The 121,896-nt window shown below is 45.9% G+C and overlaps 2 protein-coding genes across 4 annotated transcripts; both read left to right on the top strand.

Moving 5' to 3' along the window:
• Positions 1–9,816: 9,816 nt before the first annotated feature.
• Positions 9,817–67,251, top strand: LPXN (leupaxin). 3 transcript variants are annotated; one of them, XM_029575669.1, is made up of 9 exons: positions 9,817–10,071; positions 14,652–14,854; positions 15,634–15,686; positions 20,928–21,033; positions 27,111–27,275; positions 32,837–33,010; positions 39,525–39,606; positions 62,152–62,300; positions 66,677–67,251. In XM_029575669.1, exons 1-9 carry the CDS (start codon positions 10,059–10,061, stop codon positions 66,941–66,943), a joined length of 1,212 nt encoding a protein of 403 aa, XP_029431529.1. In that variant the 5' UTR covers positions 9,817–10,058; the 3' UTR covers positions 66,944–67,251. The 3 variants fall into 3 exon arrangements, with proteins under 3 accessions (XP_029431529.1, XP_029431531.1, XP_029431532.1); XM_029575671.1 differs by lacking the exon at positions 32,837–33,010; XM_029575672.1 differs by lacking the exons at positions 62,152–62,300; positions 66,677–67,251 and adding an exon at positions 48,155–48,794.
• A 5,997-nt stretch (positions 67,252–73,248) lies between these two features.
• On the top strand, positions 73,249–91,418 carry LOC115075191 (glycine N-acyltransferase-like protein 3). The gene is made up of 5 exons (XM_029575428.1): positions 73,249–73,337; positions 76,291–76,395; positions 78,363–78,483; positions 82,268–82,391; positions 90,394–91,418. Exons 1-5 carry the CDS (start codon positions 73,260–73,262, stop codon positions 90,800–90,802), a joined length of 837 nt encoding a protein of 278 aa, XP_029431288.1. The 5' UTR covers positions 73,249–73,259; the 3' UTR covers positions 90,803–91,418.
• The last annotated feature ends 30,478 nt before the right edge of the window (positions 91,419–121,896 follow it).

The raw sequence follows: 121,896 nt of genomic DNA, 5'->3' as shown, positions 1-121,896 counted from the left end.
ATGGTGGTGTAGGGCCTGATGCAGAGAGGTAGCGAGGAACTGATGAGAGACAGACTGGTATAAGTTGTACTCAATCTCTGTAGCTGTTAGATGGATTTCCAGCAGGTTGAAGAATGGAGCAGGCACCAGGATAGACACACAGGCCCTCTAGGAGTGAGTACCTGTAAGAGGATAGGCACCTGTAAATAAGCAGAGAGCCCCCAAGGAGCAGGTACCCAGGTTAGAGAACCCCAAAGGGTGGAGATAGCTTCCAGTGGATAGAAGCAGCAGAGTAGCTTCAGACCGGGGCATACTGATCCTTGCTAACTCGGCGAGAGTCAGCAAATGGGCAAACCTTAAATATGCAGAAGCAGTGACGTCACGTGAGGGGGACGCCCCCGAGGTTCGCGCCAACACTGCTATAAAGGTAGGGTCGCGCGTGCGCCCTAGGAGACCTCTGGTCAAGGTGGCCGAACGCCGCGTCAGAGCCGCTCCGGAGAACCCAGAGGGGTGCGGCAGGGAGACGCCACGGACGCCATACTCCCGAGGCTGGTGGAGAAAGGTGAGGCATGTCTGGCGAAGTCGTCTGAGCCTGCCAGACGCAACACTCTGCCAAGTCCTATTGCTAGACATCTGCAAGGCTGCCACCTGGTCCTCCCTAAACACTTTCGTCCGACTACTGTCTTGACCAGCAAGCCACATCGAATGGGCAAGGCCATACTTCAGTCAGTGAACAATGTATAAGACTGTCTGCATGCTGCGTGGATCAGGTTGCACGCAAACTAGTATGGCCAGTCTTGGGAACTGCACTACCTGCCTGCAAGGAATTCTCAGATTGTGCTCTCAACCTTCAGCTGGGGACTCCCTGACAGCATGGCTAATTCAGCTGCTTATCTGAGGGGGAAAAAAAGCAAGTTTGCTTACCGTAAACAGTGTTTTCCATAGATAGGATGAATTAGTCATGCTGACCTGCCACCTCCCTGGACAGTCTCAATTCATGCTTGGCAGAGATGCTTTGATACAGACTGAGGAGAAAGATGGAGCCGCACACAGAGCAAAGCTCTGTCATCTTTGAGAGACATGCAAAAAATGAGAGAGACAAAAGAGTGAGAAAGACGCAAACAGAGGATGAGACACAGGAACAGAAAAAGATATTAAACAAAAGGAATATACTAATGTCTCAGCCACCTCCGGAGGCACGTCCCAGACATCATGGCTAATTCATCTTGCTATCTACAAAAAGCACTGTTTATGATAAGCAAACTTGTTTTATCCTGTACTAAAATAGAACATTAGTTGGTTCTAAAATCTGAATCAATGAAATTGGGAAAAATATTTGTAAACATCAATTTCACTAAAGTCAAAGGGAGAGTTGCAGGGAAGTACACAGACTCCTGCAGAGGATTAGCTGGAGAGAAGAGTTTGGGGGGCGGGGGAATTGCCAACTTTTGATTCTAACATTCTGAGAAGAAGAAAGGAGCTTGCCAAGATAAAGTCAGGTGTCCCATAGCTGAGTTTTATGTATGTGCAGTCTGTTTGAGAGAGCATTAAGACACAAAACTAATTAATAAAAACTGACATTCATTCAGTACCACTTCTAAGGAAATGTTACTATAAAGAAAGTGGAAAAGAGTATCTGATCCCAAATACTAAACCTCATTATCTTTCAATTTAGAATAGGGATTTTTGATTATATATTTATATAAAACTAGTTAGAAACAAATATTTTAAGAAGCCATAGTAGACATAACACTACAGAGAGCACTGTAATTAATGGAAGATTTTTAAAGAGAGGTTGTTTCTCTCCTTTTTATTTAAAGCATAGAGTAATAGGAAGAAGAAAAGCAAAGAGAGTGAGATACATGATCAAAAGATAGCACAGTTCCCAAGCATTGCGTGCCAGCAATGCTGATAGTGCACTCAGAGTGGAGATAATAATGCACCCAAGCTCTATAACTGTATAAAAGAGATCTAAATGTGCAGAAAGGCCTAACTAGATACAAAAACCAGAAAGAGACATGCAAAAAAGGAGGGAGACAAAAGAGTGAGAAAGACGCAAACATGAGACACAGGAACAGAAAAAGACATTAAACAAAAGGAATATAATAATACTTACTTAACTTTGAAGAACAGATCCAGAGCATTAAAATAGCTGAAAAGAAAACAGCACAAAGAATCAGTCCCACAGATAGTTCTATAATGCTAGAGTACTAGGAGATAAAAAGAGAAGTAATTTGTTCAAATTGTCATTGCAAATATTCTTTGACACTTGTTTTGCTAAAAGGAAATTGGTTATTAGCTAATTGTCTTTAATAATGTAGTTTTCAATTAGTGAAACCTAAAAGAAGTATTATGTTCGACTTTAATCCTGCTTCCCTTAATCTGCTGGAGATTTTGCTAGGTGGGTTTTGGACCCCATTCTATATGGGAGACCCAGTTGGGAAGAGGACATCAAACAATACACTCGGGAGTTTCCAGCAAGATATCTTACATCACTGAAACACCATCAACCTCAGCCACAACAGCAGGAGAGGTTCTGCCACAGGGGGGACATTGTTCAGACTATAAACCCAACAGCCCTGAGGTTTTCTATTAGGTCTAGAGCTATTGTGATAACAAATAGAATATCTCACCTGAAGGCTGTGAAACAATGTGAGTAAGGTCAGCGGGATGCTGGGCCACATAGAGTAATAACCATCTGAAAAAGGAAGCATACAGGTCAGTGGTGAGACCTCGCCTGGAGTGTTGTTTTCACTTCTGGAAACCATATCTCAAAAAGGATAGAGTCGGGATGAATGTAGTACACTTTCAATACTCCATGCATACCCTACCAAAATGTACACAGACATCAAAATCAGCCCACTCCTCCATCCCACTGGCAGGAGTTTTTTAACTATGTATCTCATTCTGATGTAGTCCAAAGAGAGACAACCAAAATGGTGTGGGATCTGCATAGAAAGACTGAAGAGGTGAGTTTGTATGACCTAAATATGTATTCCCAGGAGGAGAGGACAGGGGAGTATGCCTGATATGTTGCGGTCCCGGTCGCTAAGTTAGCGACCGGGTCCTTACCTTGTCTCCGGGCTCCCCGTTCGCACCGCGAACCGCGCGCTGAAAGGCCGTCCTGGCCGCATGGCAGCGGCGTCTCCCTCGTGGAGACGCCGTCAGGGCCTGAACGCGGCTCCTCCCCCCGCCGGGGAACGCACGCGCGCGAAGGGCCGGCACTTGTAGGTCCAGCACCCGGAAGTGCTGAACCGCCCCTTCTCTGACGTCAGACGCCGGCAGACTATTTAAGTCGGCGTCTGTGTCCTCAGCCTTGCCTTGCAACGAGGTCACTCTCTGAGTGTTAGTTGCGTTCCTGGTGATCCTTGCTCCAGTTGTTCCTGCTCCAGTTCCTGCTGATCCTGCTCCAGTTCCTGCTGATCCTGCTCCAGTTCCTGCTGACCCTCGCTCCAGTTCCGGTCTTTCCTGTTCCTTCTCCTCACTTCCTGCCTGCTTCCGCCTCTGCTGACCCGACTTCGGACTTCACCTTGACTCCTCTTGTCTTCAGCCAGCCACGACCTTCGGACTTCACCTCGCCTCCTCTTGTCTTCAGCCAGCCACGACCTTCGGACTACACCTCGTCTCCTCTTGTCTTCAGCCAGCCACGACCTTCGGACTTCATCTCGACTCCTCTCGTTTACTGCCAGCACTGACCTCAGCGCTTCTCCTAAGACCCAGCGACCCGGACCTCTACAGGCCCCTCCTGGGGAGGTCTCGGGTTTCCAGGGCGAAGACTTCTCTTCAACACCCGCTGTGCTCCGCCTCCCGGCCTTCCTCCACTCTCGGAGCCCTCGCTCCACTCGGCCGGCCCAAGGGTCCACTGACAATTTCTATCCACAACAGTTTGCAAGGCCATGGACCCGGCGGACGCAGCCGGCTTGCAAGCCATTCCCGGAATGGCCCAGAGAATTCAGCAGCAGCAGCCCTGCCTAGAAATGCTAGCTGCTACAGTCGATCGCCTCGCAACTCGTTTGGACGCTAGTCCTCCTGAGGTGGTTCAACCTCCACCCCCGGTACCAGCACCGCAGCCGCCAGCACAGACTCAGCTGCCTGCGCCTACTCGTTATACCGGGGACGCCAAGACCTGTAGAGCCTTCTTGAACCAGTGCTTTATCCGATTCTCCTTGCTTCCGGGGCAGTTTCCTTCAGATGCTGTCAAAGTGGCCTATATCCTCTCCCTACTTGATGGGAAGGCCATGCTGTGGGCATCACCCATGTGGGAGCATCAGGATCCTATGTTGCAGGACTTGCCTCGGTTTGTGGCTCATTTCAAACAAACCTTTGATGAGCCTGCTCGCCTGACTACTGCCACCACCGAAATCCTACAGTTGAAACAAGGGACTCGAACCCTGGCAGATTACGCCATTGAATTCCGCACTCTAGCTATGGAACTCAGCTGGCAAGATGATTGTCTGCGAGGCATTTTCCTTGAGGGCCTCGCAGGCCGCATTAAGGATGAGCTGATGGCTCGGGACATTCCCAGCTCTCTGAATGAGGTTATAGACCTTGCTGGGAAAATCGACCGTCGCCTCCAGCAACGAGCCAAGGAGGGCCGAGTACTTCGTCGTCCTGTCTCTTTGGCGCCTAACTTCTCTAGACCCTTGACTGCCACTTCCAGGACGCAGTCTTCTCTCAGCAACCCCTCTACGGAGGAACCTATGCAGATCGGGCGCACGCATCTATCCGAGGAGGAAAGGAGACGACGCCGTACTCAAGGGTTGTGCCTATACTGCGGGGCCAAGGGTCATCTCTTGGCTCAGTGCCCAGAGAGGCCGGAAAACACCCGAGCCTAGATGGATGGGAGGAGCTTCCCCTAGGCTGTGTCAACCCTGCTCCTCAATGCACGGTTCCTGTTACGTTGGAGTACCCTGGTGGCTCCTTCCAAACCCTCGCTTTTGTAGATTCTGGAGCTGGGGGGAACTTCATTCTAAAAGATTTGGCTTACCAACTTGGACTCTCTACGGTTCCTAAAGAACCGCCTCTGCGAGTCACCTCCATCCAAGGAACTCCTCTTCCTGGTGACATTACTGAGCTCACGAGACCTCTGACTCTACGTACTGGACTTCTTCACACCGAGGAAATCTCTTTTCTGCTGCTCGAAAGGACTGTGCATCCAGTGGTCTTAGGACTACCATGGTTACAGCTGCATGCTCCTATGATACATTGGGACTCTCTCCAGATTGCTCAATGGAGCTCTTATTGCTTCCAAAACTGCCTTGAATTTCCCCTGAAATCCTCGATTCCTCTTTGCCAGGCAGCCATCAAACTCCCTTCACCGTATCAGGATTACTCCGATGTGTTCTCTAAGCAAAAAGCGGAGGTCCTTCCATGTCACCGGCCATTTGATTGTGCCATTGAACTTCTCCCGGGCACCACTCCCCCGCGCGGCCGTGTCTACCCGCTGTCACTACCGGAGACCCGAGCTATGTCCGACTATATTACGGAAAACCTCGCTAAAGGCTTCATTCGCCCTTCACACTCTCCTGCTGGGGCAGGGTTCTTCTTTGTAGCTAAGAAGGACGGCACCCTTAGACCCTGCATCGACTACAGAGGGTTGAACACCATCACCAAAAAGGACCGTTACCCGCTCCCCTTGATACCTGAGTTACTTGACAGACTACAAGGAGCGAAGGTTTTTTCTAAACTTGACCTTCGTGGAGCTTACAATCTTGTGCGTATACGCCCGGGAGATGAGTGGAAGACGGCGTTTAACACCCGTGACGGACATTATGAGTATTTGGTAATGCCGTTTGGGTTGTGCAACGCCCCAGCCGTCTTCCAAAATCTCATGAACGAGGTACTCCGGGAAATGCTCCACTCTTTCGTCATTGTTTACCTGGACGATGTTCTGATTTATTCCCAAGACCCAATCACCCATCGACAACATGTCAGACTCGTTCTACAGGCCTTAAGAGAAAATCATCTATACGCTAAACTAGAGAAGTGCCAGTTCGACTGTGAATCGCTTCCCTTCTTGGGATACATTGTCTCCTCCTCGGGGTTCCAAATGGATCCCGAGAAGGTCTCGGCTATCACTAATTGGCCCCGTCCCTCGGGCTTGAAGGCTCTCCAGTGATTCCTCGGATTCGCTAATTTCTACAGGCACTTCATTCCTCACTACTCTCTCAAAGTCGCCCCACTCACCGCTCTCACTCGTAAGGGGGCCAACGCTCAAGACTGGCCTGAAGACGCATGCGTAGCTTTTGAAGACTTGAAGCAAGCTTTTTTAAAGGCTTCCTGCTTGCACCATCCAAACCCACTGCATCCATTCATTGTGGAAGTTGATGCTTCCAGCTTAGCCGTCGGGGCTGTCCTTAGTCAACACGATGCTTCTGGCAAACTGATGCCATGCTCCTATTTCTCTAAAAAATTCTCCCCAGCCGAATACAACTACGGTATCGGAGATAAAGAACTTCTAGCAATTAAACTCGCATTCGAAGAATGGAGGCAGTGGCTTGAAGGAGCCAATCACACCATCACAGTGTATACAGACCACAAGAACTTGGAGTTCTTAGCCCATGCTCAACGCCTAAACCCGCGTCAAGCCAGGTGGTCCCTTTTCTTCAGTCGCTTCGACTTCATTCTCAAATATCGACCCGCAGAGAAAAACATCCGAGCCGACGCTCTGTCCCGTAATGCTCAACCTGAGGAGGAGGAGGAACTACAACATATTCTGGATCCCGCACGTGTCCATCTCGCCCTTACCACACTAGATTCAACCACGAGAACCGTCGTACCCAAGAAACTTCGAAGGAAGGTCCTGTCTTGGGGGCATGACTCCTTGTCCGGAGGGCATGCAGGTAGGGAGCGAACCCTGGATCTCATAAATCGCTTCTACTGGTGGCCCGGCCTTCGAAGGGATGTCTCTCTCTACGTTAGCTCCTGTCCTACGTGTGCCATGCAGAAACCTCTGGTTGGTTCCCCGAGAGGACTCTTACAACCATTGCCCGTACCTACGGAACCGTGGACTCACATCGCCACGGACTTTGTAGTAGATCTACCCTCGTCTCAAGGCAAGACGGTAATTTGGGTTACCGTGGACCGTTTTTCTAAGATGGTCCATTTCGTGCCACTACCCAAACTACCCTCCGCAACCGAGCTAGCCCTGTTATTTACTCATCACATATTCCGTATCCACGGCTTGCCTCAAGACATAGTCTCGGACAGAGGCCCACAATTTACAGCCAGGTATTGGAGGGCTCTTTGCAAAAAGTTTGAAATACAACTCAGTTTTTCTACCGCCTTCCACCCGCAAAGTAACGGGCAAACAGAACGGATGAACCGTTCTCTAAAACTGTTCCTACGAGCTTTCACCAACCACAAACAAGATAATTGGGTGGAACTGTTACCGTGGGCAGAGTTCGCCTACAACAATCAAGTACACGCAGCAACAGGAAGATCACCCTTCCAAATCGTATATGGAAAGCAACTCAAACCACCTTTGCCCGTGCCTGTGCCGGTCTCCTCACCTGCGGCGCAGCTTACTGCCCAGCAGTTGGGTACACTCTGGATATCTACCCAACGGAGGCTTCGTAGGTCTGCACTCATCTCTAAATGCTACAGTGATCGCCATCGGACACCCGCACCTATCTTCCTACCTGGAGACAGAGTGTGGCTCAGTACCAAGCACATCCATTTAAGACAACCATCGAAGAAGCTAGCACCTAAGTTCTGTGGTCCTTTTCGGGTAGCGGAGAGAGTGGGGCTGGTGTCCTATCGTCTGCGTCTGCCTACCACGTTACGCATTCATAACGTTTTCCACGTCTCTCTCCTGAAACCAGTAGTCCTTTCCAGGTTCCACCAGAGCCCGCCTGATCCTACCTCTGCTCCCACAGCCGAGGACCCTACCTTCCAAGTACGAGAAGTCTTGGATTCTCGTTTCGCCAACAGACGTTGGGAGTACTTGCTAGCTTGGGAGGGATGCGGGGATGAAGACAATACTTGGGAACCTGCTCGCAACATTTTGGACAAATCTCTGTTACAACTATTCCACGCCGATCATCCTGGCAAGCCTGGGCCTTTGAAGAGGGGGCGTAAAGGAGGGGGTACTGTTGCGGTCCCGGTCGCTAAGTTAGCGACCGGGTCCTTACCTTGTCTCCGGGCTCCCCGTTCGCACCGCGAACCGCGCGCTGAAAGGCCGTCCTGGCCGCATGGCAGCGGCGTCTCCCTCGTGGAGACGCCGTCAGGGCCTGAACGCGGCTCCTCCCCCCGCCGGGGAACGCGCGCGAAGGGCCGGCACTTGTAGGTCCAGCACCCGGAAGTGCTGAACCGCCCCTTCTCTGACGTCAGACGCCGGCAGACTATTTAAGTCGGCGTCTGTGTCCTCAGCCTTGCCTTGCAACGAGGTCACTCTCTGAGTGTTAGTTGCGTTCCTGGTGATCCTTGCTCCAGTTGTTCCTGCTCCAGTTCCTGCTGATCCTGCTCCAGTTCCTGCTGATCCTGCTCCAGTTCCTGCTGACCCTCGCTCCAGTTCCGGTCTTTCCTGTTCCTTCTCCTCGCTTCCTGCCTGCTTCCGCCTCTGCTGACCCGACTTCGGACTTCACCTTGACTCCTCTTGTCTTCAGCCAGCCACGACCTTCGGACTTCACCTCGCCTCCTCTTGTCTTCAGCCAGCCACGACCTTCGGACTACACCTCGTCTCCTCTTGTCTTCAGCCAGCCACGACCTTCGGACTTCATCTCGACTCCTCTCGTTTACTGCCAGCACTGACCTCAGCGCTTCTCCTAAGACCCAGCGACCCGGACCTCTACAGGCCCCTCCTGGGGAGGTCTCGGGTTTCCAGGGCGAAGACTTCTCTTCAACACCCGCTGTGCTCCGCCTCCCGGCCTTCCTCCACTCTCGGAGCCCTCGCTCCACTCGGCCGGCCCAAGGGTCCACTGACAATTTCTATCCACAACATGATAGGCATTAATAATGTATAGGAAGCAACCTCTTCCAATAGAAAAGAAGCTATAGAGCTAGGGGTTATGGTATGAAACTGCAACAGCAGGAAATAGGTCATCATAGAAAGGGTAATGGAGACATAGAATGCCCTCCCGGAAAAGGTGCTGAAGACAGGAATTGTAATGGAAATGAAGAAATGGGGTAACCTGTGGTAACTAGCTGGAACATATTCACATGGTGATAACTGGCATAGAGCAATCCTTCAAATCCTAAACAGTTTGTTGGCCAGACTGGATGGACCATGTGGATATTTATCTGCTGTCATTTACTATGGTAGTAGAAATGTTTTGAGAATAGATTGACAAATTTCCATGGTTATAATCCTCCAGATTGTCCTCTACCACTGAAATGAATTTCTTGTTCACTTCTAGCACTACAAGGTACAAATTTTCCAAATTCATTCACTAGAATTATGGTAACTTTGTCGTCTTTCCTTTGGCAGAAGGAAAGCAGCAGCACTTACCTGTGTGCACCTCCTGAGCCAGCGTCAATCTGATGTCTGCATGGGGCCTTGTAATTGTGCAGGATGCACCGTCCTCACATGTTCAGACATCTGAAGCCATCAGAATGAGATACACAGATAAAAAACTGATGCCCTCCTGCCAGTGAGATGGAGGGAGTGGCCTGGGTTTGATATCTGCACATTTTGGTTTGGTGTGCGTGGAGTATTGAAAGTGTACCACAAAATATAAAAGGCTGAGAAGCGCTATTCTAGCCTTCTGCAATATCTTTATGTCAAATATGGTAAGAGCAAAGTGAAGAGGAAGTGAGCAGCATGAGAGATGAATCACTTCTCAGTATAGGAACTGAAAGACCACCAACCTCAGCTACTTGTTCCCATTCTCACTCCTCCTGAAATATCTATCAGAACACTGCTCTTCATTTCAGCAGTTAGACAGAAAGAGGCAAAGAGACGGCAAGTGAAAAAATAACAGAAAGTGAGACTGCGAGTAACAAAGGAAGCGAACAAATGAGAGATAAAAACAGAGCTGTATTCAGTGAAGCTGAAAAAAATTTAGAGAAAGGGAAGAAGAGACAGAGAGAGACATAAAGACAAGCATAGAGTGAAAAAGGGTGCCGGTAGCTGAACAGCCATGGATGACCTTGGTAAGTTTTGTTTTCCTGTCTTACTGAAGAATAAATCAAAAAGGGAATCAAGCAAAGTGAGACATCTTTCTGAAATATCCATGAAGAATATTTATAAGCAGTATTCATGAGAGATATTCATATTTGGCCTTATTCAACATATACATTTTATCTTTCTATACCTATGGAATTAGTAAAAGTGTTTAACATGAGCAATAGTATCGATCGTCAAGGCTTCAGCTACTACTATTAAGCATTTTCATAGCAGTACAGGCTGCACTTCATGCTCTACAGGTCTAGTCAAGGCAGCTAGAAAAGACAAATAAGCAGTTGGGAAGAATCAGAGTAAAGATTTTAAATTCTCAGATGCATTGAATTGAAGACAGGGCCCGTGTTATTTAACTGAATGAAGCTGTCAGAAGTGAGTCTTTTCACAAAGCACTTTATGTAAGAAAAAACAGGAAATGGGGTGAGTGTCTTTGTTACTGTTCATGTCTGCATTTTTCATAAGCATTCATAGTTCAATACTACAGTGATTTATAGGGGTAGAGTTTGGATAAAATCAGAAATTAGCCAGATAAATGTAACCAGACAAAAATTCCCCTCCCCCCCTCTTCTGATCAGCTAAATTTATGTGCATAAAATTGCAAGGCACACAACTTGAGCTGGTTAGAAAAGGGGAGAGGCCAGAGGCATTTCTGGGTCGGGTTTACCATATAGCATGCTAAGTGACTACATTTAATTGCAAAACTTCAGTCACAGAAATTGCCCGAAATCTAGCCAAAGAAATTTGACAGCTGCCTTTTATATCTGACTCAGAATAAGCAATAAAGCAAAAGGGACATTCATTTTTCAACTCCTCCCCCAACCTCCTGACTCACATGCAAAGGAGCCTGTATGGCCTGATCCTCACCCCTTCCCTCCTTTCCCAGTACAAGACATTGTACTGGGAAACAGCTGTTATGATCTGGCCCAGACAGCAAGAAAAAGAGGTTTGGGACATTTCCCCAACAACCCCAGTTGTCCTTTGGAAGGAGCTAGATGCCACAAAACGCAGGGTGCACAAGAGTTTTGTGAGGCCCTGAATAGCATGGGAACTTTCCGGGACCAGATTCAGATCCCTTCAGAGATCCTCATACAAATGCATGATAGCTGGTAACCACATGTTCCTCTGCCATGCTCAGCAATGTGGTGCGTGGATGAAAGATGTGCTCCCTGTACCACCTGCATTCTCTCCTGCGTGGCAGGCTCAGCTGTGGGGCAAGGCACTTTACCAGCAGGGAAATAGGCTCTGGGGGCATTTGAACCTGTCTTGCCTGTTGTAGTTCTTCTTCTTCTTCTTGTAGTTGTTCAGGTTATTGTAGTTGAGCATCCCAAAGCAGCCAGTATCCCACTACTAGCAGACTTCCCCTAACATTGTAGTTTTTGGAAAATAGGGCAGGTAAGAAAAGCTGTTTTTATTGGCCCAGCAAGGCTGTCTAGGTGTATCAAAGAGAAGGCCTCATTTTATCTCCCGTGATAATAGCCGCAATCCATGATAATGGCCGGAAAAAAAAAGTGTTTAATTCTCACATTAAATCCCATGCTTTAGCAGTAGGAGTCCCTCATTTGCATATAAAGCTTTTGCATACACATTATCAAATGTGCATGCTAGCGTACAACGTGATAGACCACTTTTATCTCGTGATTTGACGAATGACCCTGTTAATTAAGGATTTACCCTTAGTGTTTTTTGTTTTTTTTGTTGGTCATTTGTTCAGCCAGAAGAATTTCAGAGCTTCAGTTGTTGTCTTGTAGAGATCCCTTTCTTCAGTTTACGGAGAATGGGGTGCTTTGCGAATGCTGCCCTCGTTTCTGCCAAGGTTGTTTCAGTCTTTCATCTTAGTCAAACAATAGAATTTCCTGCCTTTCCGAATAGATTTGTCTGTACTGCATGTGAAAGAACTTCATGTGTTGGATATGTGGTGGGTTTGTTTAGATGACTAATAGTTTCTGGAGATCAGATCATATTTTTTGCTTTGGAATGGACCAAGAAAAGGGTGCAGGGCATCCAAGGCTACTATTGTGAGATGGATGACGGATGTGATTAGCTCGGCATATATTTGTAAAGGCCGATCAGCATTGGAGGGTCTAAGGACTCAGTCTACTTGGGTGCAGGCAATCTTACGGGCTAAGTAGCAGTTGGCTACTTCACAATAAATATGTTGGGTGGCTACTTAGAAGTCATTACACACTTTCTCCAGATATTACCAGTTGGCTGTCCAGGATCCAGACTCTGAGGGATTTGAAGAGAGTGTATTATGAGCACGGCTATCACATTCCCGCCCAATATAGAAGAGCTTGGGTTCATCCCAGGAGTCTGGCATGATCTGGGGTATGAACAGGAAAGGAAAATTGGTTCTTGACTGATAAGTTTTGTACCTGGAATACCACAGATCAGTCCAGAAGCCCACTCATTCAATAAAACCCTCTCATCATTTTAGTTTGTTGGTTACATGATCATCTGTTTAATGTTGTTGGCATGAGCTTTCTATAGAGGCTTTGCTTCCCTTCTGCTCATTGAGGGGGGTTGAGGGTCTCAGTTATTGACATAGTTATTCTCATCTTAGCTTGGTTACAGGTCAAACTGAGGAACTGCAGGAGGCACTCTAGGTTAAGTAGCAGTGTCAGTTGTTGAGATCGGGTGTTTTAGTGTGCCCATGGGCCTCAGCCCGACCCCAGACGGATCCAGGACCGCACTGAGGGTTGACAGCGTGTTCCACTATGGCAGACGGTCTTACCCTCCGCCAGGCCTGCAAGCTCCCAAGGCCAACAACAGGATGATGTTGGAATGTGAATGGTCCGACGACCATTCCGAGCCCTTTCGGACCTGCCGCTTGGAACGGCATGGAGCAGCAGGCCTGGCCTGAGGATGAGGGCAGACGGGCCTTGACATGAAGATGTGACACTATGACGAAGGTGAAGACGTGACACCAGGACTATAAAAGACATAACACCAGGGCTGATGCGAAGACATCACGGATCAATGGTCGATGCGACAGCATCAGGGACAAGACGCTGAAGTGCAGACATGACGAGGAACTTGAAATCCAAACAAGACAAGACGTTGGGCAGGAGGACATTGGCACTGTCTCTCAGGGCGCCCTACTCAGCCCACCTTCACGGGCACACCCAATGAGCTGGTCGCGGACCACCCTGTCCCACTGCGCACCCTACACAGTCTATGTAGCAAACAGATCTCAAACCTTGTTGCATCTGGATAACTTAAGAGTGAAACTCCAAATTTCCTTCCAGTTATCCTCATCATGGTGGGACATTTTCCTGGGTCCATTAAAAATGTATATAAGCGGAAAATCACTTTTTTTAAATACGTAGGTTGTGTTAATAACGATTCTAAGCATGTTTGGGAATGCAGTACCCCATTATATCCTGGATGCCTCATAAAATCCTTATCAATTGTATAAAATATAATGTACATGATCTTCAATATTATATTCTGACTTGAGTTCCTGAAATCTCTTAACTTGACCCCCTATCCAAATCTGATGAAGGAATGTCAGGCATTTAATATTCCAGTCTTTCATATCAATGGACATCAAAGAAAGAAGGTCAGCCTGAGGTGGTATAGTGAAATTGAAAGGTGACCAAGAGCAATGGGTGGAGAAAGGCGAGGAAAAAGCAGAAATATTCCTTGTCAGACTTTAGTTCCAAACTGTTATTTTGTTCTTATTTTGTTCCTTTTCTAAGTCTCATGATACAATGTAATTTTCACAGTGTTATGTTACCACAATGTATGTTCGTGTCTCAGACTTAAGTTTTAACTGTTACAGTGTAATAATAAGACATCTTAGTCTTATTATTCTGCGAGTTATAATGTAAACCGATGTGATATACCCCAATGAATGTGGTATATAAAAACAAACAAATAAAAATAAATAAGTATTAAATAAATACTTCAGTTGTGTGTTCACTAAAGAAAACCCTGGAAATGGACCATTACTGGTTTACAAAAAACATGGATGGCAGTGGGGTAGATGTGACACAGTTTACAGAAGAGCTAGGAAAACTGAAACTGGAGAAGGCCAAGGAGATACTAAGGGAGCTCAGAGATGTCCTGGTGGATCTGCTAAAAGGACCTGTTCAATAGATCCCTGGAAATGGGAGCGGTGCCGTGGGATTGGAGAAGAGCGGTGGTGGTCCCATTTCACTAGAGTGGGAGCAGAGAGGAGGCTGGAAACTTAAAGGCCACTTAGCCTCACCTGGGTGGTGGGAAAATTAATGGAGACCCTGCTGAAGGAAAGGATTGTGAATCCATGCTGAACCCAAGGCAGCATGGATTCACCAGGGAAAGTTCCTGTCTGACAAATCTGAGTGATTGTTTTTGATTGGGTGACTAGAAAATTGGATCTAGGAGGATCAATAGATGTGATTTACTTGGATTTCAGCAAAGCATGTGATACAGTCCTATAGAGACTGCTTGGGAGTGGGCACCATAATTTTGAAAGGATATAGTAGAAGAATCGACCGAGAGCTCAGCCAGCCAGCTGCTGCTGTATTAGAGCATCACATCATCTCCCCCTCATTCTCATTTTTTGTTACAGATGTTTTGCTGGCAGAGCTGGAGCATCTTAGTGCAGTGGGGTCTAGCAGAGAAATGCCAAGTCATGCACAAAGCTTTGACCTTCCAGCGCAGCCAGTCACACAGGAGAACTGCCAAGTCATGAGCGGACAAGCTGAGAGGCAGCCATCACCAAAATCAACACTCCCATCCCCTGCTACAGAGGAGGAAGGGGTCAGGGGCAAGGTGAGGCAATGTCAAGCGAAGTACAGGGGCAAGTTTCTGCTGCTCTTGTAAAAGGGGCTCTGAGTGATTGACATCAATAGACATATTTTGAATATAGCCAGTTAAATACTAAGAGGTCCCTGTTCAGTGTATTTGCCCAGCTAAGTTTGGCACTTGCCGGGGCAAACACCTGGATTTAAAAATCCTCCCCATTTGACCATCCCTGACTTAATTGACTATGTTGGCGGTGTTTTGAGACAGAGCTAAGTTAAGCAGATAATGCCAATTTTCATCATCATTTGGCTAATGTAGCTGGATAACTTTAGAGTGGCCATAGATTAGCCTTAGGTTTAGCCAGCTAAGCTTTTCCAGTTTACTTTAAGATAACAAATGCAGCAGCATACCTTTGCCACTGAAAATCCTGGCTAAGTTAGCTGTGCCTGGTCTCCAACTTACAGCTAGTTGAAGCAGAATTAGGGGAAAAAAAAAAAGCTCATTTTTATCTTGTTCCCTCATTACTTGTGGTTCTCGGGTTTCTGGAGGTTTGAGGAACACTTGCTGAGTATAAGACACTTCCCAAAGCATCTTCCTGAGCTGAGCACTGGAGTAGCTGCTATGAATCGTAAATAAATAAGAATCAAACTGCTGTTTAACAAAAAGAATCGGTCAATTCTGTTTAGAGGCTCAGCTTCCCGGAATGATGCATGGGGAAAAAGAAAAGGTTATCAACAGATCACAAAAAAATAACAACATGAAAAAGTGGTAGGAAAAAGACATCACATATTTCTTCTGCATTTCAGGTACAGCCTGTCTACATCACACACCTACAGGAGGACAAGAGGAACGTCTACAGGTAAGAGAACGCCCACCAATTCTATAGAGACCAGATCCCCTCAGTGTAACTGATCCTATAGAAACCAATCACTGCTCTAGCCATCCTATATAACACATATTAAACTGCTGTAGCCCAGAAATGGCCATCTGTGGTCCTCAAGAGCCAAAAACGGGCCTTGTTTTCAGGATATTCACAGAATATGTATGAGAGAGGCTGGGAACTACAGGCCACTTATTCTGACTTCTGTGGTGAGCAAACTAATGGAATCGCTGCTAAAACAGAGGATAGTTCAATTTTTGGAATCCAATGGATTGCAAGATCCAAAGCAGCATGGCTTTAAAAAGAGGTAAATCTTTCAGATGAATCTAATTAATTTGTTTGATTGGGTGACCAGGGAGTTGGATCAAGGGAGAGTGCTAGATGTAGTGTACTTGGATTACAACAAGGCCTTTGATATAGTTCTTCCCAGATGACTTATAAATAAATTGAGCACCCTTGGTATGGAAACTAGAATGAATGAATGGGTTAGAAACTGGCTGAGTGGGAAGCGACCAAGATAAGTGGTAAATGGAGTTTTCTCTGAGGTGGGGGTTGTTACTAGCAGTGTGCCTCAGGGATTGCTCCTTGGACCGGTCCTTTTCAACATTTTTGTGAGCAACATAATGGAAGGATTGTCTGGACAGGTTTGTCTTTTTGCCGATGATACCAAAACCTGTATCAGGGTAGTAAGCCATGAAGGTGTGGAAAACATGAGGTGGGATCTAGCAAAGCTTGAGGAATGGTTTAAGGTCTGATAGCTAAGATTTAATGCTAAAAAAATGCAGAGTAATGCATTTAGGATGCAAAAACCCAGGGGAAAGGTGCAGTATGGGAGGTGAAATTCTTCTAAGCACAAAGGAGGAGCAGGATTTGGGAATAATTGTGTCTGATGAGCTTAAGGTGAACAAACAGGTGGATAAAGTGACGGTAAAAATCAGAAAGATGCTTGGCCATATAGGAAGAGGAATGGTCAACAAAACTGGAGGAGATATTGCCCCTGGATAGGTCCCTAGTGAGACCTAACTTGGAATGCTGTATGCAATTCTGAGGGCCACATCTTCAAAAGGATATAAACAGGATGGAGTCGATCCAGAGGGTGACTACTAAAATGGTCAGTGGTCTTCGTTCTAAAGCATATGGGGATAGACTTAAAGATTTAAACCTGTACACCCTGGGGGAAAGGCGAGATAGGGGAGATATGATGGAGACCTTCAAATATCTCAAAGGCTTCCATGCACAGGAGGGGAGCCTCTTTCAATGGAAAGGTGGGTCTAGATCGAGGGGTCATGTGATCAGACTGAAAGGGGGCAGACTCAGGAGTAATCTTAGGAAATATTTCTTTACAAAGAAGGTGGTGGCTATGTGGACAACCTCTCACTGGAGTTGGTGGAGACAAAAACAGTATCTGATTTCAAGAAAGCATGGGATAAATAGAGAAGATCTCTAAGGAAGTGATGGGAATTATAATTCTAAATTAATTGGGCAGACTGGGTGGGCCCATCATGTTTCTATGTTTTCTTTAAGGAGCCTTCAACAAAGTCACTCCAGCAAGCTTATTAATCCTGCTAAAACAAATGAATCCATCATCATCCACTGCTGACCCTCGTCTTTTACATTTATAAGGAATCCTGAGTTCCATCTGTTTTATCTCTTAGCTGACACTGTAAACTCGTTCTTGCCTCAGTCACTTAAGGCTGCAGTTTTAAGGCTTCTGGAACCATACCTACCTGAGAATTATCTTCCGATTTTGCAATCTACCTCCCCTCTCAAACAACATTGTAAACGTAGTACAGTGTTAGCGCTCCAGTGTTTTAGATATTACATTCCTTATGCACCTTAAACAATCTGATTTATCGAAGGGGTAATAATACAGAGACTACATTCACAATCCTAACTAATTGTCCATTGTACCTGAAGACTGGAGGATGCCCAATATAACCCCAATATTTAAAAAGGGCTCCAGAGGTGATCCAGGATACTGTAGACTTCTTAGGCACTCGCTTCTACACCAGAGGACTGGATTGTAAAGTTCAGAACCTGTTGGACACCTGAGTGCTCAGGGTCTGGGATTACTTGCAGGTCCTTGGTCCCTTGGGCATTTGCATGTATGAAATCTCTACAAAAAGCGTTACTATCCCACTGAGGTCTGATGTTGGACCAGTTTCATCTTCCACTACCACTTAAAGAAATTGCCAGGTCCAGTCTTTGGTGGTGGTTTGACCTGAGCCATCTGGAACAGTGGGTGGACCTCAAGTTCCCTTAATGGATAGTGGTGACTACTGAAGCCAGTCTCTCTGTCTGGGGGTGCTGTGTCCCCAGCCCAGGTGGTACAGGGCTTATGGTTGGCGAAGGAAACGACTTTGTCCATCAATCAATTAGAAACCAGAGCGGTGCAGTTAGCTCTGGAGAACTTTCTTCCCCTGCTGCACAATCGGGCAGTTGAAGAACTTTCAGACAATGTGATGACTGTGGCTTACATCAACTGTCAGGGAGGAACCAAAAGTCAACCGTGTCTAAAAAGTGGAGATGCTGATGTCCGGGTGGAGCAGCATTTAGCGTTGTTAGTGGCTTTGCACATAGCGGGGTCTGACAATGTGCAAGCAGACTTTCTCAGCCGACAACATCTGGATCCCGGGGAATGGGAGTTGTCGAGTGACAGGGCAGGCCTCACTTGGATCTGATGGCTGCTCGGTTGAAAGCCAAAGCCCTACGTTTTTACAGTCGCAGAAGAGAGCAGGTAGCAGAGGGGGTCGAGGCCTTGATGCTGGCTTGGCCGCACGATGTTCTGCTTTGTCTTCCCTCCCTGGCCTTTAGTGGGTAAGGTTGTCAGGAGGATAGAGATTCATCCAGGAAGGGTGATCCTGGTGGCTCCGGAGTGGCCACGGTGCCCTTGGTTTGCGGATCTGGTCAATCTAGCAGTAAAAAGGCCCTTGAGACTCAGTCATCTACCAAATCTGCTACGTTGAGGCCCTATATTTTTCGATCAAGCGGATCGCTTTTGTCTAGTGGCTTGTCTTTTGAAAGGAGGCAATTAAGAAAGGTTATCCAGAGGATGTTATTTCTACTCTGCTGCGGGCTTGTAAGACCTCTACTTCGTTGGCATATGTCTGGGTATGGAGAGTCTTGGTGTTTGGAGCAGGCTGTTGATCTTTGCCGAGCATCGCTGTCAGCGATCCTGACTTTTATGCAGAAAGGCCTTGCAAAAGGTTTGTCCTTTAGTTCCCTGAGGGTTCTTGAGCTGCTTGCAAGATTCATGGTTTGTCTTTGGCTGTGCATCCTGATGTGGTGCATTTTCTAAGAGGAGTGAAGCTTTTGCGCCTCCCCTGTTTGTCAGGTGTGTCCTTCCTGGAGCCTTAACTTGGTCCTCAAGGGCATGTATGAGGCACCGTTTGAGCCTCTTAAGAGGGCTACCAAAAAGAATTTGACTTTGAAGATGGTCTTTTTAGTTGCGATCTGTTCAGCCAGAAGGGTATCTGAACTTCAGGCTCTCTCTTGCAGGGAGCCCTTTTTGCAAATTTTGGATTCTGAAGTGTCTCTGGGGATGGCCCCGTCTTTGCTGCCAAAAATAGTTTCAGCTTCCACTTAAGTCAGTCCGTGGAGCTTCTAGCTTTTACGAATTTAGAGATTGACGCACCTTACGCAAAGGAATTGACAATTGGATGTCAAAAGGACCTTGCTATGGTATTTGGAAGTCACTAACAGTTTCCAGATGTCGGATTATTTTTTTGTGCTATGTAGTGGAGCAAAAAAGGGTCAAAAAGCATCAAAAGCCACAATAGCTCTTTGGTTGAAGGAGGCTATCGGTGCCACATATATCTGCTGTGGTCGGCCTGTTCCAGAGGGATTGAGAACTCATTCTACCCATTCTCAGGCGGCCTTATGGCCTGAGTGCCAGCTGGTTTCACCGCAGGAGATTTGCAGGGTGGCTACTTAGAAGTCGTTGCATACCTTTGCCAGATGCTATCATTTGGACATCCAGGCTTTTGGCGGATGTGTTCTTTGAGTGGGACTCTCGCAGTCCCACCCCGGGTAGGAAAGCTTTGGTACATCCCAGGAGTCTGGACTGAGCTGGGTACGCACAGGGAAAGGAAAATTGGATATAAATTGTCTAAATAAAGAAATAGAATATTTTGATAAGATTGGGGGAAGCCCTTATTCTTAAAGCAAACCACTCCTTTGTGTTGGCATTTTCTAGTTCTATTGAATTCACTACCCCAACATCTGTCTTATCTGCTTCTGGTGTTATTTTATTTCTTTTACTATCAGAGCAGTCCTCCTACAGGGTCTGATCAGAGAGAGCTGCAGAGTATGGAGTAGAATGTGCACGCTGTGCTAGTAACATTTGGGGATTTGCAGGTGACCCCACACAGTCACTATGTTAGCTCATCAAAAATAAAATTGATAGGGAGCATGCAAAGTACTTTGATAAGAGCTTTATTAGGCTAATGATCTAGATGGAAGATTTCAGGACTATTCAAGTCCTACTTAATTCTGTAGTGCTACCAAAAGTATGCAGTGCTGTACAATATACACAGAAGAGACAGTCCCTGCTTCATGAGCTTACAGTCTAATCAAGACTCCCATTCACTTAAGAGGCTATGAGAAATGATTAAAATCAACAAGGCTAAGATTAGGGAAAATCAGATTTTAAGAACATTTTTAAGCTGAATTTGAATAGGGCCAAACAGGGAGCGTTACACATTGACTCGGGAAGTCTATTCTGGGGATACTGCTCAGCAAGCTGGAAAGCATGGAGTTGGCAGTTTGTAAGGGAGGGAAGGAGCACAGATAAGAGTGACTTGCCCAATACATGGAACTTACAAGGAAGGGTACTGAGAGGAGGATGGGGATGAGACAGAGAGAAGTTGATTACCCCGAGCTTTGGTATAGAGGATTGTAGGATCAGAGTGAGGGAGAGGAGTTTGAACAGGTCCCTTGTTTGATTTCCAGTCTTTTCCAACGTGAGTTACAGCATAAAGGAGGAAATGGTCAGAAGGGCTTCCAAGACGGCCTCAGATTTTGCTCTCCTTTGCGCAGACTCTGCAGTGCCAGTCCTAAGAGGCAGGAATGCAATCCATGCCTCAAGCCTAACAGTGCAGAGCACTGACCCACAGCCAATCACTGGTATTTTAGGGGCAAAGCACCTTCTCGTCTTTATTTCTCTGATAGAGTTCCACTGAATTTTCTTTGTCCATCCATTTCCTTCCTTTCTCCTAACAGCGAGGTTCCTGAGAACCAGTCACCCTCACAGTCTTCGCCTCCACCATCATCAGCTGTTCAGCAAATAGATGCACTCATGGCACAGTTATTCAACATGCAGGCCAAGGTGAGTAAGGGCAGCAGTCACAGCCTGAATCCTAAAATGCAATGTCATATTGTCAGGACTCCAGACTGGGCTATAGACAGCCAAGGAGTGGAAATCTATTTTGGGTTCTCACAGTTGATCTACAGGCGGCTGACACAGGTCAAGAAAGTGGTTGCAGATACTGTTTAATGCAAACAAGCTCGTACAACATGTTTAACAATCCAACAAGTACATAAAGATGGAAAAGTCCAAAACAAAAGAGCACCAGCAAGGCAAGTCCATCTGAGACAAAGCAAAAAAGTACAAACGAGATTATCCAGGCAGCACAAGAACATAAGAATCGCCATATTGAGTCAGACCAAGGGTTCATCAGGACCACTTCCCAACAATGGCCAATCCAAGTCGCAAGTGGCTGGCAGGATCCCAAACAGTAAATAGATCCCATGCTGCTAACACCCAGGGATAAATAGTGACTGTCTTCCTGATTAATAATGGTTTATGGACTTTTCCTCTAAGGAGTTGTCCAAACCTTTTTTAAACCCAGCCTTGCTAACTGCCTTTACTGCATTCTCCGGCATTGAATTCCAGAGCTTAATTGTGCATTCAATGAGAAAAGATTTTCTTCAATATGAAGGGAGAGGAATGGTCAGCAGAAAATGGGAGGTGATATTGCCCCTGTATAGGTCCCTGAAGAGACCTCATTTGGAATACTGTGTACAGTTCTGGAGACCCCCACCTTCAAAAGCATATGAACCAGTTGGAGTCAGTCCAGAGGGTGGCTACTAAAATGGTCATTGGTCTTCGTTCTAAATCATATGGTGTTAGACTTAAATTTTTAAACATTTATGCCCTAGGGGTATGGTGAGATAAGGGAGATATGATAGAGTCATTCAAATATCTCAAAGGTTTCCATGCACAGGAATGAAAGGGGGTAGACTCAGGAATTATCTTAGGAAATATTTCTTTCCTTGTACTTACCCAGATCAGTCCAGACTCCTGGGTTTTGCCTCTCCTCCAGTAGATGGAGACAAAATTTTTGCAGGCACTGCCTCTTAACCCGGTGTGCCACCTGCAGCTCCTCAGTATTTCTCTGTCTCCAGCAGATGGTTTGGAGAGTCCGCTCGGTTTTGTTTATCATAATGATGCTTATAAATTTGAAGAATAGCATAGGTTTCTCATTAATCTTTTCAAGAAAAGTTCCAAATTTGGTTTTCAATTTATGAATTTCCTCTTTTCCTTTGCTTGTTCTTGGGCATATTATAGAATTGATTTATTAGAAGTTTTGTTAAATATTTTAGGCTTGGATACTGAGTTATACTGAGGAGCTGCAGGTGGCACACTGGGTTAAGACTACTGTACTAACAACTGAAAATATGATGTATTCAGTTACAATTCAACAACACAACATCATATGTGGAAACTAGATTCTGAATGTATGTAAATGGAAATCTCATAAATTGTATTGCTTTGGATAGCTTGCTTATGAAAGCTTTAAACAGTCAATTTCGTTTGGACTGTTTTGTCAACTTTTTAATCATCGATTTCCATTCACAAGTTGCTTATTTGTGATATTTTTTTTATATATAATATTTTTTTGATTATATAGGACACTTATCTTTAAACCTGAGGTTTATCTGGGAACCGAAGCTTTTCTTTGCCTTTTTTTTTAAACCGGCTGAATGTCGGAAAGAGCCGCCGCTCTGCCTTGGAACTCAGCCCAGGAGCCGCCACTCTGCCCTTGGTTTTTTTAACCTGGCTTAATACCGTAAGAGCCGCCGCTGTGCTCTGCCCAACACAGCTTGTGTTTTGTTTTAATACTTCCTCAGGGGCGTGCAGTGATGATTCACAATTTTCTACATCAAACAAGTTGGTAATTTATCTCTCATGTTCCATGCAATATTCACCTTATTGCTTTAATTATTAGTTTGTTCCATTATTACATACGGTCCTTGCAGCATAGCGTTGATCTGTGTCCTATTCTCAGGTACAGCGTTTCCGTCAAGGATCCTCCATTTTGATTTTTTTTCTTTTTTTATATATATGTTTCAACTCCAGTAACAACCAATCACGAGAGACCTAATGTGGTACTGACCAATCACCTGCTTTCATCATTTTAAATGAGGGACGGCCATTCAACACTGTCATTCATACCGTGGGGTGTTTGGGTGGAAAATTTGAATATCCACCATTGTTCCCGATAATTGAGTTGATATTGAAGATCTCCTCCCCAATCAGAAATATGGAGTTGTTCCACAATTGACCATTTTAATTGCTCAAAGGAATGATGGCATTGGACACAGTGTTTCACCATTGGAGCTTGTAAATTACCAGTTCTTAGACGGCTGCGATGTTCTCTGAGATGTACTTTCACCTGTCTTTTTGTTTGACCCACATAGATTGATGAGCAAGTGCATTGGATGACATATACCACATTAGTGGATTCACAATTGGTGCTTTGTCTTCTGCTGAATATTTCTCCAGTTTGTGGATGTTGCCAATGATGTCCAGTATCGTGTTGGCGCACATATCACAATTTCCACACTGTTTGTGAATACCTGCACTGACCGGGTCCTTCATATGTGAAAGGGAGGCATGAACTATATATATGTCTCAGGTTCGCTACCTGATGGACCTCCCCTCACCCAGCATTTGGGACTATTTACAGGTTCTTGGTTCTATGGCTTCTACTCTGGAGTTGGTTCCATGGACGTTCGCTCATTTGAGGCCTTTACAGAGGGCGTTACTTTCCCGGTGGGATCCCAAGTCCGAGGAGTTTCACCACCGCTTGCCTCTCCTGGATCCAGCCAGAACCAGTCTTGAGTGATGGGCAAGGTGCTGAGGTGGATAGAGTCGCACCGGGGGCCGGTAGTTCTCATAGCCCCAGAGTGTCCACGGAGACCATGGTTCGCAGACCTCATCAACTTGGCAGTAGACGGCCCCTTGCGTCTCAGACACCTTCCGAACTTTCTTCGTCAGGGTCCAGTATTTTTCGATCAGGCAGATTGCTTCTGTCTAGCGGTTTGACTTATGAGAGGCGCCAGCTGAGGAAAAAAGGGTATCCTGAGGTGGTGATTTCTACTCTGCTTCGCGCTCATAAGACTTCCACTTCGCTTACCTAAGTACGAGTTTGGAAGGTTTTTGATTCCTGGTGTAGCGGTTTCCAGGTGTCCCCGCGAAGGGCCACAATAGTACACATTCTCGCGTTCTTACAAGAAGGCCTGAAGAAAGGTTTTGCGTACAGCTCACTTCATGTGCAGGTGGCGTCCTTGGGCTGCTTGCGAGGTAAAATGGATGGTACTTCCCTTGCAGGACATCTGGATGTGGCACATTTTCTGAAGGGAGCCAAACATTTGAATCCACCGGTACGACTGGTCTGCCCTTCGTGGAGTTTGAACCTGGTTCTACGGGTGCTATGCGACATGCCCTTTGAGCCTCTTAAGCGGGCTATATTGAAGGATTTGACACTTAAAACGGTCTTTCTCGTGGCTATTTGTTTGGCGAGACAGATATCAGAGATTCAAGCGTTGTCTTGCCGGGAACCATTTCTACGGTTTTCAAACTCAGGAGTTTCACTTTGAATGGTGCCGTCCTTCCTTCCGAAGGTGGTGTCAGCTTTTCATATGAATCAATCTGTTGAGTTACCGGATTTTTCAGATTTGGATCGCAATTCTCCTCAAGCTCAGGAGTTGAGAATTTGGACGTTCATCGGGTATTTCTCAGATACTTGGAAGTGACTAATGCCTTTCGGTTGTCAGACCATTTTTTTCTTTTGTGGAGTGGTCCTAAGAAGGGACAGAATGCGTCCAAGGCTACTGTTGCCCAGTGGTTAAAAGAATCCATTGCATCGGTGTACATATGCAATAGAGATGTGAATCGTGTCCTCGATCGTCTTAACGATCGATTTCGGCTGGGAGGGGGAGGGAATCGTATTGTTGCCGTTTGGGGGGGTAAAATATCGTGAAAAATCGTGAAAAATCGAAAAATCGTAAAATCGCAAAACCGGCACATTAAAACCCCCTAAAACCCACCCCCGACCCTTTAAATTAAATCCCCCACCCCCAATGACTTAAATAACCTGGGGGTCCAGCGGCGGTCCGGAACGGCAGTGGTCCGGAACGGGCTCCTGCTACTGAATCTTGTTGTCTTCAGCTGGCGCCATTTTCCAAAATGGCGCCGAAAAATGGCGGCGGCCATAGACGAACACGATTGGACGGCAGGAGGTCCTTCCGGACCCCCGCTGGACTTTTGGCAAGTCTTGTGGGGGTCAGGAGGCCCCCCCCAAGCTGGCCAAAAGTTCCTGGAGGTCCAGCGGGGGTCAGGGAGCGATTTCCCGCCGCGAATCGTTTTCCGTACGGAAAATGGCGCCGGCAGGAGATCGACTGCAGGAGGTCGTTCAGCGAGGCGCCGGAACCCTCGCTGAACGACCTCCTGCAGTCGATCTCCTGCCGGCGCCATTTTCCGTACGGAAAACGATTCGCGGCGGGAAATCGCTCCCTGACCCCCGCTGGACCTCCAGGAACTTTTGGCCAGCTTGGGGGGGCCTCCTGACCCCCACAAGACTTGCCAAAAGTCCAGCGGGGGTCCGGAAGGACCTCCTGCCGTCCAATCGTGTTCGTCTATGGCCGCCACCATTTTTCGGCGCCATTTTGGAAAATAGCGCCGGCTGAAGACAACAAGATTCAGTAGCAGGAGCCCGTTCCGGACCGCTGCCGTTCCGGACCGCCGCTGGACCCCCAGGTTATTTAAGTCATTTGGGGGGGGGTTCGGGAGGGTGGGGGATTTAATTTAAAGGGTCGGGGGTGGGTTTTAGGGGGTTTTAGTGTGCCGGCTCACGATTCTAACGATTTATAACGATAAATCGTTAGAATCTCTATTGTATTGTGTTCCATAACGGTTTAAGACGATATTAAAATTATCGGACGATAATTTTAATCGTCCTAAAACGATTCACATCCCTAATATGTAAGGGCCGTCCGGTGCCTGATGGTCTTAAAGCACATTCTATCAGATCTCAGGCGGCGTCTTCGGCGGAGAGTCAATGTGTTTCTCCTCCGGAGATTTGCCGAGCGGTGACTTGGAAATCTTTGCACACATTTGCTAGGCATTACTGCTTGGACATCCGAGCTCCAGATACCGATTGTTTTGGTAGCGGAGTGCTCCGAGCAGGACTTACCAGGTCCCACCCCAGTTAAGGTGGCTTGGGTACATCCCAGCAGTCTGGACTGATCCGGGTACGTAGAGGGAAAGAAAAATTGGTTCTTACGTGCTAATTTTCATTCCTGTAGTACCACGGATGAGTCCAGACGCCCACCCAGGTAGTCTGATAAGTCCGTTGGTTTTCTTTCCCTTTATTCCTGCACAGGAAATTTGAAGATGTGAAGCTATAGGCAAGTGAGTGAGCAATGGAAGAATCTACACTCCTTGCGAGTACATAGTTCAGTAAGTTGGGACCAAGTGTTATTGGTTTTTTGGTCTAGTCATTGGCTGTTAAATTGTTTTTTCTTTCTGCTTGGATATTGATTATACTGAGGGATCACAGATGGCACACTGGATTATCAGGGGGTGCCTTTTCAGTTTGTTCTCTGACTCCACCTGCTGGAAGGGAGGCATAACCCAGCAGTCTGGACTGATCCGTGGTACTACAGGAACGAAAATTAGCAGGTAAGAACCAATTTTCCTCTGTGCTTCAGATTCCTGCTGCATCTTGTTCATGAATACGTTGGAACAAACTCACCCTGTAACATTCATAATGTTCAGGAATATCTCTGGTCATATTAAATTTCTGGCCTAGTAGGATACTACATATTTTGCTGCTGTTTCCCTGAAGTTTATTCGCCAGTGTTTCCTTCTCATTCTTTTCTGGGTAGTCTTTAATATTCTCTGTTAGCTTTGGAAAATATGCATCTCTCATGGCTTTGATTTGCACAGGACAGCAGGAAATACAGTTCCTTTTCTATTTCTCTATTGTTGCACTGCATGCAGACAGTTTTTTGGAGGTTTCATATATTTCTGTTTCTAATCTGTGATCACTTATTCTGTATTTGATGAGGGTTTGTCTGTGGTTTGCATGTGTGACTCTGTCTCTCGCTTTCCTGCAGCTTCCAGTGAGTAAAGACCTTCCACAGCAGTCTGTTGTGCCTCTCAGTCCTAGCAGCACACTGGAGAACATGCTGGGGGACCTGGAACAAGACATGAAGAGCCTGGGAGCTGCAGCCACCCCAAAGGGATACTGTGCCAACTGTGGAAAAATCATTGCTGGAAAGGTAGATAATGTTAAACTAGAGGCTCTTCTATCTGCACAGGGCTACAGCTCAGTCTGTGCTACTCCTGGGGGAATTCTGCACTACTGCGTAACGCAGAATTTGTGCAGAATTTCCCCCTGTGAATAATTGCCAAATTCTGCGCAGAAAATACCAGAGAAGACCCCACATGCCACAAATGGAGCGCGTCCCACGGCACATGCTCCGTTCGCGGTGAAGATGAAGGCCCGGCACGCCGTTCGCAGTGAAAAGAGAAGGCCCAGTGTACTGCGCACGTTCGCGGCGAAGAAGAAGGCCCGGCGCACCATTCGTGGCGAAAAGGGAAGGAAGGCCCCCGTGTGCCGCAGGATGTGCTCCATTCGCGGTGAAGATGAAGGCCCGGCATGCCGTTTGCGGCACACGGGGGCCTTCCCTTTTCACCGCGAACGGCACGCTGGGCCTTCATCTTCGCCGCAAACAGAGTGCGTCCCGCGGCATGCCAGTGAGAGAAAATGTGTGTGTGAGAGAGGGGAGGGTGACAGAGAGCATGGTTGGTAAGAGGTGGGGTGGGGAGGGTGAGAGAGAGCAGGAGGGTGTGAGAGAGCATGGGAGGTAAGAGAGGGTGGGTGGGGGGGATGCTTGAGTGTGGGTTTCAGAGAGAGGGAGCCTATATGAGGGGAGGGGGATGCCGGTGAGAGAGAATGTGTGTGTGTGAGAGAGGAGAGGGGGTGTGAACCTTATCAACGCGGTATATTCTGTCCTGTTGAGGGCTGACTTTTTGTAATTCTTCAGGATATAAAAGGTACCTTGAATGGCTTCCTCACCATAATCCTGTATCTTGTACACTGTTTTCTGACCCCTGTTTAAGACGTCAGTTATTATAAATATCTCATCTGTCCATGTTTGTTCATAACCTTTTTCAAATTTCCCTTTAGTTTTTGGCAGTCTAACATGATCCCCCTTTTTAAAAAAAAGGCTTAGCAGGTTCATGTTTGTTGTTATTGCCATAGACTACTTTCCAGAATCGCAGAGAGTTTGAAGCTGTTACATCGATGGGGCGGGCCTGTATTGTTCTGTGAAAACTGCGGTTATAACTGTTCACAAAAGCCTGAAGCACATCTTCATAAATGAAAAGTGTTGCGCGCTGTAAAGTACCGCCACATTTTGGATTTTAAAGTCCTGTTAAATCTCTCCACAACTGCTGCCTTAACATTGTTGTTGGTCACAAAATGATGAACGCCTCTGTTTTTTAACAAACTCTTCACAGAGCTATTTAAAAACTCTTTACCTCTGTCTGTTTGTATTTTGTTGGGAACACGACCACCTTTAAATATATTTTCAAATGCCTCGGCCACTTCACGACCTGTTTTTGTTTTTAGGCTCACAGCCCATGCGTATTTTGACAAAATATCTATCACCATCAAATTGTATTTGTAGCCTCTGTTATAACCAGACAAGGCGATCAGGTCAACCAAATCTGCTTGCCATTGCGCATCCACATCAGACACTAAGGTTTTATTTCTTTTAAATCGTACCCTAGCAGGCTTGTGTAGTGAATCAGCATCTTGCTCTGTAAGCCAATCAATCACCTGTTTCTTGGTCACAGCCGGTGTACATGTTTTAACAGTCTTAAAAAGAGGTGTTATACCAGCAAAGCTACCTATAGCGGCTGGGTCATAATAAATTTTCTTTAAAATCTGTTGGTGCATGCTTGTTTTAAATGGCTGTAAACACAGAGGTCTGTTTTTTAAAAGAAATACCTTTGCAGACCCACACCCAACCCCCTGCTGTTATACTCTGCTCAGATTTCACTCTGCCAGGATTGGGGTTTGGGGCATGCGTGTCTACAGTGAGGGGAGGAGGGTAGAGGGGAGATTCTCCCTGTCTGTGTACAGAATGAGAGAAAGCTTCCTGCCACCCCACCGCTAGTAAGTTTTAAAAACAGAGAACATAAGAACATAAGAAAATGCCATACTGGGTCAGACCAAGGGTCCCTCAAGCTCAGCATCCTAGGCCATAAGAACCTGGCAAGTACCCCTAAAACTAAGTCTATTCCATGTTACCATTGCTAATGGCAGTGGCTATTCTCTAAGTGAACTTAATAGCAGGTAATGGACTTCTCCTCCAAGAACTTATCCAATCCTTTTTTAAACACAGCTATACTAACTGCACTAACCACATCCTCTGGCAACAAATTCCAGAGTTTAATTGTGCATTGAGAGAAACAGAACTTTCTCCGATTAGTTTTAAATGTGCCACATGCTAACTTCATGGAGTGTCCCCTAGTCTTTCTATTATCCGAAAGAGTAAATAACCGATTCACATCTACCCGTTCTAGACCTCTCATGATTTTAAACACCTCTATCATATCCCCCCTCAGCCGTCTCTTCTCCAAGGTGAAAAGTCCTAACCTCTTTAGTCTTTCCTCATAGGGGAGCTCTTCCATTCCCTTTATCATTTTGGTAGCCCTTCTCTGTACCTTCTCCATCGCAATTATATCTTTTTTGAGATGCAGCGACCAGAATTATACACAGTATTCAAGGTGCGGTCTCACCATGGAGCGATATAGAGGCATTATGACATTTAGGATAGCTTTTCTCCGCTGCGGAGAGGCTTGAACTAAAAGTTTTATAAGGACTAGGTTCCGCTTTAAGCGAGCAGACATGATCTCTGGGACACACACAAAACAAATATGTGGGGGGAGAATATATATTCAGTTCTTTTTATGGAGGGGATGTGTTTTTTCACAATATACCGTGGTCCATTCTGGTGGAAAGATGTTTGTCCTCAGTCTGTAATGCTCAGGGGTCGTAGCATTTAAATCCACGATGAGATAGCCATATGGTTTTCTAGTGGCATTCTCAAAGGCTTCTAAAAAGAAGCGTGACTTACCAAGGTACATCTGTCTGGCTAAAACAGCGATTTGCAACTTGTCTCTAGGATTCTTAAAGAGTACCTCAGCCACTTCATGACCTGTTTTTGTTTTTAGGCTCACAGTCCATGCGTATTTTGACAAAACATCTATCACCATCAAAATGTATTTGTAGCCTCTGATGTAAAATACATTGCCTGCAGTTTATGCATTCACCACCTTCCAAGCAATCACTTGTTTAGAAACAAATCCTTGTGTACAGAATGAGCCGCAGTTTTCCTGCCACCTCACCGCTTGTAACTTTAAAAAAAAAAAAAGAGGGGGCTAGAAACAAGCATACTTCCGGCTCTGTCATCATTAAAAAGCGACAGGATGGTCTTGGGTCACATTTTTGGGGGGTTTTGGATTGTACTTCCGGTAAGATCATCATAAATAGCCAGAGTCCATTAATTCTGTCGTCATTAAAAAAGCGACAAGACCCTTTATGATGATGTTCTAGGGGGCATGTTTTTGAGGGGTGGTGAGGGGGTGGACTTCCGGTGATGTCATACCCGTGACATCACAGGGGTTGTGTCTTGGGGGGTGGGGGGGTGGGGCGGGGCCGCAAGTGACATCATAGAGGGACAGTTTAGGGGCAGGGCATGTGAGGGGCCTCTCCATTCACTTCTATTGGGGGAGGAGCATGGGCAGGGTCTGGGGCAGCATTGAGGGCAGGAGGGGACTTGGCTACGCCCCCATTCACTTCTATGGGGAGTGGGCATGGGCGGGTCTTAGACCGGAAGTGAATGCTGATTGGCTGCTGTCATCCTTATCTCACCTGTCAATCAGTTTGATTGATGGTGTACCCATTATACTACTATTGTGGTTACATTGGCCACCCTCCAGTCTTCTGGTACAATGGATGATTTTAATGATAGGTTACAAATTTTAACTAATAGATCAGAAATTTCATTTTTGTGTTCTTTCAGGACCCGAGGATGCATACCATCCGGTCCAGGTGATTTGCTACATCTTCCAGGTTCACAGAGATTTGGTTCAGTTTGTCTGACTCACTACCCTTGAAAACCATCTATGGAACTGGTATCTCCCCAACATCCTCATTAGTAAACATGGAAGCAAAGAATTAATGTAGTCTTTCTGCAATGGCCTTAACTTCCCTAAGAGCCCCTTTAAACCCCTCTGTCATCTAATGGTCCAACCAACTCCCTCACAGTTTTCTTGCTTCGGATATATTTTTAAAAGTTTTTATTATGAGTTTAGCCTCTACGGCCAACTTCATTTCAAATTCTCTCTTTGCTTGTCTTATCAATTATTTACACTTAACTTGACAATGCTTATGCTTTATCCTATTTTCTTCAGATGGATCCTTCTTCCAATTTTTGAAGGATGTTTATTTGGTTAAAATAGCCTCTTTCACCTCACATTTTAACCATGCTAGTAATCATTTTGCCTTCCTTCCACCTTTCTTAATGTGTGGAATACATCTGGACTGCGCATCTAAGATTGTATTTTTAATTAATGTCCATGCCTATTGAACACTTTTAACCTTTGCAGCTGCACCTTTCAGTTTTTTTCTAATTATTTTCCTCATTTTATCGAAGTTTCCTTTTTGAAAATTTAGTGTTAGAGGTATAGATTTACTTATTGTCCCCTTCCAATTATTAGTTTAAATTTGATCATGTTATGATCACTATTGCCAAGTGGCCCCACCACCGTTACCTCTCTCACCAAATCCTGCATTCCGCTAAGAATTAAATCTAAAATAGCTCCCTCTCTCGTTGGTTCCTGAACCAGTTGCTCTGTGAAGCAGTCATTTATTACATCCAGGAACTTTGTCTCTAGCAAGTCCTGATGTTACATTTACCCAGTCAATATTGGGGTAATTGCACTCTCCCATTATTATTGCACTGCCAAATTAATTAGCTTCTCTGATTTCTCTTAGCATTTCAACATCTGTCTGACCATTTTGTCCAGGTGGACGGTAGTATACTCCTATCACTATACTCTCTCTTACCCAACACACATGGGATTTCTACCCATATAGATTCTACTGAGCATTTAGTCTCTTGTATGATCTTTATCCTGTTGGACTCTATACCCTCCCAGACATAAAGTGCCACACCCCCACCAAGTTGATCCTCCCTATCATTGTGATATAATTTGTACCCTGGTATAGCACTGTCCCATTGGTTATCCTCCTTCCACCAAGTCTCTGTGATGCCAATTATGTCAATCTCATCATTTACTGCTATTCACTATAACTCTCCCATCTTAAATTGTTAGACTTCTGGCATTGGCATACAGACATTTCAAAGTGTGTTTTTTCTTTGTATTAACAGCCTGCTTTTCAATTCTTAGGGATAATTTGGAAATCATTAGCTTTGGTGATTTTTTACATATAGGCACATGGACTACGTTTGCTTTTATTGGAACCTCTCTGCTGGGATGTCCTAACTCTCCTGTGTCGTCAGTACCCTTCAAGGATACATTCCTCCGAACCATGCACTGCTGAGTGACTGTCGGCTTTCTCCCTTGTTCCTTCTCCTACCCTCAGCTTCTTACATATCGACAGCCCTGCTTTTGCCTTTTTCTCTTGACCATTTACTCAATCTCACTGCCTTTTTACTAAGTCTCATTTTCTCTGCAGCGTAGGACTGGATCTCAGCTGATCAATTTATTTGGATCCTCATGATAAAACTTTATCTGCTTACAGATGATTACCATGCTAGGTAAGACCTGGCATCCTGAGCATTTCACCTGCACCCACTGTGGGCAAGAAATTGGCACCCAACAATTCTTTGAGAGGAATGGTCTGGCATACTGCAAGAAGGATTACCAAGACCTCTTCTCGCCACCCTGTGCCTACTGCGCGGTGCCAATCCTAGATGTAAGTAAAAGCATAAAATTCTTAGGGGCCAATGTACTAAGTTGTGCTAATGCATTTGTGTGTGGTAAACGGCATTAGCAAAGCAAAAATGGAAATAACATGCAGAATAGAATTCCTGGTTTCAAACCTGATGTAAAGTGGGTATGCAAATGAGTAATTAGTTTCATCAAAGAAATGTCTGAGGCCATTCCTTTTAAGCTTCAGACTGAAGAGGATTCCAGGCACAAGATGCTTGAAGTGCTACAGTTTGTAGATCCCCCTCCTCCCCCATCCAAGGAGGTGATGTCCATACCGGTGCATGAAGTCCTTTTGGAACTTATCCAGCGCAACTGGGAGCATCTGGGGACAGTGCTACCTTTGAATCGCAAGACAGATGCCACCTATTTGGTTCAATCTGATTCTGGGTTCTAAAAATCCCAGTTATCCCACCATTCTGCAGTGGTGGAATCTACCCAGACGAAGGCGAAAAGACCTAGGCCTCATTCTTCCACTCCTCCTGGGAAGGAGCAAAGATTTCTGCACGCCTTGGGGCGCAGAGTATTTCATGGATCCATGCTCATCTCTTGTGTTGCTGCTTACCAGCTTTATATGACGCAGTACACAAGGAATATCTTCAAACTTATCCGAGACTTCTCTGACTCCTTGCCTGATGAATTCCAGGATCAACTTAATGCCATCCTCAAGAAGGGCCTCAGTGCTGGGAAGCACGAGGTCCGGGCAGCTTAGAATATCTTTGATACATCCTCTAGAGTGGCTGCAGCTGGTATAAGTGCCAGAAGATGGGCATGGCTCAAATCCTCCAATTTGTGACCTGAAGTCCAGGAGAGATTGGCAGATCTCCTCTGCACTGGTGATAATCCTTTCGGAGATAAGATTCATGAGACTGTCGTGCAGCTCATGGATCACCACAAGACCTTACGCCAGCTCTCGTCTTTGCCCTCTGAATTTTCCTCCATTTCAAAACGGCCGTTCAGAAGGGAGCCTAAAAGGACCACCTATAAAGCTCATAGGTATTTTCCTCCACCATTTATTTATGAACTTTTTAATACCGACATTAGTGTGAAACATCATATCGGTTTACAATAAACTGAAGGTAGAAAATACATGGAACAGGTGGGGGGAATGGACAAAAAGAAAAAGAACAAAAAATAAAAATACACAAGAAGATTGAACTAGATAATGAAAAAAATAGAGGGAGAAACAAAAGTGTAACTATATCAATGCATATTACAGGAAGGGAAATTAATATGATAACGAAAAATGTAACAATATATATATAAAGTATTACAAGCGTGAAGAATTGACATGATGACAATAAAAATAAATTAGGGTGAGAAATTCTATGGCGATGGGATCAAGGGGCAGGGCCCTAGTCTGGGTAAGCCTGCTTGAAGAGCCAGGTCTTTAATTTTTTCTTGAAACTGATAGTGCAAGGTTCGAGGCGGAGATTCGTGGGTAGTGAGTTCCAGCAGGTGGGGCCTGCAATGGACAGGGCTTGATCCCTTGTGGAGGAGAGATGAGCTTTCTTAAGGGATTGGATGTGGAGGGTGCCTTTACTGGTTGCTCTGGTGGGGCGGATGGAGAGTTTGCAGTGGAAGGGCTCATCGAGCCAGTTTGAATTGTGTTTGTTGATGGATTTATGTATAATGTTGAGAGTTTTGTAAAGGATGCGTGATTGGATTGGGAGCCAATGAAGATCTTTAAGGATAGGGGTTATGTGATCAAATTTACGGGTATTTGTGATGGTTCTTGCAACAGCATTCTGCAGCATTTGGAGCAGTTTTATAGTGAAGTAGGGAAGGCCTAGGGAAAGGGAGTTGAAGTAGTCCAACTTGGACGAGAGGGTCGCTTGTATGACAGTGGGTATGGGTTTAAGTTTTTTCATGATGTTAAGCTTGTAGAAACCTTCCTTTAGGACATTATTAATGTTTTTTTAAGTTTAATTGCTGGTCAATTAGGACTCCAAGATCGTGTATGAAGGGCTGGGAGGAAATCGAGCTAAAAGCTGAGTCACTAGTGAGTGAGGGCTTTGGATTTTGGAGGTTGGATATGAAGAGCAGTTCAGTCAGTGGAGTTAAGGGCGAGGTGGAGATTTGTGAGTAGGGAGTTAATGGAGGCGAGACATTTCTTCCAGAAATTTAGTGTTTCGGAGATAGATTCTTGTATCGGTATGATGATTTGTACATCGTCAGCGTAGATGCAGAATTTGAGGCCGAGGTTGGACAGGAGTTGGCAGAGGGGTAAGAGGTAGATGTTAAACAGGGTGGAGGAGAGAAAGGAGCCTTGGGGAACTCCTTGTGTGAGGCAAAAGTGTGTAGATTCGGAGTTGCCTATTTTGACTAAAAATTGTCTGTTGACAAGGTTGGATTTAAACCAAAGGAGGGCTGCACCAGAAATGCCAATTTCAGACAGTCGGGAGAGTAGAAAGTTGTGGCTTATTGTATCGAACGCTGCGGAGATGTCTAGGAAGGCAAGGATGTAGCAGTGACCTTAGTCTAGTCCTATGAGGATGGTGTCTATGAGGGTAAGTAGGAAGGTTTCTGTGTTAAAGTGTTTGCGAAAGCCAAATTGGGAAGGATGTAGTATGTTGTTGTTGTCTAGGTAATCCATAAGTTGTGAGTTGTCCACTTTCTCACTTTTAGAGATAAATGGGAGGTTAGAAATGGGACGGTAATTAGATGGGTCATTGGGGTCCAGAGAAGGTTTTTTGAGGAGAGATTTGACAACTGCATGCTTAAGGGAGTCAGGGACAGTGCCAAGGGAGAGGGAGCAATTGTTGATGTCCGCTATGGCGATAGTATTGGGAATGGTTAGGAGTGCTTTAGTGGGGATGGTGTCAGTAGGGTGGGTGGCAGGTTTAATCTTTTAAGGATGGATTCAATTTCTTTAGAAGAGGGGAGGTCAAGGGAGTCTAGGTTAGCGTTTACGGCAGAGGGGAGGGGTGGCATGGGAGGTGGAGTGGCTGGGAATCTTAGGAGGATCGCTATTTTTTCACATTTGTTACATTGTCAGAGATGGAGGGTAACGCGGATTTAGTGAGATCTGAGACATAGGAGAAAAGGTCCACCATCTCGCAGTCGCCCAACCAAACCATACCAAAAGGGTCAGACTCGCTAGCCCAGACCACAGAAGGCCCAACCAGCCCCGCAGTCTGGCCCTGCGTCGGGGTTTTGACTCCCAACTAGAGAGCATATGTCAATCTTTGCTACTGTCTCTTCCAGTGGGCAGCCATTTGTGCCATTTCACCACCATTTGCCGCACGATCACTATGGGCCAATGGGTCCTCTCGATGGTATCTCAAGGTTCCATCTCAACTTCCTTTCAGTGCCCTTGGACTCCCCACCTCAGCTGGGGTGGGGTTTATCCAATCACTCACCTCTTCTGGAGGAAGAAGTTACAAACCACCTCTGCTCCAATGCCATAGAACCAGTTCCCCCTCTACAAAGGGACAAGGGTTCTATTCTCGGTATTTCCTGATACCAAAAAAATCAGGAGGCATTCGTCCCATACTGGATCTACGTGCCATAAATAACCATCTACAAAAGGAAAAGTTCAGAATGGTAACCTTGGGCTCCCTCCTCCCTCTTCTTTAAAGGGGAGATTGGCTTTGCTCTCTAGACCTGCAAGACACACGCATATAGCGATAATGCCGTCTCATCGGAAATACCTCCATTTTCTGGTGGTTCACAGACACTTCCAGTATCTGGTATTACCATTCAGTCTAACATCGGCGCCTCGTGTTTTTACAAAATGCCTGGCGGTAGTAGCAGCATACCTTCGGCAACAAAGTTTCCATGTCTACTCCTATCTAGACGATTGGTTGCTAAGGGCCCCATCAGAGGAGGAGGTAATACGCTCCCTCCATCTAACCCTACAGCTGTCAGCTTTGAGTCATGTCACAACCGCAAGGTGGACAATTACTACTCGCTACATCGCAGTTTCATGACACCACCAAAAGATGCTTTCGCCCTCTCGTGGTCCCAGAATCTCCTATATGTGTACCCTCCACTTCTGCTCATCAGCAAGACTCTCGTGAAGTTACGACAGGACAGGGGTTTGATGATTCTCATAGCCCCTTACTGGCCATGGCAGGTGTGGTTTCCATCCTTCGCGACCTCTCAGTCCAGCCTCATCATCGCCTGGGAGCGGGTCCGTCTCTGATAACTCAGAACAATGGGCAGCTCCGCCATCCAAACCTTCAGGCCCTGTCACTGATGGCATGGATGTTAAAAGGCTAATTCTTTAACCCCTGAACCTCTCAGACACTGTATCCCAAGTCCTCATAGCTTCACAAAAGCCTTCTACCAGAAAATCTTATCTCTCCAAATGGAAAAGATTTTCCTTATGGTGCACATCAAAGAAACTGATCCCTTTACCTGCCCCACTACGAAGTTCCTAGACTACCTCTGGTATCTCTCGGAGGCTGGTCTACAAACTTTCTCCATCAGAGTCCATGTCAGCACCGTAGCTGCGTACCATAGACACGTAGGGGAGGTCTCCATATCGACACAACCCTTAGTAGCATGCTTCATGAGGGGCTTACTGCATTTGAAGCCCCCACTGCGCTTTCTGGCCCCTGTTTGGGACCTCCACCTCTACAAGTCAAGGCCCATTCCACTAGAGCCCAGGCAGTGTCCTGGACAGAAACCAAGATGCTGTCACCCGCCAAGATCTGTCGGGCGGCGAGGTTCTACCGCCTGGATGTTCAGGCTCGGGAGGACACAGCATTTGCAAGGGCAGTACTAAGTGGGCCACGGGCAGCCTCCCGCCCGGTTCGGGAGTAGCTTTTGTACATCCCATTGGTCCTGAGTCCATCTGCTACACGCTAGGAAATGGAGAAATTACTTACCTGATAATTTTGTTTTCCTTAGTGTAGACAGATGGACTCAGCATCCTACCCACAGCTGCCTCAGAATATGGAAACCTTGGGTCACAATCCCCGAGAGCAAGACAAGCACGGGTAAGCCACGCTTTACCTCTAATTAGGACACCCATAGTTACCGGGTATCGGGGTTTCTCGGTTGAGTGCACTGGCGGTCTCCAGCTAAACTTCACGTCAACCAGTTCAAGTTAATCAAGTTATTCAAACACACATATATCCACAATTGCTTTTCGAGGAAAATACTGAAAAGCAGAGCTTCCTGCAGGGGTATATGTAATGCTAACGTCAGATTCAAATCTGACTCCATCTCCAACTGCTATCAGGAGCACACTATACCCATTGGTCCTGAGTCCATCTATCTACACTAAGGAAAACGAAATTATCAGGTAAGTAATTTCTGCATTAATGGACTTCTCGTCCAAGAACTTGTCCAAACATTTTTTAAACCTAGCTGCACTAACTGTGTGTCGCTTTTAGTCCTCTCTGCGGTCTGGTCAGGATCAGCAGCCTCCTGTGTAGGGTAAGCACTTGCCCATGCTGTACTCTCCTGTAGTGTGTGTGGTCTGCTGGTCCCACTGCAAGCATTATTTGTGGCAACGCCCCTGCATCTGGTCCTCTGTCTTCAGCCAGATTCGATACAGGAGACTTATGACAACTAGTGGGTTTGCATGAGGGCAGTCAGTCCATCATACTCTGAGCCATTTCCTTTTCTAAAGCCCTGGGATATACATTTAGTAATGGCGCCTTCTCTCATCACCTATCACCCCAGCAACCAATTTTACTTCCCTAAAACGTAAAGGGATGAAACTTGAGACCCTATAATTCTAAACCCTTTATTAACCCCTGATTTTTCCCCAGTCATCACACAGCCACTCAGATATACTAGAGCACAACTTTATTTTCCCGTTCCTTTGGTTAATAGCTCAGGGTATGACAGACTGATTGTCCTCTTGCCTCTACCCTGTGAAACCCACTAGTTGTGATAAGTTTCCCACGTAGAATCCAGCTGAAGACAGTGCCCCATGGCAGAGCAGACACAGGTGCGTCGCCACAGCTGCCTGTCACTTTCTGATCACTCATCAACTCCTCTCTCCTCTCACTCCAAAATCCATTCCCCCTTCACGCTATCTTTGTAATGCCTTTAATGATTCACTTATATTTTCAGGAAGTGAGTAATTTTCACACAGTCCATGTAGGGCTAAAGTCTGCAGATAGTTTTCACTTTAACGTGAATTTTCAAATCAGATTTATGCATGCAGGTCATAATTGAAAATTCACGGGTTGTCCAGTAACTGCATGGGCAGATATCACTCTCTGTGCATACATTTAAAAAGTAAAAGTATGCATAGTAATCCTTTCCCCACCCAGCTCCACCTTCAGGCTTCTTGTGAGTGCAGGTGAAAGTATCTGTAAAATTGTTTTACCTGCACAACCCCCTGCTTGATTTTCAAAGTGTGATTCATGCATATAAAGCAGGGTTTTATATGAAAATCAAGCTTATAATATATTGTTAATCCAATATAAAAGAATCACATTTTTTATTTTTTTGGAGGAGTTTTTGTATTTTCTCTATTTCCTTGCATTCAAGAGGGTAACACTGTATCACTGACCTTGCCTTTCTTCATATTGCAGAAAGTGTTGACAGCCATGGACAGGACCTGGCACCCTGAGCACTTTTTCTGTGCACACTGTGGACAAGTGTTTGACGAAGAAGGTGAGTTTGCACACAGTATTCAGTGGAGGGAGTATGGGGGTAGCTTGGTAACAGGAACAGCAGGAGAGAGATTCTGGACTGAGGAATAGCAGAAAGCACTGCTGGTATTCCTGGCTCTGGAGATGAGTGAACAGGAAAGAAGAAGCAGAGCGCACAGCAGAAATGGGAGAATTACTCAGAAAGGTATGGATTAGGACTCTCCTTTGATAATGCCATCTCCACAGTTTGGCAGGGAGAAACACACCCCGATTTGAAATATAGTCCTGAGCTTCCTTGGGTGCCCAGGACCAGGATCCAGATCAGGATTTTGTTGAAACTCCCCCTTTTCTCTGGAGGGGGATGACCCCAGGGTTCTACGTCTATTCAGAAGGGAGGAACTGGAGCCACTTATCCCTTTTATTTCTCAGGAGCTGGGGATACAGTGCCCCGCACTGGACAAGTTTTCAGCCACAATGCCGGCTTGCGCAGACCTGGTCCTGGCGGGTCTCAGGGCTCTTCCGTGCACCTTCCCCTTCCATCCGATGCATCGGCTAATGCTCCTTAGGGAGTGGGAGGCTCCCGAATTGGGGCTCCGCGTCGGTAGAGCTATGGAGAAGCTTTATCCGCTCCCGGAGGAGTGCTTAGATATGCTGAAAATGCCCAAGGTGGATTCCTCTGCAGTTAGTAAGCACCATCCTGGTGGTGGGTGCTATGGCCCTAAGGGATGTCCAAGACCGCAATTCCATCTCAAGCACATCTTCAAAGTCTTGGCATTGGGTGTCTGGGCATCGATCTGCAGCAGTCTCATGCAGCGGGCAAGCCTCAGGTGGGTTCAACAACTGCTCAGCACCCAGGACCTCCCGTCTGCAGAGGCAGAGCAGGCTGAAAGATTGGAAGGCGCTATAGCGTATGGAGCGGATGCCCTTTACGACATGTTCCGGGTCCAGGCAAAAGTGATGGCTTCTGCGGTCTCGGCCAGACGGCTTCTCTGACTGAATATGCACAACACTCACCTTAAATTCATCTTGAACTACTTGGCAGACTAGATTGCCTTTCTTGATGTTCTTGATGTTCTAATTATGAAGGTCAGTACATCTTTGAAGGCTAATGTGTACAGGAAAATGAATGAAAGAAACAATCTGTTATCATATTTTAGCTTTCATCCTGTTGCGCTCAAACAAAATCTACCCGTAGGGTAATTCCTACGAATGCGCCAGTGTGTTCAGATGTGAGTGAATACACACAACAGGCCAAAGTCATGGTCATGCATTTTCCTAACAGGGGATAGTCATATTGGATGGTGAAAAGAGCCTTATTTAATCACTACTGTGAACAAGGAAGGGGATGGTTGCTAAACATGTGTATTAAGTTTTTCAACATTGACAGCTAACATCTATAGCGTTATCAATTTCCACTGGACAATTCTTGAGGAATTTTCTTGCACACACTTCCCTGACAATTTCACCTTTTCTAGGAGGCACAATATTAAGGACTGGGTAGTGAAATCAGGTTCTCCATTGGGATCCTAAAGCTCAATAGAAGTTGAACCAGGATTCTCTCTGGCCCCCACTTACCTAGTCCGGGGGGGGGAGATCCATAGAAGGTTTAGGCTCAGAATGAAATCTGGGCCTTACATGGGGCCTTGGCAAAAGTCAAGGTTATGTACCACAACCTAGGCCTTCGGCAGGTCGCAGCAACCTTGGCCTAGGCCCTACACAAATCCCAGACTTGGAAGCCTGCACCCAACATCTAGGCCTTGGCTTAGGCCCAGGCCCAGGTCAGATGCAGGGGCCCAACCCAGAGGCCAGACTTCGGCCTAGCTTAGGGCCTGGGCCCAAGCTTGATGCCGTAGCCTGGCCCAGAGATTGGGTTCCGACGCCTGGACCAGGGCCCAGCCACCTGATACCACAGCCCAGTCCAGAAGCTGGGTACTGATGCCAGGGCCTTGGCCAAGGCCTGATGCTGGGGCCCAAACTGGCTGGCTCCCGACACCTGCGCTTTGTCCTGGCCCGGAGGTCAGGTCCTGACATCTGGCCCTCGACTTAGGCCAGGGCCTTGGTCTCGGCCTGTTGCCATGGTCACTGGGACAGGCCAGGACATGCCCTTGGATTTGGTAAATGTGTGTGTGTGTATTGGGGTTAAGTTAATTTCCCGGGCCAGGCCTTTGCTCAGGTCTTAGTTAAAGCTCTAGAGTCGGACTTGGCCATAGGCTGGGATTCCTACTTTGGGTATTGGCTTATTCCCTAGGTGAGACCCCGGCTTTGGGCCTTGGTCTAGGCCCAACTGGCCACTTTTTTTTTTTTCAAAATACTTTTTATTAACAGGGAAAGTGGTACATCAAGACATCAGAAACCAGCCTCAATCATAACCACATGGTACAAGTAACAACTGACGTAACCAGATAAAAAGAACAAGTAGAAAAAACACACGGTACCATCAGACCCTGACTTTCAGTTTTCTCGCCGAAACCCTTCCCCCCCCATCCCCAACCCAGACCATGCACTCCCACAGGCATACCGCATTCAACCATCATGCACACCTTAATCCTCCCCCTCCGCCCCCCCCCCCCCCCCCTCTCTTTGGGGGACCAGTGCAATGTGTAACCATTAAGGCGCAGTCCATCTTGTAGAGCCTTAGGAAAGACATCAAAGCATTTGGTCCAGCAGGCACAGTAGATTTTGTCAGGCTGCCGCTTGCCAGCCAGGAAGTCCAATCTTTCCAGTTGCGCTAGGGAAGCCATTCTACCAAACCAGGCAGCAGCCGAAGGCACAGTCAGCGGCTCCGTCCATTCAGCCAAGATAGTCCAACAGGCCATCATGATAGCCACACGTTCAAATTTAGCTTTCGAGTGGCCCCTAGGCTGAGGCCTAGGCAGTGCGCTGGTCAACAGCAATCAACCCGTATTTTCGGGAGATACTACAAGATTCCGACAAAATTTCATTGGAATTTAATTTGTTCCATTGTGAAACAACCCAAAACGAAATTGGAAATGTCATCTAATTTCCGTTTTTGTTTCTCTCAAATGCCCATCCATAGAAAGGATAACCCTTTCCTCCTCTTCCACTAACTCTCGTTCCATGATTGGCTGGGAGAATAAATGTGATAGGCACCAAGCTCCAAAATGTGAAACTCTTCACTTTATTCTCTAGTGTAACCCAGTCTGCAAAACTATATACAGGAATGATAAAAGCAGGATCACAAACGATGCACTGAATTAATCACTGTCAGCATGTAGAACTCCTCCTTTCCCGGGTAACCAAAGGTTACCCTTCTTCTGACTCATATTTTTCCTTCTAGGCCAACCTGGGAGGCCAGTGTAGTCCGCATGTTATGTTACATCTGTTGGGGACATGTACGTCTCCACTCACATATCCATACCAAAATCTCATCCTTTGGGGTCCACAACTCCCAGTCCTCCCAATGCAAGTTTCCCTGGTCAGCTGCACTACCTGAACCCCCTGAGTCATGCTTCCCTGAGGGCTTGCCCCACCTCTGGACCTTGTCTTCCAGACTCCAAGTTAATTCCCCTGGAGGGGTAAAATCTCACTCCAGGCCTCGCCTAGGTAATCGGCCTCTTTGCTCACGCCTCTCGAGCTGACTCCTCTGTATGAAGAGATGACCTCCAATTCTTTGGGATCCTCAGGCCTCTTCCCTTGAGAAGAAGAGCCCTTACAGGGTCCCACTCCCTTTGGAGGGTCTTTGGGCTCCCTAGCCCACAGCTGGAGGGTCAGGGGAAGGACAGCAAAATCCAACATTTTAATACCTCCTGCTTCAACCTTGGACACCCAATAAGATAGACAGTTCACCATAAACACATTATTCCCTATAAATAAATGCTCACACCTAAAGTGCCATCCAGTGGCCAACCACTATTACTGCGTCCACAAAGATTTAGTTTTCCAAAAACCAGATTCATTGATAATTCCCGGGATCTACCCCACCCTGAGCCTTCTGTATGTCCATCGGGCTCACAAAAGATGCAACAATAATTGGGGGGCGGGCTCCCGACAAAAGAGTGAGGTCAGAGATCGATGTTAGGAAGGGAAGTGAAGGTGACAGGAGGAGAGAAAAGAAATGGAAAATAGAAAGTAGACTCTGGGAATGGAGTTGAGAGGACAGAGGAAAGTGGAAGAGAGGTGGGAGCTGCACAATTAAAAAAAATAAAAGTCCAGACAAAAAATATAGAAAAAAGCATTTTATTGTGAAATGAACGATTGGAATGAGTCAATTTTAGGAATGTACATCTGACATATTTATATTTTGCTTAAAATGGGAGGACGCGCATTTCTGTTTCTATTTTCGAGTGTTAAACTGCATACAGAATTTGGCTTGGACTTTCCAGTTGTGTATTTCTGTTTCTAATTATGAGTTCTGTGCATATGACTAAGCTGTACTTTTTGTGTGGTGATGTGTCGCTGTCTAGCTTCTTCTGTTTTCCCAGTAGAAAGTGTACTGCTGTTCTGGGCCCGATGTAATATGTGCTGCTTTTTCCTTGGTTTGTGCTTTCTGGGAATCAGCACTGTTATAGGTTTGCTTTATAGGGTCCAAGTGACGTTTTTGTCTGGTTTTGTGCTACTTCAATGTGCCGGGAGGAAGTTTGTGCTGCGTTTACTGAAGTGACACTAGCAGTGTTGAGAAGATAAATACTGAGTCAGACTGAGGGTTTATCAAGCTCTCTAAGGACAGGTAAGATGATATTCCTTACACACGGATGACATTCTCAGTTAGAGCTTTGTCTTGGCGCACTGAGCATGCCCAGCATGCCCTGTACCTCACACCCATGTGGGCTCCCTCTGCAGGCTCTCTTTTTCTGCACAGCTGCAGGATTGAGTATATTGAGTCAGACTGAGGGTTTATCAAGCTCTCCGAGGACAGGTAAGATGATATTCCTCACGCACGGATGACATTCTCAGATAGAGCTTTGTCTTGGCGCACTGAGCATGCCCAGGAAGCCCTGTACCACACATCCATGTGGGCTCCCTCTGCAGGCTCTCTTTTTCTGCAGAGCTGCAGTATTGAGTATACTGAGTCAGACTGAGGGTTTATCAAGCTCTCCGAGGACAGGTAAGATGATATTCCTCACGCACGGATGACATTCTCAGTTAGAGCTTTGTCTTGGCGCACTGAGCATGCCCAGCATGCCCTGTACCTCACACCCATGTGGGCTCCCTCTGCAGGCTCTCTTTTTCTGCACAGCTGCAGGATTGAGTATATTGAGTATAGTATTGAGTATACTGAGTCAGACTGAGGGTTTATCAAGCTCTCCGAGGACAGGTAAGATGATATTCCTCACACACGGATGACATTCTCAGATAGAGCTTTGTCTTGGCGCACTGAGCATGCCCAGCATGCCCTGTACCTCACACCCATGTGGGCTCCCTCTGCAGGCTCTCTTTTTCTGCAGAGCTGCAGTATTGAGTATACTGAGTCAGACTGAGGGTTTATCAAGCTCTCTGAGGACAGGTAAGATGATATTCCTCACGCACGGATGACATTCTCAGATAGAGCTTTGTCTTGGCGCACTGAGCATGCCCAGCATGCCCTGTACCTCACACCCATGTGGGCTCCCTCTGCAGGCTCTCTTTTTCTGCAGAGCTGCAGTATTGAGTATACTGAGTCAGACTGAGGGTTTATCAAGCTCTCCGAGGACAGGTAAGATGATATTCCTCACGCACGGATGACATTCTCAGATAGAGCTTTGTCTTGGCACACTGAGCATGCCCAGCATGCCCTGTACCTCACACCCATGTGGGCTCCCTCTGCAGGCTCTCTTTTTCTGCAGAGCTGCAGTATTGAGTATACTGAGTCAGACTGAGGGTTTATCAAGCTCTCCGAGGACAGGTAAGATGATATTCCTCACGCACGGATGACATTCTCAGATAGAGCTTTGTCTTGGCGCACTGAGCATGCCCAGCATGCCCTGTACCTCACACCCATGTGGGCTCCCTCTGCAGGCTCTCTTTTTCTGCAGAGCTGCAGTATTGAGTATATTGAGTCAGACTGAGGGTTTATCAAGCTCTCCGAGGACAGGTAAGATGATATTCCTCACACACGGATGACATTCTCAGATAGAACTTTGTCTTGGGGCACTGAGCATGCCCAGGAAGCCCTGTACCTCACACCCATGTGGGCTCCCTCTGCAGGCTCTCTTTTTCTGCAGAGCTGCTGTATTGCGGTCGGTGAGCACTTCTTGGCATTTTCGGACTATTTTGGAAAACTTTCTCCTGTTTGCAGATTTTTCAGCGTTGGATGCTAGGTTCCTCTCGGTCCATCCTGATAGCATTACTAGTCAAGGTTTTTAGCGTTTATCGGAAACTTTCCCTTTGCGGTCGATTCCCCCATGGTGGCAGTGCATTGATTTTGATTTTGCATCCCTTTTATTTCGCCTCATCATGGCCATGTTTGGTTTCTGACAATGACCTCACTGCCCGCGGACCATGCCCATTACGGACCCCCAGGAGACATATGTCCTCTGCCTGGGGGCAACACAAGACATCCGGGGTTGCTGCCAATGTGCACACATGACCCCAAAGGGACACGGTCTTTGGCTCGACAAGATGAAACAACTGATGTTTCACTGGGAATACATATCCAGCACAACGCTGTGGCTGCTAACCCAGGCCGGTGGCGGCTAAAGAGTGGAGGGACACTGCAGAGGCCAGGCTTACTGAGCCGAAGAATGAGAAGAGGCTCCACGCGAGAGAGGAAACGTGTGTGTGTGTGTGTGTGTGTGAGAGAGAGAGGAAACGTGTGTATGTGTGTGTGAGAGCGAGAGAGGAAACGTGTGTGTGTGTGTGTGTGAGAGAGAGAGAGGAACCGTGTGTGTGTGTGTGTGTGAGAGAGAGAGGAACCGTGTGTGTGTGTGTGTGTGTGTGTGAGAGAGGAAACGTGTGTGTGTGTGTGTGAGAGGAAACGTGTGTGTGAGAGAGGAAACGTGTGTGTGTGTGTGTGTGTGTGTGTGTGGCAGCTAGCTTTAGAGGCAGGGAAGTAGCTTGAGAGGGTGTTTGAGAGGATGTGTGTGCATATGAGAGGATGGGGGGTACGTGTATGTATGGAAGAGGGAGAGAAGTGAATGAGTGTATATGTGTATATGCATGTATGGGTGTGCGGGAAAGGGAGGTGAGGAGCGGTGCCATCTCATCCCTTGCTTCAGGCAGCAGATTGCCTGGAGCCGCCCCTGCTCCCAAATTATCAGTTCTGGCCACGTTGCTGTGCCCCAGTATAGTGTTCACAGGTGCCCTTTCCTTTGATCCACCCAATGTCCTAGCATACGGGCCGATTCAGTAAAAGTCGCGGGAGAGCGGGCGATTCAGTAAAAAAAAAAAAATGCAGATTAGGGCCCGCAGTAAAAAGAGGTGCTAGGACACAATCGCGTCCCTAGCGCCTCCTTTTTGACAGCAGGTTTGACAGCCGACGCTCAGTTTTGCTGGCGTTGGTTCTCCCGCGGGTTTGGAAAACGGACGCCGGCATAATTGAGTGTCCATCTTCCAACCCGCGGGCCGCCAGCCGATTTCAAATTTTTATTTTTTTTAAATTTTTGATTTTTTTTAAATTTTGGGGCCTCCGACTTAATATCGCTGTGATATTAAGTTGAAGGGTGCACAGAAAAGCAGTTTTTTTCTGCTTTTCTGTGCACTTTCCAGGCGCCGGCAGAAATTAACTTCTGCCTTTGGGCAGGCGTTAATTTCTGAAAGTAAAATGTGCGGATTGGCTGCACATTTTACTTTCTGTATCGCGCGGGAATAACTAATAGGGGGGGATTGGATGCGCGTTTTCGACACGCTATTACTCCTTACTGTATAAGGAGTAAAGCTAGCACGTCGAAAACGCGTGTCCAAACCCAGGCTGTATCGGCCTGATAGTGTTACTTGGCATTTATTTGCTGAGAATGCAGTCTTCCAAATGAGAAATTAAATTACCACCCTGTCTATTCTATGAACATTAAAAAAAGTGCCCAGGAGTGTTCCAGCTGTCTTCTAACTCAGGCTGGACTGCCTAACTTCTGTTTAAATGATTTTCTTTCTCTTGTGATAGTTTCCTGCAGAGAGGAAGCCTGAGTGAGAGGTTGTGGATAATTACAGTACCTGGGTTTAGAAAGCTGTCTTCTGACACACAACTTCTCATGCTCATGCACTCATTAATTGTTTGAAGTTTGCTCCTGCAGTTACTCTCCAGGGCTTGAAGTGCTTGGAAGGCTGAGTATTTCTCCTGTGGTCGCTCTCTGTCTGTAGTGCTTAATTACTTGTAACAAGCAACCACAAATTAACAATTATCATGCCTGGGGGGGGGGTTACCCTCTGGGGAGAGAGTGTAGCTGTTGCTGTTGCTGTTTACAAGGGAAATGCAGAGAAGACTGTCACATGTGGGGTCATTATTACTGTAACCACAACTCCCTGATCCCCCTGCTAAGTGACTCAGAAGAAACTCAGATATTCTAATTGTTACTTTACTTGTGAATCTCCTGATAAGTCTCTGTTCTACCTATTAATTGTCTTTCTCAACTTAAAACAGTTCCCGATTCCCCAGTTGGTGGCCTCTACTGCTGTTTTTCTTTTTTCTCTATCCTCAGTGCTGTTTCTAGCTTCAGTCGCATCTACTTCCAGCCGATCCCATCATCTATATTAATGTCCAGGCTACAATTGTCCCATGTTACAAAGCTCTGTCATTAGGAAATAGTAACATAGCAGATGCAGCAGAAAAAGATCGAGGCCCATTCAGTTATTACCATCTGCACTACAAGGATGTATCCCAGCTACCTTATAAGGTCTCTCTCCTTATTCAGTGATGCCACTATTCTGTCACAAGGAATGAGTGATATTACAAACTCTGTTACAAGGAACTAGTATCAAGATAACTTAGTGACTAACATGTGAAGGTTATTGAATTGGGACTACTGACCATCCCAGTCCTCTAGGTAATGTTTTAGATGTTGTGTTGACCTAGAATATGAATGTTGCTTTGGTAAACTGTTGTGAATTTCTTTTGGAACAATGGTATGTAAAACACCTGAATAAATAAATAAAATCGCCAGTTCTTTTAAAGGGAGAGAGTGATAACCCAGTCAAAGACTGGAGCAGCAATATGTGGTAGACTCATGGATCAGCTTCTTAGCGGAGGCTTTGCAAGTTGGGAAAAATCATGTAATCCCTGGGTTAATGTCCTCTTGTCAAAGTCCTCTCCTGATGTAATTACACTTTGATACTCAAGAATTTCCTGTTGGAGGTGGAGGAGGGATTACTTCTTAGGCCCTGAGTGTTGTTCAGTAGTCAAATCCAGTATTAAAATCTCTTGTATACAGCACTTATAATCACACTGGAAGAAATTGATGGTTTCCAATTTGATTGTTTTCAAACTTGGAAAAGTTGATGTTATGTTTGTTATATTTTGGACATTGAGGCATGGACCCTTGGTCATTGTAAGAGATGGCACCTCCCATAGGGCGGAGCCCTGTGGGGACTTGCAATGATAGGTAGCTCTTAAGCAGAGATGGACACAGAGAAAGTGAGTCTTTATTATACTGCAACGTAGATGGTAATTCTCATCTGAAGTCTGTAGAGTGGAAAGGCAACACACAGTCTATCCAGGTCCCGAGAGGGAGATGGGTCCGGTAGTGGTCCGCGAAGTGGGGTAGACCAAGAACCCAGGCCTAGATAGAAGGCCAATGGGTGTAGATCCAGTAGTGGCCCGTGGTGCGGGGTAGGCCAAGGATCTATGAAGAGAAAGATGAGACAATGCAGAGACAGAACCGGAGCAGTAGTACTCATTCTGATGCTGGTAGCTGTAGTAAGAGAGAACCCCTGAGGAACGGAGGTCTGGGACGAAATAAGGCCCCCAAGGAGTGGGTACCTTAGGCATCCTTGAGGAGGTAGGCAACCCCAGAGGGTAGACAGGAACGAGACAAGGCCCCCGAGGAGTAGGTACCTTAGGTGTCCTCGTTGGTAGCAGGTAACCCCAGAGGGTGTAAGGAGCGAGGCAAGGCCCCCCGAGGAGCAGGTACCTAAGTCGTCCTGGAGCGAGAGTACACAGAGTGGAGGCATCTGGTAGCACAGAGAGATCAGCATGGAGAATTCCTTGATAACTCATATTCGGAATCGTGAATGGAGATTAAATATCAGAACTAGTGACGTCATGCGGTGGGGACACCCCCAAGGTTCCTGCCATGATGCACATAAAGGACGGAGCTGTGCGCACGCGTGCCCTAGGTGACGCCGGGAGAAAGATAGCAATCGCCCATACTGGACTGGGAATGCCGAAGGGGTCGGCGTGGAGAAACAGAGGCAGCTATCTTCCCAAAAGGAACTGAGCCAGACAGGAAAAAGGTGAGCAATAGAGGGCGCATCCATCTGCGACCGGGCGCAACAGTTGAACATGTTCAGTTAAGAATTCTTAGTCTTTGCGCTCTATTTTACAGCTTTAGATATTCTAATAAATTTGTGACTTTCAGCTTCCAACTACTGTAATCTGTTATTGATATTAATATATTTTGATATGTCTTATTCCTGATCCATTCCAATTAATGGGATAGTTTTGGAACTTCCTCCCGGAATTTGGTAGATAGGATAATCTTTTCCCAATTCAATTGTACTCAGGTAAAGTCCCATTTCTCATACTTTAGTCCCATTGTTCAGTCTTTTGCTTATGTCCCTTGTTGGTACCGGAAGAGTACCCCCATACTCATATCTTCAACATCTTGATGATATAGATAGGTGCCAAGATGTTCTTCACATTCTCCTCTCTCTCCCAGGAATGAACCCAGATTCATTCCTCCACCAAGTCTAGTTCTAGTCCACCCATGCCCACTGGTTGAGAGACAACACTCTGCTAAGAGACTCCGAATCCCTGCATCCTAAGGATACATAGGCATGTTTAAAAGAAAAATTAAAGCCTTAAATAGGAAAGGTAGGATGGAACAGCTTCCTCCTCAAAAAAACAAAAAGTTTCCAGCAGGACATCTTATGGTTAGGTAAAGGTACTCAAAGGGTCCTTCTCTAAGTAAACCAAGAAAAACTGCTGCCCCTACAAGGGATAAAAAGCCCATGCTCTCTAAGATGGTGGCAGTGGTCTATATAAAGCTCACCATCTTTGGCTTCCACATAGGGGAGCTAAAACCCAATGATAATTCTACTTCTACTCCCCCACGACAAAAGGAACAATACTCTTCAGAAGAGATCCTTTAGATTCTCTACAAAACATAATAGAATTTGAAATACGCATAGGATGCAGGCTTGGTGGTAGTGAGGGCAAAGTAAGTCAGAGATCAATTAGAGTCTGAAGTATTGCAGTAGAAAGAAAAAGACCAGTTATGACCAAAACAAGAGGATCAGTGAACACCAGGAGCTCTTTTATTTTGCACAAAACATCATAAAAAGCCTGTTCAGGCCGAGTTTCGCTCTTTGAGCTGCTTCAGGGGCTGACAGAACAAAACAAATACAAACACATATAAAAACATGTACATGTGAATATAAATGTATATACCAAACCAAAATAATGAAATTATATAACATATAAAATAAAAAATACAGACAGAATTATTAACGCTAGATAACACTTAATTGTCTAAACCGTTGTGGCATGGTCCTAATTGACTTAAAGGAGTTTATTTCTTATATAAGAAAATTTGTCTAAATCCATATGTGCCTATATCTATATCCATATATAAGTGAACAGCTTTTAAATACCTATTATGTGTAATGCCGGTGGTTTGTCTCCATGTAGCAGTTCAGCCTCTTTTAGAAATGTTTAAACAATTGCCTTCAGGACAACAGTGATGAATACTGTAACAAATTACAACCACTCACTGAAACAAAGTATCTTAAAACAATGGATCACACAGATGTCTACCTGGACTTAGAAAAGCAGTGCTCTAAAACAACTAATGCTTTAAGTGCTGACATGCAGACTTAAACTTATTGTAAAACAAGGTTACTAAAACTCTAAAGTGAAGCCATAAATTATATTTAAAAACTGCTAAGTCTTAATACAAAGCTCACAAGTGCAAACATAAAATAAAAACTACTAAGGCATCAAATGGCAAGAGTACCTTGAAAGCGATTAAACCCGTGGTTTAGCTACACAATGCTGATTTAATTCCGCTGCATTTACATGCTGTGCACTATACATCTAATCTCAGAAAAAACTTAAAAGAATAATACAAATAGTCTAAGTTCAGTTAGTCAGCCAGAGTGACTCACTGCTCTCTTGATTAACAAATATTGGTACCTATTCAAACCAAATCACACAATTTTATATTTAATTGTACTCGGATGATATAAACATTTTTAGAAATGATTTGTTACAAAAATTGTTAAATAAAATTTGATAAATATACACACACAGGTATATGTTGATTTACTTATGATTGAAATTACCTGTGGTTGAAACTCTTGATGTTTATTGTATATCAGACTGTAATATACTCCTATCACTATAGTCTTCCCCTACACACAAGGGATTTCAACCCATAAAGATTTGATTGTGCATTTAGTTTCATGGAGGATGTTTATCCTGTTGGACTCTATGCCATCCCGGACATAAAGTGCCACACCACCTCCCGGGTGCTCCTCTCTGTCATTGCGATATAATTTGTACCCTGGTATAGCACTGTCCCATTGGTTGTCCTCCTTCCACCATATGTCTGAGATGCTAATTAAGTCTATGTCATCATTCACTGCTAAATAGAACCTCAAAAATAGAACCTTCATGATAGATGTAACAACTCTTTCAAAAACTCTTAAATCCTCGTGAAACGAATGAAAAAAATTTTTTAAACTATTAATAGAACAAAAAAATTTTTTTGGAAGGAAAGGAATGTTTCATATACAAGATCATAAATCCCCAACCGGGGTAATATGACTATAAAGGGGCGGATTTTCAGAGCCCTGCTCGCGTAAATCCGCCCAAAACCGGGCGGATTTACGCGAGCAGGGCCCTGCGCGCCGGGAAGCCTATTTTACATAGGCTCACCGGCGCGCGCAGAACCCCGGGACTCGCGTAAGTCCCGGGGTTTTCGGAGTGGGCGTGTCGGGAGGCGTGTCGGGGGCGGGGCCGGAGCGCGCGGCGTTGCGGGGGCGTGTCTGCAGAATTTTGGGGGCGGGTACGGGGGCGTGGCTACGGCCCGGGGGCGTGGCCGCACCCTCCGTACCCGCCCCCAGGTCGCGGCCCGGCGCGCAGGAGGCCCCCGACAAAGGTAGGATGGGGGTTTAGACAGGGCCGGGCGGGTGGGTTAGGTAGGGGAAGGGAGGGGAAGGTGAGGAGAGGGCAAAGGAAAGTTCCCTTCTAGGCCGCTCCGATTTCGGAGCGGCCTAGGAGGGAACGGGGGTAGGCTGCGCGGCTCGGCGCGCGCAGGCTATACGAAATCGATAGCCTTGCGCGCGCCGATCCAGGATTTTAGCCGATACGCGCGACTACGCGCGTATCTACTAAAATCCAGCGTACTTTTGTTTGCGCGGAGCGCAAACAAAAGTAGGCTGTTCGCGCTCGTCTGAAAATCTACCCCAAAGTGTAATCATAAACATCCCTCCTCTGACCAATGTGTGCAATGTGGGGTGGATTTTCAGAGCCCTGCTCGCGTAAATCCGCCCAAAACCGGGCGGATTTACGCGAGCAGGGCCCTGCGCGCCGGGAAGCCTATTTTACATAGGCCTCCCGGCGCGCGCAGAGCCCCGGGACTCGCGTAAGTCCCGGGGTTCTCGGAGGGGGGCGTGTCGGGGGCGTGTCTGGGGGCGGGCCCGGTCGTCGCGCGTTTCGGGGGCGTGTCGGCAGCGTTTTGGGGGCGGGTACAGGGGCGTGGCTACGGCCCGGGGGCGTGGCCGCGCCCTCCGTAACCACCCCCAGGTCGCAGCCCGGCGCGCAGGAGTCCCGCTCGCGCGCGGGGATTTACGCCTCCCTCCGGGAGGCGTAAATCCCCCGACAAAGGTAGGATGGGGGTTTAGACAGGGCCGGGCGGGTGGGTTAGGTAGGGGAAGGGAGGGGAAGGTGAGGGGAGGGCAAAGGAAAGTTCCCTTCTAGGCCGCTCCGATTTCAGAGCGGCCTAGGAGGGAACGGGGGTAGGCTGCGCGGCTCGGCGCGCGCAGGCTATACGAAATCGATAGCCTTGCGCGCGCCGATCCAGGATTTTAGCCGATACGCGCGACTACGCGCGTATCTACTAAAATCCAGCGTACTTTTGTTTGCGCCTGGAGCGCAAACAAAAGTAGGCTATTCGCGCTCGTCTGAAAATCTACCCCTGTGTGTACAAAACAATATTGCAGTCAAAACAGCTTTTTTTAAAGAACTTTTTTTTGAAAAAATTTTTGTATGATAATCTAAAAAATTTTTTAGCTCTGTAGAAAGTGGTGCAAAAATACACTCAAGTGTTCAAATAATTCAAAGTGTTATCAAAGTGTTATCAAAGTGGGGTAGATTTTCAGACGAGCGCGAACAGCCTACTTTTGTTTGCGCTCCAGGCGCAAACAAAAGTACGCTGGATTTTAGTAGATATGCGCGTAGTCGCGCGTATCGGCTAAAATCCTGGATCGGCGCGCGCCAAGGCTATCGATTTCGTATAGCCTGCGCGCGCCGAGCCGCGCAGCCTACCCCCGTTCCCTCCTAGGCCGCTCCGAAATCGGAGCGGCCTAGAAGGGAACTTTCCTTTGCCCTCCCCTCACCTTCCCCTCCCTTCCCCTACCTAACCCACCCGCCCGGCCCTGTCTAAACCCCCATCCTACCTTTGTCGGGGGATTTACGCCTCCCGGAGGGAGGCATAAATCCCCTGCGTGCCAGCGGGCCTCCTGCGCGCCGGGCCGCGACCTGGGGGCGGGTACGGAGGGCGCGCCGGGCCCCCGGGCCGTAGCCACGCCCCCGTACCCGCCCCCAAAACGCTGCCGACACGCCCCCGCAACGCCGCGCACTCCGGCCCCGCCCCCCGACACGCCTCCCGACACGCCCACTCCGAAAACCCCGGGACTTACGCGAGTCCCGGGGTTCTGCGCGCGCCGGTAGGCCTATGTAAAATAGGCTTCCCGGCGCGCAGGGCCCTGCTCGCGTAAATCCGCCCGGTTTTGGGCGGATTTACGCGAGCAGGGCTCTGAAAATCCGCCCCAGTGTTAAATGGACGCTTCCGTTAGCTTACAGCGTTTTCAGCCTTGGACAGAGTCGTAAGACCTACACTTGGAACCTAGCAGGCAATGGCCCAACACTGACCGACGAGACATCGGAAGAGGATTAACTCCCTGATGAAAGGTCTCAGTGCAGACCTGAAACGTGGCTACGTCGGTGACCCATCAAACCATCAGATAAGTCGGGGTGTTGCAGGAGCTTTTGTTGTAAGCCATAAGAGACTGCCGGTTAAGCCTCCTTGGGTCGCGTCCACCAGCAGCTTTTCAAGTTTCATACCCTTAGTTTGGGATTAGTTATCAAGGCTGCGAGGAGCGTTCATTTGATAACACTTTGAATTATTTGAACACTTGAGTGTATTTTTGCACCACTTTCTTCAGAGCTAAAAAATTTTTTAGATTATCATACAAAAATTTTTTCAAAAAAAGGTTCTTTAACAAAAAGCTGTTTTGACTGCAATATTGTTTTGTACACACATTGCACACATTGGTCGGAGGAGGGATGTTTATGATTACACTTTATAGTCATATTACCCCGGTTGGGGATTTATGATCTTGTATATGAAACATTCCTTTCCTTCCAAAAAAATTTTTTTGTTCTATTAATAGTTTAAAAAAAATTTTTCATTCGTTTCACGAGGATTTAAGAGTTTTTGAAAGAGTTGTTACATCTATCATGAAGGTTCTATTTTTGAGGTTCTATTTAGTACAGTAAGGATCCTTCTACAATTGTTTGGGTGCCCATTGATAATCATTCACTGCTATACATTCTAATTCTCCCATCTTACTTCTTAGACTTCTGGCATTAGCATACAAACATTTCAAAGTTTGTTTTTTGTTTGTATTTACATTCTGCTTTTTAATTGATAGGGATAAGTTAGAATTTTTTAGCTCAGGTGAGTTTTTAGTTACAGGCACTTGGCTACTTTTCTTATTATTGGAACCTCACTGTCAGGATGCCCTAATTCTAATGCTTCCTCTTTTTTTGAGTTTGTCTTGCCAAATCCAGAAATATTCTTTCAAATGAAGGAAAGTATCTGATCGATGAAGAAAAAACAAGCCATGTACCTTGCTGGGATAGACAATGTGGTGGTAGACCGGCTGAATTGAACCTTCTGGCCCCACGAGTGGTCCCTGAATAAGGAAGTGGCAGATCAGATCTTCCGCCTTTGTGGAACCCCAGACATGGATATCTTCACCCCCTTCTGCAACAGCAAGGTGATAAAATTCTGCTCCCTGTCTGCCTTCACCTGCCATTGGGGCAAGGGCCTTCTGTATGCGTAACCCCCGCTTCCCCTGGTGATGAAGACTCTTCTGAAGCTCTGACAGGAGACAGGACTATGATCTTCATAGCCCTTTATTGGCCAAGGCAGGTCTAGTTCCCGCTCCTGCAGGATGTCTCTGTCCGGGAACTGATTGGTCTGGGGACTTTCCCTGACCTTGTCTCACAGGATCAGGGCAGGCTGCGCCATCCCAACCTCAGGGCATTGTCTCCTATGGTCTGGATGTTGAGAGGCTAATTCTGTAGCCCCTTGACCTGTCGGACGATGTGTCTCGGGTCCTGATGGCTTCCAGAAACCCTTCCACCAGGAAACCTTATGGACTGAAGTGGAGGAGGTTTTCCATGGGGTGTCTGAGCATCACAGCTTAGAACTGTGGATCCATCAGGTCTAGAGGATGCGTATAAAGAGGAGGCAGCAAAACACTGCACGGAGCGGCAGTAGCCACAGAGGCATTCACGGAGTGGGATGCCAGTGGCCAGTGGTTGGTGTTCCACCTTCACGGAGCGGAAGGATTGGAGGGCTGCCATCTCCAAATTAAAGAAAGAAAAAAAAAAAACAGGGATGGGTTCATGGGCTTTTAGGTATTACCAATTATTAGGCTTATTCAATTACCAATTATTAGGCTTTTCAATATTTGATGATAGTTAATGTGACTTTCAAGGCATACTTCACTTTCAATGCATATCCAGCATAGCTCCCTGCTTCAACGGCAGGGGAGAAGAAAAACTAATACTTCACGCATATCCAGCATTGCTCTCTGCTTCATCGGCAGAGAGCTATGCTGCCGCTTACCCAACTAATCAAACTTAATATTTCACTTGGAAGCAGCTCCATCACTGCTCTCTACATTAATGGTGGGGGTGAAAGGGAAATAGAACCTAAGGTTACTAAGAGCCAAGAGAAACAGATAAGTATGAGAAAAAAGAAGTGTGACTGGATGGACCAATTTGTCGTCTTCTGCCGTCATTTCTATGTTTCTATGTTTCTAACTGTTCTTCTGCTCCATACCGAAACTGCTTGACTACCTACTACATCTGTCGGATACTGTCTTGAAATCCAGCTCCATCCAAGTACACCTGAGTGCTATCAGTCCCTATCACCAGGGTATGGATGGTTCATCCAACTCTGTACAACGCATAGTGGGGCATTTTATGTGAGGTGTACTTCAGTTAAAGCCTCCCCTGTGGCCTCTGGCTGTGTCCTGGGACCTCAATGTTATGTTGGCTCAGCTCATGATGGATCCTTTCAAGCCACTGTGCTCTTGTGACCTGAAGTACCTGACCTGGAAGGTCATGTTTTTGGTTGCAGTCACTTCAGCTCGCAGGGTCAGTGAGCTTCAGGCGTTGGTGACGTACCCAACATACATGTTCTTTCATAACAGGGTGGTTCTGCACAAGCACCCAAAATTCCTGCCTAAGGTGGTGATGGATTTTCATCTTAAACAGTCCATCGTCCTACCCACCATTTTTCTCAGGCCTCATTTGCACCAGGGTGAACGGGCTCTGCACAGCTTGGATTGCAAGAGAGCCTTAGCCTTTACCTGCAGCGAACAGCAGGCAACAGGCAGTCTATGCAACTCTTAATCTCCTTTAACAAGAACAGATTAGGATTTGCGGTCACCAAGCAGACCCTGTCTGCTTGGTGACCGCAAATCCTGTTGATTGTAACTTTGACTTATTCCTACCTATTGTTATCTTTCGTTTACTTGAATTATTACTCTAGTTTTCCCTTTGTTAAACTGTAAACCGATCCGATATGGTTATTTACTATGAAGGTCGGTATAAAAAACTGTTAAAATAAAATAAATAAATAAATAACTGGCTAGCGGATTGCATCTCTTTTTGCTATGCATAAGCAGATCTGCAGCTTGAGGACCATGTCAAGGCTCACTCTGTCAGAGCCATGGCGGCTTTAGTAGCCCACTTGAGAGCAGCCCCCATAGCTGAGATTTGCAAGGCTGCGACGCAGCCCACTATTGTCTGAACAAGGATGGCCGACATGATAGGAGCTTTGGCCAGACTGTCCTCCGGAATCTCCTTCAGCTGTGAAACCCAACTCTTCCTACCTATGGCCCATTGTTCGGGTTCAGACTGTCTCCCTCTGTTGCCAACCGTATCAGTGTTGTTCTTGTTGGTACCTGGTTAGATGCTGGTTGGTCTTGCTATTCGAGAACAGCCTGTACCTAGAGATTCATCCATGTGAGAGGACTACCATCCTGCTTGTCCTAGGAGAAAGCAGAGTTGCTTACCTGTAACAGGTGTTCTTCTAGGACAACAGGATGTTAATCCTCACAAAACCTGCCCACCACCCCAGAGAGTTGGGTTTATTCTGTTTGTTATTTTTTTTGAATTCCATGTAACAAGACTGGAGAGGGACCCCACATGGACATGTGGCTAGTGGCATACTGGGCATAGGTTTTCCATGCCAGGCTCCATTTGATCATGTCATCCATGGACTAACAACATTCTGCTATCCTAGGAGCACCTGTAGCAGGTAAGCAACTCTGCTTTCTCTGATTCCATTGTTTCTATCAGAGTATCTAGGCCATTAAGTCTATCCACCGAAGGATTTAGCTAAGTAGTAATGTTATTGTTCAGGTTCAAAATAGCTTCCCAGATCATCTCAAGAGTAAAAATGGCAGGTCTTACCATTTCAAGAGGATTACACAAAATTACTTCAAGAGAAATGTACATATTCACATTGCTGCCAAGATTCTCCACCAGACGTTCCCCCTGTAACGTGGCAGTGCCATTATCCAGCACTGAGGTGATCCCAACCAATGCCATGGTCTCGGCAAAATTGGCATCATCATCACGAGCTGTATCCAGTCATGGTGTAAGCATTCTCGCCACAGCTGGATTAATGGGCTGTCCTTTCAACCAGGGACAGAGATGTTGGTGAATCTAGGAAGGAATAAAGTTCCTTTTCCTCTCTAACAGCTTAGAACGATCCAACTCCCAGAGCGTGAGCCCCCTCGCTGCATGTGAGCATCCAATGGACAATAACAGGGCTCTCGGGGGGGGGGGGGGGGGCAGCTGAGAGATCCCTCTCCTTAGCCCACTGTTTACAGCTGGAATGAGGCATAGTAGCAAGAAAATAAGAGAGCAGGAAAATAGCGGGCTCAACCATGAAGTGCTAGATCGCCATCTTGGATTCCCGAGAGATCATCTCAAAGAGGCTTACCTGACGTCCCTTCAGTCAAACAGGTGTGATTGCGCCTTTTCTGTCGCAGCACCAGTTCTTTTCCTTAGGCTTTTCACTTAGCAACATGTCCAAAAACCTTTAAAACTTTACTATAGACACATCTATTTAAGATAGCTTCTTCCTGATTGGAATAGGTAAGCATTTCAGGAGATCCCCATTTTGCATATTCAGGAATACTTATAATAATTTCTATAATGTCTAGATGTTTTGTATTGGTAGTAATGTATTCATCATGTTAATTTTATTGTGCATGTAATAATTACATCACTTAGGACCTCATTTTCTAAAGTATCGCAGGCCTGCGATACTTTAGGTAATGAGGGGCGTGGGACCGAAACGGGGGGCGGTCCTGCGCTAGCCAGCAGCGATTGCACTGCCGCGGTGCGATCGCTGCCAGTTTCACACCCAATAGCGCCTCCATAGAAGGTGTAGCTATTGGAAGCGAACGCGGACGTGAAAAGGCACCTCCCTTTTCGCCGTCCGCAGCGTCTTCGTGGAATTGGCCCCGACTCCTCCTCTTCCGAGGCCGACTCCACCCCCATCCTGGTATCGCATGCAATAAGGGACTTTTCACGAGCAAAACGTCCCTTATCGCGTGCGAGCCATTTGGAAAATGATCCCCTTAGTGTCATTGGGTTTAGTGATCAATAAATTTTAATAAAGATCATAGCAGAAAAAGAACTAATGGTCCATCCAGTTTGCCAGTTATTCCTGTCCACACTTCTAAGGATGCACTGCTTGCAGGATACCATTTTTTGTCCAGGACAGGGTTAGTTGTCTTTCACCTTTGTATTCTGCTATCTTGGGTAAATGAAAATGCAAAATTCTCCAGGACAAGCAGGATAAGAATGCTACACAACTGGGTGATGTCAGCAAAGGCACAGAATCTCTGTAAAATAAGCACCCCCTCCTGTCCCGGCAGACAAATTTATTTTTTTTATATATTTATTTATATTTACAGATACATGTAGTGTTTCCCAAAAGCTAAGGAAAAGCCTTAAAAGATTCCCACTCAATCTTGGTTGTGCTGGGGATTCTCGGATGAATTTCAGACACAAGTAATTTTTTACTTTTTCTTATTGTTCTGGCCTCTTCAAGCAGTTTGATTATTTTCTCATTCGATTACTATTAGCGTAGTAATCAGGTTTTATGACTCTTTCAATGTATGCCCTTGACACTAAGACTTGATTGAATGCCTTTGGTATGCATAATTTTCAAAACTTTGACTTTTAATTTCATTGTGTCTGTTTTTCTAACCATGGCACAAAATTGAGCCAGCATCAAGAGATGCCCACATTGTAGTTGCAAGATGACCCTTTTAGACAAGCTGGGATCATAACTGGACATGAGCTACGCATGCATTGGAATAAGCTGTGCACCCAGCTGGCTGCATCTGCAATAGGCTATCTTCCAGAGTGGTTCTGCCAACAACATAGACCCAGTACAGTTCACTGATCTAGACTATGAATATTCATAATGATATCGACTATTGAGCTCTTAAGGTTGAGGAATGCTCAGACCAGAGCCAGAAAGGTTCTGAAACAGGTTCCCTGCTACAGAAGTGACTTGCCCAGGGACACAAGGAAATATACTTTGAAGTCTGACTTAAATTGTTCTTTGCCTATTGCTCTAACCATTAGGCTATTCCTCCACAGGCTAGGGTGGTATGCGAGTTTGCAGTGGAGCGTATTTGGGGCAATGAGTTTCAGGTGATAGGAAGTAGAGAGGGGTAGTAATGAGGAGAGAGGTAGAAAGGAAAAACAAAGTTAAAGTAAAGATACAGGAGGAAAAGAATGTCAGGAATTATTCACAAAGAAAGAAAGAGTAATACTGAGAAATCATAATGCCTCTGTATGGATCCATGATATGACCAGTTCTTGAGTATTGTGTGCAGTTCTGGTCGCTCCATTTCAAGAAAGATATAGCAGAACTACAAAAGGTACAGAGAGGGCAATAAAAATGATAAAGGACATGAAATGGTTCCCTTAATACAAAAAGCTTATCAGGTTAGGCCTTTTCAGCTTGAAGAAGAGAAGACTGAGAGAGGATATAATAGTGATTTATAAAAATCATAAGTAATGTGGGACAGGATAATAATGAAGAGCTCTTTACCCTTTCATATAGTACTAGGAATAGGGGGCATGCCATGAAACTAATTTAAGAAAATACTTTTTCAGTCAACGCATAATTAAGCTGTGGAATTTGTTCCCAGAGGATGTGATCAAGATCATTTTTTTAGTTGGATTTTCAAAAGGTTAGGTCTAGTCTCTGGAGGTCAGATATATTAATAACTAGTAACCAAGTAGGCTTGGGATACACAATCTCTGGTAGTGAACAAAAGGGAATGGATTTCTTCATTAGGATCTGTTGGGTACTTCTTCCAAGAACCCTGAGTTGGCCACTGTTGGAGGCTATGCTGGACTCAATAAACAGACCATTGCTATCCTTCATTATGTAATTTTCTATGCTCATAGGGAATGAGGAGATAAAGTGTTTTATCCCGTGTTTTATCCCTTGTTCCTATGAATCTCGCTCACGTTTTACCCTCGTTATTCACTTGTTATTACCCATTCCAAGGTTGTCTCAGCAGGCTCATTACCCATTTTACTGGCCAAGTTATTACCCCCTGTTCGATGTACTTCACCCATGTTTGATGTAAACCGACGTGATATGAATTGTCATGAACGTCGGTATAGAAAAAGAATTAAATAAAAATAAATAAATAAAGTGGAAGATTAGGGAGAGAAGGCAAGAGTGTGGAGTGGGATTAAGAAGATGGGGAGGAGGGACTGTCGGAAGTGGGGATAACACAAGAGGATGTGGATGGTAAGGTAAGAGAGACAGGGATGAGGGAAAATGTCACAGGGTGTGGGGAGTGGGATTAGAGAGATGAACGTGCACGGTGGGAATAGGAAGACAGGTTGGGTATTAGAGCACCATTTTTGTGATGTTCCTAAATTAACGCTTCTACCTCCCTATCTCTGCAGGATTCTATGAGAGGAATGGAAAACCCTTCTGCCAGAAGGATTTCATCAACATCTTCTCTCCTCGGTGTGCAGGCTGTGACCAACCACTGCTGAACAATTATTTCTCTGCCCTGAATGCATTCTGGCACCCCGAGTGCTTTGTGTGTGGGGTCAGTATTTCTATCCATGAGCAACAGAAAGCGATTCTTAGAAAAATGTTTGTAAAAAATAACTTAGCTGCAAAGCAGAATTTTTAGGAGCCAGGTAAAAGTATTGTATGTATGTATATATGTGTGTGTGTGTGTGTGTGTGTGTGTGTATATATATTTATATATATTTGGGGTTCTTGTTTGATTTTTTTTTGAATTGTGTACTTGTATTTTCTTTCTTAACCCCTTCAGCTTTTCTCCTCCAATATTCTCTCTTCCTCTATTCTGCTCTTTCTCTCCTGCAGCCTGGTAGTAGAGGGCAGCACTTGCAGTGGCTTCTCCACTGTGGGCCCAAGCACAAGGTCACCTTATCAGCTCAGGACAGAGGCAGGACTAGGCCCCAGCTTGTATGCATCAGGATGACCTGCTGCCCAGGACTTTTCCAGCTCTGATTATGGGTTTAGAAAGAAGGACCTTGTCATTGACCTCCACCATCTCTCTATGGACGGTCTCTGGGGTTGTGAATGGTGCTGTGACTGCACTCTGATTCTCTCTCTCTCTCTATCTGGGCTGTGTCTAGGTTTGTAGATGATGGTGTGACTGCTCTCTGATCTCTCCTGTTACTCTCTCTGTCTTTCTGTGTCTGGAGGTGTCGATATTTCTATAACCGCTCTCTGATCTTCCCTCTCTCTCCAGGTTGTGGATAATGGTGTGAGTGCTCGCTGATCCCATGCCCGCGCTCTCTTTCTGAAGGTGTAGATTTTTCTATAACTGCTCGTTGATCTTCCCTCTCTCTGGGCTGTGTATAGGGGGTATGGATGGTTCAGTGACTGCTCTCTGATCCTCTTCCTCATTCACTCTGGACTCTGTATGGGGTGTAGATGGTATTGAGACTGTTCTCTGATGCTACCTCTCTCTCTCTGAGTTATATCTCGAAGTGTAGATGGTATTTTTGTGACTGCTCTCTGATGCTACCTCTCTCTCTCTGAGTTATATCTCGGAGTGTAGATGGTATTGTGACTGCTCTCTGATGCAATCTCTCTCTCTCGGAGTTATATCTCGGAGTGTAGATGGCATTGTGACTGCTCTCTGATCCTCTTCCTCATTCACTCTGGACTCTGTATGGGGGGTAGATGGTATTGAGACTGCTCTCTGATGCAATCTCTCTCTCGGAGTTATATCTCGGAGTGTAGATGGCATTGTGACTGCTCTCTCTTGCAATCTCTCTCTCTGAGTTATATCTCGGAGTGTAGATGGTATTGTGACTGCTCTCTGATGCTACCTCTCTCTCTCTCTCTGAATTGTGCCTGGGGATGTGGATGCCGCTGGGACTGCTTTTGGATCCTTTCTTCCTCTCTGGGCAGTGTCTGGGGGAATACATGTTGTGACTTCTTCTCTTTGGGCTGCATCTAGCATTGTGGATGTTACTTAGCGTTGTCAACTAACTCCATATTTCCTGAACATATCCATACGTGGGTTGTGTATCCCTACCAGCAGGTGGAGTCAGAGAACAATTAGAACTTTGGGCACTGCTACATAAGGAGAGCGCCACCTGCAGTCCCTCAGTATTTCTCTGACTCCAGCGGGTGCTACAGATGCAGACCTGCAGTCTTTAGTAATATTTTTTATATATTTTGTTTCTCCTCAGCCAGTAGTCTCTTAGCCCGCAACACAAAAAGTTTGTTTTTCTGGTCCTGCCTGACTGAAATTTTCTCCGCGTCCACCCTATTTTTTAATTTTTTAATATATATATTATGGTGAAAGCTCTGACAATAAAAATTGTTCTTTTATGCTATACGTTTTTCATATTATTTATCTTGTGCCAGACTGCATCTTGTGTCTTAAATGCCGCCAGATTAAAAATACTTAGCTTGAAGATGTCTCTTTTGTGTTTCAGTGTCCGATGTTGCTTGATGCAATATCAATTGAGATATAGTCTAGACACACTGGGGAGTTTATTAGTGTGTGATCTTAGTTCAACCCAGTACATTGATCCTTAGTAGGTTTTCTCCCAGGCCTAGGCAGGATCAGTGGCAACGTGGCATCAACTGGAGGATCCGTATCTGACCTCTCGGGCTGTTAGGCAGGATCGTCTGTGATGGCGACTGTCTTCCCAGACGTTTAGTGTAAACACTCACCGCCGGCGTTGCACCGCTCTGCCGCTCCTCCAGATTGTGCAGTGGGGCCCCGGTCTCGCATCCAGAAGTGCAGCCAGAGCAGTAGAACTTGTCCCTCGGGAGCTGCAGGGGTTTTACGCCCATTATTTTCCTAATTCCAAAGAAAACAGGAGGCCTTCGTCCCATTCTCGATTTGCAAGCCAAGAACACATTTCTCAAAAAAAAATGGTTCAAGATGGGATCCTTGGGCACATTGACTCCCCTCTTAAAAAGGGGAGGCAGGCTTTGCTTCCTCGACCTAAAAGAAGCGAATCCCCACCTCGAGATGCTCCCCAGTCACAGGAGGTATCTTTGCTTTGTGGAAGGCTAACAACATTTTCAGTACCGCATGCTCCCGTTTGGCCTGGCCTCTGCGTCCCGGGCTTCATGCATTGCCTGGCCGTGGTGGTGCTTATCTGCACCAGCTGGGAATCCAGGTCCTTCCATACCTGGACAATTGGCTGATCGAGAGTGCCATGCACGTGAGGGCAGTGCGGCCCCTTCATGGACCATTCGGGTGTTGGAATACCTGGGGCTTCTAATCAACTACCCGAAATCCAATCTCTCTCCATCATCACGGCTGGATTTCATAGGAGCTGTGTTAGACGCGGAACAAACGAAAGCCTTTTTGCCCCGCCTCAGGACGCACTCACTGCTATCCCTGGCGGGGAAGGTCCAGCACCGTTGGCAGGTCTCTGCACAGTGTATGCTGCAGCTCCTGGGGCATATGGGCATGACAGTCCATGCTACCCCATTTGCCCGCCTGCATATGCTTCCAGCCCAGTCAACTCTACGCTCCCAATGGCATCAGGCCACCCAGGGTCTTCATTCCGCATCCAGGTTTCCCCCTCTCTCAGGGCATCATAGAACATAAGAACACAAGAACATGCCATACCGGGTCAGTCCAAGGGTCCATCAAGCCCAGTATCCTGTTTCCAAGAGTGGCCAATCCAAGTCACAAGTACCTGACAAGTACCCAAACATTAGATAGATCACAACTATTGCTTATTAATTACTATCATAGCAGTGTATGGATTTATTTATCCTCTAGGAAAGTATCCAAACCATTTCAAAACCCAGTTACACTAACTGCTGTAACCACATCCTCTGGCAATGAGTTCCAGAGCTTAACTATGCGCTGAGTGAAAAAGAATTTTCTTCAATTTGTTTTAAATGAGCTACTTGCTAACTTCATGGAATGCCCCCTGGTCTTTCTATCTGAGAGAGTAAATAACTGATTTACATTAACTTGTTCAAGTCCTTTCATGATTTTGTAGACTTCTATCATATTCCCCCCCCCCCCCCCAGTCATCTTTTCTCCAAACTGAAAAGCCCTAATTTCTTTAGCCTTTCCTCATAGGGAAGCCGTTCCATGCCCCTTATCATTTTGGTCGTCTTTCTCTGCACTTTCTCCAGTGCAGCTTATCTTTCTCAGGCTCCCCCACACCAGGTTGTGCTTACCACAGATGTGTCCCACCTGGGCTTGGGGTGCTCATATAGAGGACCTCTACACCCAGGCTCAAGAAACTCGGTGTCAAATAAACTTCTTAGAGCTGAGGGCAATCTGGGTATGCAATAGCAGATTTGGCCAGTCTGTCCTCAAAAATCTTTTTCAGCTGTGAATCCAACTCTCCCTACCTGTGGCCCTATTTTGGGGTCAGGCTGTTCCCGATGTTACCAACAGCACCTTTGTTGTGGCCATTGGCACCTAATTTGCTGCCTGTTGGTCCCATTGCTCTCGGTCCAGCCTGTAGCTAGGAATTCACCCACATGTGAGGACTACCATCCTGCTTATCCTAGGAGAAAGCGAAGTTGCTTACCTGTAACAGGTGTTCTCCTAGGACAGTAGGATGTTAGTCCTCAGGAAACCCATCCGCCACCCCGCAAAGTTGGATTCTCCTGGTTTGTTATCTACTTAAGAGGCTGAAGAGAGACCCCACGTGAATGTGTGGAGAGTGCCATGCTGGGCATGCTCAGTGTGTTAGTCAAAGTTTCTAGAAACTCCGACATACGTTTTCTGTGCCGGATGACGTCACTTACATGTGAGGACTAACATCCTGCTGTCCTAGGAGAACAGCTGTTACAGGTAAGCAACTTCGCTATCCTCCCTTTCTCTCTTTCTGGCTTATGACTGTTGCTGTGGACGATGCTGTGTCTTCTTCTATTCTCCTCCTCTCTCTGGTTGCTCTGTTTCGGGTGGTGGTACTATTGTTCTTTTATACCCTCCCCATTCTCTTTCAGGACTGCTCCTGCACCTTCTCACAGTGCTCTTTCTTTGAACTGAATGGCCGCCCGTACTGTGAGCTGGACTACCACCGCCGGCAGGGCTCCATCTGCTGTGGCTGCCAGAAGCCCATCACAGGGCGCTGTGTGAGTGCCATGGGTAGGCGCTTCCACCCTGAACACTTCGTGTGTGCCTTCTGCCTTAAGCAACTCACTCAGGGCATCTTCCGGGAGCAGAGTGACAAACCGTACTGCCATGCCTGTTACAGCCAATTGTTTGTCTGAGTCGGCTCCCAGCATCTGTTTCTTAGCCACCATTACTCGGATTATCCCACCATTTCTCCCTTAATCTCTATTTTCCTTTATTTCTTTTACAAAAATGCACCATTTTTTCTGAAATTTTCCAGGGAGGATTGGGCTGTCAGCTGCTTTCTGCTTACCCAATTTCATCAAAACTGGATCAGGATTTGATATGACTGACCATATCTACTGGATGGTTTTTAACTGTTGCATTATCATTGTACCTAGTGTTTGTCTGTGCTTGACATAACATTGTAATATGTTTTTGTTATACATCAATAAAAAGTATTTGGAGGGAAAAAAAAGACTGACTAGATTCTCAGCATGTTGTCTTTGGACTTTTGTCTTTTTTGTCAAGAATTCAAGTATCGCTGTGAATTTTCAAACAGTCTTAAATTTTATGCAGGAGCCCCTGAAGCAGCCGGACGGGCGAAACACGGTCCGTGTTAGGGGGAATTGCTATGTAACCTTGCCGTATTGAGAATACAAATTATACTTGTGAAATTTGACCAGCAAAGACTTATTTGCACTTATATCTGATGTACTATTAAGCTATAAGAACATAAGAACATACCATACTGGGTCAGACCAAGGGTCCATCAAGCCCAGCATCCTGTTTCCAACAGTGGCCAATCCAGGCCATCAGAACCTGGCAAGTACCCAAAAACTAAGTCTATTCCATGTTGCCGTTGCTAGTAATAGCAGTGGCTATTTTCTAAGTCAACTTAATTAATAGTAGGTAGTGGACTTCTCCTCCAAGAACTTATCCAATCCTTATTTAAACACAGCTACACTAACTGCACTAACCACATTCCCTGGCAACAATTTCCAGAGTTTAATTGTGCGTTGAGTGAAAAAGAACTTTCTCCGATTAGTTTTAAATGTGCCCCATGCTAACTTCATGGAGTGCACCCTAGTCTTTCTATTATCTTTAAATTTCATTTTTTTCCAGATGAAACTGCCTGCCCCTCCAAAGATTTTAGATTGGAACAAGTCCCTTTTTAACTTTAATGGGGGACTGGCACTGCCTTGTGAAGTGCCTCCTCTGCCAGTCCCAATCACTTGAACACGTCTAGCTTTCCCTGACATTATGGATTTAATGTCACTGCCTACTAGAGAATTCAATTAAAAGAATTATTTCCAAAAGAGGCCCACTGGGGATTTGGCTTCCAAGAGCACTGCTGTCTCCCACGAGGCAGTGCCTGGATGTACACCTACTGGGACTGCTGTATGTACACACACCAAGCTTGTAACTACAAAAGAGGCCCACTGGGAATTTGGCTTCAGAGAGCACTGCTGTCCCAATATATGTGAGGCTGCAAAACTGCCCTGTGCCCACTGATGCCCAGTGAGTGCACTGTCTTCTTGGCTTAAAAGAGCACAAAGAGACAGTCTGAGTTCAATAAAAAAAATCTGCAGTTAAATAAAAAGATGGCTTGCTTGGCACAGCAGCAAAAACGAAGAAATATCTTTTTCAATGGAAACGTCTATCAAAGTAGCTAGCAATTGAATATATCTCCCACCCACAACACCTAAAACCTGCTTGCAACCTACCCCAGGGGGTAAAATAAGCAGAAAAATGCCACTGCTAGCAACTTCTTTCAGTGGCAGCGACAGAGACTAGCTCTGAGTAAAGCCACCATCCCCGGACCACCCCCGCAAAGAAAGTGCATGGCATGCCACGTGCTTAAGGTGCGTCCACCAGATTTTAAAAGACCAGCAAGAGCTCACTAGACGCCAACGGAAACCCCCCACTGTAGGGGTGAACCCATTCTAGGGAGCCCTTTCCTGTGCAAAGGAAAGGGAACTCTCCCCGGGGCCAGCCTGTCTTGCTCCTATCAAAACCACAGGGACCAGACTACCTCTGCTCTGCCAGCCTGTCTTGCCCCTATCAGCTTTCTGCCACTCTGCCTTGATGACTCACTTAACTCCTTGTGGTGTTCTTGCCACTCTCATGGCTCCTCAGTGTGTTGGTGCTAGTCTGCTTGCTATGTTCCCCCTTCATTGTGCTGTAGGATGTTGATGCCACTTGTCTTGCCGTTTTGCCTGTTGTGCTGCCTCGAGGGTTCATGCAGCTGTTATCGGTGCTCTCTTTTGAAGCTGTGGTGTGTTTTTGACATCTCGCTGCTGATTTGCTCCTCTGTTAAAGCACTCTTCTTGCCACTCCTGGTGCCCCTTTGCCCCTTGACAGTGCCTTAGGCTATTCATGCCACTTTGGTGCCACTTTGCCACACTCTAAGTACCTTGGAGCTCTTTTCTCGTTCTGATGATTACTCCCCAGAAGCTTCATCAGAATTGATAAGAAAACCCCAATTTTGCAGCCAAAAATAGGCTGCAAATATTTCCCCCCATTGACTTTAATGGGAAAATGGAAAACGAATAAAACTAATCAGCGAATTGGTTTTTCCCCCTATGAATCTAATGCACGAATTTGGATCCTGGTGAAATGAAAACCGAATCGGAACTAATTTTTTTCCTTCTGCACATCCCTAGCATGCAGTGACAGATATGTTAAAAAGAACAGGCTTCCGATGGAACCTCATGCCGTACAAATTACACCGAATGCATCCAAGAATTGATGATAAATGTTTGATAGGCTGATTATGTTTCTTCATATCTGGTGGGAGTGTGGAATCCTTAAAACCTTTTGGAAATAAGTGTCCTCCTTGATCATTGTATAGTAAAAAAAAAAAAAAAGTCAGTAACCTTAACTCCAAAGCCTTTGCTTTTGAATATTCCAGATATAAAAATCTTAGAAGATCAAGCAGATGCTGGGACAGCAAATTATGCTAACTGCTCATTGTGAAGTTGCCTTTTGCTGGAATCAAATAAATGCCCCTAGAATTAAGGCAGTAGCACAGCGCTTAGAACGGATATGCAGGATGTGTAAATTAACAGTTATTAAACAACGTAGCTTACATAAATATGAAGTAATATGGGGAACTATTTAATTTAGAGACCATTAAGTGATTATCATATAGACCCCTTGTTGTAATACTTCAGTGTGAGGCTTTTTGTGTAACACTATTACTCCTGGGGGAATTCTGCGCTACTGCGGAACGCAGAATTTGCGCAGAATTCCCCCCTGCGCAGCATTGCCAAATTCTGTGCAGAAATTAGCAGAGGAGACCCCGGCATGCCACGAACGGAGCATGTCCCACGGCACACGCTCCATTCGTGGTGAAGATGAAGGTCCTGCACGCCATTTGTGGCACACAGGGGCCTTCCCTTTTCGCAACAAACAACACGCCAGGCCTTCATCTTCACCGCAAACGGAGCGCGTCCCGCAGCACGCCGGTGAGAGAGAATGTGTGTCAGAGAGTGGAGGGGAGGGTGAGAGAGAGCATGGGGGGGGGGTGGGATGCCGGTGAGAGAGAATGTGTGTCAGAGAGTGGAGGGGAGGGTGAGAGAGAGCATGGGGGGGGGGGTGGGATGCCGGTGAGAGAGAATGTGTGTCAGAGAGGGGAGGGGGGGGGTGAGAGAGAGCATGGGGGGTGGGATGCCGGTGAGAGAGAATGTGTGTCAGAGAGGGGAGGGGGGGTGAGAGAGAGCATGGGGGGTGGGATGCCGGTGAGAGAGAATGTGTGTCAGAGAGGGGAGGGGAGGGTGAGAGAGAGCATGGGGGGTGGGGATGCCGGTGAGAGAGAATGTGTGTCAGAGAGGGGAGGGGAGGGTGAGAGAGAGCATGGGGGGTGGGATGCCGGTGAGAGAGAATGTGTGTCAGAGAGGGGAGGGGGGGGTGAGAGAGAGCATGGGGGGGTGGGATGCCGGTGAGAGAGAATGTGTGTTCAGAGAGGGGAGGGGAGGGTGAGAGAGAGCATGGGGGGTGGGATGCCGGTGAGAGAGAATGTGTGTCAGAGAGGGGAGGGGGGGGTGAGAGAGAGCATGGGGGGTGGGATGCCGGTGAGAGAGAATGTGTGTCAGAGAGGGGAGGGGATGTGGGGGAGGTGAGAGACAGCTTGGTTGGTAAGAGGGGGAGTGGGGGGATGCTTGAGTGTGGGTTTCAGAGAGAGGGAGCCTTCCATTCAATGAGTGGAGAGCACCATTCCTTACCCCATGCTCCCTGCCCTCAGAAGGGCAGGGAGCATGGGGTAAGGAGATGATGCCATGAAATACCCTGAAATAGCGAGCTGGGACGTCCGTCTGTATCAGAGAAATCTATAGATGTCAGGAACAGATGAGATTTGGGCAGAGACCTAGTTAGACACCAATTTGGATTTAGAAAGAACTGCAGTACAGAAACATTACTATTATCTATGTCTGGTGCGCGAACAAAAGTACGCCCTCGCGCAATTTTATAAAATCCGGCCCCTTGTGTTCAGATTTTCTAGGGTGTAGTAGCAGTTTTTTCCCAAGAAATGCAAACAATTGTAAATAAAGTACCCTCTGGATAACCTTAAAAGCAAAGGTAAGTTTGAAATGGGTGTATAATAATCAGGAATGGATGGGTGTGGACTGGACTTTGGCAGAATTGCATAGGCTTCAGTTCAGGTGGCAGGGAGCCCTGTGTGAGGCCGGTATTAATAATAATAATAATATGGGAAAACATGAAGTTCCAGGTTAGTAAGATGCTTGGAAACTAAACTAAACTTGGAAAAGTCAGTTTCATTTCTTTGAACAACAAAGGCAAACAATTTGGGTAGATTTTATTGAAAGCACAGAAGTTGTTGGCAGAAACTGTAGAGCTTAATGATGAAGATTCGGAAGAAGGTGACGTAGCAGAGAGGGAGATACAATTACCTGCAGAGAATTCTGCTCTGATGCCCTCAATTTTTCTCAGACATTTTGAAGAGAAATCTTCTGAAGTGGGTGTTCCAGGTTTAGGGCTGATAACTTTTGCAGTCCAGAGAATTGTGACATCAAGTTAAAAAGATGACCCGACTGATTATCCTTCTAATTAAAAAAAAAGGCCTTAATATTGACCTCATAGCTCTTAATATATTTCTCTGGCATCACATACAATTTATCATACCAATAAAGTGGGTGCTGTTATTCAAACTAATCTTATTGAGCAGCTTTCTACATTCCAGAAATACACAAATGTCTTCTTTAATCTCTGTGTGTTTTTCTTTCCATTTATTATTGTAACTTTATCCTTTGAACCTTGGATGTTGTATTTGTTAATATTTTATTAATTTATTGATGATATTCTCTGCAATATTTAAAGGTGCAGTTAGACACACGGCACATAAAGAGCTGTGGTTGAACACTGACAGTATTTCAGGCAAGGAAAAGGATTTTAATCCTCACTTTTTTGAAAGAAGAATTTTTCTGTATGTAAGTGCCGATTTCAACAAGAGGGCAGATTGTAAATTACATGTTGTAGGAATTATCTGTCCTGTAATTCAAAGGCCATGGGTCAGATCTAGGATAACTGGGTTAGGTGAAGGTGCTATAATTGGAGTCTGTAGTTGTGGGGGAGAGGGAATAGAAGGAACCTGAGTTGGGGTCTTTTAGTTGTGGTAAAAGACTATCTTTGGAGATTATGGTCGATGGGAATGGAAAGGGCTTGGCTGGGCTTCTCTGGGGTGTTACGCCTGAGGGTTAGATTTTGCGTATTATACTGTGGACACGAGAAGGGTATGACCTAAGAGTCTGTGGATGGGTAGGGTCTGATGTGGAATTCTGTTAAAAGAGAGAAAAATAATGATAATTCTGTAAATAGGGGGAAGATATGACTTGGGATTCTATAAAGTAGGAAGGTTTGACCTGGGATTCTGTGGTGAATGATAGGAGAGAGGACGGTAACTGATTTGTAGATGGAGAAGGGTCTGATCTGTGCCAGCAGATGATATGGGATTCTGTAGATGGGAGGTGGCCTAACCTAAAATTCAGGGTTTACAGAAGGTTTAACCTGAGTTTGTATAGTATGGGGAAAGATTTTACCTGAGATTGTAAGGATAGTATCTGATTTGTGGAAGGTCTGATCTAAGTGTTAGAGTCTGATTTTAGATGCTGTGGTTGAGGAAGTTTCTGATCTAGGATTCAGTAGTCATTATGAGGATCGTATCTGGGATTCTGTGGTCTGGGTATAATGCAGTATTTGGTGTATAAGGGATAAATCTGACTTCAGAGTTTTTGGTTTAGGGAGGCTCTAAAATGTGATTTATGACTAAAAAAAAAAAGAGTATGACCAGAAAATTAATGGATGGGGAGGTTTTCATCTGGAATTCTGTGGTTAGGGAGAATTTAGATTAAGTTTTGTGGATGATCTGATGTAATTTCTGTGAAAAAGGAAAGGCTTTATGGTTCTAGTTCTATGGGTAGTGATTGTCCCTTGTTTTGTGTCAGACTCTGCGTGATGTTCCCTGTGCAGTGTCCAGATCAGCTCTTTCTCCTGAGGAGACAGCTGCGGCAATTCCTTCCTGAATCTTTAAAGGTAAATATTATTTTATGAGAAATTCCAGGAGATTCCTTCCACCCCAGAAACTAGTCACAGGAAAGTCCTCAGGGACCCCAATCCTTGGTCATAGGAGAGAAATCTTAGGAAACAGATACTGGCAGTAGTCAGAAAGAGGTATCATAAGAAATAATATTCTACAGAATATATTCAGTGATCATAACCTGGCTACTGAGCCTTGGGGAGAGATATCAGGAGAGATCTGTGACTGTGCAGAGGCAGCAGGTGAGGGTCTGTTTATAAGAACTGGTGAGTGAGGAGCTGCCTGTGGGGGAGGTAGTAAGAGAGGGACTGTCTCTGGAGGTAGTGGGTGAGGAACAGTGGGAGAAGGATTTTCTGTGGGGGACTATGGGCAAAGTGTAATGGAGTGTTTTCAATGTCTCTCCATTAGAACAGCGATTCTCAACCATTGTGTTGCCAAGTACTGGCAGGTGTGTCGCGGCTTCCGGTGTCCCACTGCCCCGGTTCTACTTCCCCGTTCCCTTCCCCTTCTGCCTGCCAGTGGGAGTAGAAAGAAGGGAGGAAGCTTCTGATTGACCAGAGAGGAGGGAAGAAGGGGCATAGCATAGGCCAGGGGTGGGAGGCTGGGAGGAATGGCAGTTCGAAGCAAGGCTGCCATGGGAGCTTGTTCCCATGGTGGCGAAGAGGAAACCCAAACCCGGCCAAGCAAGGCCGCCACAGGAACTCATCCCTGTGGCGGCGAAGAGGAAACCCAACCTCAATGAATCAAGGCCGCCACAGGAACTCATCCCTGTGGCGGCGAAGAGGAAACCCAACCTCAATGAATCAAGGCCACCACAGGAACTCATCCCTGTGGCGGCGAAGAGGAAACCCAACCTCAATGAATCAAGGCTGCCATAGGAGCTCATCCCCGCGGTGGCGAAGAGAAAACCTGACCCCGGCCAAGCAAGGTCGTCATGGGAGCCCATCCCCATAGCGGTGAAAAAGAATTTCCACTGGAGTAAAGCCGCAGCAGAACTGGAGCCCATCCCTGAGGCGAAGGAAGAAGAAGTTTGGTGGTGAGGCCCAGTGCATGTATGTGAGAATGGGAGCCTGGGTATGGGTGTGAATGGGTGCCTGGTTGAGTGCTGGTATGAGTGGGTGTGAATGGGTGCCTGGTTGAGTGCTGGCATGTGTGTGTGTGTGTAGGTGCCTGGGTGAGTGCTGCTGTGTGTGGGTGTGAATGGGTGCCTGAGTGAGTGCTGGTATGAGTGGGTGTGAATGGGTGCCTGAGTGAGTGCTGGTATGAGTGGGTGAATGCTGGTGTGTGGGTGTGAATGGATGTGAGAGCATTTGTGTGCGATTTGAGCTTGTATATAACAGAGAGCATGTGTGTGATTGAGAGAGAGAGATTGGTCAGGAAGATGACTGGTGTGTGCATGAGCAACTAAGACTGGTCATAGGGTCTACTTTGGGTGGGTGGGTATATGTGTGTGAGTGACTGGTTGTGGGCCCTAAGAAGAGGACTGTGAGGACAGAGCTTCATCAGCCCTTGCTGCTTCTGGTGAGTGCTATTGGCCTGGAAGGGAAAGGAGTAGGAGAGTTGCTGGAGAGGGTAAGTAAAGGTGGCTTTTTAAGTTTATTTTTCTTAATTGACTGCCATTTTAATTATTGGGTATTATTTAATGTGTCTGTGTTGAAATATTTAAATGATATTTGGTCAATTTTTAAATAATTTTTATGAGCTTTTAATTATTGGATGTTATTCTGTTCATCAGCTGTTTTGAAACATTTATTAGTATAGTTTTGCATTTTTTCCTGTGTGGCGATCTATAGCAGCTTGGCTTATTCTGTTTTCTTAAGAGGAAGTATATTGGTGTTTAGGGCCAAGTTTAATATTTGTAGTGTTGCCTTTTCATAGGTAGGGTTGTTACTGTTTGAGTGCGTGCCAAAATGCAGGTGTAACTTTGTGTGGGTTAGTTTGTGTGCATTATTGCAGATCCTGGGACTATGTTAGGTGCTATATTTGTTTACATTTCTCCAGGTTCACACTGCATGCAGAGTGGCTTTTTTTGTTTTCCATTCCAGTTTCTGTCTCCATATTTATAAATTGTGGTCTTTCAGTCCTTGGTGAAGGTTGGCTTTATGTGTGTGACTGAGGTGAGGTATTTTACTAGCATGTAGGCATTTGAATCAATCTTATTTGTTGTGTTTTCTCAATAGGGTATGCATTAGTGGTAAATTACTGTCTTTTCATAAGGAAGGCTATTGTGCCTGGTAGTAAAGGGAGTTTGTTTTGCTTTTACTGAGATGTCATCAGAACCAGAATATCTTTTTTGTATGGTGAGTTCTATGGGTTATGCCCTAGTTCTGCTCTGACCCATTGTTGGGGGTCAAGGGGGTTCCCATGGATGCAGAGTATCTGTTTATATATAGCTCCGAGACGGTCACATGTTCACTGTGTCACTCATGTGAGAACCATCTGTCAGGTGTGACCTGGCCGAAAAAAGGTTGAGAACCACTGCTCTAGAACATAAGATTTTCCATACTGAGTCAGACCAAAGGTTCATCAAGCCCTGCATCCTGTTTCCAACAGTAGTCAATTCATTAAAAAAAAACCACATTGCAAACACGGTTTAGGCAATCCAGAATTCAGAGATGCAAATATTGCTTTATATAAAAATAAATATTCAATAATTGTAATTAAGACCTTCATACCAGCCTGCGGATACTGAATATTTTGTATTATTCAGTATTTTCACCGCTCAGGGTCTTCTTTAATTATCGGTCTGGGTTCAAAATATCTTTTATACTTTTTCAGTTTTTTCAATAAGAGTAAAATGGAAAAACTTCCCTTCATCGGAGTACGTGTGCCTTGTGCTTGAAAAGTTTGGGAAACGCTGCTTTAAAGTGAATCACCCTGGAAGTAATGGTGAAGAGCAATGTAGGTTGTCTTAGGCCCCTTCTCATATTCCCTGATTTTTACTTATAGGTGTGTGGCTCCATTTTGAGTATTCTCAGGGGGAACCCCTTCCAGATGGAGGTCCTTGTGGATTCCTGGCCAGATTTCACTGCAGTACTTTCTCGTCCTCAAAAGGTAAGGAATATTTACAACTTGATCTATTGATCATAAAGTATTCAAGTGAGATATGATGTCACAAATCTGGCTGTTAAATACCCCTCCTGCCAGCAAGAGCCATCACTAAGTCATGCTCAGATCCACTTTAGCCAGCAGCTTCAAGGCTGCATGATGCAGCAAGCCAGCTCCATAAGAACCTCCCATACAGTCTGCTCAGCTTCTTGCTTTGGCCAACCTTATGTTTAGCCTTGTTTCTGTGTGGCATTCTTGCCTTGTAAGAACATAAAAAATAGTCATACTGGGTCAGACCAAGGGTCCATCAAGCCCAGCATCCTGTTTCCAACAGAGGCCAATCCAAGCCATAAGAACCTGGCAAGTACCCAAAAACTAATTATATCCCATGCTACTGATGCTAATAATAGCAATGGCTATTTTCTAAGTCAACTTGATTAATAGCAGGTAATGGACTTCTCCTCCAAGAACTTATCCAATCCTTTTTTAAACACAGCTATACTAACTGCACTTACCACGTCCTCTGGCAACAAATTCCAGAGTTTAATTGTGCGTTGAGTGAAAAAGAACTTTCTCTGATTAGTTTAAATGTGCCCCATGCTATCTTCATGGAGTGCCCCCTAGTCTTTCTACTATCCGAAAGAGTAAGTAACCGATTCACATCTACCCGTTCTAGACCTCTCATGATCTTAAACACCTCTATCATATCCCCCCTCAGCCGTCTCTTCTCCAAGCTGAAAAGTCCTAACCTCTTTAGTCTTTCTTCATAGGGGAGTTGTTCCATTCCCCTTATCATTTTGGTCGCCCTTCTCTGTACCTTCTGCATCGCAATTACATCTTTTTTGAGATGCGGCACCAGAATTGTGCACAGTATTCAAGGAGTGGTCTCACCATGGAGCGATACAGAGGCATTATGACATTTTCCGGGAGCGATCTCCTACGCTCCAGCCGCCGGGAGACAAAAAAACAAAATGGCGCCGGCGCTACCTTTGCCCTGTCATATGACAGGTCAAAGGTAGCGCCGGCGCCATTTCTACAATGCACAGGAGGTCCGAGAGTAAAAGATCACACCGGGACCCTTCCTCTGGACCCCAGGTAATTTAAGGCATTTTGGGGGGGGGGTTCGGGAGGGTGGGGGATTTATTTTAAAGGGTCGGGGTGGGTTTTAGGGATGTTTTAGTGTGCAGGTTTTCGATTTACACGATTTACACGATATTTAAAAAACCCAAACTGCGACGATCCGATTCCCTCCCCCTCCCAGCCGAAATCGATCGTTAAGACGATCGATCACACGATTCACATCTCTAATATAACATTCAAAAATTTCAACTCCTCCTGCTGGAGCAGCCGGAGAGCCAAAAATAAAAAAATAAGTAAATAAATAATAAACATTTTTTTTTCAATATAAAAAGCAAATACTTAAAAGTCCAGGCAACCTGTCAGTCATCCGGGCAAAGCCGCGCGCTCCTTAGGCATGCGCGGCTTTGGCGAACGCACCGGCGGCTGCGTCGCGCCGCAGTAGTTCCAATCTTATGGGCACCTCCTGCTCCTCCCTCTGACGTCAGGCTTACAGCGTCTCTCAGTCTCTGAGTTTCACAACTCACCAAGCCAGGAAACAATCCTTCCAGCCGCTCAGAGAATTTCTCCTGCTGCGCCAATGTTTTGCCTTTTATATGATCATGAGTTTCTGTTTTCTGTGATTTTTTTCTTTTTGCATTGTTTTAAAAAATAATAAACAGTTGAACACTTGCAAAAGTATAGATGGTAGATTCATGTGTGAAGTCAGACACTTTTGTCAAGTATGGCTTGATCCCAAAGCTTTTATTACTACTCAGTAGTAATTCTGAAAATACAGTCTCGCTGGCAAGTGTCACATGATACTTGATCATCATCTCACTCAGAGTTATCTAAATAATGTCACTTGCCCCTTCCTCTCGTTATATAAGCCATTCTTTCTTGACTTTGCAATACAGGACGTTGGACACCAGTCAGACACGTACCGGAATTCGTATGTGTATTTTGTCAAAGATCCCAGCAGGACACCAGAAAGCTTGATTGAAGCCATGGACTGGACACAGCCCTTTGAAGTCCAGGGTAAGACTCTTTCACCAGAGGTGGTACTGGGGTACTTATCCCTTTCTGGGGTAAGGGAATATGGGGAGGGGAGAGAAGCAGAAAAGGTATACACCATGCTTAGAATACCCAATCATGTAACAGAAATGCCTGAGATGTTCATTCATCTGCAATTTCCTGAAATACATTTTACCCGGTTGCATTACCTAGTGCACAAGTCGGTAACCTATGGCACACGAGTCTTTTTTCACTGGCTTGGCAGCAGCGGCACGGCACACCACTTCTCCTCCAAGAACTTATCCAATCCTTTTTTGAACCCAGCTACACTAACTGCACTAACCACATCCTCTGGCAACAAATTCCAGAGCTTTATTGTGCGTTGAGTCAAAAAGAACTTTCTCCGATTAGTCTTAAATGTGCTACTTGCTAACTTCATGGAATGCCCCCTAGTCCTTCTATTATTCGAAAGTGTAAATAACCGAGTCACATCTACTCGTTCAAGACCTCTCATGATCACCTGACAGACATTTACCATATCAAAACAATCTCCCAGGCAATCATTACCAAATTCAATTGTTATGTGTTTTTAGCATATACAAATGTAATTTTTAGAGATTTGTTGTATTGTTTTTTAAAATTGTTACTTTTAACTATCTATGTTTTAATTGTAAACCGCTTAGTAGACAGTCATGTCAATGTCCAATTTGTGGTATACAAAACTTTTTAAATAAATAAATAAAAATCTTAAACACCTCTATCATATCCCTCCTCAGCCATCTCTTCTCCAAGCTGAACAGCCCTAACCTCTTCAGCCTTTCCTCATAGGGGAGCTGTTCCATCCCCTTTATCATTTTGGTTGCCCTTCTCTGTACCTTCTCCATCGCAACTATATCTTTTTTGAGATGTGGCGACCAGAATTGTACACAGTATTCAAGGTGTGGTCTCACCATGGAGCGATACAGAGGCATTATGACATTTTCCGATTTATTAACCATTCCCTTCCTAATAATTCCTAACATTATGTTTGATTTTTTGACTGCTGCAGCACACCGAGCCGACGATTTTAAAGTATTATCCACCATGATGCCTAGATCTTTTTCCAGGGTGGTAGCTCCTAATATGGAACCTAACATCGTGTAACTACAGCAAGGGTTATTTTTCCCTATATGCAACACCTTGCACATGTCCACATTAAATTCATCTGCCATTTGGATGCCCAATCTTCCAGTCTTGCAAGGTCCTCCTGCAATGTATCACAATCCGCTTGTGATTTAACTACTCTGAATAATTTTGTATCGTCCGCAAATTTGATAACCTCAGTCATCGTATTCCTTTCCAGATCATTTATATATATATTGAAAAGCACCGGTCCAAGTACTGATCCCTGAGGCACTCCACTGTTTACCCTTTTCCACTGAGAAAATTGACCATTTAATCCTACTCTCTGTTTCCTGTCTTTTAACCAGTTTGTAATCCACGAAAGGACATCGCCTCCTATCCCATGACACAGTCAGTGGCAGCCAGCTTTGCCAGCACCTTATACAGACACACTTTTAACGAAGGCACGAGACTCTCCTTCCTCCCAGCAGGGAGGAAGGAGAGTCCTCATGCTGGGAACATCTTTTCTGTGTAATGCTATTTTCATGACTTGCTGAGTGTGTTCATCAAAAACATTCTTGGAGCTGCTCCTCTAAATGTTAGCTGATGTTGAAGGATGTTAAATGTTAGCCTATCGTTGAAGGATTCCATATTAACCAACTCTCTCTCACCCTCCAACCCACCCTTCTCCCTCCCCGCACTCCCAAACTTTTTTCTCTTTTTTCCCTTTTCCACTCGCAACCTCAACCCACCCTTTTCCCTCACCCCCGCCACTCCTCCCATCTGACATAACATGTATATTCCAGCTGTATATATTCCATATATATATATTTCCATGTATATTTCCGCTGATTATAATCCATGTTTTTTGTATTATTAATTCATTGTTTTATGTTAATTTATAGTTTGTAATTTTGTTAACTTATTGTTCAATTACTTAATTCTGTCCTATCTTCCGACATCCATGTTTTTACTCTCCCTGTTTTAATGTAACTTCTCTTTTCCACTTATACGTTAATTGATTTTTCCCCTTGTTCTAATGTAAACCGGTACGATAAGACCTGGTCTTGAGTGTCGGTATAGTAAAAGAAGTTAAATAAATAAATAAATAAATAAATGGCCCATAACAGGGTACATATAATAAATAGTTGACTATGTATGTGAACATGTGAGTGACATTCATTTCAGCCCCTTTCCCTTTGTAAAATAGGCATGTCTGTTATGGCTGTGTATGACCATATACCGTGGCTGCATCTCTCGCATTCACACCCACGGAGACGTCCCACTGTAACCACGTTACTGGATCACATGCTTCCGGTACCAGCGCTGTAGGCTAACTCCTCCCCCTGTGGTTCTGTTCTTCTCCATGGACGGAGCACTGGGATCAGGAACCACATAGATACCTGTCCACAGAATGCAGGTTGGTAGAGTGGGGCAGTAGCTTACATGTCATTCAAATAGCAGCACGGTCTTTGTACCCAGTCAGCACACCTGCCCACGATACAGCACACAGGAGACACGTAACCGTTTATAAATTCCCTTACCGCTTTGCTGATCCTTATAGTGATGGGTGTGTTAGTTCCTGCACTGTGCAATGAGTTTCCCTTTCCCTTCCGAAACCATGCACCCCTCCACACCACTCCTCCACCCCTCACCTCCTCCTCCACGCCTCACCTCCTCGCCTCACCTCCTCCTCCTCGCCTCCTCTTCCATGTCACTCCACAACACTCCTGCACTCCACACCACTCCTCCATGCCTCACCTCCTCCTCCACGCTTCACCTCCTCCTCCACACCACTCCTCCTCGCATCACCTCCTCCTCCACGCCTCACCTCCTCTTCCATGCCACTCCACAACACTCCTGCACTCCACACCACTCCTCACACAAAAAGACAAACAAGTGACAAACTGGCGTTTACTCCAACAGATATGATAAAAGACAAAGGTTAAGGTAAACAGATGAGAGCAGGAAACAAGACTCCGAAATCAGTGATCACTAGAACTATAAAACACCTCCAAATCCCACCTCCTCTAACCAAACTCCTTCCACACCCTCAAAGGAGGAGAGCCAGGAAGTTACTTTTATACCTTGATATATTATGAAGGGACGCAATAAAGCTTTTAGTTTTTTTCGCAAAACTTGATGACATTTCGTGAACTGCAATAATATCACAGTCTGCTAAACTTTTCGCAGTGAAGCACTAAGTTCTTCATTTACATGGAAATGCCCCTTTTTCTAACGCTTGCGTTAGATTGTGAGCCATCTGGGGACAGAGAAATAACTACAGTACCTGAATATAATCCACTTTGAAATGCTGAGAAGTGGAAAATAAAATATTCATGTTTTTAATAAATGAGATTCCCAAGTTTCTTTGTCCCTTGATTAGTATGTAAGCTTCAGCAAGCAGGAACTGTCTTTTATCTATATGTTGAGGAGTGCTACAATAGTAGTAGTTATTGAATAGTTGTTCTAATAGTTGCTCTTACTGCATTGTGTGCAGCGGTGGATTCCCGATGAAGACCGGCCCGGGGATTCGCCGCCCAGGAGATACCACGTGGTCTGCCTAGTGTGGCTCTGTTACGGCTGCGCGCGGCAGACCATGTGACTAGCGCGACCGGCCCACCGGGGGATGCACGATCCCCCCCTGATTGTGTGTTCTATTTTTTCCCCAAAAAATGTTTATTTTGTTGTTTATCTTTTCTCTCAGGCCTTCAGAATTTCCTGTTAACATCATTAATAGAGGCTGCAAGTCACAGAAACGTAAGAACAGAAACAGCACAGCTGCTAACATTTCACCTGAAAGAAGGAAATCCTTCACTGTTCAGACCAAGGTCAGTAAACACTTTTGAAGATAAGATTTCACTTCACACAGATGAGAGTTATCTCTCCTTTTTTTAATGGCATGAAGCTGTCTCAGCTGCGGTGCCACCTTTTCCCAAAGATTTTCTTGACTATCATGGCGCCGATGCACAACTGTTTAACCTATGGTTTGACGCACGATTTGGATGCATGTCCACAGCCCCTGATGCTATAAGGGGATTAGTGCATCCAAAAAGGGCGTCTAACTCCCGGCGAAACTAATAACACTCATGACATGCAAATGCATATTGATGAGGCTATCGGTTACTCATCCCAGATCTAAAAAATAAAAAGCACCCAACACACACATTTTTATACTCAAAATGCCCAGAGCAGGCATTAATTTCTGAGCAGCCCACAACGTTGTACAGAAAAGTTGAAAATACGGCTTTTCTGTAACCCTCTTACTTAATATTGTGGTGATATTAAGTAGGAGGAAGCAAAAGGTTTGTGTTTCTTGCTCCCATGATATTTGTGATCAGTTATAATGCCTCATCTGAATGGTGGTATAGAAAAAAAATCAGTCAATAAATAAATTAAAGGTTTAAAGACAAGAAAAGGGCCGGTGGTCAGGTTAGTGAAATGAATTATCGAGCTTCCTAAGCTGTGGCTGTGAGCGTGCGTTGTCCTGAGCCGCCGGCAGCCACATCTCCCGGGGGCGCACATTCCTTGGCAGCGCGACCCCTCATTTAAATATTTCATGGCACGCGCAGGAGAGGAGCCTGGGGGCATCAGGAGAGCGGGTGCTCTGCACTCATTTATTGCATTGGCCCCCGTGCTTGTAAATCCTCCTGTTTTCACTTTCCCTTGCTTCTCGTGTGTGAGGAGCTGAGGGTGACAGAGACGCTGACTTCTCTCCTCTGCAACCCCAGTCCCTGCAGCCCGTGTAAGAGATCATAGAATTAAGTAGATGTTTAAATGCCCAGGAGCCTAAGATCTGCCCTTACCCTCGTGCCTGCCCTGCCTCGCGCATTAAGGCTGCTTTTCCCTCCAGTGCCGGGCGTCTTGGAAGGGGCTGGCGGGGGGGGGGGGGGGCGGGGGCCGGGACAGCTGAGGAAGTTGCAAAATAAAGAAGACGAAAAGGAAAAGGTAGGGTTCAGGGGAGCAGAGGAGATGGGAAGGGGAAGGGAGCTTAGGTAGGGGGGCAGGGAACTAGGGAAGGCCGGGATGCATTTCCACGCAAAAATGGCATAAGTCCCCCCCCGCCCCCGCACGTGGATTATAAAAAATATAAAACAAGGACTAAGTGCATGGGGCCAGCAAACCGATAAAATTACATAAATCCAAATTGTATAAAAATAAGACACACCTGTATAAATCTGAAATGGCCTTTACTTAGCACAAAATAAAATGAGTGTTAGGGCTTTAAAGCTGTCAAAAAAGGCGCCAAGCTGTTCCACCAATCAGTGACCAGAGAACCCGAGCCAATCAAAATTGAGAGGCTCGCATTAGATTATGTAAATGAATGCCATTCTATCTCTTTGTTCAATCCCCGAGGGGAGATAGTGTCCAAAGTATGTATCCACCTCTGCTCGTCACGCAACAAAACTTCAGAATGATCCCCACCACGAGAAGGAGCGGCCACTACTTCCAAAAGAAAGAAAAATAAATCTGAAATGGAAAGCGAGTGCTGTGCCCAGTGATCCACTAAAGGAGTCTTTTCAGGAAGATGTTTAATGTTGGAGCGCTGCTCCGTAATTCTGGTCTTTACCATGCGTGATGTCTGGCCAATATATCATTTTAAACAAGGGCAACGCACCACGTCAACTACCCCTTGGGTAGTGCAGTTTGATTTACCTCTTAGTTGATAGGTTTTATTTGTCATTGAGTCAGTATGTATGCAAACTGTACACGGACCACACGGTTCATGTGAACCCCCGGAAGCCCGATCAGGAATTTGGTAATCAAAGTCCGAATGGATCAGCATATCCTTAAGATTACGTCCCCTGCGGTAGGTGAATCTCAATGGGCCCTGAAAAATCCGATTTAGAGAAAGAGCATTCCAGTGTTTACGAATCACATCTGTTACAGCTTTACTAGAAATAGAGAAAGGCAGAATACAATTAGTTACGCTAGCGGTGGACGGTATTTGAGGCAGAAAAAGTAACTCTCTATTAACATTCAAAACGCGTTTAAAAGTCTTTCTAACCACTTTATAGGGGTACCCTCTCTCTCTAAACCGCTGGGACATCTGCTTAGCTTTGCCTTTAAATCTGAATTTGTGGAGGTCCCGAAGAGTAAAAAAAGTAAAAAAAAAAAAATTTGAATTCGGCTCGCAGCTGTCAGCCGCCGCTCCTGTCAAAAAGGAGGCGCTAGGGGACGCACTAGTGTCCCTAGCTCCTCCTTTTGCCCGGATCTACCGCCGGACCTAATTTAAATACAGAATCGCGTGCACCGGTGAGTGGCCGGTGTGCGCGCCGGGAGAGCGGGCGTCCGCCCACTCTCCCGCAGACTTTACTGTGTCGGGGTGTGGGTGGGGACATAACCCATCATTGGAGACTGTGGTTCAACCTTTGTGCTCACAGTAAGCAGACTTGAAGAAAGCATGCACATGCCACTGAATAGTAAGTTCCAAAAAGCAATGTTCAGTATTTATTTGAGCAACAAAACATCTGTGTAAAGTAAGAAAGCCTGGTCTCTTTAGTAACTGCAGCACAGTTTAGTCCTGGGGGAATTCTGTGCTACTGCGGAGCGCATAATTCCTCCCCTGCACAGAATTGCTCCGCTCACGGCGAAGATGAAGGCCCCAGTTCGAGTGAATGTGTGTGTGAGAAAGGGGAGGGGGTGTGAGAGAGAAGAGGGGAGGAGGTGTGAGAGAGGGGAGGGTAAGAGAGCATGGGATGTGAGAGAGCAGGGAGAGGGGATGCTTGAGTGTGTGTGCCAGAGAGAGGGAGCCTATATGAGGAGATTGTGAAGGAGTGTGTGTGTGTGTGAGAGATTGGGAGCTCGTGTGTATGAAAAAGGGATCGTGTGTATGTGAGGGTGCTAGCCTGTGTGAAGGGATTGTGTATGTGTGAGACAGAGACATAGGTAGCCTGTGTGAGGGTGTATGTGTGAGAGAGAAAGAGAGCTTATGAGGGTGTGTATGCATGAGAGAGGGACCCTGTATAAGGGGATGTGTGTGTGTGTGAGAGAGTGAGGGAGCCTGTATTATGAGGGTGTGTGTATGTGCACTAGAGAGAGGGAGGGACAGAGGGAGCCTGTGTGAGGGGCAGTACTGAGAACGGGGTCAAACTCTGGGACTGGCAATAGAGTGGAAGGGGTTGAGCCTAGAGGTGGAGGGGAGAGATACTGGCAGGTGGAAGAGTTGGGGCCTGAGAGGGCAAAGTGGCCAGGGGCGTAGGGAGAGCGAGTGGAAGGGACACTCTTACAGTGAATTTCTAGGGAAATTCTGCTCAAAATATTTAAAATTCTGCATCTCTAAGTAATAATTTTTCTGTATTTAAAATGTAATTACTTAGACTGTCATGTAAATTGTGTTATTTTGACCAATATAAAATTTGCAGAATTTTGCAGAATTTTAAGTTTTTGTGCGCAGAATTCCCCCAGGAGTAACAGTTGCTGGCGAGACCAGAAGTGAAACTGAAAGCAGCAAACAGGAAGAGAGAGAGAGAAAAAAAGAAATGGGTCTTATGACATCAGCTCAATCCCTTCTACAATGAGAAGCAGTAAGTTTGTAACAGAGAAGGCAGGAAACATTTTGTAACATTACCGTATGTTGCATAACTGTGCATTAGTTCCTTTTTACATTCTTAGGAGCCAACAATTACATGGGTAAAATTTGTCAGCTGAAAATGTCCTTCCTCCCCACAGGTTAGGACCAGACAGCCAGGTTTTCAGGCATGCTGGGCAGTGTCCGGTCAGAAGTTCCCACTGGACACTAAAACTCTGGTTTTGCCGGTGGCTCCTCCTCTCCCCCATAGTCTCCTCGTTACAGGAGGAGAAAGGCAGGGTCCGAGCCTCTCATAGGGGAGCTACGATGTATTTCTGCCCCCACCTCTTTTCTTAATGCTGTAATTGGACAGCATAGGGAGAGGAGATGGGCCACAGCAGAGCCCTGGGTAAACGGTGGCTCCACAGATTTATTTCTGTTCAATACCAGCTATGCTGGGCCAGGACCCAAGAGAGGAGCTGCAGTGAGGCAGCCAAGTCAGATACAGACACAGAGGAGAAAGTGCAGAAGCAGACAGACGGATGGAGATACAGGATGAGGAGAGGAGAGAGACATAATGGAAGGAAAGGGGAGATAGAAATGAGGAGCATGGTAAGGTTGAGAAACAGAGGGGACATAGAGGGAGGGAGTGGGTAACAGGGATTTTTGCTCAGTCCATATTATCTCACTGTTCCCCTCAGACCTATTACTGGGCTGCCCAGTGCCCCGGGCTTGTTCCACAACAGTGGTTGGCATGCAGCACTGGTGGCCAGCCCCTGCTGAGGTGCGTTAGTGCCCCCCGGGCCTGGCATGCTGGGTAATTGTTTGCCTTGTCTGACAGCTCTGGCTCTCCCTCTCTCCTTTCCCTGCCAAGCTTGCTTCTGCCCTTCTGAGATGATGCGTGAGAGGAGGAGCGTATGTGAGTGAGTGAGTGTGTTTGTGTGAGACAGAATGAATGTGTATGTGTATGAGCTTCTGCCCTTCTGAGATGACGCGTGAGAGAAGGAGCGTGTGTGAGTGAGTGTGTTTGTGTGAGACGGAATGAATGTGTATGTGTATGAGCTTCTGCCCTTCTGAGATGACGCGTGAGAGGAGGAGCGTGTGTGAGTGAGTGTGTTTGTGTGAGACAGAATGAATGTGTATGTGTATGAGCTTCTGCCCTTCTGAGATGACGCGTGAGAGAAGGAGCGTGTGTGAGTGAGTGTGTTTGTGTGAGAGAATGAATGTGTATGTGTATGAGCTTCTGCCCTTCTGAGATGACGCGTGAGAGAAGGAGCGTGTGTGAGTGTGTTTGTGTGAGAGAATGAATGTGTATGTGTATGAGCTTCTGCCCTTCTGAGATGACGCGTGAGAGGAGGAGCATGTGTGAGTGTGTGTGTGAGACAGAATGAATGTGTATGTGTATGAGCTTCTGCTCTTCTGAGATGACGCATGAGAGGAGGAGCGTGTGTGAGTGTGTTTGTGTGAGACAGAATGAATGTGTATGTGTATGAGCTTCTGCCCTTCTGAGATGACGGGTGAGTGGAGGAGCGTGTGTGAGTGAGTGTGTTTGTGTGAGACAGAATGAATGTGTATGAGCTTCTGCCCTTCTGAGATGACGCGTGAGAGGAGGAGCGTGTGTGAGTGAGTGTGTTTGTGTGAGAGAATGAATGTGTATGTGTATGAGCTTCTGCCCTTCTGAGATGACGCGTGAGAGAAGGAGCGTGTGTGAGTGAGTGTGTTTGTGTGAGAGAATGAATGTGTATGTATGTATATTAGCTTCTGCCCTTCTGAGATGACGCGTGAGAGAAGGAGCGTGTGTGAGTGAGTGTGTTTGTGTGAGAGAATGAATGTGTATGTGTATGAGCTTCTGCCCTTCTGAGATGACGCGTGAGAGAAGGAGCGTGTGTGAGTGAGTGTGTTTGTGTGAGAGAATGAATGTGTATGTGTATGAGCTTCTGCCCTTCTGAGATGACGCGTGAGAGAAGGAGCGTGTGTGAGTGAGTGTGTTTGTGTGAGAGAATGAATGTGTATGTGTATGAGCTTCTGCCCTTCTGAGATGACGCGTGAGAGAAGGAGCGTGTGTATGTGTGAGTGAGTGTGTTTGTGTGAGACAGAATGAATGTGTATGTGTATGAGCTTCTGCCCTTCTGAGATGACGCGTGAGAGAAGGAGCGTGTTAGTGAGTGTGTTTGTGTGAGAGAATGAATGTGTATGTGTATGAGCTTCTGCCCTTCTGAGATGACGCATGAGAGAAGGAGCGTGTGTGAGTGAGTGTGTATGTGTATGAGCTTCTGCCCTTCTGAGATGATGCGTGAGAGGAGGAGCGTGTGTGAGTGAGTGTGTTTGTGTGAGAGAATGAATGTGTATGTGTATGAGCTTCTGCCCTTCTGAGATGATGCGTGAGAGAAGGAGCGTGTGTGAGTGAGTGTGTTTGTGTGAGACAGAATGAATGTGTATGTGTATGAGCTTCTGCCCTTCTGAGATGATGCGTGAGAGAAGGAGCGTGTGTGAGTGAGTGTGTATGTGTATGAGCTTCTGCCCTTCTGAGATGATGCGTTGGTGCCACCCCCTAATAATCCACAGGATAAGAAATGGGGAGCAGCAGAGTGGCAGGGGTCCCTCTTCATTGCCCTGAGAGGCTGGAAGAGAAATTGTTGCTGTGTGCAGCCTGTCAGCTCATTATTGTCCTTTAATGCATGCACAGACACAGTGGGCACGTCACTAGCAGGATCTAACATTTATGCAAATGAGGGACACCATCTCTCTTCTCCCTTTCCCCCCGGTCGTCAAATGTCCAATCCTGATCTGTGGAAATTAGGGATGTGAATCGTGTCCTCGATCGTCTTAACGATCGATTTCGGCTGGGAGGGGGAGGGAATCGTATTGTTGCCGTTTGGGGGGGTAAAATATCGTGAAAAATCGTGAAAAATCGAAAAATCGAAAAACCGGCACATTAAAACCCCCTAAAACCCACCCCGACCCTTTAAATTAAATCCCCCACCCTCCCGAACCCCCCCCCAAATAACTTAAATAACCTGCGGGTCCAGCGGCGGTCCGGAACGGCAGCGGTCCGGAACGGGCTCCTGCTCTGAATCTTGTCGTCTTCAGCCGGCGCCATTTTCCAAAATGGCGCCGAAAAATGGCGGCGGCCATAGACGAAAAAGATTGGACGGCAGGAGGTCCTTCCGGACCCCCGCTGGACTTTTGGCAAGTCTCGTGGGGGTCAGGAGGCCCCCCACAAGCTGGCCAAAAGTTCCTGGAGGTCCAGCGGGGGTCAGGGAGCGATTTCCCGCCGCGAATCGTTTTCGTACGGAAAATGGCGCCGGCAGGAGATCGACTGCAGGAGGTCGTTCAGCGAGGCGCCGGAACCCTCGCTGAACGACCTCCTGCAGTCGATCTCCTGCCGGCGCCATTTTCCGTACGAAAACGATTCGCGGCGGGAAATCGCTCCCTGACCCCCGCTGGACCTCCAGGAACTTTTGGCCAGCTTGTGGGGGGCCTCCTGACCCCCACGAGACTTGCCAAAAGTCCAGCGGGGGTCCGGAAGGACCTCCTGCCGTCCAATCTTTTTCGTCTATGGCCGCCGCCATTTTTCGGCGCCATTTTGGAAAATGGCGCCGGCTGAAGACGACAAGATTCAGAGCAGGAGCCCGTTCCGGACCGCTGCCGTTCCGGACCGCCGCTGGACCCGCAGGTTATTTAAGTTATTTGGGGGGGGTTCGGGAGGGTGGGGGATTTAATTTAAAGGGTCGGGGGTGGGTTTTAGGGGGTTTTAGTGTGCCGGCTCACGATTCTAATGATTTATAACGATAAATCGTTAGAATCTGTATTGTATTGTGTTCCATAACGGTTTAAGACGATATTAAAATTATCGGACGATAATTTTAATCGTCCTAAAACGATTCACATCCCTAGTGGAAATGTTGGCAACCCTGTCACAGATATAAGGAGTGAGGCAAGCAAGCACTGTGCAAGTATTTACTGGTAATTTTGAAATCTCTGTGACTTCATTATGGAACCAACTTTTCATTTGCTGTCAAGCTGAGAATACAAAAGCACCCAACGCACTGGCCAGTCCCCAAATTTTCAAAGGGAAATAATGTGAGCATTCATGGGCCTGGAAGCAAAGCAGATACTTAAAAATTGCCCTCTTCTTGTGCATCAATCTCTCTTTGTGTTGCCCTGTCCTTTTACAATATTTGTTTTATTCTAAACATTAGTTTTGTAACCAAGAAAATTAATGATTCCTAGTCCATATTTGAAGACAAACAGCAGCACTGCATATCTGAGGGAATGAGGCAGGGAAGCAGTCACTGAAGATGTCTCTTTTTGTTTTGCAGAGGTGACCAGAGATACAGAATTTCATCTTTATCCCTGTCTCAAGCTGACCTGCTGAACAAAACCTGGGCTTATGGAGGCAACAGAAATAGCCTGGACTATGTGGCCATGTGCATCCAAAGCTCACCCAGCTGCTGTCTCTTTGACAGTAGTGGGAGTCCCATCTCTTGGGCACTGACAGATCAGTATGGGGCAATACGCATGGCTTATACTCTGCCAGACCTTCGTGGGAAGGGATATGGCAAGTGTGTGATTTCAACTTTGGCTAATGAGTTACAACAGGCGGATTTCCCAAATTATTGCCATGTGGAAATATCGAATGAACCCTCTAAAGCTTTATTTAAGAGTGTGGGCTTTGTTGAAACAGCATGTAGTTTATTGTGGTTCCATAGTATACCAGCTACCAGCTGATACTGAACTGATGATTTATGCAAAAGCTACTTGATAGGTTACAAAGACTATTTCTACTCAATTTTTCAAAATATTTGCATTTTTTCCTATTTTTATATTAAAGTGCTTTTGTCAATGTACGTTCTTCTCTTTCCTACATGGACCTCCCTTAGAGTCCATGCAGTAAAACTCATGCTCATTTTTTTAGCATGCACATTAAAATGCTACTTAATAGCTGATCGACAACATTTTTTTTTGCATGTCCTCTAAAATGAAACTTAAAGCACACTAAATCAAAACTCTAGTGTGTACAAACTTCATTGTGAAATTAGACCCTATGAACTTAAAGAACAAACACACTGGGTCAGCCTAGGGGTCCATCACTCCCAGGGTCCTCTTTCCAACAGTGGCCAATCCAGGTTACAAGTACCTGGCAGGATCCCAAATAATAGATTCCGTACTACTAGCACTCAGGGATAAGCAGTGATTTTACCCAAGTCTACCAGGTTAATAAAGGTTTATGGGCTTTTCCTCCAGGAACTTCTCCATTTTTTTAAGTCCAAATATGCTACTTGCCTTAACCACTTCTTCTGGCAATGAATTCCAGAGCTTAACTGTGTGTTCAGTGAAAAAATACATTCTCTGATTTGCTTAAATATGCTACTTAGAAAATTCATGACATGTCCCCTAGTTCTTGTATTGTTTGAAAGAGTAAACAACAATTTGTATTTACCCATTCTACTCCATTCATGATTTTATAGAACTCTAGCATATCTTTTCTCATAGGGTAGCTGTTCCATCCTCTATCATTTTGGTCATCTTCTCTGTTTCCAGTTCAGTTATATCTTTTTAGAGATGTAGAAACCATGAATTGTACACAATACTTGATGTGTAATCTCAGCATTTAATGATACAAAGGTATTCTGACATTCTCCATTTCTTTCCTATTAATTCTCAACATTCAGTTTGCTTTTTTGACTGCTGCTGTACATTGAGTTTAGGATTTCAAAATATTGCCCACAATGATGCCTAAATCATTTTCCTGAGGGCTTCGTTTTCGGCCTGCTGCGGGAAATCTCGTATTTCCCGCAGTTCGGGCCTTTAAAATTCGGGGAGACCCGAATTTCTGTTTAGTGCGCACCAACTCTCATTAGTGCACACTAAACCCGAAACTAAATTTTCCCAAAATTTCGGGAAAAATTCCTTTGGGTTTCGGGCTCTCGATCCAGGACAAATTAGGCAATTTCATTGAAATTGCCTAATTCGTCCTGGATGAATGCACATCCCTAAAACCTATCATTGTGTAACTACAGTTTGGATGAGGATTTGGACGTCATCTGCATATAAGAAAAATTTTAGATCAAGGTCAGAGAGATGTCGGCAGAGAGGCAGTAGGTAGATATTAAAGAGTGTGGATGAAAGGGAAGATCCCTGAGGGACGCCTTGTGTGAGAGGAATATTAGAGGATTCAGAGTTAGCAATTTTTACAGTGTAATCTCTATCTTTGAGATAGGAGGGAACCAGAGGAGGGCTGTGCCTGAGATACCTATCTCTTTTAGGTGAGTAAGGAGGATTTTATGGCTGACAGTATCGAAGGCCGCCGAGATGCCAAGAAGGGCAAGGATGTATGACTGTCCATGGTCCATGCCCTTGAGAATGGTGTCTGTGAGTGATAGTAGGAGGCTTTCAGTGTGCGAGCTTTATGGAAGCCTAATTGGGCTGGGTGAAGGATATTATGGTCTTCCAGGAAATCAAAGAGCTGGGCGTTAACTACCTTTTCCATAATTTTTTATATGAAAGACAGGTTGGAAATGGGACGGTATTTAGCGGAGTTGATGGGATCGAGGGAGGGTTTTTTGAGGAGGGGCTTGACAAGGGCACGTTTGAGGGGATCTGGGACCTTACCATGCAAGAGGGAGCAATTGATTATGTCGGCTAGGGGTTTTACGATGGCTGAGGGGATGGAGAGGAGTGCTTTAGTAGGAATGATGTCAGATGTGTGTGTGGCAGGTTTGATCTTTTTTAAGATGGATTAAATTTCCTTGGCTGATGTTAATTCGAGGGTGCCAAGGTTGACACTGGTGTAATTAGGGAGTGGGTTGACAGGAGAGGGGTTAGTGGGGAAGCATTGGAGGATGTTTTCAATTTTGTTTTTGAAGTACATTGCGAGTCCTTCGCATTTGCTGCTGGTATTTTCATCAATGGTTGGGGGAGGGGTGGAGTTCGTAGTTCTGCCACATACGCGAAAAGCGCATTTGTGTTGAAATGATAGTTGTGGATTTTTGAGGAATAGTAGTTGCGTTTGGCTTGGAGGGTAGATTGTCTATAAGCGTGCAGAGTCTGGGTTGGTCAGGTCAAGGTTGTTAGCAATTTTGTCACAGGCTGAGATAAGGTCTTCGGTGGCGCAGAGTTTGCGGAAAGAGATTATCTTGCTATGAGTGGAGGAGGGGATCTTTATAGAGAGGAGGACATTGATGAGGGAGTGGTCAGACCATGGGACTGGGATGGTGGTGGGTGTGTTGGGAGATTGTGTGTTGGTGTTAACGAAGATGAGGTCGAGGGTGTGACCTGCCTTGTATGTAGGGGCGGTGATCAGTTGTCTGAAACCCAGGGTCAGGAGAGTGTTTAGGAGGATCTCACAGGAGGAGGGAGGGGGGAGGACGTCAATGTGGAGGTTGAAGTCTCCTAGTATTACAGCGGGGGTGTCTATATTGATATTATCGGATATATATTCGATAAGGGGGGAGGGGTCCTGTTCAAGTCGGCCAGGGGGGGGGGCATAGATGAGGCAGACTTGTAGCTCTTTGGATTTGAAAAGCCCAATTTCTAGTTTGTGGGGAGAGGGAATGTGTTGTAATTTGAGCTTGAGATGTTTTTTTGCAGCAAGGAGAAGCCCTCCACCTCTTTTTTTAGTCTTGGGATGGAGAAAAAGTCGTAAGATTGTACTGGGAGCTGGTTAATGAAAACATGGTTGGTGTTCTTGAGCCAGGACTCAGTAATAGCACAAATATCGGGGTTGGAATCAGTGAGCAAGTCATGGAGGATGGGAGCTTTTTTCAGGATAGATTGGGCATTAAAAAGGGATATAGCTTAGCTAGAGTGGTGAGGCCCAGGAATTGTGTGAGGGGTGATATCATGATGGGTAGTAGGGATTTACGCTGGGAGAGGGGGCAGGGGTGAATGGGAGTAGGGTTTCTTTGGGTAGGGCGGTATAGGCGAGGGATAGTGAGCGAGTACATGTGGGCTATTGCACTGGGTGTGGTGGAGGAAGAGGGGGAGAGTAATAAAGGTGGCTGATGCGCTAAAGGGCGACACTAAGGGGCGCAACAAGGGGCAGGCCCCTTTGTCGCACTCCTTCGGCGCGCGACGCCCAGCGCGCGATGCCGGGGAGGCATCTGCTTTTAAGAGAGCCGGTGTCTCACCCCGATGATGCAGCGGCTTGGGGGTGGTCCTCGGCGGCAGCAGGCGGCAGCAAAGTTCCGGCGGTCAGGTAGGCCACAAAGGCGAAGCGTGTTCGGTGGCCGGAAAGGAGGGCTGCACGCGACGGGCACCCCGACCCCGATGGGCCTGTTCCGAAAAGCACAGGTGCGGCGGTGGAACGGCTTGGTCTGGAGCTGAAAAGGCATGGGACAGAACCTTGCCCCAGCAGGGCAGTTTGGGCACAGACAGGTTAGGACATAGTTTAATGTGCAGACCTATTTTGAGTCTGCTACTTGCTAAGTCTGTCCACCCAACAACTGTTTGAGGGTGGTGCTCTAAATCTGAGGGTATAGCCCATAACAGGGTGCCTAAGGGCTGGCTCTAGGCACTGCTGAGGTGCTCTAAGTGTGTTACTTATTCAGTGGCATTGGATTAAGCACTTGCTACATACTGACATCCCACCAAGGATGAAAGTACTGTACACACTTGTCCTCATGAGACACAACACACTCACAGGCCTCACCAGATTTGCTAACACCTTACAACATTTGTACCTGTAATGGGTCTTATCTCTGTCAGTCCCTAATGCCATCACTGTCACATGCATATAGGTGCTTCATTTACGGCCATTAGGACTAATGAACCCTACATACTTCACTCGTTCCTTATTTGCGACCCCTCAATATTATTATCATGTGCACCTTGCAGCAACACTAACGACCCTTCAGTCTGCAAGTGGTATCAGTGAGGGCCTAGGCAGCAGAGCCTCCATACACAGCAGGGAACACATAGCAGCCCTACAACATCCTGATGCCTCATGAATGGGTGCATGAGAAAAAAAAGCATCTGGCGCTGCACAGACTTATTTGAAGGTCCCTTATCACTGTAGCATCCCACATCCACACAACTCTTGAGTCACTGCAGCTGGCCGAAAGGATAGCCATCTATGTTCTTGCATGCACATGGTTGTGCCGGCGTATGCTGCTAAACTGAATCGTTGTGAAGGAAAGGAGATGCAGGTACATTTAGCGCTCCCACACTGCTATGGCAGTACGTAGCCAACAGTGCTGTCATGGGGACAATAATACTGTGAATCAGACTCCACAACCACATGTAGTACAGACAGGAAACATCGGTGACAGTTTGTACAGTGCCTGCTCCCATGAGTCGGTGGTTCTTTCACACACTGGCCTCCCTCTAACTGAATATGCATGGACATGTATTCATGGATTACCACTTGAAAATAATCGCTGTTCACATCATGTATTTGGCTGTGACTGTGAAACCAGTGATGTGGAGGTCAATGGGCAGCCTGGCATAGCTGTCAAAACAGGGCAGTTGGGGCTTCAAAGGCTGCAGCCACCATTTATCCTGTTTATGAATGCCAATCCTGAGGTGCTCGTGTGCACATTGTGATATGGTACATGTATATGATATGTGAATATTAGTACCGTATGTTATGCCTTGGCCATCAGGTCCCCACTAGCAGTACAAACTGTTTAGTACAACTACTGATGGACCAGCAGCAGAGCTCAGCCTTGCTGTCTATTTCACACCTTGCATCCAAGGCGTACCAGACACCTGATTCATGCCAGATATGCGACACATTATCTGATGGAGTTAGTGAACAACACAGTGCGCATGTGAAGCAAGAAAATAGCCACCTGCGTCACTTTTTGAAGGAGTTAATAAACCCTGGATAAAGGTGAACTGGTAGATGTAGTGTTACCTGGATTTTCAGAAGATGTTTGACAAAGTTCCTCATGAGAGGCTTCTAGGAAAAGTAAAAAGTCATGGGATAGGTGGCGATGTCCTTTCGTGGATTGCAAACTGGCTAAAAGACAGGAAACAGAGAGTAGGATTAAATGGGCAATTTTCTCAGTGGAAGGGAGTGGGCAGTGGAGTGCCTCAGGGATCTGTATTGGGACCCTTACTGTTCAATATATTTATAAATGATCTGGAAAGGAATACAGCGAGAGAGGGAATCAAATTTGCAGATGATACAAAATTGTTCAGAGTAGTTAAATCACAAGCAGATTGTGATAAATTGCAGGAAGAACTTGTGAGACTGGAAAATTGGGCATCCAAATGGCAGATGAAATTTAATGTGGATAAGTGCAAGGTGATGCATATAGGGAAAAATAACCCATCCTATAGTTACACAATGTTGGGTTCCATATTAGGGTGCTACAACCCAAGAAAGAGATCTAGGTGTCATAGTGGATAACACATTGAAATCGTCGGTGCAGTGTGCTGCGGCAGTCAAAAAAGCAAACAGAGGCTGCTGAGAGTTGTTTGCCTGCTGAGTAGCCCTGCCGGTGGTGAGCTCCGAGAATTTCCTTTAACTTCCTGGACTATCCCAGCGGTGACGTAGGAGGGAAGAGCCGGGTTGGCAATAAAATCTGCCTGACAGCGGCGCGACGCCGCCAGTGCGACGACAAAGCCTTGCTCAGCTAAGGGGCTTAGCCTGGATTGGAACGGTTTGGAACGGAGTTATCACGATTCAGCGGCCTAGAGATCACTTGGCAAGCTAAGTAACTTTTTTGGCTATTTGATTGTCAACTCACTTGGTCAAGTTTAAATTGCTTGAAAAAATTATATAGCGATACTTATATCTCTCAATCTGCTATGCCTCATACCAAGAGGAAAGCAAAGCTGAGAGAGATTTCCTCTACTTCCACACCCAATATGAAGCTTATGCAACCTCGTGTAGCGGACTGCTTTCAAATGATCTCCTCATCATGGTAGTTTAGGCCAGGAGAGGAGCCTAACTACCAGGTATCTGAAACATCTTAACCCCCGGTGCCCCAGAAAACCAGTCCCCCCATCTGTAAAGACGGATTTGGAATGTAAGTTACTAGCAAAAGACTCATTTGCCTCCCAGAGAGATGTCGAAGAATTGACCAGTGCCTTAGTGGACATGAAAGATCAAGGTCCCAGGGAACCAAATGACTTATCTTATTCTCTTTCAGATGAATATGGTGGGACTCTAAAGCATTTAAGAGTAGAAGAACAAGAGCAATCAGGAAATATAAAAGATATTTCTGTAATTGTACCATAGAATTTCTCTATTGAAGAATTAGGATCTATGATGATGATGATGCAGAAATCTATAAATAAGTTGACGATAACAGTACAGGAAGCCTTAAATAAAAATATTGATGTTCAGGGTAAATTGCTAGTTTAGATAAGAGTATGAATATATTAGAACTGAAACTTGGAGAAATTCCAAAAAATACAAACAAATAAATCTGATAAAATCAGAGGAAGAACATGAAGAAAAATTTGAATTATTGGAAAATCAAATTAGGAAATTTAATCTTAGAATTTTGAATTTCCCTAAGATACATTTAGCAATTCCAACTGATCTATTTAAGACCTATTTGAAGAATATTTTAAAATATTCGGATTCAACTATTCCTATTCTGTCTAAGATTTATTATTTACAGCAATAACAAAATAGAGAAGGAAATATAAATCAAGAGAAATTGGATAAATGTGATTTGAATCTCACAGATTTTCTTGAAAAGTCTTATTAGTTACCTTATTAGTTCAGTTTCCCTCTCTTTTAGAAAGAGATGCTGTACTAAGGTTACACTTTAGGTATCAGAAACAGGATTTTTATGGGTATCCCATAAGAATTTTTCCTGATGTAATTCGTGCAACCCAGTTAAGATGCAGGAAATTTATAGCCATGAGAAACAGAGGTGCTAGAGAAAGGTGCCCAGTTTTTTTTAAGATACCCTTATAGTGTCTTATAAAACATTTAGATGCAAGATATATCTTTAATCAGCCAGACCAGTTGTGAACATATTAGAGGAATGCGTAGAATGGGTAAATAATTATTTAGATGTAGGAGTTAGACAATTCGAAATTGACAATGTTTATTTCCTTTTGTACTGCTCCATTGCATACTTAGTTACCTGTGATCTCTAATTTTCCTAGATTTCTAATATTTCTTGATGTTATGATATATAATATTTGTTGTGAAATCTATGTAATTGTACTGAGATATGCTCTTTATTATATTTCAAAAAAATCTGTTTCTGGAAAATTTAAAATGCAATAAAAATAAAATTAAAAAAAAAAGCAAAAGAATGTTGGGAATTATTAGAAAGGGAATGGTGAATAAAATGGAAAATGCCATAATGCCTCGTATCGCTCCATGGTGAGACCGCACCTTGAATACTGTGTACAATTCTGGTCGCCGCATCTCAAAAAAGATATAATTGTGATGGAGAAGGTACAGAGAAGGGCGACCAAAATGATAAAGGGAATGGAACAACTCCCCTATGAGGAAAGACTAAAGAGGTTAGGACTTTTCAGCTTGGAGAAGAGACGGCTGAGGGGGGATATGATAGAGGTGTTTAAAATCATGAGAGGTCTAGAACGGGTAGATATGAATCGGTTATTTACTCTTTCGGATAGTAGAAAGACTAGGGGCACTCCATGAATTTAGCATGGGGCACATTTAAAACTAATCGGAGAAGTTCTTTTTCACTCAACGCACAATAAAACTCTGGTAATTTGTTGCCAGAGGCATGTGGTTAGTGCAGTTAGTATAGCTGTGTTTAAAAAAGGATTGGATAAGTTCTTGGAGGAGAAGTCCATTACCTGCTATTAAGCTCACTTAGAGAATAGCCACTGCCATTAGCAATGGTTACATGGAATAGACTTAGTGTTTGGGGTACTTGCCAGGTTCTTATGGCCTGGATTGGCCACTGTTGGAAACAGGATGCTGGGCTTGATGGACCCTTGGTCTGACCCAGTATGGCAGGTTCTTATGTTTCTTATGATTGCCAATGAATGCGATAACCTGCTACAGTCAAATTACTTTGGATGTTGGTAGGTGCTATTTTAAAAACCACAAAAGCAAGCTGTCTATTAGGGATGTGAATCGTTTTAGGACGATTTAAAATTATCGTCCGATAATTTTAATATTCGTCTTAAACCGTTATGGACACAATACAATAGAGATTCTAACGATTTATCGTTATAAATCGTTAGAATCGTGAGCCGGCACACTAAAACCCCTAAAACCCACCCCCGACCCTTTAAATTAAATCCCCCACCCTCCCGAACCCCCCCCAATGAGTTAAATAACCTGCGGGTCCAGCGGCGGTCCGGAACGGCAGCGGTCCGGAACGGGCTCCTGCTCCTGAATCTTGCAGGAGGTCGTTCAGCGAGGCGCCGGAACCCTCGCTGAACGACCTCCTGCAGTCGATCTCCTGCCGGCGCCATTTTCCGTACGAAACGATTCGCGGCGGGAAATCGCTCCCTGACCCCCGCTGGACCTCCAGGAACTTTTGGCCAGCTTGTGGGGGGCCTCCTGACCCCCACGAGACTTGCCAAAAGTCCAGCGGGGGTCCGGAAGGACCTCCTGCCGTCCAATCTGTGTTCGTCTATGGCCGCCGCCATTTTTCGGCGCCATTTTGGAAAATGGCGCCGGCTGAAGACAACAAGATTCAGGAGCAGGAGCCCGTTCCGGACCGCTGCCGTTCCGGAACCGACGCTGGAACCCGCAGGTTATTTAACTCATTTGGGGGGGGTTCGGGAGGGTGGGGGATTTAATTTAAAGGGTCGGGGGTGGGTTTTAGGGGGTTTTTAAGTGTGCCGGCTCACGATTCTAATGATTTATCGATAAATCGTTAGAATCGTATTTATTGTGTTCCATAACGGTTTAAGACGATATTAAAATTATCGGACGATAATTTTAATCGTCCTAAAACGATTCACATCCCTAGTGGAAATGTTGGCAACCCTGTCACAGATATAAGGAGTGAGGCAAGCAAGCACTGTGCAAGTATTTACTGGTAATTTTGAAATCTCTGTGACTTCATTATGGAACCAACTTTTCATTTGCTGTCAAGCTGAGAATACAAAAGCACCCAACGCACTGGCCAGTCCCCAAATTTTCAAAGGGAAATAATGTGAGCATTCATGGGCCTGGAAGCAAAGCAGATACTTAAAAATTGCCCTCTTCTTGTGCATCAATCTCTCTTTGTGTTGCCCTGTCCTTTTACAATATTGTTTTTTTAAACATTAGTTTTGTAACCAAGAAAATTAATGATTCCTAGTCCATATTTGAAGACAAACAGCAGCACTGCATATCTGAGGGAATGAGGCAGGGAAGCAGTCACTGAAGATGTCTCTTTTTGTTTTGCAGAGGTGACCAGAGATACAGAATTTCATCTTTATCCCTGTCTCAAGCTGACCTGCTGAACAAAACCTGGGCTTATGGAGGCAACAGAAATAGCCTGGACTATGTGGCCATGTGCATCCAAAGCTCACCCAGCTGCTGTCTCTTTGACAGTAGTGGGAGTCCCATCTCTTGGGCACTGACAGATCAGTATGGGGCAATACGCATGGCTTATACTCTGCCAGACCTTCGTGGGAAGGGATATGGCAAGTGTGTGATTTCAACTTTGGCTAATGAGTTACAACAGGCGGATTTCCCAAATTATTGCCATGTGGAAATATCGAATGAACCCTCTAAAGCTTTATTTAAGAGTGTGGGCTTTGTTGAAACAGCATGTAGTTTATTGTGGTTCCATAGTATACCAGCACCAGCTGATACTGAACTGATGATTTATGCAAAAGCTACTTGATAGGTTACAAGACTATTTCTACTCAATTTTTCAAAATATTGCATTTTTTCCTATTTTATATTAAAGTGCTTTTGTCAATGTACGTTCTTCTCTTTCCTACATGGACCTCCCTTAGAGTCCATGCAGTAAAACTAATGCTCATTTTTTTAGCATGCACATTAAAATGCTACTTAATAGCTGATCGACAACATTTTTTTTTGCATGTCCTCTAAAATGAAACTTAAAGCACACTAAATCAAAACTCTAGTGTGTACAAACTTCATTGTGAAATTAGACCCTATGAACTTAAAGAACAAACACTGGGTCAGCCTAGGGGTCCATCACTCCCAGGTCCTCTTTCCAACAGTGGCCAATCCAGGTTACAAGTACCTGGCAGGATCCCAATAATAGATTCCGTACTACTAGCACTCAGGGATAAGCAGTGATTTTACCCAAGTCTACCAGGTTAATAAAGGTTTATGGGCTTTTCCTCCAGGAACTTCTCCATTTTTTTAAGTCCAAATATGCTACTTGCCTTAACCACTTCTTCTGGCAATGAATTCCAGAGCTTAACTGTGTGTTCAGTGAAAAATACATTCTCTGATTTGCTTAAATATGCTACTTAGAAAATTCATGACATGTCCCCTAGTTCTTGTATTGTTTGAAAGAGTAAACAACAATTTGTATTTACCCATTCTACTCCATTCATGATTTTATAGAACTCTAGCATATCTTTTCTCATAGGGTAGCTGTTCCATCCTCTATCATTTTGGTCATCTTCTCTGTTTCCAGTTCAGTTATATCTTTTTAGAGATGTAGAAACCATGAATTGTACACAATACTTGATGTGTAATCTCAGCATTTAATGATACAAAGGTATTCTGACATTCTCCATTTCTTTCCTATTAATTCTCAACATTCAGTTTGCTTTTTTGACTGCTGCTGTACATTGAGTTTAGGATTTCAAAATATTGCCCACAATGATGCCTAAATCATTTTCCTGAGGGCTTCGTTTTCGGCCTGCTGCGGGAAATCTCGTATTTCCCGCAGTTCGGGCCTTTAAAATTCGGGGAGACCCGAATTTCTGTTTAGTGCGCACCAACTCTCATTAGTGCACACTAAACCCGAAACTAAATTTTCCCAAAATTTCGGGAAAAATTCCTTTGGGTTTCGGGCTCTCGATCCAGGACAAATTAGGCAATTTCATTGAAATTGCCTAATTCGTCCTGGATGAATGCACATCCCTAAAACCTATCATTGTGTAACTACAGTTTGGATGAGGATTTGGACGTCATCTGCATATAAGAAAAATTTTAGATCAAGGTCAGAGAGATGTCGGCAGAGAGGCAGTAGGTAGATATTAAAGAGTGTGGATGAAAGGGAAGATCCCTGAGGGACGCCTTGTGTGAGAGGAATATTAGAGGATTCAGAGTTAGCAATTTTTACAGTGTAATCTCTATCTTTGAGATAGGAGGGAACCAGAGGAGGGCTGTGCCTGAGATACCTATCTCTTTTAGGTGAGTAAGGAGGATTTTATGGCTGACAGTATCGAAGGCCGCCGAGATGCCAAGAAGGGCAAGGATGTATGACTGTCCATGGTCCATGCCCTTGAGAATGGTGTCTGTGAGTGATAGTAGGAGGCTTTCAGTGTGCGAGCTTTATGGAAGCCTAATTGGGCTGGGTGAAGGATATTATGGTCTTCCAGGAAATCAAAGAGCTGGGCGTTAACTACCTTTTCCATAATTTTTTATATGAAAGACAGGTTGGAAATGGGACGGTATTTAGCGGAGTTGATGGGATCGAGGGAGGGTTTTTTGAGGAGGGGCTTGACAAGGGCACGTTTGAGGGGATCTGGGACCTTACCATGCAAGAGGGAGCAATTGATTATGTCGGCTAGGGGTTTTACGATGGCTGAGGGGATGGAGAGGAGTGCTTTAGTAGGAATGATGTCAGATGTGTGTGTGGCAGGTTTGATCTTTTTTAAGATGGATTAAATTTCCTTGGCTGATGTTAATTCGAGGGTGCCAAGGGTGACACTGGTGTAATTAGGGAGTGGGTTGACAGGAGAGGGGTTAGTGGGGAAGCATTGGAGGATGTTTTCAATTTTGTTTTTGAAGTACATTGCGAGTCCTTCGCATTTGCTGCTGGTATTTTCATCAATGGTTGGGGGAGGGGTGGAGTTCGTAGTTCTGCCACATACGCGAAAAGCGCATTTGTGTTGAAATGATAGTTGTGGATTTTTGAGGAATAGTAGTTGCGTTTGGCTTGGAGGGTAGATTGTCTATAGCGTGCAGAGTCTGGGTTGGTCAGGTCAAGGTTGTTAGCAATTTTGTCACAGGCTGAGATAAGGTCTTCGGTGGCGCAGAGTTTGCGGAAAGAGATTATCTTGCTATGAGTGGAGGAGGGGGATCTTTATAGAGAGGAGGACATTGATGAGGGAGTGGTCAGACCATGGGACTGGGATGGTGGTGGGATGTGTTGGGAGATTGTGTGTTGGTGTTTTAACGAAGATGATGGTCGAGGGTGTGACCTGCCTTGTATGTAGGGCGGTGATCAGTGTCTGAAACCCAGGGTCAGGAGAGTGTTAGGAGGATCTCACAGGAGGAGGGAGGGGGAGGACGTCAATGTGGAGGTTGAAGTCTCCTAGTATTACAGCGGGGGTGTCTATATTGATATTATCGGATATATATTCGATAAGGGGGGAGGGGTCCTGTTCAAGTCGGCCAGGGGGGGGGGGCATAGATGAGGCAGACTTGTAGCTCTTTGGATTTGAAAAGCCCAATTTCTAGTTTGTGGGGAGAGGGAATGTGTTGTAATTTGAGCTTGAGATGTTTTTGCAGCAAGGAGAAGCCCCCACCTCTTTTTTAGTCTTGGGATGGAGAAAAGTCGTAAGATTGTACTGGGAGCTGGTTAATGAAAACATGGTTTGGTGTTCTTGAGCCAGGACTCAGTAATAGCACCAATATCGGGGTTGGAATCAGTGAGCAAGTCATGGAGGATGGGAGCTTTTTTCAGGATAGATTGGCATTAAAAAGGGATATAGCTTAGCTAGAGTGGTGAGGCCCAGGAATTGTGTGAGGGGTGATATCATGATGGGTAGTAGGGATTACGCTGGGAGAGGGGGCAGGGGTGAATGGGAAGTAGGGTTTCTTTGGGTAGGGCGGTGGGTATAGGCGAGGGATAGTGAGCGAGTACATGTGGGCTATTGCACTGGGTGTGGTGGAGGAAGAGGGTGAGAGTAATAAAGGTGGCTGATGCGCTAAAGGGCGACACTAAGGGGCGAACAAGGGGCAGGCCCCTTTGTCGCACTCCTTCGGCGCGCGACGCCCAGCGCGCGATGCCGGGGAGGCATCTGCTTTTAAGAGAGCCGGTGTCTCACCCCGATGATGCAGCGGCTTGGGGGTGGTCCTCGGCGGCAGCAGGCGGCAGCAAAGTTCCGGCGGTCAGGTAGGCCACAAAGGCGAAGCGTGTTCGGTGGCCGGAAAGGAGGGCTGCACGCGACGGGCACCCCGACCCCGATGGGCCTGTTCCGAAAAGCACAGGTGCGGCGGTGGAACGGCTTGGTCTGGAGCTGAAAAGGCATGGGACAGAACCTTGCCCCAGCAGGGCAGTTTGGGCACAGACAGGTTAGGACATAGTTTAATGTGCAGACCTATTTTTGAGTCTGCTACTTGCTAAGTCTGTCCACCCAACAACTGTTTGAGGGTGGTGCTCTAAATCTGAGGGTATAGCCCATAACAGGGTGCCTAAGGGCTGGCTCTAGGCACTGCTGAGGTGCTCTAAGTGTGTTACTTATTCAGTGGCATTGGATTAAGCACTTGCTACATACTGACATCCCACCAAGGATGAAAGTACTGTACACACTTGTCCTCATGAGACACAACACACTCACAGGCCTCACCAGATTTGCTAACACCTTACAACATTTGTACCTGTAATGGGTCTTATCTCTGTCAGTCCCTAATGCCATCACTGTCACATGCATATAGGTGCTTCATTTACGGCCATTAGGACTAATGAACCCTACATACTTCACTCGTTCCTTATTTGCGACCCCTCAATATTATTATCATGTGCACCTTGCAGCAACACTAACGACCCTTCAGTCTGCAAGTGGTATCAGTGAGGGCCTAGGCAGCAGAGCCTCCATACACAGCAGGGAACACATAGCAGCCCTACAACATCCTGATGCCTCATGAATGGGTGCATGAGAAAAAAAAGCATCTGGCGCTGCACAGACTTATTTGAAGGTCCCTTATCACTGTAGCATCCCACATCCACACAACTCTTGAGTCACTGCAGCTGGCCGAAAGGATAGCCATCTATGTTCTTGCATGCACATGGTTGTGCCGGCGTATGCTGCTAAACTGAATCGTTGTGAAGGAAAGGAGATGCAGGTACATTTAGCGCTCCCACACTGCTATGGCAGTACGTAGCCAACAGTGCTGTCATGGGGACAATAATACTGTGAATCAGACTCCACAACCACATGTAGTACAGACAGGAAACATCGGTGACAGTTTGTACAGTGCCTGCTCCCATGAGTCGGTGGTTCTTTCACACACTGGCCTCCCTCTAACTGAATATGCATGGACATGTATTCATGGATTACCACTTGAAAATAATCGCTGTTCACATCATGTATTTGGCTGTGACTGTGAAACCAGTGATGTGGAGGTCAATGGGCAGCCTGGCATAGCTGTCAAAACAGGGCAGTTGGGGCTTCAAAGGCTGCAGCCACCATTTATCCTGTTTATGAATGCCAATCCTGAGGTGCTCGTGTGCACATTGTGATATGGTACATGTATATGATATGTGAATATTAGTACCGTATGTTATGCCTTGGCCATCAGGTCCCCACTAGCAGTACAAACTGTTTAGTACAACTACTGATGGACCAGCAGCAGAGCTCAGCCTTGCTGTCTATTTCACACCTTGCATCCAAGGCGTACCAGACACCTGATTCATGCCAGATATGCGACACATTATCTGATGGAGTTAGTGAACAACACAGTGCGCATGTGAAGCAAGAAAATAGCCACCTGCGTCACTTTTTTGAAGGAGTTAATAAACCCTTGGATAAAGGTGAACTGGTAGATGTAGTGTTACCTGGATTTTCAGAAGATGTTTGACAAAGTTCCTCATGAGAGGCTTCTAGGAAAAGTAAAAAGTCATGGGATAGGTGGCGATGTCCTTTCGTGGATTGCAAACTGGCTAAAAGACAGGAAACAGAGAGTAGGATTAAATGGGCAATTTTCTCAGTGGAAGGGAGTGGGCAGTGGAGTGCCTCAGGGATCTGTATTGGGACCCTTACTGTTCAATATATTTATAAATGATCTGGAAAGGAATACAGCGAGAGAGGGAATCAAATTTGCAGATGATACAAAATTGTTCAGAGTAGTTAAATCACAAGCAGATTGTGATAAATTGCAGGAAGAACTTGTGAGACTGGAAAATTGGGCATCCAAATGGCAGATGAAATTTAATGTGGATAAGTGCAAGGTGATGCATATAGGGAAAAATAACCCATCCTATAGTTACACAATGTTGGGTTCCATATTAGGTGCTACAACCCAAGAAAGAGATCTAGGTGTCATAGTGGATAACACATTGAAATCGTCGGTGCAGTGTGCTGCGGCAGTCAAAAAAGCAAACAGAGGCTGCTGAAGAGTGTTTGCCTGCTGAGTAGCCCTGCCGGTGGTGAGCTCCGAGAATTTCCTTTAACTTCCTGGACTATCCCAGCGGTGACGTAGGAGGGAAGAGCCGGGTTGGCAATAAAATCTGCCTGACAGCGGCGCGACGCCGCCAGTGCGACGACAAAGCCTTGCTCAGCTAAGGGGCTTAGCCTGGATTGGAACGGTTTGGAACGGAGTTATCACGATTCAGCGGCCTAGAGATCACTTGGCAAGCTAAGTAACTTTTTTGGCTATTTGATTGTCAACTCACTTGGTCAAGTTTAAATTGCTTGAAAAAATTATATAGCGATACTTATATCTCTCAATCTGCTATGCCTCATACCAAGAGGAAAGCAAAGCTGAGAGAGATTTCCTCTACTTCCACACCCAATATGAAGCTTATGCAACCTCGTGTAGCGGACTGCTTTCAAATGATCTCCTCATCATGGTAGTTTAGGCCAGGAGAGGAGCCTAACTACCAGGTATCTGAAACATCTTTAACCCCCGGTGCCCCAGAAAACCAGTCCCCCCATCTGTAAAGACGGATTTGGAATGTAAGTTACTAGCAAAAGACTCATTTGCCTCCCAGAGAGATGTCGAAGAATTGACCAGTGCCTTAGTGGACATGAAAGATCAAGGTCCCAGGGAACCAAATGACTTATCTTATTCTCTTTCAGATGAATATGGTGGGACTCTAAAGCATTTAAGAGTAGAAGAACAAGAGCAATCAGGAAATATAAAAGATATTTCTGTAATTGTACCATAGAATTTCTCTATTGAAGAATTAGGATCTATGATGATGATGATGCAGAAATCTATAAATAAGTTGACGATAACAGTACAGGAAGCCTTAAATAAAAATATTGATGTTCAGGGTAAAATTGCTAGTTTAGATAAGAGTATGAATATATTAGAACTGAAACTTGGAGAAATTCAAAAAATACAAACAAATAAATCTGATAAAATCAGAGGAAGAACATGAAGAAAAATTTGAATTATTGGAAAATCAAATTAGGAAATTTAATCTTAGAATTTTGAATTTCCCTAAGATACATTTAGCAATTCCAACTGATCTATTTAAGACCTATTTGAAGAATATTTTAAAATATTCGGATTCAACTATTCCTATTCTGTCTAAGATTTATTATTTACAGCAATAACAAAATAGAGAAGGAAATATAAATCAAGAGAAATTGGATAAATGTGATTTGAATCTCACAGATTTTCTTGAAAAGTCTTATTAGTTACCTTATTAGTTCAGTTTCCCTCTCTTTTAGAAAGAGATGCTGTACTAAGGTTACACTTTAGGTATCAGAAACAGGATTTTTATGGGTATCCCATAAGAATTTTTCCTGATGTAATTCGTGCAACCCAGTTAAGATGCAGGAAATTTATAGCCATGAGAACAGAGGTGCTAGAGAAAGGTGCCCAGTTTTTTTTAAGATACCCTTATAGTGTCTTATAAAACATTTAGATGCAAGATATATCTTTAATCAGCCAGACCAGTTGTGAACATATTAGAGGAATGCGTTAGAATGGGTAAATAATTATTTAGATGTAGGAGTTAGACAATTCGAAATTGACAATGTTTATTTCCTTTTGTACTGCTCCATTGCATACTTAGTTACCTGTGATCTCTAATTTTCCTAGATTTCTAATATTTCTTGATGTTATGATATATAATATTTGTTGTGAAATCTATGTAATTGTACTGAGATATGCTCTTTATTATATTTCAAAAAAATCTGTTTCTGGAAAATTTAAAATGCAATAAAAATAAAATTAAAAAAAAAGCAAAAGAATGTTGGGAATTATTAGAAAGGGAATGGTGAATAAAATGGAAAATGCCATAATGCCTCGTATCGCTCCATGGTGAGACCGCACCTTGAATACTGTGTACAATTCTGGTCGCCGCATCTCAAAAAAGATATAATTGTGATGGAGAAGGTACAGAGAAGGGCGACCAAAATGATAAAGGGAATGGAACAACTCCCCTATGAGGAAAGACTAAAGAGGTTAGGACTTTTCAGCTTGGAGAAGAGACGGCTGAGGGGGGATATGATAGAGGTGTTTAAAATCATGAGAGGTCTAGAACGGGTAGATATGAATCGGTTATTTACTCTTTCGGATAGTAGAAAGACTAGGGGCACTCCATGAAGTTAGCATGGGGCACATTTAAAACTAATCGGAGAAAGTTCTTTTTCACTCAACGCACAATAAAACTCTGGAATTTGTTGCCAGAGGATGTGGTTAGTGCAGTTAGTATAGCTGTGTTTAAAAAAGGATTGGATAAGTTCTTGGAGGAGAAGTCCATTACCTGCTATTAAGCTCACTTAGAGAATAGCCACTGCCATTAGCAATGGTTACATGGAATAGACTTAGTGTTTGGGTACTTGCCAGGTTCTTATGGCCTGGATTGGCCACTGTTGGAAACAGGATGCTGGGCTTGATGGACCCTTGGTCTGACCCAGTATGGCAGGTTCTTATGTTCTTATGATTGCCAATGAATGCGATAACCTGCTACAGTCAAATTACTTTGGATGTTGGTAGGTGCTATTTTAAAAACCACAAAAGCAAGCTGTCTATTAGGGATGTGAATCGTTTTAGGACGATTAAAATTATCGTCCGATAATTTTAATATCGTCTTAAACCGTTATGGAACACAATACAATAGAGATTCTAACGATTTATCGTTATAAATCGTTAGAATCGTGAGCCGGCACACTAAAACCCCCTAAAACCCACCCCCGACCCTTTAAATTAAATCCCCCACCCTCCCGAACCCCCCCCAAATGAGTTAAATAACCTGCGGGTCCAGCGGCGGTCCGGAACGGCAGCGGTCCGGAACGGGCTCCTGCTCCTGAATCTTGCAGGAGGTCGTTCAGCGAGGCGCCGGAACCCTCGCTGAACGACCTCCTGCAGTCGATCTCCTGCCGGCGCCATTTTCCGTACGAAAACGATTCGCGGCGGGAAATCGCTCCCTGACCCCCGCTGGACCTCCAGGAACTTTTGGCCAGCTTGTGGGGGGCCTCCTGACCCCCACGAGACTTGCCAAAAGTCCAGCGGGGGTCCGGAAGGACCTCCTGCCGTCCAATTGTGTTCGTCTATGGCCGCCGCCATTTTTCGGCGCCATTTTGGAAAATGGCGCCGGCTGAAGACAACAAGATTCAGGAGCAGGAGCCCGTTCCGGACCGCTGCCGTTCCGGACCGACGCTGGACCCGCAGGTTATTTAACTCATTTGGGGGGGGGTCGGGAGGGTGGGGGATTTAATTTAAAGGGTCGGGGGTGGGTTTTAGGGGGTTTTAATGTGCCGGTTTTGCGATTTTTAGATTTTTCACGATTTTTCACGATATTTTACCCCCCCAAACGGCAACAATACGATTCCCTCCCCCTCCCAGCCGAAATCGATCGTTAAGACGATCGAGGACACGATTCACATCCCTACTGTCTATATGGGCAGGTTCACACATGTTTTATTTGTGAAGGCACCAGCTTCCATTCCAGCTGGTGCCTTTATGAAAAGTGGGGCAGGAGTGGAATTGCTCGTCTGATTTCAGTTTCTAGAGACCCATAAATGAGGTAAGATGCAGCGTGGGGAGATGAGGAAACGCAGGGAGGCAATTTTTAAAATTTCAGAAGCACCAGAGGTTTGGGAGTTTGGTGTTGGTAGTAAAATGAGTTGGGGGCTGCATTCCAAAATATAAAGAAAATCGGAATAGATATTCAGAAATATCCAGCTATGCCAGACAAATAAGACTTATTCAGGTAACACACATGTAGGCCGATTCAATATCGTGGGCTCAACCTAGCGCACCGGTTAGCCCGAGGTTGGACGCGCTAGGCTAACCCCCGCTGTAAAAAGGGGATTAAAGCATCCAAACCACATGTGCAAACATGCTCGTAACTAATAGTGCTCATCACATACAAATAGCATGTAAATGAGGCTATTAGCTATTTCACCCGATGCAAAACTTAACCGTGCATTCGACATGCAAGAATTAATGCCAACCCAGAGCTGGCGTTAAGTTTCGCCACGCGTCAAGGGCTCATGAAAAAAACACATTTTTCTGTGGTTCCTCCTACACAGGAGGCTGCCAGGAGCTGATCCCAGCGCTGCTGCTTCTCTCCCTGGTGCCAAACCAGAGTCCAGGCCCCCCTGCTGCTTCCCTGTCAGGTGGGCATGAGGAAGATTGCGCTGGACTGATATTAGTAGCCAGAATCTCCTGGGGAAAAGACCCCCTGTAGCAGATTAGTAAGCCAGATGCCTTTCTAGATTGCCGGGAGGTGCGATTTAGGTCGGCGAAGGTGAGAAAGTGCCTTAATGAAACCCCAGTGCTCCTGTAAGTAACCAGCACACTGCTGGGTGGCCTCCCAGTGCCCCTGTAAGTAACCAGCACGCTGCTGGGTGGCCTCCCAGTGCCCCTGTAAGTAACCAGCACGCTGCTGGGTGGCCTCCCAGTGCCCCTGTAACTAACCAGTACAGTGCTGGGTGGCCTCCCAGTGCCCCTGTAAGTAACCAGCACTCTGCTGGGTGGCCTCCCAGTGCCCCTGTAAGTAACCAGCACGCTGCTGGGTGGCCTCCCAGTGCCCCTGTAAGTAACCAGCACGCTGCTGGGTGGCCTCCCAGTGCCCCTGTAACTAACCAGCACAGTGCTGGGTGGCCTCCCAGTGCCCCTGTAAGTAACCAGCACAGTGCTGGGTGGCCTCCCAGTGCCCCTGTAAGTAACCAGCACAGTGCTGGGTGGCCTCCCAGTGCCCCTGTAAGTAACCAGCACGCTGCTGGGTGGCCTCCCAGTGCCCCTGTAAGTAACCAGCACGCTGCTGGGTGGCCTCCCAGTGCCCCTGTAAGTAACCAGCACAGTGCTGGGTGGCCTCCCAGTGCCCCTGTAAGTAACCAGCACAGTGCTGGGTGGCCTCCCAGTGCCCCTGTAAGTAACCAGCACAGTGCTGGGTGGCCTCCCAGTGCCCCTGTAAGTAACCAGCACGCTGCTGGGTGGCCTCCCAGTGCTCCCGTAAGTAACCAGCACGCTGCTGGGTGGCCTCCCAGTGCCCCTGTAAGTAACCAGCACGCTGCTGGGTGGCCTCCCAGTGCCCCTGTAAGTAACCAGCACACTGCTGGGTGGCCTCCCAGTGCTCCTGTAAGTAACCAGCACGCTGCTGGGTGGCCTCCCAGTGCCCCTGTAAGTAACCAGCACGCTGCTGGGTGGCCTCCCAGTGCCCCTGTAAGTAACCAGCACAGTGCTGGGTGGCCTCCCAGTGCCCCTGTAAGTAACCAGCACAGTGCTGGGTGGCCTCCCAGTGCCCCTGTAAGTAACCAGCACGCTGCTGGGTGGCCTCCCAGTGCCCCTGTAAGTAACCAGCACGCTGCTGGGTGGCCTCCCAGTGCCCCTGTAAGTAACCAGCACAGTGCTGGGTGGCCTCCCAGTGCCCCTGTAAGTAACCAGCACAGTGCTGGGTGGCCTCCCTCATTTTCTTGCAAGTCGGGCTAGAGGTTGCTCAGCAGTGCAGTGCAAGAGCATCAGAGTTCTCGGCATCTATCGTGTGTCGCGACACCCACCGGTGCGTCGCGTGCTCCCGGGCTCTCCCGCTGCTCTTCCTTCCCTGCTGCCGTTCCCGCTGGGCTGTCAGCACGTTCAAGCCCAGCGGGAACGGCAGCAGTGGTAAAAGAAGCAGTGGCAGTGGCAGCCGCGCGCGCCCCCCCGTGACCCGGAACAGGAAGTGGTGCGCGGTGCGCGGGAAGGAGGAACAGCGCTGCCGCGTGATAAAGCAGCATCGGCCCCCGAGCAATCGAAGCAGCCGGAAAGGAGACAACAGCAGGAGCCTCCCGCGGCCGAGGGGAGTCTTCCTTCTTGGCCTGCGGGGGCTGGAGGAGGAGAAGGCTGCTGCAGCTGCCATTTGGGGAGGGGTGGGGGGAGGAAGTGAGTGAGAGAAAGAGAGAGAAGCAGCCTGCCTGTGGGTAAGTGAGAGAAACTGGTCAGAGAGCTGATGTGTGTGTGTGTGAGAGACAATGAAAGTGAGATGACTGATGTGTATGTGAGACATTAGTCAGGGAGATGACTGATGTGTATGTGAGACATTAGTCAGGGAGATGACTGATGTGTATGTGAGAGTGTGAGACAGTCAGGGATGTGTGTGTGAGAGAGAGAGAAAAAGCATGGAAGTGAGAACTCTGGGTATGTGAGAAAGAATGGGAGTAAGAAGCCTGCTGTTGTGGGGGTGTATGTGAAAGAAAGCATAGGAGTGAGAAGCCTGATTATGTGAGAGACAGCATGGGAGTGGGAAGCCTGTGTGTGTGTGCATGTATGAGAGAGAGACTGGTTGGTAAGGTGACGGTGTGACTGGTGTGAATGTGAGAGAGAGAGAATGTGATTCAGGGAATGAGAAGCCTGTGCACCTGGAGAGCGAGCATGGAAATGAGAGAGAGACTGGTGTATGTGTGTGTGTGTAACAGAGAGAAAGTGATTATGGGAATGAGAAGCCTGTGCATGTGAAGAGAGTGAGCATGGGAGTGAGAACCTGGGGGTGTGTGAGACACAGCATGGGAGGGAGAAGCCTGTATATGTAAGACAGAACATGGAAGTGGGAAGCCTGTGTCTGTATGCATGAGAGAGATCAGGTGACTGGTGTGTGTGTGTGTGTGTGTGTGTGTGTGTGTGTGAGAGAGAAAGAAAGTGATTATGGGAATGAGAAGCCTGTGCATGTGAAGAGAGTGAGCATGGGAGTGAGAACCTGGGGGTGTGTGAGACACAGCATGGGAGGGAGAAGCCTGTATATGTAAGACAGAACATGGAAGTGGGAAGCCTGTGTCTGTATGCATGAGAGAGATCAGGTGACTGGTGTGTGTGTGTGTGTGTGTGTGTGTGTGTGTGAGAGAGAAAGAAAGTGATTATGGGAATGAGAAACCTGTGCATGTGAAGAGTGAGCATGGGAGTGAGAAACCTGGGTGTGTGTGAGACACAGCATGGGAGTGAGAAGCCTGTATAACTGAAAGAACATGGGAGTGGGAAGCCTGTGTGTGTGTATGCATGAGAGAGATCAGGTGACTGGTGTGTGTGTGTGTGTGTGTGTGTGTGTGAGAGAAAGAAAGTGATTATGGGAATGAGAAGCCTGTGCATGTGGAGAGAACAAGCATGGGAGTGGGAAGCCTGTGTGTGTGTATGGCATGAGAGAAACTGTTCAGGAAGGTGACTGGTGTATTTGTCAAAGACTGTTTGGGAGATGATTGGTGTGTGAGAGACAGAAACTGGTCATGGGGGCATGACTGGTATGGTGTGTGTGTGAGAGACATGGGCCTTAAGGAAGAGGACCATGAGTATAGAGCTTAGCCACTACTGCTGCTTCTGATGTGTGCTATGGCCTGCATGGAAGAGGAGTAGGAGAGCTGCTGGAGGGGGTAAGTAAAGGTGGCTTTTTAAGTTTATTTTTCTTGATTGACTGCCATTTTAATTATTTAATATTATGTGATGTGTCTGCTTTTTTTTTAATATTTTATTGGTGTTTGGAGAATTTTTAATAGTTTTTATGAGTTTTTAATTATTGGATGTTATTCTGTTCATAGTTGTTGTGAAACATTTATTCTGCTTATTAGTATAGTTTTACAATTATTTCTGTGTGGGGATCTATAGCTGCTTGCTAGTTCTGTTTTCCTAACAAGAGGTGTATTGGTGTTTAGGGCCTGATTTAATATTTGTAGTGTTGCATTTTCGTAGATAGGGTTGCTCCTGTTTGAGTGTATTCCATAATACAGGTGTAACTGTGTGCGGATTAGTTTATGTGCATTACTACAGATCCTGGGAGTATGTTAGGTCGGTTCTGTGTCTGTTACCGAGATGAGATATTTTGCTAGCATGTAAGCGTTTGTATCAGTCTTATTTGTTGTGTTTTCTCAAGAGGACATGCATTGGTGGTAAACTGCTGTCTTTTCATAAGTAGGGCTATTGAGCCTGGAAGTAGAAGGAGTTTGAGTTGCTGTTACTGAGATGACACAAGAACCAGAACATCTTTTTTGTAGGGAGAGTTGTATGGGGAATGTCATAATTCTGCTTTACATCCATTATTGTGGGTCAGGGGGGTTCCCGTGGATGCAAACTGTACTTTTACATCTAGCCCCGTGACGATCATGGGTCAGTGTGTCACGCATGTGAGAACCATCTGTCAGGTGTGTCCCGACAGAAAAAAGGTTGAGAACCACTGTTCTAGGAGATCGAAGTTATTAAGAGGGTCTTTTAAAGTTATTCTTACTCAGCATGCGCGGCAGTGCATTGGGACGTTCTGCATGCTGGCAGCACTACCTCCAGTATCCCAATCAGCTGTCAAAGGAGCAAAAGAGGTGGCTGAGAGGAAGCACAGGCACAGCTTCCCATGCGCACAGGCACAGCTTCCCATGCGCACAGGCACAGCTTCCCATGCGCACAGGCACAGCTTCCCATGCCGATGCAAAACACGCGCACAGGCACAGCTTCCCCGGGTGTCTGATCCTTTTTAATGCAGCAGCTCATTAGAATATAGCATTGTGTGCCCAGGAGAGGTGGATGTGTGTGTGCATTGAAAAAAAGGGCAGCCACTTTGAATGCACGCTCTTTGTGCACATCTTATTGCATCGGCTTGATGGAATATTAAGCAGCACGGCTATGCCACTGAATATTCCTGGATAAGTCTTATCCAGCTAACTGGTGGTCACTGAATGGGGCCGGATATTCAGCTGCTACCACTTAACTGGATAATTCCCCACTTATCCAGCTAAGAAGTGTGAATATTATAGAAACATAGAAACATAGAAACATAGAAATGACGGCAGAAGAAGACCAAATGGCCCATCTAGTCTGCCCAGCAAGCTTCACACATATTTTCTCTCATACTTATCTGTTTCTCTTAGCTCTTGGTTCTATTTCCCTTCCATCCCCACCTTTAATGTAGAGAGCAGTGATGGAGCTGCATCCAAGTGAAATATCTAGCTTGATTAGTTTGGGGTAGTAGCCGCCGCAATAAGCAAGCTGCACCCATGCTTATTTGTTTTACCCAGACTATGTTATTAGCCCTTATTGGTTGTTTTTCTTCTCCCCTGCCGTTGAAGCAGGGAGCTATGCTGGATATGCGTGACGTATAAGTCTTCTCCCATGCCGTTTGAAGCAGAGAGCCATGCTGGATGTGCATCAGAAGTGAAGTATCAGGCCCATTTGGTTTGGGGTAGTAACCGCCGTAACAAGCCAGCTACTCCCCGCTTTGTGAGTGCGAACCCTCTTTTCTTCTCCCCTGCCGTTGAATCAGAGAACTATGCTGTATATGCATTGAAAGTGAAGTATCAGGCTTATTTGATTTGGGGTAGTAACCGCCGTAACAAGCCAGCTACTCCCCTCTTTGTGAGTGTGAATCCTTTTTTCCACATTTCCTCTTGCTGTTGAAGCTTAGAGCGATGTTGGAGTCACGCCTGTGTATGTTTATTTAATAAGGGTATTGACTCCAGGCAGTAGCCATCATTCTGGCGAGTCACCCACTCTTCATTGGCAGCCTCTTGACTTTATGGATCCACAGTGTTTATCCCACGCCCCTTTGAAGTCCTTCACAGTTCTGGTCTTCACCACATCCTCCGGAAGGGCATTCCAGGCATCCACCACCCTCTCCGTGAAGAAATACTTCCTGACATTGGTTCTGAATCTTCCTCCCTGGAGCTTCAAATCGTGACCCCTGGTTCTGCTGATTTTTTTCCTTAGGAAAAGGTTTGTCGTTGTCTTTTGATCATTAACACCTTTCAAGTATCTGAAAGTATCACTATTTCACTGTGTTTTTCATGTTGCTTGCAAATTAATGCTAGAGATGTGCTTCCATTGAGATTTCCTATTTCGATTCATTTTGATTGGAAAATGAAAAGAAAGGAAAAACTACCTAGATTTTATTTTTCTTTAATTTTCCTCTAAGCAGCCACCTGACCCTCCCAGCCATCCATTGCTCCTACCATGTGACAGGGGCTGACCAATGGCACCGGTAGTCCCTGTGACATAATAGGTCAAAGGCTATTGGCGCCATTTTGAATACCAGCAGCCGAGGGTGTGAGTGCATGGGATGGCTCCCGGACCCCCCCCCCCCCCCCCCACGGAGTTTTGGTAAGTCTTGGGGGGGTCAGGAGGGTGGGGGGTTTTGTTTAAATTCACTCCTTTAGACGGCTGAATAATTTGGCGAAGATTCGTTGTATTCGTGGGAATCGCAATACGTTTCACTTCCCCTCGAGTACAACAAATATGGCCCTTTACGTTGCAGATTGCCAATTCGTAGGGAACGAATGCACACCCCTAATTTATAGACATTGGTCAGAGGAAATGAAAATATTAAACCAAATTGAATATTTGCTTTCAAATTCCTTCACAATGTTATCCACAAAATCCTTTCCTGAATCAACAAACCCAGGTCTTCAGTTGCACATTTAGCAGTAACTACAGCTCCTGCCTCTTACTGTCAGGGATAATACAGGTTTCTTGTCCCTTCCATACGCACATCGCTTCCATTCAAGGCCATGAATACTTTTTCTCTCTGTAGCTTCTACTCTCTAGAGGCACCAGAACAGACCCTGTGAAAGAGCTAAAGAATTCATTCCTGTTCCTGTGCTGTGCCAGCTGCTTCTCTGCCCAAAAACCATACAACTGAAACGTTTTTCTGAGCAAGTGGTATTCATCCTCTGCTGATGATGCAAAAGAAAATAGGGTGGAATTTAGAACTGAAAAAACCCAACCCTTATCCCCCTGCCTTGCATAACCATCAGGGAACAGGATTCTTAGCATCTTTCAGCCACTGAGTAATCTTACATAAAGTCAATGAATGTTCCTACGCCGGATTCTGTATTTCAGTTTCTTATGTGGGATCTCTAAATAACTTGCACTGCTGCCAAGCCAGAATCTAAGAAGTTAAGCAAAAGCAAATCCTGAGCCAATTCTAACAATTGAATGGATCTAAATTAAATTTGATCAAAAAATTATTTTGGCATAATGTTTTTGCTCTTATCACTTTAAACAACTACTTTTCAAGGTTTCTATGAAGTTTCTCTTTACATTTCACTTTCCACTCAACTGAATTTTCCCAAAAATGCAGTGGACAGGCGATTTGATATAATCAGGTTTCTTGAAATTTCTTCATTTAAATAAAGCTCAAGTTAGGGGTCTCTTTCTCTCCAGTTGGGCTGTTTTTGATGGTTTTAACCCCTTTGTAGCCTCGGTCACCATTTATAAATCATTGCTCTGGAATTGTAATGGGACCCTCCCCAGGCATCTTTGACCTTGATTTGGGGGTTTATTTAATTTTGTTCACTTAGGGGAGGATTTTAAAAGGCGCGCAAATAGCCTACTTTTGTTTGCGCTCCAGGCGCAAACAAAAGTACGCTGGATTTTAGTGGATACGCGCGGAGCCGCGCGTATCCACTAAAATCCTGGATCGGCGCGCGCAAGGCTATGAATTTTGTATAGCCGGCGCGCGCCGAGCCGCCCAGCCTACCCCGTTCCCTCCAAGGCCGCTCCGAAATCGGAGCGGCCTTGGAGGGAACTTTCCTTTGCCCTCCCCTCACCTTCCCCTCCCTTCCCCTACCTAACCCACCCGCCCGGCCCTGTCTAAACCCCCCCCTTACCTTTGTCGGGGGATTTACGCCTCCCGGAGGGAGGCGTAAATCCCCGCGCGCCAGCGGGCCTCCTGCGCGCCGGGCCGCGACCTGGGGGCGGGTACGGAGGGCGCGGCCACGCCCCCGGGCCATAGCCACGCCCCCGTACCCGCCCCCAAAACGCTGCCGACACGCCCCCGAAACGCCGCGATGACCGGGCCCGCCCCCGACACGCCCCCCTCCGAGAACCCCGGGACTTACGCAAGTCCCGGGGCTCTGCGCGCGCCGGGAGGCCTATGTAAAATAGGCTTCCCGGCGCGCAGGGCCCTGCTCGCGTAAATCCGCCCGGTTTTGGGCGGATTTACGCGAGCAGGGCTCTGAAAATCCGCCCCTAAATATTGCTTATTTTCAGCTTTTTATTACCGTCACAGCTGACCCTGGTATCAGACATGATATTACAGGCTCTCCAGGCAGTACAGCTTAATTTCCTCTTAGCATCTGTGGGCTTTCCCAGGACCCGCAGACGCTGTGCCATGCCTTCTCCCAGCAGTGACAGTATCCCCAGAGCTATCACTGCTATTTTAAAGTCACCCATGGCAGCTTTTAATTCTCCCACGATGACAGGTGCAGTAACCTAACTTTCCTCTGGTGCCATGGGAGAGATCAGAGCTCTCAGTTGATTCTGCCACTGGCCTGACTCTTCACAGAGTGGTGAGCACATCCTCCAGCCGCCTCATGGCTGTCAGCCATCCCTGCCCTGCAACCAAGTGAAAGAGGTTAGAGCTGTTCAGCTTGGAGAAGAGATGGCTAAGGGGGGATATGATAGAGGTGTTTAAGATCATGAGAGGTCTTGAACGAGTAGATGTGACTCGGTTATTTACACTTTCAGATAATGGAAGGACTAGGGGTACCTCCATGAAGTTAGCAAGTAGCACATTTAAGACTAATCAGAGAAAATTCTTTTTCACTCAACGCACAATAAAGCTCTGGAGTTTGTTGCCTGAGGATGTGGTTAGTGCAGTTAGTGTAGCTGGGTTCAAAAAAGGTTTGGATAAGTTCTTGGAGGAGAAGTCCATTAATGGCTATTAATCAAGTTTACTTAGGGAATAGCCACTGCTATTAATTGCATCAGTAGCATGGGAAACAGGATGCTGGGCTTGATGGACCCTTGGTCTGACCCAGCATGGCATGTTCTTATGTTCTTATATTTTTCCCCATCTGGCTCCCTACACAAAGGTCCCCAGAAACCCTGAACCCCATCCTTAAAGTAACCCCCATCCTGACCTGCTCTTCTGGTTTTCTAAAATGGCCATAATGGTGCCAGCTTTGGGTTAATTGCTGGTAATTTGGAGTAGAGGGGCCATGAGTGCCTATGGATTGCTCTTTGCACCTGAAAACCTGTGCACCCAGCCCTGAGGTAAGGACTAGGATTGGGGGGGGCGGGGATCCAGAGTGTTCATGGGGTCCAGGGAGGCCTTTGGCTTTGTGGGTTTGGAGGGCAGGGGAGGTTGGACTTGAGGGGGTAAGCGCTGGGTTTGGCAGAGGGGGGAGGTGCCCTTTGATTTAATGACTTTTCTGCAGGTGCCGGCACTTTCCTTGAGTTTTGTTTTCTAGTATTTGGGGCTGAACTATTTGAACAGCAAATAATTTTCATCTGCACACCCATAGATGATAAGGTAACAAATATTCTACTAAATAATTTTGCCGTGATGTGGTAACAACTGGAGAGCAGAGGTGGGTAGTGTCCTAGTAGCTGGAGTTATCTTTTGATTTAATGGTTTGCTGGGCTTAAAATGAAAATTATGCATAGAAATGCTTACCCTGCCCCAACTTATTCAGTACATGATCAGGAACACGTGAAATCGCTTTTGTGCGTACAAACCCCGGGGTAATTTTCAGAAGTCCATTTCCGCACATAAAACTGGGTTTACGCATGTAAATTCTTCTCAAAATCCAGCTTTAAGCATCTGTTTTCCAGCAAAAATTAAACTGCCATTAGAGGAAGCAGGGGCAAAGTGTGTGGACAATTTTCAAACAGAAAGAAAACAGGAATTCTCTTGGAAAATAAGGTAGAGGATTGACAGGTAGAAAGGAGCCATGGATTTTGCATGTAGGCAGGCAGCTGGGAAACTGGCCCCTTTCATGTAGGTGCACGATCCTTATTATAGAGTCTGAGGCGTGTACTAAATCATGAACTTTGTATACTTCATAGCTGTGCAAGGCATGGACAATGTTACATACACACTCCAATCTGTATCCATACAAAACATGAATAATTACTTCCATAGAGTCTTCATTTTAAGATGGTTCAGGGACCTGGTCCCACAGGCCTTACCCACAAGATTTAATATTTGTGCCTTTATGCAGCCATCAGCCAACTGGATTCAGCTCCGACAAGGGGGATTTGATCAGAGGTAGGTTCACTTTTTCGTGGATTCCTTATTTCAAAAATACGTCTGCAACCTTCATCCTTCTGGCTGGCTTTATTTCTCTGTTTTATATCTTCTGCTGTACAGACTTATAGTTCCTTGCTACCTGCTGTAGGATCTCATAAAATAGATATTTCAATCTTACTGCACATTGTGTCTGGGTGGACAAAACTACATTTTTTTGCCTTTCTTCCTCTTTGTGAGTTTTCCTCCGAGTTCCCTCTCTTTGCATGATAGCTTTGATTATCTCTTTCACTGGACACAGTGGAGCAATTTTTAATAGCCTGAGTTAGCCGGATTACGTATCAGATTAACTCTGGTTGTGCCATTTAGTATCCTACGTTTATCCAGCTACATGTACCATAGTTGGGTATATTCAGTGGTGCGGCTGGATCGCTGAATATCCCTCCAAAGTTAGCTGGATAAGTTAATCTACACAATATTAAATCTTGTAGCCAAGGTCTCTGGGACTTACTCCCTGAACCATCAAATCCAGTATCCTGTGTCCAACTATGGCCAATGCAGGACACAAGTACTTGGCAGGATCCCAAGTAGTAACTCGATCCCATGCTTCTAACTCTCAGAGATTAGCAGTGGCTTTCCCCAAGTCTACCTGCTTAATAACGAGTTATGGAATTTTCATCCAAACCATTTTTAAACCCAGCTATGCTCCCTGCCTTAGCCACATCCTCTGGCAATAAATTCCAGAGCTTAGTTGTCCCATTCTCTGGCCCATATCACCCTTTCTTTGCCTTCTTCTCATTTCCTTCTGGTTTTCATAATCTATGTTTGTCTTTTCTTCTCTGCAAATTAGCACAACCATTTCTGATCTTCTTCATACAGAGAGACGTGCCACTGCCCTGCATGGTCTTCCTTTGCAGATATTAGAGGTGCTATCCCTTCTCCTTTTATGTTCAGAAAAACTTACTAAAAACCATAGGTACTAAGCTTTTTGTCCCATAGACTAGGGGTGGGCAACTGTGCTCCATGAGGGATACAAACCATCAAATTTCCATTCATATGAGAATTCCTGCCCTGTTTTCGGTTAATAGAAAATACCATATATGATATGTTCCAATCAAAAAAAGCAAGACGTGACATAGAGTGAACATGACTTTAAGATCTCTGACTGACAGGAGGAGGAGGAGGTATGATGATAACATTAGGGTAATTCATTTGAGCTGATAGCTTGCCCATGTGGTCTGCATGATTAATCCCTTCTCCATGTCTGGAAAGAAGGAATTGGATCAGTGGTACTGAAGAATTTTGTGTCTATGGCAGGGTAAGCAGGACTGAACCCCAAGGACTCCTAACTGGTTGGGTTTTCAGAAATCTAATAATTATGCATGAGATAGATTTGCCTTTATTTTATGGAAATGTAGCACATGCATATTCATTACATATATCCTGAAAACCTCATATTGG

Source organism: Rhinatrema bivittatum, chromosome 13 (assembly GCF_901001135.1).
Source record: "Rhinatrema bivittatum chromosome 13, aRhiBiv1.1, whole genome shotgun sequence".
NCBI lineage: Eukaryota > Metazoa > Chordata > Amphibia > Gymnophiona > Rhinatrematidae > Rhinatrema > Rhinatrema bivittatum.
This window is presented reverse-complemented; position numbering and strand designations above follow the sequence as displayed.

What these genes read in the sequence shown, in the direction of transcription:
- LOC115075191 (XM_029575428.1), top strand. Translation starts at nt 73,260, where the DNA reads ATGTTCCCTGTGCAGTGTCCAGATCAGCTCTTTCTCCTGAGGAGACAG. An exon ending in TACTTTCTCGTCCTCAAAAG is followed by an intron (nt 76,396 to 78,362) that starts GTAAGGAATATT and finishes TTTGCAATACAG; the next exon opens with GACGTTGGACACCAGTCAGA. An exon ending in ACAGCCCTTTGAAGTCCAGG is followed by an intron (nt 78,484 to 82,267) that starts GTAAGACTCTTT and finishes CTTTTCTCTCAG; the next exon opens with GCCTTCAGAATTTCCTGTTA.
- LPXN (XM_029575669.1), top strand. An exon ending in ACAAGTGTTTGACGAAGAAG is followed by an intron (nt 39,607 to 62,151) that starts GTGAGTTTGCAC and finishes CTATCTCTGCAG; the next exon opens with GATTCTATGAGAGGAATGGA. An exon ending in CCGAGTGCTTTGTGTGTGGG is followed by an intron (nt 62,301 to 66,676) that starts GTCAGTATTTCT and finishes ATTCTCTTTCAG; the next exon opens with GACTGCTCCTGCACCTTCTC.